The sequence below is a fragment of the Cygnus olor genome, chromosome 1 (assembly GCF_009769625.2).
Source record: "Cygnus olor isolate bCygOlo1 chromosome 1, bCygOlo1.pri.v2, whole genome shotgun sequence".
NCBI lineage: Eukaryota > Metazoa > Chordata > Aves > Anseriformes > Anatidae > Cygnus > Cygnus olor.
The window spans coordinates 97,384,122-97,515,502 of NC_049169.1; the positions used below are offsets into that span (position 1 = coordinate 97,384,122).

The window sequence follows — 131,381 nt, forward strand, 5'->3', positions numbered from 1 at the left end:
TGTAGGGGCCAAATACCAGCGTGACTCTGGTCCCTCATTGACAAGGAGGAATCAGAGGGAGGTGAAATTGTTCAGCAACATAATTGCCCCCAGTTCAAGCTGTTCTCTTTCCTCTGAGACTTCCACACAGCTCTGGGAGATGTGAGCTGCACAGCAGAGGAGGACATCAGTGAACACAGACATGTCTGTACTGGTGTGGGGGGTTGTGAGGAGGCTAGGCAGGGCTCAGTCAAGGACCTAGCTTGCTTTCTCGACACCACTTTTCTAGGCAGCAATAACGGCAGTGTGTTTAGCGTTTCTTTTATGTTTGTCCACACAGATCTCCAAGCACTTCACATGAAATGAATCCATTGTTGTTTCAGTTTACAGAGTGAGAAAGACTGCAACAAGCAACTGACCTCCAAGATCACCCAGCAGTTTAGAGAGGTAGAGAAACATAGTCATGGGAGGCCATTAGCTCAGAGGGCTATCTGCTTTGCTATATTGCCTCTCTTTTGGAAGAAAAAAAGGCAAAGATGAGGTCTCGCAGCTCGTCAAAAAGCCCAGAGATGAATGGGGCCCAGTGCAAAATACCAGCCACTGTAGAGATTCAGAGAAGAGCCGTAAACATGATTAAAGGGCTGGGGAAATTTATTCCCGGGAAGGAAAAGAGAACTAAATATGTATAGCTGCCTAGCTATGCCCAGAGGAGCATACTTAACCTGCTACAAGTATTTGATGGAAGAATAATTGTCCTGAGAGGAATAAAGGTCTTACAGCTATGAAGAATAGGGTGAAATTAAAAGGGTGGAGATTTAGCCTCTGATGGGCACACTCGATAATGGAGATGCTGACCTGTCTCCCAGAGGAGAGCCTGTTGCTTCACTCACGCGGAGCTGTCTGGGAGACAATCATTCTCTGGTACCGCAGTGGGCTCTGGAGGTTTTTCCAGCCCTATTTACTTGGTTTTTGTGGACTAACAGAGGTTTCCTGTCTCCATATCCTGTCACTAGGGGTCAGCTGGGTTTTTGTTTTATAAATTCTGGTGACAGCTAAGGGATACCTGGCAAATCTATATCTAACCAAATATCTGCCTCCAGAAACACAAAGCCACTATAATAATACACAATGCCTCCAGTCCTTTGCTCTAGAGGAAGTGGCATTGTTACTTTTTTCAGAAAGCTGAGGAACTGAAATTTAGCGTTACTTATTATTAAGAAAATGGTGCAGATGGGTATTTGCTGTAAAAATACCCCGACCACAGGGGTCAGAATGATGCTATCTGTAAGCAGGAAAAAATATAGCAGTTGTGAGAGGAGAGCGCTTCCTTGTACAAAGGTGGCTTCCTGTATACAGAGACAGTGAGCACAGGTTTAGTCCACTCCAATACTTTGCAAATCACCCTCTACTGTTGAATACATTAAAAAAAAAAAATGCTCTGGGCTTTGTGCTTAAGGGAATTAATTGCACCTACACCAGGCAGTGGAAGAAGGCACATTCTATGAACATTCATTGATTTACTCAGTAAGAATGCAGACTGTTGGACAAAAATTGCTTATCTGAAATGTGAAATTAAGTATCTGTATGAAGGAGGTAGAGAACAGAGATGAAAAGAATTGCTGAGACCAGTTTTGTGCAGGGCTGTCTTTGTATATTTCCAGCCCTTGGACTATCTTGTGCTTCATGCTTGTAGGTTGGGGTCTGTATCTTCAGCCATCTTCTCAAACCCAGAGTATTTTCTGCGTGCAATGGCAAGGGTTGTAATTATAACCTGCTGTCTATTCTGAAGAGCTTGCTGTCTCCTCCTGGGAGAGACTACTATTCCACCTGTTTTTCACTTTCAGTCTCCTCTGTCTAGCACCAAGACAAAGTAACACAATGGTCTTGGGAGAAAGTTGTCCATTTTCTTCAGCTACTTTCATTTGGATTGATTCTCATACTCAGTGGAAACCTACTGTAAGGTCATATCTGTGATTTATTTGCTTTAACTAAAGTATATGGACCTGAAGTGCTTGCACACTGCTTGGTGAGGCTGGCTTCACTGTGTGTAGGGGGCTTCATGCTCACTCTTGTTAACCTTCAGGCATTTTAAGAAACTTGACATGATGCGGCATTCTGCTTTGTTCTTCTCTGTCATCTTTGTTTTAACACACAGTGGGGACCATATCATATAACACAAGAAATCTGGGGCCTGAGTAAGGGTTGAATTAACAGACTTCCTGTTCTCATCTTCTGTGACATCATTAAAGTTTCCAACACCATTTTCAAAATATTGTCTGATAAAATAGAGGTGCTACACAGATAGGTGCTGTGATTAGGAGGTGCAAAATATGACTGTGAATACACACAGGTATGAGAAATCATGAAGTGGAAAGATTTGGATTTAGAGTTTCGTTAGGCTTTCAATACCACAGCAATGTGAATGAAAAACATGACTTACAAATTACTTCTTCTAGACACTAACTGGGATCAGCTTTACTTGGAAGAACACTGCTTCTAACCTGAAATAGTTGTTACCACAGGACTAAGACATCTGTACAAGGTAGGAAAGACCAACACTATTGAGGAGGCCAATGGAAATTTCTCTTCAGAGCTCCCATCTATGCTGATTTTACCAAAAGAGGCTGTTGATTTACCAAAGAGGCTGCACTGAAGGTGTACCCAGACTGTGTAGAGGCAGCCTAATAGCTCTCTATCTTTATTTCCTGTTGTCACACATCAGGTAAAAACATTATTGGATTTCTTTATAATAATGTAAAAACATTATTGGATTTCTTTATAATAATGTAAGGTCTTGTGTCTCTCTTTGTGTGGCTTCAGCAGCACATCCACAATCACAAATATCAGGGCTTGATGCCATGCTCTTTTCCAGTTGCAAACAAGAAGACACTATTGCTTGGTCTGATCTGTTGACTGAGATGGTCCAGTGAACATCCCCTTCCCCATTTCAGTCTCACCTTTCATAACAGTTCCTTGCTAACCCAGTCCAGATAGCGAAAACAAGATACAGGGTGCTTGCAAGAAAACCTCAGGAGGCAGGTATGAAAAGGAGCTTACCCCAGGCAGACACCCCATGCCAAAAAGTTGGAGTCAGTATGCCCTTTATCAGGCACAGCCACAGCCTGGAAAGGGTGTGTGATCTGTGCCTCAGTGTGACAAGGTCTGGAAATCAAGACCTGTGATTTCAGGAACATTAGGAACAGGGGCTAGTCTGCAGTAACTAGCTCTGGCAAATTACTTGCTTTCTTCCTTCTCTCCTTCACAATTCTTCCTTTAAGTGCAGGAAAGCCAGCCCACCTGGTTTGCAAAGCCTGTCACTAGGCCTTTCAACTGGAGGAACAAGTGTTACCTTGTCAAATGTCAGTAGCACATGTTTCTGGGAGACTGAAGGGCAGGTGGTACTGCCTTATAAATCATCTAAATATGCCTGGTGTGATAAATGCCTGCTGTATTTTGCATAACATCTGGGACAGCACAGGAGAGACCTTGGGGGTTGGGAGGGAGCAGAAAGTGAACATTCCTGAGCGTTATGAAATGACAAAGACAGAGATGGTGTCACCATATGGTCAAAGCAACAGTCAGGGATGCCCAGTTCGCCTCCTCTGAGGGGAAAGGCAACTGCTGGTGCATGAATACACAGCAACCAAAGAGTATTCCTTCTCTTTGGTTTTATCAGGTTTTGACAGCATAAGAATTGTGTGGTCTGTGCCAGGCTAAAAGGACAGAAGGAGGGTAAGAGAGGAGGAGGAACCGTGTGGCTTTTAGATGAACTGGTTGGTTATTTTTTTTTTCTGGGGTTAAAAGCTGAAAGAATCAGGAGTAGCGGAAACCAGCATGGGGAAAAGGACTTCTAGGAATGACTACAACAGTAATAAGGATCAATGCATGGGGAAGATGGTTTTAAGAACCAGTCTGAAAAACAATTTGAAGCCTCAGCATGTTTTTAACATTTTAACAAACTTGATAGTTTGACCAAACTATCTAGAACCATTTCCATCTATCCCTGGAAAATAAATGTGATATGACATCTCTTGTTGCAGAGAATCACTCTTGTTTCAGCCGTCTTTGGTTCCAACTTTCTCCTTAATACCTCACTCCCATCAGAACTGGAAGAGAACTGAGATGAGTATATGTTCAAAAGGCATTGGAGAGCATTGTTCAGCACAGCCCTAGGAAGCACTGAATCAATCTTCCCATCACACCAAGTATGATTATATCTTTCTTTCTGCCCAAGATACTGTGTTCCAACCCATGTATATAGTTCACTGAATCTCAGGCACACCTGGAACAACAAAGAAACAAGGCATGGAGAAACCTCAGGAAACTATTTAGCTCATTCCTTGCCTTAAAGTAAGATGAACTAGAACTAAACCATACCTGGCAAATAGCCAGCTAATCTGTTCTTTAAATGCTTTCCAATGGTGGAGTCTCCACACTCCCCCCAGGCAATCCATTTTGGTTCTTCGGTACCGTGGTCCTTTTATTTCGAACTTGAAACTTGATGCAGTTTAAGCCCATTATTTCTTGTCCTATCCACCATAGATGAGGAGAACAGTTTATAGTCTTCTTCCTTGCAGCAGCCTTTTATATACTGGAACATTGTTCACTCCTTTCCCCTTCAGCCTTCTTTTCTGTAGGCTAATTAACCCCAATTCATTCAATCTTTTTTCATGGACCATATTTGCCAGAACACTGATTACTCTCATTACTGTCCTCTGGATTCTCTCTTTAGGGTCCTGCTTTAAGTGTGGTGCTGGGGAAAATGGAAGGAAGGGAGGAAGGGAGGAAGGGAGGGAGGGAGGGTGGGAGGGAGGGAGGGAGGGAGGAAGGAAGGAAGGAAGGAAGGAAGGAAGGAAGGAAGGAAGGAAGGAAGGAAGGAAGGAAAGAAGGAAGGAAGGAAAGAAGGAAGGAAGGAAGGAAAAAAGAGGCCTAGGGCCTGCTCCTTGCAGCACAAAGGTGGACTTCCCCATGACTTCACAGTGCCACACACCGGACAGTAGAAGAAAGGTCTGCCAGCACAAACTTAAATAACGCAGTTCTGAAAGACTGCAATGTCTGAATGTGTGTCCTATTATTCAAATTTTTTCTTCCATCACCAGGCAAGATATAAGGATAAAATAATACCCTCACTTAATAAATAGATTTGTAATAATGAAAGCAAATAACAAAAAGATAGAACAATATCATTAAGATAATACTGAACCTAAGAAATCTCCATTTTGGCAGCAAGATAGTTTTCTCCAGACCCTCTGCCTCTAGCTCAGTCAGAATTGGAAGTGAAACATTTGTAAGATGGGTAGTTCTGGGAAAGCTGCTTTGCTCTGCATTGTTTGTACTGAAATAGAGTACAATCTTTGTTTTAAGTTCTTTTTTTGTGACACCTGACATATGCTGCAAAATTAAGTGAATTCAACAGTAATTGTTCTGAAGTCAAACAACTTGTAACTCTGCAGAATCTCTATACATTTGGAAATGTCTTCATAGTCCAGTCTGGAGAATTTATTTCCTGAAATATCAACGCTACTAAAAGCGAAGATAAACAAGAATATGAGCTAATGTAACTTTGCTCTTGCTCTCTTGCTATCTCTGTTTCTTTACGTGCTTCTATCACAAACAAGTCTGCTATGCAGCACACTGGTTAACCCCCCATCAGGCTGACGTCTGGAGCAGGCCAGGGAAGAGCTATGGCAAGTGAGTCACAGTGGGTAGATGAAGGGGTGGAAGAGCAAGCAGAGAGCAATAATAGAAGTGGGACATGAAGACAACCATGGCAAATGATTATAAGGGAAGGAAGGTGGTGACCTCTCTTTAATAATATCATGAGAAAGAGAGGAGTGTCAAAAAACAGAATCCATACAATGCAGTTTACTGCCTGTAAACATGAAATGCCACATCATATTTATGGTCAATCTCCATCACATCTACAGGCAAGCTGCTCCTGTAGCTTTCCTTCACGTAGCATCACAGTGGCTGTGTGTAGCACACATCTCCTCACAACTAGATTCAGCTTAGAAGCTTTCAGCAAATGTAGGGAAAAAGAGCAAAAGCAACATGGGCTTTTCAAGAAGCTCTCCATTGCACCTACTGAGGGTACTGCTGCTTGAAGAAGTGTGGTCCAGAGATTCCAACACATAACAGGAGCATTTTCAGTTTCACTTTGGGTTATCATTTTCTGAGTTACTAAAGCTCCTTTCCTTGGATAAAATGTTGGCCAGGTTTCAGAAGTCAGCTTCATTTCCAGCTTTGCCAAAGCTAAGCCAGCTCCTGCTGCTGCAAAGGAGTGCTATGGAGCAGCTCCTGCTGGTTGTGTCAGATATAAGCATTGAACTGGGCCCACTCAATGCTACTCGCCAAGGAAAGCAGGCATATAAGGCTGCTTGTATCATTTGGATATGTCAGTATATATTTCCTGGAGAAACTGGCTGCTCTTGGCTTGGGTGGATATATTGTTTGCTGGTTAAAATAACTGGCTAGATGTCCAGGCCAAAAGGGTTGTTATGAATGGAGTTAAATCTAGTCAATCACAAGTGTTGTTACCCAGGGCTCAGTACTGGGGCCAGCTTTATCTATTATTTTTAGCAATGATCTTGATAAGGGAATTGAGTGTACCCCCAGGAAGTTAGCAGATAACACCAAATTGGGCAGGAGTGCTGTTCTGCTTGAGGGTAGTAAGGCTTTGCAGGGGGATCTGGATAGGCTGGATTGATGGGCTTCATCCGACTGCATGGCATTCCCCAACGCTAAATGCTGGTTCCTGCACTTGGGTAACAACCTAACGCAGCAATATAGCCTTGGGGAAGAGTGGCTGGAAAGCTGACCGATAGAAAAGGACCTTCAGTATGTGTCAATAGCCACCTGAATATGAACCAGCAGTGTGCCCAGGTGGCCAAGAAGGCCAATGACATCCTGGCCTGCATCAGAAATGGTGTAGCCAGCAGGACTAGGGAAGTAATTGTCCCCCTGTACTTGGCACTGGTGAGACCACACTTCAGGCACTGTGTTCAGTTTTGGGTCCCTCACTACAAGAAAGATATTGAGTTGCTGGAATGGGTTCAGAGAAGAGCAACAGAACTGGTGAAGGGACTAGGAAACAAGACACATAAGGAGCAGCTGAGGGAACTGGTGCTGTTTAGTCTGGAGAAAAGTAGAGTGAAAGGAAACCTCATTGCTCTCTGCAGCTACCTGAAAGGAGTGAGGAGTGTGTCCATCTCTTTTCTCAGGTAATTAGTGATAGGACATGAGGACATGAGGAAATGTCCTCAAGTTGCACGAGGGGAGGTTTAGACTGGATATCAGGAATAATTTCTTTGTGGAAGGGGTGGTTAGGCACTGGAAAAGGCTGCCCAGGGAAATGGTGGAGTCCCCATCCTGAGAAGTGTTTAAGAGACACGTGGATATGGCACTTAAGGACATGTTTTAGTGATGGGACTTTGTAGTGTTAGGTTGATGGTTGGACTTGATGATCTTAAGGGTCCTTTCCAACCTAAATGATTCTATGTTTCTACAGGAGAGGGCACACATAGAAGGGACAAGGTGGTCCTAATATGGGACAATGCAGTGTGGCACAGCATCTAGATGGCCATCAGAGGGGATGATTAGGAACACCTGTAGATGAACCTGAACGTATATGCACTCAAGGTGTAGTTACTGCTTTCCCAAGAGGACTTGTTAGTATTAGCAAGATGTGAAGTACTACGGAATTCTTCATAAAGGCATGCTGTGCCTAGCTGCAAGGCACTTCCAGGCAGATGAACATTTAGCGCCTCGAATATATAAATACCCTTGTTATATAACAAGGTTTGAGTTATGTTTTTTACAGCCTTGGTGAAAATCGATCACAGCTCAGTCTCTCAGCGAATATCATTGCAGAAGTGAAATGACTCTCTCAAACGGCTGCCAAACCTTCCCATGCATAAGACTTAGTATTCACTCTTTTTGTCCTCAGTTCCTGCATTCAGCAAGGAGGGCTTATCCAACAGAAATTTCAAGCCTTAACTTTTGCTCTGAAGAGCCCAGGAGCACTGCTGGAATCCAACAGTCCTTTCCCAAGCACAAACCCTTTACTAGGCTCCCTCTTAAACAGGCAACATTAACACTTCTCCATATAGTTGTTCAGAAAGGAATGTGTTGGGTTTTTTTGTTGTTCCCCCCCCCCCCCCCCCCCCCCCCCCCCCCAAGGCTATTCATTGACATATAGCTCCCACAGCTAATCCTAAAATGCCTGCTAAAACCATAAACTATACACGTTACGGAGATTAGAGCTGAACAAATATTTCACTATAAATCATTTATTCAATAAGTTTCATACGTTTTTTTTTCCTTCTATTTGTGAATTGTCTGCAAACTGAAAGCCAAATTCCCAGATTCATTTATTAGCCAAAATTGCCCATGAATTTCTCCTGCAGATAGTTTTTTTGCCCTGCAGGCCATTCATGGACAGTTTGTTATGAATAGCCTCAATTCAATGCTTGGTTGGTTTAGCTGCAGCAGTCATGTGGACATGCCTCTGTTCTGAATGAAAATTCACTTTCGAATATAAACTGATATTCACAGTGAGTTTCTCCCTCTGCTCTCTCATTCCTGGTAGGAATCAGCCTATTCAATCCGACTGGGTGGGTTAAGCTGCCCACACCAGCACAATGGGCTAGAAAGAGAAGAAAGCAATGCCCAGCTGAAACTCTTCTCTATTAAGGCAGGATGGGAATACTCCACTGGATGGATGTCAAGTGTCAGTGCTTATGTCCTCACGCTTCCCTAAAGGGTGACCACTAGACATAAATGGGAAGGTGGACACATCTACAGTGCAGTGTCTCTTTGTATAGCACAAGGATATCTGTTCTGCTGTTACTGAAGAAAGATGGATACTTTCTCCTTGCTCATTATTCTCATAGTTAAGTAACATGGGTGAGTTCTGATTCACAGCCAGACCTAGCTCTCTCTTGTCAACCTGCTTTCCAGAGGGTTAATCTATCCAGCATGTTGCCAGGGTGTATATAAGCAACCCTCCCCTCTCTAGAGAGGAAAGTAGATGAAGTAGAATATAATGCATTGTAAACACTAGTTAAAAGTTTGAGTTACCGTTGAACAAGCCTGCAGGCTTCTCTCGTCCTGTTATCTGTCTTCAGCAGATGTTCCTCACATCAGATCACTGTGTTGCAGTCCCTGCTGCTGCCAGTACTGCCAAATCCAGCTGCTACTCACACAGTGGCTCTGAACAGCCGCTGAGTTGCACCTGCTGGTCCCTGCCCATCCCAGCTTCCCCATCAGCAGAAAGCCAGGCCCAATACACCCTGAAAATCTCATACAAGTAACAACAGGGGCTCTGTGTAACTTTCAGCACCATTCCTGTGCCCTTAGGATGAGATTTCGCAGACTTATGTGACATCACTAAATGTAATGGCTTGTTTTCTTATTTCTGGGGTTTTAATTGCTCCATGTAGTCATTTCATGACAGAGATGTAAATCCTATGTCCTCCTCAGCTGAGACTTCAGATAAATTCATCAGGAGAGAATAATAAATTTCCCCAGTTGGAGAAATGTTGACTTTCTATTTAGAGACTCAAAGCCAGAAGAAACCAAGAAAAGTGATGGGGAGAAGGAGGAAAAAGAAAAATATACCCAAACCCAGTAAATAACTGCCAAACCTGAAAGCTTTAAATTTTGTGATGAAAAATATTTCTATTCATTCCCATGAAGAGAAGACATTTCCTCTGCAAATATTTCACAGAAATTTCATATGAACTTTTAACCAACTGCATTTTTTTGACAATTTCGAAGGAGGTATAGTACAAGGTGAATAATAGTTATACATGTCTCCAAACTGCCATTTGAAAGGCCTTTGTAGCCCTTTCACAAGAAAATCAAAGCCCCCAGAATGTATGCATGATAACAAAACCTTCCTTAGACCTATATTACCTTGAGCTTTGACCACAAAACATGTTAGGCTTCAGTCTATTCAAAGCACTGCTGCCATTACCCTCTCCAACGCCTTCTGCTCAAAACATCTCCAAGCCCTTTCTTCACCAGTTCTATGCCATTTGTGGGCTATTTGAAGTGTTTTGCCCTCACCTTGACAACATCTTTCACCCACTTCTCTGCACCTGTTTCTTCACTCAGTTTTTGAGTAGCACCTTTGCTGAAGCCTCCTGCATGGTCACTATTTACTTCTTCCAAAAGGGTCCCGTGGTCAAAGTTGCATCTGTGAACCCTTCTGTAAAGTTGTGTTTTATGTTCACCAAATCTCTCCCTTCACAAGGTTTGGTTTCTTAGGGTCTTCTCTCAGAAGTCTGCAAGCACTCCTCTGCTCCTCCAAACACACATGCACTACTGAATATGAAACTATAAAGGCACACATGAAATATGCCTGCTCATTCATCTTACTGTCAGTCTTCTTCAGGAGAGTAGACTCTAAACTCCTTGGAATAACCACCATGGACTTTTTCTATCTTTAAAAGTCCCTACCACTTTTATCATGATAAGAAACAAAACCAAAACAAACAACAACAACAACAACAACAAAAAGCAGCCAAGAGAAAAACTAAGTAGTATTTCACATAGGATGGAGATGAAACCCTCTTTTGGTTTGCAGCAGCAGCTGTTCAACAGTGAACAGCAAAGCTGCATCACAGCAGGGAAGAATGAGAGGGAAAATCCTGTAGCTGGTTAAAACTACTTCTGTAGGAATTTATAGAATTTATAGTAATTTACCTTTCTAGCCATAGAATTTAATCGAATTTTGTTTCATTTCATTTATTTATTTATTTTTGACTTGCTGGGACACCTTGGGAGGGGCAGGGGGCATAGCTGTAATTCTTATCAAAGTCAAATTAAAATAACATGCAAACAAAAGCTGGTATTTTTAATAACTTGGAATAAGTTGTGCATTCACTCAAAATCACAGTGCTTCTCTTCTCATATTGCCTGCTGCCATGCAAGCCTCATAGCAGCTCAGCACAGCCCCTCACCCAGGCAGGCTGTTCTTCCTGAGAAAGGAAGTGCATCTGCCATTCAGTCTCCTTCACCCTTTCCCAGGAAACCCAGAGGGTTTTTCTTCTCTGAATATTGGCTGTCAAAGACAAAATGGTTGTACCCAAGGTTATATGAATGAAGGGTGCAAGAATGAAGGGAAGGGAAGGGAAGGGAAGGGAAGGGAAGGGAAGGGAAGGGAAGGGAAGGGAAGGGAAGGGAAGGGAAGGGAAGGGAAGGGAAGGGAAGGGGGGAAGGGAAGGGAAGGGAAGGGAAGGGAAGGGAAGGGAAGGGAAGGGAAGGGAAGGGAAGGGAAGGGAAGGGAAGGGAAGGGAAGGGAAAGGAAGGGAAGGGAAGGGAAGGGAAAAAGGTGCCTTGCTTGCAACTCTCTTACTTGATTTTATATTTTTTCTTCTCACCCTTTCCTTTGGAGCTACGTAAAACGCTAAGAGTAGGGAGAGATTTAGCTTAAATTAGGTTTACAAATAGCCCAGTGAATAAGGAAATGAGCTGCATATGCTGCATGTTAAAGTGTCAAAGCCACGCAGTCCGATGCGACTGGGATTTGGAAAGACGCCGGGTCCTGAAGATGAGGTGCAAAACACTGTCAGTCAGGAGGAGGATGCTGGAAGGTTTCTTCCCAAGCGCTTGCTGCTGCTGCCCCCCGACGGTCCCTCCTAGAAAGCTGCCTGCCCGCAGCCGGGCCACCCGTGCCCCAAGCCGGGTTGGGAGGTGCTGAGGGGCTGCGGGGTGCCCGAGGGACCCGCAGCCGGGACAGGGGAACCGGGAGGGCGCAGAGGTGACCCTGAAAGAAAGCGGCGTTTTCAAAGGCTTTACGTGCACTCACGGTCTGGAGGGAAAAAAAAAAAGAGTCTATTAAAAATGACGACTCCGTGCTTTCTATTTATTCCCTGTCACTGAGATTTATTTTCTGTCCAAAGAAGGTTTTGTTGGTGGTGGTATTATTTTTTTTTTCCAAATCACGGCTGCTGCAGGCTCCATCTGGCAGCTGAACATCAAGCTCTTGTTTTGATACCTTGCAATAAGGGTGTTGACAGTTGAAGCTGCTGCCTTTGCAGACCCAGAGCCTGAAGTCCTCCAGCAACAGCAAGTGCATAGTATCGCAGCTAGCTTCTCCCAAAAACTGGTTCTTACCAGTTCACCTCACCCTCTTGGTCTAAGAGCAACCCTCTGCACAAACCCACAAGGGTAGCTAGTCTTTGTGGTCTATCTGACCTCCTTGCTACGCACACTGGTCAAAGAGGGGTTGGCTCTTTTCATTACTCCTTTCTTTACTATCCTCAAAGAATGACATACAACTCGAAGGCTGTTTATATTTCCATTTACACCTCTCTAGAGGAGGAGTGGGGAAATCTGGATGTATATTCTCTCATGATTTGGGATATCAGGGTTTGTTTTTTCAGAAGCTCTGCACCTTGGAGGCAGGGCAAAAACACAGAGACAAGTTGCTGCCTATTACGAGACACCATTTTCTCTGTAAAACTTGCTGCCATAACCATTGATTTATAGGTGAGTAGACGAGACTAAGTTGTTCTCTTAAGAGATGGTAGGAGGAAATCGCTAAGCACTGGTGAAATCATTGGATCCTCCACCTTCACAACCTGCCAGTGAACATCCTGAGTTCCCTCAGAGCCTCACACTGGGGACAGCTGGGCCTCGCCACAAAACTGGGAGAGCTGGAGGTAACTGGAAGGAGGCAGAAGAGGGATGAGCAGAGGGAGGAAGGGTGAGTGAAACTCTCCAGAGAGGACAAGAAGCAACCACAGAGGAGAAAGGCGGAGAGTGAGGCAAAAAAACCCTGGACATAAAGATCTCAGTGCTGGGCTGGGCTGGGGAGGGCAGAGAGCACAAGAAGGTAGGGTACAAGGAATAGCAAGGAGTGGGGATTATAAGAGAAGAAACAACAGAGTCTGCAGAGAGGGAATAAACCTGTCAGCAGCAGGAGAGGCAAAGCAGAGAGGGGAAAAAAAAAAAAAAAAAAAAGAAAAAAAAAGACCCCTCCAAAGCAAATACCAAGGGCAGGAATAGCTTGTGGAGGAGACATGGGTGGAGGAGGGGAAGAGACGAAGTAAGCCAGAGGGACCTAGGTCTGAGAACAGGAGGCTGAGGGAGTAGAACACCGTGCCTTTGGACTTGTCTTGAAAAGACAGCCACCTTGGGGATGAGGCATATGAGGAGGGACAGCACAGAGGAAGGTGCAGCTGCCTCTGTCTGCGCAGTGGCTGTCACTCTGCAAAGGAACTATATTCAACGTGAAGGCTCCCAGCAACTTCTCAACAAACAGCTGTTTTCACTAGCTCGCCTCCAAACACCTTCCTTGATCACAAGTAAACAGCCCGCTGGGAAGCTGGTAATGCTGCAGCTGTCCTGACAGGAACAGCCCAGGCAACAGGCCTGATGCTTCTACCTGGTATTCCAAAAGAAAGCTGAGCCACCACACAGCACAGCATGGACAAGGTACTGACACCAGTTTACAGAGAAGAGTGGCTTTCATGCCAGCCCACAGAGCAGCAATGCTCCTTCAGTCAGCAGGGCAAGTCTTAAAATCCCACCTACTACTCCCCAAACCCAGTGGATGGTCCCAACTTCAAGGCCACATGTGTAAGCTGTGGGGAGTTTGCCTGATCTATGAGGAAATAGGAAACGTGAACAGGAGCCTGAAAGGTCTGCTTCAGCCCAAGTGCAGCCTGCATGCAGATATCAGATATATGTACCTGCAAAGTCAGATCTACTTATAGAAAAGGCCTTCCCTGGCCTGGCGACACGGCAGCCAGAGCTATCCGTTTCCCACCAGGAGCACCAAAATCATGAAGCCCCTGGCTCTTTATTTTTTTTTTTTTCCTTCTTTCCAATTAACACAAATGTTTGTCTTTCCATCCAGGTCTGAGGAGAGCTCTGGGATTTAACTGCGAGCCCTCAGCTCTCAGCCATAGCTGGGAGTGGGAAGACTGCTAGCCAAGTGTACACAAATGATGGCTCTGCCTGTGGAAGAAATACACAGCCCTCTGTGCTTAGGGAAAAACCACAGGGACAGAGTTTGCTTGATGCTGGATGAAACCAGCCCCTGATAGCTTTCCTGTCCACAGGAGGAAGCCAACATTGTTTGCCAAAGGTGACTGGAAGTGAATTAAATCCCTTCTTGTATCTCTTAAGAGCTAATTTTAGTGTGACTGGTCACCTGCTTCAAAGAGTTGCAACTCCAACAGAGAAAATCCTAGACTCTGGTTACAAGTAAATAGATAAGAAAGACAGAGAACTGTATATTCTCTGCAGCATGTGGCAAAGTTAACTCCCAGGACTGGCAAGGTGCATACTAAGAATGATGTAGATCTTCCTTCAAAAATAAAACTCTTATAGGTACTCAGTCAGAAACAATATTGGAAGCATTCCTTATCTCCATGCCTAGCTGGACTGTGGACTCTAGGAGCAGAGTACTTTAAGAGCAGGTTAACTGCCTTTCAGCAAGGAATTAAATACAGTTGAACTTCTTAGGTCAGTGTGTGTGTGTGGGTGTAGATTAGATCATTTTTTTGAAGCCCATCTCAAACTTGTTCTTTATGATCATATCAATTTTCCAGGAGGGAAAAAAAAATGTTTCAGAGACACCAAGAAAATGTTTTCATTCTCACACACCTATGTTCAGATTAACCAACGTGTCTGTCCTTGACATGCACTCCAAGCACACAGCTGCGGACCCCAAGATGGTTGGGCCATGCAGCAAGCTGAGAGTGGTGCCCAGCTCTGACTAGTACCATAGCAGCACATTTGCTGGGTCACAAGCGCCCAGTGTATTTATCTTCATTTAATGTGCTTTTTTTCTATCCTCTTGAGTAATTTCCTTCCTTTAACGGATATAAATCACATACCTACAAAGTAAAGAATTATTTAAAGAACATTTATATTTAAGTTCAAAAAGGAGTTTGAACTTAACTCCGTAGTGGCTGAGAAGTGATTGGCTGGTGAATATAATTTGGCTGAGGACTCCACCATATGAAGATGCTTTATGGTTTTAACACCAGCTGGCCTACAAACCAGTGTTCGGCACAGTAGGGTTCTACTGTGGATGAGTACCGTTGCTGCAAATTAATTTAATACTGCCTTCATCCATTTCAGCTGAATTGAACTACACCACTCTCAACCCCAAATACACATGTGCACACATCAGGCTCTGCCCCAAGTTAACTCAATCTGTTTAACAACACCATTTCATTGAATTCCACTTTCAGATGGACACAAGGTAACAGCGGTTTTTCAGTAGTTCTCCAAGCCAAATGATGATTTAATTTTGTCCCTGATACTGCTGATGATGATGATGTGGGGAGGGGACTTGGGTGGTCATGGACATGCGGGAGGGAAACCATTCCAGTGACTTCAATGGACTTGGAGAGTTACAGGTGTTAAAGGTAATCTGTTAGTAGGAAAAGGGATACTCTTCCTACTTAGCAAGTATAGATTAAAAGAAGAAACACCACCAGGAGCTTTAAATGAACAACAAAAAGGTACTAAAAGACAGTAATACGTTGAGAAGAATCATAGTGACCATTTTCTAAACAACCTAGTGCCTGTTCTCTCCAAACTCATGTAATAGTAGCATTTGTGTAAGAGCTCTTCTCTCTGTGTTTCACTCTAACAAGCAATGGACTTGCAACAGCTCTGAGCAATGCAAGTCTAATGCTGAGACTGAAATTTATGGTAGCTAAAATATGATGCAAAGATGCATGGCCATTACATCTACAAGTAAGACAGTCAGTGATAACATCCAAACCCCTTTGTAATATAAAACAAAACAGAAATCCCCAGCCTAAGAATCTTTTGAGGCCAAAAAAATAATTTAAAACTAACAGAGGTGGATGTGATCAATTTCAATGCAAACCTTGAACTCCCCACTCAGAAATATGACACAGCTGTCAGGCACTGCAGCTCCCTCCCAGCCAGTGTCCAGGAAACTTCATGTCAGTTGAAAGAAAGGTTAAACCTACTGTATATCTGGTGTGTGCTGGGGACAGATGGGAGCACAATGTTTATAGCAAAGCTCAGTTGATAGGCTACCAGAGGATCCTCATGGGCTGTGTGCTCTTGACTTGACCGACAAGAACAGAAATGAGGGTATGACCCCAAAATCCTGATTATAAGCTGCATCTCAAAGGCAAACAACATTTGTCGAGTAGCTGGTCTTAGAACTGTGGTTGGGTCTATTTCATGGACCAGCTTTTGGTAAATGCAGATGTGGAACCAAGCTGTGATTTCTGATATTCCAGGAGCCCATCACCTGAGTCTGAAGATGGCTCGGTGTAATGTGAAATGCTTTGGAATCTTGGTCACATCCAAAACCTTTTAGTCTTGTTTAGTCTTCCTCATTATCTTCCTATCCATACATATAATCACCTTGCCTTCTGAACAAAAGCCTCACCAGACTTGCCTGAGCAAATACTTTGCTCTCAAATCTGCACCCAAACTGTTGATGTTGCAACTAATCTGGGCCCATTACTGAGCATGGACCTGGGAGCCAGTTTCACAAGGTCACTGAAGCTTCTGAACCCCAGAGCTGGCTGGCAGGCAAATAAGACTTAGTTTGCAGTGGCTCTTCTGTTGCGTGCTCTCTTAAGCTGTGAAGCATTGCCCTAGTATGGAAAAACTAGAAAAATCAGCCAGGCATCTGCTGTCAACATCAACAGCAGGACAGAAGGACACTTTTAGGTTTGTAGTGAGCTTACAGCAAAAGCTCAGAAAGAAGCAGCAGCTCTTTACATTAACTATTTGTGTCCCATCTGTTCCCCAGCTTTGAGCTTTGCACACATACCAGCCCATTCCCCATGCATTTGAGTAGCAGACCACCATAGCAAGAGGAGCTGGGAAGCTAAAGGCAGGCCATGGTGAAAACCATTTACTTCTGGAACACAGACAAATCTCTCAAGCATCCCCACCATTGTATAATAGACACAATAGTATGGAGGGCAGATGCTAAGTAACGCTCATTTGGGAGATAAAAGGATGAGGAGTTCATGCTTCAGGCATAGAGCACTGTTCTTTGCAGGCCCACAAGGAAAAGAAACCAACCTACAAGTTAATAAGGAGATCAACTCTGGTGCAGAAAAGCTGTAAGGTGTGCAACAGGAGCCGATGTAGTTCTTCATCCCTCCAGAGGATGTCACCATAGAGCCACCAAAAAAAAAAAAAACGCTAGCGTTGTCACCCAAATCTACAGAGCGAGTAAATGCCTCGTGTTCGGCTGCTCTCGGACAATAACCCCAAACCTCCCTATTTACTTTCCTAGAAGGAAACAGCTTTCCCTAGGCCAGCCTGTGCCTTGTGGAAGGCCAGGAAGAGCTGTAAAACCCATCGTTATTTGAGAGATGTGCAACAGGTTAGCCTGGAAAACAAGTGGGATGCGTGCACTGGATGGCCAGGCTGAACTCACGTATGAAGTGTTCACATGCTTTACGGTTGTACCTGTGTTCAGCCTTGTTTGTTGTCCTTGAGCATGAATGGGTGTGTGGAGAATGCATCCACAAACAAGGAAGACAAGCAAAGAAACTCATGAACACTGAGATTGTGTTCACAGCAGGAACAGACTGTGTTCTGCAGCCATTGAGCAAGCACAGCCAGGAAAGAACTGGTGGGGTCTATGTGTTCACCCTGCTCACCCATATCCATGTTTTGTATCACAAAAAGGCAGCCTTTGGTTTGTGAATATTTGTCCCAGCAGCAAATCACAGACAAAAGGAAGAAGTGCTGATGATGTTCATGGCACATTTCCATAATATTTTCTATCCCTAATGATGCATCTTAACTTTGAGAGTTTAATGCAACACTGGCTTCTCTACAGAGCTAATTCAAGCCTCTGCTCCCTTTGGTCCTTCTTCTGGGACACAGGGACATGCAAACCTTCTCCACAAGCCTCAGTCTAAGAAGACAGAAGAGGATCAGGAGTGGAAATGCTGTGCCAGTGGTGCAGAACACTAAAAAAAAAGAGTCTCTAGGCTACTGAGCAATCTTAGAAACTGCCACAGCTTAAAGTTCTGCTGCTGCAACTCAATCACACACCCTTTCCCATGTCTCAAATGCCCACATGACCTAGTGACTGCTCCACTTGGCTTGCTGAAGGACTTTGAGACCCTAAGAGAAAAATAACTACTGAGAGAAATCCTACAGTTATTGATAGTACCCAGGAAGCTGGAAGCCAGGCTGTGCAGCTTAGCCCCTCTGCCAAACACAGTGGGTTTAAATATAGGTGAGCTAAACAGCAGAGCTTCTGGGCTTTACTGTATCAAGCCCTTCAGCCAATGTTTCTCTGTGTGTACCGCACCAGTTTTGCCATTAAAGTGTATCAACAGGAAGCAAGTCATTATCCCCTTCCCAAATATGATTTAGTAAGTCCAAATCCAGGAGCTGAACCAGACCACATACAGTGCTTAAGAATTGCTTGCCAGCCATCCATGCAAGCTGTATCTTAATCTCCTCTCTTCTTTGCTGCTATTTGTTTCAAGGGTTTTTGTTGTTGTTGTTGTTGTTTTCCTTTTCTTTTTTTAACATGGATAGATTAAATTTCCTGCCAACCCACTTTTTCATTCAAATATGTTACAGAGGAAGTCGGGGGGAAGGAGGAAATCAGGAAGAAGCGACTAGCAGAAAATGGCATTAGGAAACTTAGTAAGAGTCTGGTCCTTATCCACGCATGTTGTCCCATTCCTAGACATAAGCAGTGCTCTCTAAAGTAAGGGAGCCTCTACCACAGGGAAATGAAAAGTGCTTTATTAGCAGTTGCTGTCACAGAAAGTCATCAAAGAAAACTTGCAAGAGTCCTTGATTTGGGAAAACACAAGGCTACCAAGTTTCTGCTCCCCAAAGAATAGTATTCCCCCCTCCATGCTCAAAGATCTAGGCACTTATTATCTCTCACTCCCCCCTTCACGGCTGAGCCAGTGACCTGATGAAACCTTTCTCTGTGCTGCCCGCCAGCCGGCAACAAGAGCTTTGGGCCAGTGCCAGGCTCAGGAAACATCCTGCATGCACTTCTCTTGCTGAGGAGGTCACAGAGCTGGTAATTCTCAGAAACATCCTCCTGGCACTTGCAATGCATAGAGACAAGCATGAAGAAAGCAGTCTGAAATAAAGACTGATAGCCTTTCACTCCCCTTGCTTTCAAAACTTTCTTTGTCTCTGATGTTCACCCTTTCCCATCTGAGGAGAGGCACAGCTCAGTGACCCTTTCACAGCACTCCTGCAACGTTCCTGCTTCTTATCAGCACATCTTGCCTTACTCACAAGAGCAGAGCCATTAACAAGGGCACAACAAGGGAAACTCCTACTCTGCTAGCATCACGAGAACAAGCTGCAGGATGGCCAACAGCACTTAAAAAAAGCCCAGGGAGAAGGGCAAGACATCAGTCATCAAGGCACCTCACAACAGCTCTGCTCCAGACCTCTATTTAATAGAATCCATACAAGTTAATAGGAACACCTATTGGGTTTGCTCTGAAGTCAACAGGCACAAGGGATCTGCTTGCCCAGTTTTCCCTGCTCTCTGTCTTAGAAATGCTCAAACCCCTTTTAACAGAATCTGCTGAACCATTTTGGGTGCACTTGGGTGTTGGAACATATATGCACACTCTTCCACCTGTTCATGAACCAGCAGTACTGGGAAAATTCCTGTTAGGGTGAAGACAGAAAGGTACTTGAACTAGAGGAAGATGGGATACCAAGTGTTAATTTCCAAGAGAAATCTACTAATTTCCAAAAATTTACTTCTGTGTTAGATGAAATCCGAAATTTACCATGAAAATTCCCCCAATATCTTTTCTTTTTTTGAGGGGGTGGAGGAGGATCAAAGCATTTCAGTTTTGGTTGTCATTTGAGGCTACCCTGATATGAGGTGTTCTTCATGAGTACCTAAACTGTGATATAAGGAGGCTTGATCTCCTGAGCATCCAAGGTCCTCATGGGGTAACCACGCAATCTTGGAGTGGACACCACCTGGCAGACCGTCTTCTACTGGAAACTTGTAGAAGTGTGTGTTTTGGAAAGAGTTTGCTGAAGTGCATGCATCTGGGCAATTTATTTATTTATTATTTTTTTTTAGTTCAGATGAATCAGCAGATCCAAGTCCAAAAGCTGTGCAAGTTAAAAAAAAAATCTCCTGTTTGTCTCCAGACCAGGTTTCCCAAATTTTTGAAACTGAATTCTCATCTTCACCAACTTCTAAAAAGATGTCCACTGCTGAAGTGTAAGACATCCTCTGTGGCTATTCTCTGCCTCAGCAATCAAAAGTATAGCTGTTCCTTTTTCTAAAACACATTTTCTTGTAATAGTCTTTGATGGAAGGTGATCTGACTGATGGGTACTGACATTCAAGGTAACATCCATTGTACCCACTGTGGGGCACAATCCCCACCACACAGCTGTGATTGAAGGCTGCCAGAAAACTCAGTTGTGAATTCCACTTACAACTATAATAAGCCTTTTTTTTTTTTTAATGATAAATAGTCACTTACTATCAAGACAACTAACTGGTATTATTTTTAGCTAGATATTTGTACTACAGCAGTGCATCACTAGATACAATTTACAGGCTAAAACACCAGCAAACTAGGTGCTGCACAAACATAGTAAACTATCCTGTGTCTTGGGAAATTCTGCTCTAGATCAAGAGACAGAGATGTGCAGGAGAATGATGTAAAGGGCAAGCCAGTGGCAAGGAATGGATAGTATAGCAGAATACTGACAGGACTATCATGGGAATAAAATGCAAAGATACTACTAATGTCACATCAAGGCTGCACAATCAAAAGATGAAAAATGCAAACATCAAGATTCCTATAGCAACTTTCCCAAAATGGCAATGCAGTCATCTCATCTACCATAAAGCCTATAGCTGAAAACACATTCACAGGCATATTTTAACTAGTCGAAAAATACCTTGGAATGAGAACACAGTATGTGTGCAGCAGTGTTGAATTAGCATCGCTGCTGGATCTGTAGTTTTTTGTTTTTAATAATCATTCTCAAAATACCTGGAGGTTGGGGGTGGGGTGGGGTGGGTAGAGAAGAAGCAGGTAAAATGAAACATAGAGAAAAAAATGCAAAAACTTTGGACAAACATCAGGCAGGTCTAACTAATAAAAACCTTCTGCTAGCCACTGTTGATAGGGAGAGGTGCGTGCTTCCCAGTGCCCTGGAAGTGTGAATGCTCAGGCACTGAAATTTCCTATGCCCTGTCTATGGTGCTCAGAACTTTAGTTACCTTCCTGACAGTTTACCCCATCAAATATATTCAGACGCCCAAGAAAGTCACTGAGGGCTTTCCCAGTGACTGCTTTAGATTTTTGATCAGGGTTGAACATGACATGTTTCAGACCAGAAAACAAACATATGAGGAAATTCAGGCATTTTTAAACAAAATATTTTCCCACATCACTCAAAGCAGCACAAAGGATTCCCACCCACCCCCAAATGACAAAAAAATAAAACTCACCTTTGCCTAGAGAAGCAGAGATCTTGCAAGCTTGGGAAACTGTACCTTCAAGGGCAATGTGTCAGAGTACTATGAATGAGCAAAACAAGGCTATAGTACCCGGGTGCACTACCAAAATGGCTGGCCTAATAAGATTCAGGTCTTGGTTGCATGGTCGCTGCTTACTGACAGCCCTATCAAGGCTGAGTATTAACAGCCAAATTCATTGTAGTTACAGAATTAATAGGAAAAAAAATGCAGCAGCAGGCATTAAAAAGTCCTTTTTTATATGAATAAAGTTTTATTGAATTTTAGACAATTAGAAAGAACAAAGAAAGAGGAGCAAACAGTCTTATGGAGAGTAGGAACCAGAAGAACTTTCCCACTAGAGGAGGGGGCCTGCTGAGGGCAGTGTTCCTGTAAATGCCACACGGGTTGTTTCAAAAGCGGAAAGAGTGTGTCTGGGTTTTTCTTTGATTGCGTTGTGTTTTGTTTTTTTTTTTTTTTCCTCCCACACTGGGGTTTCAAAAGCCACTCTTCTTCCCCATGTCAATCCTACCACCCAGCAGCAAAGAGAGCAGACAGACAGGAAAGAGGGCTGCTCTGGTGAACTCTGTGTACACGCACACAACAACCACCTGTCTGCACCACTGCACCCATTCTGGACAGAGTTGTGCAGGAGGGGGGAAGGAAGGGAGGCTGTATATTTTCTTTTTTTTTTTTCCTTTTTTATTTTTATTTTAAGCAAAGAAGGCACAAAATCTCAGCCAAGCTTTAAACCAAGTGCTGCCCAAGAACCCCCAACCTCCCCAAAGGAACTGCGTCTATGTGGGAACCCAGACCTCACCTCTTCCCTTCCTTCCACAGAAGCTGTGCTTGCATTTGAACAGTACAGGCAGAAGGCCCTGCCCAAGGTGTATGCACTGCTAGGGAAAGTGAAGCTGTGCCAGGACAGGGAAAGGGGGACAAGGAAGTCTCTTGGCTTAAACAGACCCTTTCCCAGTGTGAGCTACAGAAAGTCGCCTGTGATCGCCCACATTGCTTTTCCAAGAGCAGATCTGGGAGGTCTCTGGTACTTTTGGAGGTGACCACTGCCTTTACATGTGCAAGGCTTGGTGTTATGTAGGAGGGCAAGTACACCCATCCAGGCATGGTCCTCTGAGCCGGGGCTCTCTCACAGGAGGAGTCCAAGCCCTTGGTCCAGTCCTCCAATAGCACTAGGTCCCTTGAGCGGTTTCAACCCTTGGCTTTGATTAAGGCTATTTAGTTGCAATAGAAAAAGTAAAAGGACAGGTGCCAGCCCCAGCCACCTCCTTGACTGCAAGGAGATGGGAGAGCCACCAGCAGGTGCCACAAGTACCAGTGCGGGAAGTAAGTGAGGCAGAGAGACAGCATGTGGGCTTCCACAGGGTTACTCCATCCATTGAGCCCCTGCTTTCACTCTATCTAAGGAAAGGGATTTAGAAACAAATCCTGCCATCCTCAGCATCTGGGAAGTTTGTGTGTGTGTGCATGAGAGGGAATGAAAACCGTAGTGCTTCTGTGTGAGGGCCCCAAACACAACACGTGCCCTGACATGCGGGACAGCCGTGCGCAGTCTGATAAAGAAAACCCCCCATGCAAACACCACAGCTGTGGGGTCTGAAGCTCCTTGCCCTCTGTCTGAGCAGCCCAGGTTCAGCAGACTCCTCTCAGGGCCTGTCTGCTGCTCTGCCATACCCCAAAAAATAACAATAAAAATATAAAAAGCCACTAGATTTGCAGCAGCAGCAGCAATGCACCCTCTCTCTTCACAGAGCTTCTCAGGAGCAGACACCCAGATGGCAACACTCTCCACATCCATGAAGAGGGCTCTGGTGGTGACTGAGAAACACTGAGCCTAAGGACGACACGTGCGCGCATGTGTTTGTGTGTGTGTCAGAGTTGAGGGGAAAAATGGCAAAAATAAATAAATAAAGAGAAATGCTCTCTGACCTGCACCCTTGTCCAGCCTTCCCCTTGGCCTGGCTGGCAGCTGTGCCTCCACCTCAGCCAGTGCATCCTCATGTCCATCCCCATCCCACAACCTTCCTCGTCCAGCAGCAGGGCTGGCAAAGCAGGGAGGGAGTCATAGCTTCCACGACAAGGCATATCCTGACTGGGCACCCCTCCCTGCCCCACACAGGCTGTTGTCCTCTTGGAAATAAAACAGTAACAACAACAGAAAAAAAATATATATATAATCTCCCCAAACCTCCCTGAAAGACCCAAATGAACGGAAATGCCCCCCAACGAAACAAAGTGGAAACAAAAGCAAAAGCCCCCCTCCCAAGGCTGGGCTGGGAGGGGGTCCTGGCTGGGGCCCAGCAGCCAGGAAGGGTCCCCTCGTGCCCCTGCAGCCTTGGCACATCTGTGGCGTCCATGGTGGAGCCCCGAGAGCTGGGGGGCATCACAGCATGGCCGGGGCTGTCCCACCGGCTGGCAGTGGCTTTGGTAGGCCCACCCCGGCTGCCTCGCTGCCTTTCAGGAAGGAGTAGGGTCTCTCGGCCAAGTCTCTGCCTCTCTGGTACACAAGGCCCTTGCTCAGCTCATGGCTGCCGGCGTGCCCCTACACAAGGGAGCCAGCCCGGCTCTGGGCAGGCACCATGACAGGAACGGCCCCGATCCGCTCCAGCGTGGCCTGGCTGACGGCGTAGGAGCGGGTCTGCGGAAGCCGAGGCTTCCTGCTGACGGAGCCATTGCTCCGGGCCACCTCCTGTGGGGACGGCGCTGTGCTGGCCGTCACCACCAGCGTCTTAGGGGCAGCCGGGGAGGGGTGGCCGCCGTTGGCGTAGACAGGGCGAGCACTCGTGCTCCCTGAGCGGGAGAAGGGGGGCTGGCGGGTGTCGTTGCTGTTGCTGAAGCGGGTGAAGGAGTCTGTGGCATGGTTGGCCTTGGGGTCATTCCAGTAGCGGCTGTTGTAGGTGTTGGAGGAGGTGAGGGTGTCGTTCTCTGATGAGGATGCGTCAGCGTGGAATGTCTTGGCAGCGGAGGAGCATTTGGGTGGCAGGTCGTCCTCCCTGGGGAGAAGAGGGCATGAGGGTACAGCTAGGATGATGCTCTGTTTCCCCTATGCACCCCCGCCCCTTCCATCCACCTCCACTGGGGACAACGACATCAATTCAAGGTGAAAGACAGTACCAGCGTGAACTGGCATCACTTCTTGACCTGTTCGCTCATTCCTCTTTACGGGACCCACCTCTGTGCACATTAACTGCCCTGTGTGCCCACCACTGAGGGAAGCAACCCACACTTACGTTTGTAGGGGGCAAAACCAGTGGTTATCAGAACCACTGGTGCTACATAGCCAGTCAGTATGACTGTACTTGTACAATCAAAAAAGTTGATCCTCAGGGGATCTTTGGGATGCTGCCAGAGGGAAACACTGTGGCTATAACACCAGAGAACATCACAGCTGTACCTACAGAGCTCTTCAGCTATCACTATCTGATACTGTGGTTTAGGATCCCCACCACATACACAGTCACTCTCCTATGGCGCTAACAGTGCCAAGGTGAAGTTTCCAATAATGGTAATTTGGAAAGCAAAATCTGTAGTTACCATTCTTCATTTGCTCCCTACATTTTCTGGGCAGATACGGAGACCTTCCCCTGGCCCAGCGAAACACACCTAGGATGAGTAAAAGCAGGATCTCTGCTTCCCTTCCTGAGAGCTGCTGCTTTTGCTGGGTGATCAGAGATTCCCTGGCATCAGTTTTCCCTGACCCCTACCTTATCTCATTGGGAATTTCTTCTTCTTCTTCTTCTTTGTGTTTATTTTTCCAGTAAAACAGTGCTATGGCCACCAACACAATGCAGACAACAAGCACGACAGCACCTGTGGCCACTGCTCCAGCAATCAGGCCGATGCTCCAGGGGTGGGCTGTGGGGAGAATTGAATAGAGAATGGAGAAGAAATCAGGGCTGGGCTGTGGCCATCTGTGAACATTTGAAGCTATGTGGCTTGGAAGGGGGAAAGGCAGTGTCCCCATTCCAGAGTAAAACGATCTTCTGATAGAGAGGCACACGGTGGCTCACAGCAAACATGGTTACACGCGTTACTGTCACAAGACAGAAGCAGGTGACCAAGCCTCCTTTGGCAAAATACTTACGTGCAATGACTTGTAGGTCCAGAAGGCAAGTGCTGGTTCCAATGGCATTTGAAGCCACACATTGGTAAAGACCTGAGGACACAGTGCTGATATTTCGGAGAGTGACAGTGCCCTGGACTTGGTCTAGTTAGAGAGAAAAGAAGGATTTAAATCCCCCCGCCCTGGGCTTGAGGAAAACCATGAAAAGGCAAATCCAGCAAATAGAGAATTGATGTGTGAGACTCTTAAGAGATAAATAAATTAGGAAATAACCTTGAGATGGAAGCATTGTGCACACACGCACAAGATTAGGTCTTAAGGAGCTTACACTAGATATTTCTTTTTCTTCTTACAGATGAATTTCTGCAAATGAAAGCTTGGGACTCATATCATTGTGTGAGAGAAGGGAGGAAAGAAGAGATGTGCAATTACCTATACCCAGATCTACCTGCTAAATTCAGTCCTGCCTCACAGCAACACTGCTTTCCCATCCGTGGGCTTCCTAACCCCTGCTCTTGCATTTTTTCTCATTCTGGAATTACCTGAAACTAAAATTCATGTGTGTTCTTAAAATACAGCAAGACAAAGGGCAAAAGTAAGTACTGCTACCTCTATTCGGTCAGGACACAGGCTAAGAAACCTCACGGATGGGACTTGTGGCCGGGCAATACCCAGTCTGATCAGGGTCTTGCTTTTGCACACACCTAAAAGGCAGCTCCAGCCTAATATATCAGAGCACAGTGATCTCAATGAGACAAGATGGCAGGATTTTCAGGGAATAATTCTGCCTCTCTTCTCCCAATTTTCAATCTATGAGCCTTGCATTTGGTTTAAAATTTAGGTGAATTGGCAGATGAAATCTCCAGCCATGTGCAAACATCTGGCAACCTTATTCCCTGTCTCCTGTTTGACTAGACCCTTGTTCCTTAAAGGGGAACATTAGTTCTGTACCAAAATAAGATGAAACTTTAAATGGCCACTGATGGATACCTAGTCCAAAACACTCCAAGCACTCCAGGAATCTTCGTTCCGAATAAGTGACCATGCAAGTGATGGCAGCCACTCAAAGAGCTGTGTCATCTCGGGCAGCTCAGACAAAGGAAAGCCCAGGCTGCCACCTTGGAAATAAGAGGATAATCAGAATGAGCACCTTGTGTGGCAGTTGGGGGCAACTTGGGAACATTGTCCAGTTTCTCCCAGAGGTATGTTGGCCGGGGGATGCCTTCTTCCGAGCTGCAGGTCAGTGTGATATCGCTGCCCACGTCCAGGGACCCCTGGATTCTGCAAAGCGGGGCAGAAGGAGGAACTACAAGAGAAGAGGGGAAAGTGACAGAAGATCAGAAAACATGACCAAACAGTGGAGTACAGGCTCGTTCTGGACACGCACTGCAGGGAAAAGCAAGGATATTGGCATGAGCTGATAGGGGACAAGAATCAGACAAAGCCCAGAAAGGAGGTAGCAGACAGGAATCCTTTAAGGTTTGAGGGGTGACAATTCACAAAGATTCCTGACTAGCCTGTCCATCAAGGTACCAGATAACTGCCTTCCCAGGACCCACTACTTGTAGAGCCCTACCTAGAGGAAAAAAAAAAGGATGAACATTTCTATGTTTGAGACAGCAAGGGTAGCAACAACTAACAGGGCAGCATAAAGAATATGCTGTAGTTGGATTTTGTTTTCATAGCCTTATAATGGCACATGCTCTGTAGTATTTTAATGTCATAGGGAGCATCCAGAACTAATTCCTTTCTTGAAAAGGAAGCAAAGATCTAAAAGTCCATTCTCTTCTCTTGTCACTATGCACAAAACTCTTACAGTCCCCTTAGCTCTCAAAGATGCACACATGCTTTATTCATGCTTCTTTGCAACTCCACATCACAAGCCTGCCACAAAAGCTTTTTCTCTACCATATTTTAAAACTCTGTTATACACATCTGCATATGAGGGTATGTGTCCTACAAACTCCCACAGTCCTCAGAACCCAACCCATCCCTCACCACAGTATGTCCATGGGCTCCAATGCACACACCACCATATTTTTAAGCTATGAGAACCATCAAACACAGAGGATTCCCGTGCCCCAATTCCTTCCCTTTCCCCCATAATCCCAATACACACACCCAAGACGGTCAGTCCAATGACTCCAATATTCCTGCTGCCTCGGTCAGGAAGATTGTTGACCAAACACTGGTATGTGCCAGTGTCTGAAAGCTGGGTGTTGTTGATGAAGATGGAGGCACTGGTGGTTGGCATTGTCACAGCAAACCCCACTCGCCCATAGAACTGGGGTGCACCACCAAAGATCTGACCCCCTTGGTAAAGAATAACCTGGAAAAGAAAGGAAGAATCAAATAACACTCTGCAGAGGCTGAACAAGGAGGGAGAACAGCAAGTAAAACATGGGCTCTGAAAGCTGAAAGGACCATTTCCTAAAGGATCTCTGAATAAGCAAACATCAATATACAACGGTAGACCCAGAAAGACTGATCCTAGGAGAAGCGTTTTCTCTAAAGGAAGAACACAGTCAGTGGCCTGTTTTATGTCAACAAAAATGTTTACAAAAGCAAATGGACCAGATAACTACCCAAGTCTTCTGGCATAGCTGGATGGGTAATACCACCCTGTTTCATATAACAGTCATTACCCATCCAGACAGGATTGATGTAGAGAGGCAGAGACTCTGCAGGTCAGTAAGTACTTTGCTGGAAGGCATCCGCCTGGTGGACAGTATCATTTTGGGTGTCAGCCAGTAATGTCCTGCCATGATTTGAAACTGCTCACTGACGATCACTAGGATGAACTGAATAATAAGCAATGCAACCCTAGAGTCTGTGCAGCCTCTACCAATCCAACAGCTTTTATAGCAGTCTGTACTCAAACCAAGTCCCTGAGGAGCAAGTTCTCTTCAGTGCAGGACACTGAATCAGACAACTGAACAGCAAATGTGACAGGGACAGTGTGACCAAAGATCAGTGCATTTCAGAGCAATGGGTTTCTTCTCCTCTCAGTATGTAGACAAACCCAGGCCAGCAGCTCACAGGTTATGATTGTTGTATCCAACACAATAGGGTCTCCTTTGCTAATGTTTGTAAGAATGGCCTTGCAAAAACAACAGGCAATGAAAAAGTAAGAGGGAAGATGAGTCTATGAGATCATGTTACAGAGATTTCACAGGTTTAAGCCTGCAGCTGATTCCAGATCCTTCAAATCCCAAAGCCAGTGCACCAAAACCTGGATTATCTTGCCTGTGCTCTTTTGAACACACAAACCACCAGAAGTACAAGGCAGCCATACTGTAACACATACATCTGCCCTGATTGCACATCCAGTCAAGGGCACAATGCACACAATCAATTTACAAGGCTTTGAATAAATCAAATTCATCTAAGATCTGCGGATCATGTTCAGCAATGAAGAGAATGTTCTGGGGCAACCAGAGACTCAGCATTGTAAATAGACTACATCCAGATGTAGTCTATTTACTAGTCTATTTACTACTGTCAAAAGGGTATGGAAAGGAAAACTCCAAAGAAATATATGCTCCAGTGAGAAAGGAGTTACCTGTTCAGGCTGGTTGGCATTAGAAAGAGGAGTAACCATCCAGATGACATTAAGGTTAGTGAGAGCAGCATTAGTGGTGAAGGTGCAGGGCAATACTGCTGTCTGGCCTCGGGCAACCTGGATACTCCCTGAACTGACTGACACCTCCAGAGGACACACCATACCTAGAAAGAAAAAGAACACCCAGTTTAAGCATTTCAGGAGAAGGACTCCCAGTTTGAACATTTCAGGTGGCACCATGCACAGACAGGTCATGACAGCAGCATCCTGTTGTTACACAGCAGTCCCTTACCAATTACTTCAATCTAAAGAATTATATTTGTCCCTCAACATATGAGGCTGCTCTCATGCAGACCTCTTCCAGAAGCAAATGCAGATAGGCCATCCTTCCAAGTGAGAGCACTCTCATTTCAGAGCCTCTGAAAACATCAGGCTTTGTTTTGGCAACAGGGAAAGAGTTGTAAAAGCAGCCAAGCTGTGTTTAAGAGATAATGAAATATGTTTTCAATTCCATCAATCTTAATGATACCCGACATCACTGAAACAGAAGAGGAAACTGCAGTCTAAAAGGCTTCACCAAGGGGTAAGAAGAGAGAACGCATTATTTAAAGTAGAAACACAGATCTCCCCCAACTTCTCCTCCTTGTGAAGTCCAGTATGAACAGAAACACTTTAGCACTATTTTTAATTTAAAGGGCTAGAAATCTAAATATTTTCCAGGCCAGGTGTTTCTTCCTAGCTGGTGAAAAATGGCTACTCAGATAAAGGAGGATTTGATCCAATCTTTTTTATTTCCCAGCATTTCCACCATTCACTTCTTTGCATTCCACACAAGCTGGATAGGGCACAAAGTCTGACAAATCCCGGCTTCCCAGTGCAGCAGCTCAAGGCTGCAGTGTTTAGACTGCAAGTCACACAGGGAAATATCTCCTTTCCTACTGCCAAAATCTTGTCAAATAAAACTAACCAAGGAGTCACCAGCACTGTTTTGAGTAGCACTAAAATTCTTTAAACCACTTTCTCGCACAAAATCAAAACGTTGACTCTAGACATCTCTCATCATGCCAGCTCACTATCTTCCTGTTCAACGCATGTAGGAGGCTGCTGGAGGAGATGCTAAGAAGTTTTCAAGCCCCAAGGCAATATCAGAATATTGCTAACACCGGGATGTAGTCTGAGGACTACCCTATTCTCTTGCTGACTTCAGGAAGAGCTGCTGGCAAAGTTTTCATTTCACCTTTGCTGAAGGTGAAATGCTCCTTGAAAAAGAATATGGTTCCAGCTGAACTCTGAAGAAATTGAACAGGCTAGTTTCTGAGAAAAAGCTAAGTGTTCACTCACACATGCGTGTGTTGGGATCCTTCTCAGCCTGCCTAATGGAGAAATGGGTCACTCAGAGCCTGGAAGCACTGAACTTCAGACTCTATAGATCCAAAGTTAGCAGCACCTGAACAGCCTGTGATGAGTTCCTGGATTTGGACTGAGTGCTCTGGAGCTGCAATACACAAGGACCTTGCAGATCCTCAGCAACCTCCTCCAGACTTCCCAACTCCCTCCCTTCCTCCCCAACTGCTACCCCTAAAGCTTCAGGTAGTTCTGGGAGAAATGCTTCAAAATAGAACCAGACAAAATGACAACTTAAATCTCTCTGAGTGAAATTCATGAGTTTCTTACTTGGCAGAAAACAAAACAAAAGTCTGACTTTCCTCACAGGCTTGGAACATGTTTAAAAATATAGAACATTTTGGAAATTCCTACTGAAACAGTTTGGCTCTGGTTCTAAAATCTGAAAGAATTAGGTGCTTGGACACAGAACAGCTGGTGAAAGCTTAATCCATCAATCTCCTATGAAAGGCTGTCAGCAGCAAGCGGAAGTAAATAATTTGAAGGGCCAGTAATAAGCATGACCTTTATTACAAGGCATCTGCCTTCCAGTTGCTTCTGTGGTCAACAGTTTGGACTCCTGAGCTCCTTATGGCAAGCCAGGCAGTTGCAGTAGCCCAAAGACCAGAAACAAGGTATCTCTTACTGAACATGACTTTGACAAGAGATCTTCTTCTCTTCAAGCCTACCTTGGCATGACTACTCATCAAGTCCTATCACCATCCATGTGCTAAACAGTGTGCAGGGAGACACAGTAATCTGGACGTTTATTGGATTACACCCTCTAACGTGGAGCTGAAAACTCTTCTGCCTTCTTCAGTGTAGTTTTTATGAGATGCTCCACATGACAGGAAAACCTGCCCCCAGCTTCTCATCTGATTTGGAATAGCGAAGTATGTTCTTCAGCCCCATTCCTCCAGTTCCCTCTCCAAGAAACACCTACATGATCAAGTTCTTGTAATTCAGGAGAAGTAGTACTTCAGTGTGAGTATTCACTAACAGCAATTTTTCTGGAAAAGTTTGTTTTTGCAAATTTGGCTTAGTTTAATCAATCATTCAATCACCAAGATGATGTGATTTTCATACCTAACCACCCTCTCACCATGCCAAATATTTGCTATTAGTTGATTGTAAACATCCTGCAGAATAATAAAAATAATGAAATAGAGCATGCATAATTTCCTCGCTGTAAAAATAATTCTCAATACACTTGAGAATATCCCAATTTGCTTATGAACCATTTCAAAACAGAAAGAAAACATGTATTATCCCCTTTTCTCTTCCAGTGATCCACTGTCACCCTGTAGCAGCCTTCAGAACCCATAATCTTCCTCCCTACTCCCCCCTTTTCAAAGCACCACGGCATTCAGATTAAACTGAATGACACAGAGTTGTTTCTGTGAGGGGGGACACTAAGGAATAGATGAGGTTTCTGTCCATTTCTCTTGCCAAGGGAACACCTGTGAACCTGGGCTTGCAAGACAAGCAACCTCCTGACACCACGCTGTTCTGTCTCTGCCTTGTTGAAGCACTGGGCAAGGCAGTTCCTTAGGTTTGCCTTTGCCTCATACATCCCAGGGCCTGTCAGCTGCTCTCTGGCCCAGGATGCACACGAAGCAGGCAGCACAAAGACAAGGACTCACTTTGTTAAGCTAAGTGGCACCTGCAGGGCTACAGCTGGGGAAAACACATACAACCGCTTCTGACAACTAAGCTTAACCAAGGCAACAGGGGAGGCAGGAGACCAAATGCAGGCAAAGTCCTCTTCCACCAGCATAAACAGGGAGGTGTGCTAACACAGCACCAGGGCCAGGGGGAGGCGTTATTACAGAGTGCAGCTTCTCTCCCAGGGAGACAGCTGAAAGAGAAAAGATCAAATCCTCTTCAGGGGCTTCAATGTATATCTTCTCAGACTACTAGAAAATGTAACATGGTTACACATGCACTTGTCTGTCTACTGCATCCTTCCACACCAATACTCATGGCCCAGAACACAGGTGGCTGCACACAAAGACACACACACATCAGCCACTGTGCCCAGGAAGACACCTAGGAGGAAAACTGAACCAAACATTACTTATTTAAACATTTCATATTTAGGAGTTGCAAAAAAATGTCTTTGCATTAATGTAAAAGGAAGGAGCCAGGGGAGAGAGGGAGGAAAAGATTTCAAATTTAGCATAAGTGTTGGGATAAGGGTTTTTCAATGCAGCCTAAGGTATGAAAGCTTGAATTCCCTTGGGTAGATATAAATGCAAATATAGATATATGCACAAACATACAGCCCAGCCTAGTAAGTCAAATTACACATAAGAGGTGAGAAAAATCAAGCAAAAAAATGTTGTAAAAGGTCTCCTTTTGACAAGGTACATAATTCTGATCTTTTCTAAGCATTCAGAGAAGTTTAATAACTTGTAAGAGGCAGCAAGAATCAATCACCACCATATCTTTTTTCTACTAGAGCTGAATTATGATGGCCATTACACCCTCTCCTGTATGTGCAATCTCTTCCTTACTCCATAATTAAGCACCATGCCTGGAGGTAGAGCAGGGTACACACACCACTGTCAGCAGAAGGAGGAGTGGGCCCTTCCTGTACGTAGGACACTTTGATCTTAGCTTGATTCTGCACACAGCTTTCTCCTTTGATCCCGATGCACCGAGCTCCCATCACTAATTAGAACAGATGCTCCATTTTTGTGTCCCTTACCTATCAGGGAACCAGCCAGCAGAACAATGTTTTGGCTGCAGAGCCTCTTTTAGAGTGTCTCCATTTTCCCATGACCAAGTAATTATTCTGGCAACAGATCACTTCAATTTCATTTTTGATGGGGCACTATTGCTTTTCCAAACAGCACACTTCGCTACCTCCCCAGCATGTAGCTCATGTAGGTAGTTCATACAGCACAACACAAGCCTGTAGGGCCCAGACACACAACCAGCATTTTCCTCCCTGCTGGGTACAAGGAGGAGACAGATGCCATCACATTTGCTACCTCCCCTAGAAGGTTTGCAGCCTGACAGGCTTCAGAATATACCAGACACAGCAAAGATCAAAGACATGAGCACGTCTCAGCACTTTGACTCATACTAAGAGGAATGAAAATGTTCCCAGCTCCCATTCATTGCCACACCTCTCTGCCAGAGATCACCAGAAGGACCAGCAAATCAACTCAGCTGACAGCCCAGTGAGCAAAACGAGGACTTCCATCATCACCGCTTCACATCAAGAGGCCAGTCTGTAACATGAACAGCTGATGCACCATGATGGCAGGTGGTCAAAGACCACAGGGGCCTCAGAGGCTGCAGAGGCTGTCCCTACCAAAAGCACCATTGTTGTGCTGTTGAAGCTGTCCTAAGGGCACCTTTCCCTTTACTGCATGATAATCCTCAGCATGTTTTTCAGAGGCAGCTATGCTCAGCAAGGTATCTGGGTACTGTTGGATGGGTTGGAGTATCACGGTTGGAGTAGAGTGCAGAGAGAGAGTCTTTCCCTACTGTATTTATTTTAAGACTGTTGACCTCCCAGGGCCACAGGAAGAAAAAAAAAAAAAAAAAAGGGAAAAAGAAAAAGAAAAAAGGTTTCTTTGGAAGGTCATTCATACCATGAAACCAAGCTCTTGCCCTGCCTTGCCTTCTGGAGGACTCTGTTTTGCAAGTACCCTCAAGAACTGTTGGCAAGTCAGCAGCATTTGGCACCTGCTAGCAGCAACCTCCTGAGAGTCAGCGGCATGGGAGGCTGGGCTAGCATGACTTTGCAAACACAGCGGCCAGGGTACAGGTTCACTCCACAGTGCTGGCAAGCCAGGGAAGCAAATGGCCAGGGGAGAAAGAAGTGAGGGAGGTGTGAAAGGGATGAAAGAAAACCCCTCAGCTTCATGCGTTCATCATCTCCAAATCTCCAGGGAAAACACGCAGAAATGTGTGTGGCTGGGGAGAGAATGAGAATAAACCTTCAAGCTGTATCAGCTTGCATCCAAAATGCAGGGAAAGGCTCCCCCTGTCCCAGCGCAATTAGTGATCCTGTTGCCATGTGCTGGGGAAGATGCCTTTGGCACTATGACATTTTGGGTCCCTCATTAGAGAGGCAAAGATGAGGTCACTCAAAAGTTTCAAGAGCAGGGTAGGAACACAGTGTTCAGTCTGGCAACTGCAGGCAACAGAGGGAGAAACTGCAGAGCAGTCTTTTTCCTGAGATGAAAGGAAAACACAAGTCACCCTGCCTTTGGCCTGCCTCACATCTCTGAGTTTGGGACCAAAGCTGCTCTCTGTGCTGAAGAAACATCTCCCACCCCAGACGACCTGAGGTACATTGCTGACTCAACTCACAGAGCAACGCAGCAAAACCCCAGCCCAGGAAGGTGTGACGCACTGCTGGAGAAGTTGGTAACAGATGCAGGGAGTACTTCTGTCATAGGACCTTCTTGTGCAGCAACCATTCCAAAGCCCCTGAAGGGGCCTGACTCACAGTTTCAAGCACTAATGACATTGAAGGGCAGCAAAGAAACTAAAGAGACATTTTCCCTGCTGACAATCCCTTCTATCTTGTGAGGGAGCAATTACATTGCCTGGAAGTGATCTCTGGAAAGGAAATGGTGGTCCTTCCCAAGCTGAAAATGTTTCAGCTCCACAAGACTCACCAGGGCTGGAAAAGGGCACCCCAGTACCAGCCTAGAGCATCAGGTATAATACAAAGGGAAGAAGATGGATGCTTACGGTGAGCCCAGAACATTCACAGCATCCAAACAGGCTGCTCAACAAGCTGTTTGAACACTGTTTGTGCCCATTCTCACTAGGGGCTGAGCATACCCCTGTCATTCCAGATGAGATACACTTGCTAGCTCAGAGTCCATCTAACCAAAAGCAGTATTTACCCAGCCTGTTGTCTATAGACAGCTTGCAATAGACCAGATTAAGGACATCATAGTACAGCTCCTCCTCAAGACATGATCAACACCCCCTAAGCCACTCCCAATGGCAGCTTGTCCAATTTATTCTTTAAAGACCCAGACACTGTACTGCACAGCATGGTTTAGCAGTCAAGTCCAGCACTCTGCAGCCCCTGCTTTCTTGTAACAACCAGGTCTCTCACCAGTGGTGCTTCTGGGTCCTGTCCTTTCATCATTAAAACATAGCCATGCAATCCACACTACCAACCTTGTCCTACCCTCTCCCTGTCCAGCTCTTTCCCCATATTCTTTACTATCCCCACCATGGTGAAGAACAAATACATAGCTCAAGGCTAAAAGGTGAAGTTGCAATCAGGCAGAGTTTGGCTGTATTGTTCTCTGAAACAGCTGCATCAGACTTGGAATATCTCAGCCACTGGTCTAAGAATTTATTGGGACTAAGAAAAAAGGAAAACTGTCATATCGAACATGGTTTTAGAGCAAAACCTCTGTAATACAGGTGTTAAATCTACACGGACACTAACATTTACTCTTAGGTCTATATAGTGTTACTCTCTCTGCTAAATAGAGGTCAAAAGACAAGTAAAACTCTAAGCACCTTTATCCCTGGAGAAATCATCAGACACAACTGGCGGTATCTAACATTCTCTCCAGCACAAAGCCTTCCAAGTAAACAAACACATTTTAGGCCAGCAAGAGTAATCTTGGGCTTGCTGCTCAGCTGGTAGGATATGTGGGCTAGCAGACACTAATCCAGGGAGAAATCACAGTGTCAGGGTCTTGAACTGGAGCCCTGCAGTGTTTCTCGCTGTGCACTCTGCCAGCTGATTGCAGACATTGGCTACCTGTAAATCTGTGCTGATATGCTGACCCTGCTCCCTTATCATTTATAACCTCATCCGTACTAGACAAAAAGATAGCAGTGAGACTTGCTGCTGACCCACTCTGCTCTGGTCTCAGCTGTTGGCCTTGCAAATAGCGATCTCTGCCACCACTGCCATCTCCCTTTTGAAAACAGGTCTTTCTCTGAAGGCCCGCTGGAAGGGGGTTTTCAAACAGCTGTCTGAGATAACATGGAGCACATCTCCCTGTCTCTGACCTCGCCAACCTGCAGCCATAGGGAAGATGAAAGTTGGACAAAAAAAGGGCAGGAAAGCTTTCAGCTATGCATACTTCAAGAATGGTGTCATTTCACTCCCATGTCCTTGTCAGAGGAGGTAGACTAGCTTTTAAGGGGGAGAGAAAGGTCTCTCTTAACACATGCAGTGGAAAATCACTGAGGAATTTGACTCCTTCCCTATTTCTGTCACAGACTCCCTGGGTCCTGGTGAGCAAGTCACTCTGCTCCAGGTGTCTTCAGAGGGCCTCTTTTAGCATGAGATCCTCATTTGCCCAGGTTTAGACTTCCAGGAATGGATTTGCTGAACTGCTGAGCATTCAAACCTGCTAGGGAAATCGAAAGCCGTTGTGCTCTCCATGTAGCAGGGACTGCATTATGCTTAGCTGTCTGTGTAACCTCAGTGATGCTCTTCCAACAGTCCTCAGTCCTTGTGCTTAATTAGTCACAGACTTGAAATGCAAAAGTGTCTTTCAAATTCTGAGAAGAGCATAGTGCTAGAGCAACTTGCTAATGTATAAAGTGAAAACACGAACAAATTTGTTTTAGAGGTGCCCTGGTGATAGCCGGGTCAAGAGCCAAATGACCCAAGTGGTCCTTTCCAATTCTGGGCTCCTGCTGTGCATCTAGCACTGCCTTCCCTTCTGCACCTCCATCCAGCCTGTCTGGAGCTGCTCGGAGAGGCACCTCCTCTCCACCTTCTGCTAACTGGGATGGTTGTCCTGCATTTCATCTGCTAAGGATGCAGTATGCATGCAAGTTAGCCATGAAAAACAAACAAACAAACAAACAAAAAAATAAATCAAACCACCACCACCAAAACCCCCTGCATTATATTATAGCAAGATTATAAAAATAGGAAGAGACATTGGTAGGAACAAAAATAACATCTACAATGACATTAGCTAGGATAAAACTAATCAATTGCTGTGCTCTGGGGCATGTGTTAATCCCCTCTCCGCGGTATAGTGTTGCACAATTAGGTACATTATGGAAGGTTTAACACCTCCCTCCAATGCATGCGGCATTGGCTGAAAACAGACTGCTGCGATCTGAGCTGGCAGTCCTTGAATTCACAGCGTTTGCAGAAGACTCAAGGAGCAGCTGCACTACTGAGGTCAGGGAATTTTTTGCTTTAGCAAATGAACAAGACCAGAGGGGACCCAGAGAGGATGAGGAACTCACTCAAGTGATCATTCATTGCTCCCCTGACGAGAGGGGAGGGACAGGGAAGCCTAATTCAGCCCAGTCTGTGGGATATTTGGTGCCAACTTTGCCCATTCCTGGCTGTACCCAGCACTGAAGACATCTATGATTCTTCTACAAACCTGAGACTGGCAAACACAGTCCCTCTTCCTTCATTCCTAGACCTGTGATGGACCAGCTCTGGGGAATCTTGTTGCACTGACTTAAGATGTTATCATCTCCTGCTGTTTGCCTTGCCACTCAGAACAAGGTTATTGCCCAAGAAGCAGTGAAAGCAGAAAGAAAGCTGTGCCTCCATTTCATAGCCAGACATTAATTAGCATAATCTGCTGAGGAAGGTGTAAGGACGGGACAGCTTGCTTTGCTGTGAGAGCAAAAAGCTGCTTTGCAGATGCACTCTCCTGTTCTGCTGACTGCTACAGTGGAGGCATCCAATGGTAAAGGATTTCTAGGGATAGGAACATTTTAAATGTCCAGTTTAAATGGCCATGGCCAGTTACTCAATGAACTGTCTAGCTGCAGTCTTTAGCTGAAGTGACTTGGGGAAAAAAAAAAAAATAATCTTGTCAAAGGTCCATGCAAGCACATCTGAGGTGGGAAGCCCTGGTTGAGTTTGCAGAGAGCCTGCAACAGCAGCTGTGAGCTGCAGACCTTCCCATTCAACTAGCTCAGATGCCAACATAAGCCTTCCACATCCCTCATCTTCACTATCTCACTGCTTGTCACAGCTCCTGGGAAAGAAAATCGTACCTTTTACAGTAACGGCTTGCATCTATGCTTCCTAAAATGGAGAAAAGGCACTGAGATGACAGAGAGCACTGAAGACATAAACTGGGTTCATCTTGAAGCAGATTTTAAAACCTCACAGAAGCCAGCCCTTAACATTTGGGAAGCACTGCCATGGCCAGTCACCGTGCTGAAATCGCCCCCTAAGCATCCCCGTGGATATCGACACAACACCTGCGGCCAGCTGAGCCCACAGCATGCAAAGCGCAGGGTGAGCGAGGCTGCATGGAATAAGACGAGAACTATATGAAACTTGCTTACCCCAGAGTGTGAGTCTAATTACAGCTCTTCCCTGGATCTAAAAGCAAAAATAGCCTTGAGTGTCCCCCCCCCCTCCCCCTGCCTCCCATCCCTTTTTCCTGCTAATATTCTCCCAGTGCAGCCCAGTCAGCAGAGATGTGTCGTGCTGCGGATCGGTGCCAAGTGCTGGCAACAGCACGTGACATTGCTGACACAGCAAAGTGGCCTCCTTCGGGAGAAGATATCCACTGGTGCCTCTGTAAGAGAAATGTATCTGCTTCTTAGACAGGGGAACAGAGAGTCAGGGCTAGGAAGCTGAAATTAAAACAGGTCGGAGAAGCGCCGCTAAGACACTCGCTCCTATTTTCTGTTTGTCGAGCCATAAAATATACATTAACGGCCCAGCAGCTTTGTAAATGATTTATGGTCAAAAGAATAAATTTCTTCCCCTTCTCCCAGTTAAAAAAAAAAAAAAAAAAAAAGGAAAAAAAAAGAAAGGCAGCACAATGATGAACTGCTTAATAAGGGAAAACAACTTGAGGTTTAAATATGCTCAATGGTATGCCGAGTGGTAAGGACAGAGCCCATAATGAAAAAGATTAAGGCCCAGTAAGGGGAGCTGGCCCAGGGGCAGGCAGGATGGATGGGTGGGCAGGCTGGAAAACGTGACTTGTGTGTGGTGGGGAAAGGCAGGAGCGCAGGGTGCAGCTGCATAGGAAAAGGGGTGGGGAAGGGGGATGGAGAATTAGCTCATCAGTGACTTTTAACACTGCTCATAAATGCCTTCCAGAATGCATTGAGAGTTTTTCTATCTTCTCCCCTCCGCCTCCTGCCCCGGTAACAGGCAAAATGCCATTGAAATATAGACTGCAAACTCCAGAGTGACTTTTTCACCTGCCCTGACACAACCACCATTAGGTCTAACTCCAGTACAGATACTCCCAAGCTACAGTTCAACTGCTTATACCCAAAGCACCAAGAGCTGTGTATATCCTCCCCCAAAAGGAGGAAGAACAGAGAGAAAAGGGACAGCACTTTCTGTATTAGCCACAGGCATAGTGAAGGTGCAGAGACATGCTGACACATAGCTCCCTCCCTACAGACACTGCTAACATCTTCTTGGGGTCCTCCAGGAAACTTGGGTGTGACACCCAGACCTTGTTGGTGCTGCTGCATCTTCCAGAAATGATAAAGCAGCAAGATAACAGGAACACACTGCATCCACCCATCCAAATGTTGATGTGATCCACCAAAAACAGGAGCCTACCCATGCATGCAGAAGTATTCATATGATGCAAAGCCACTGAGACCATGGCAGGGCTTGGGTCAGCAACGAGGGCTCCAAGGAGATGGGGCTTCTAAGTGAGAGAGCTTTCCTGCAGCCCAAGGAGGAGAGCAAAAGCTGAGGTGGATCAGCTGGAGAGGCACAAGGACAGCCCCAGAAGGGAGATGTTGAGAGAGAGGGACGCAGGACTGTGTTGGGAGCGTGGGAGCTGATATTGGGGTTAAGCAAGTACAGAAGACCATGAGTGGTGAGGTCTGGAGGTAGGAAGCAACTCCCCAAGAAATGGCCCCACATCTCAGAGCCCAATGCAGGGGACCTTCCCTAGTGCTTCCCAAGGTACCCATCTTAATGCTGGCCCACGGGAGAGTTATGAATGGGATGAATATCAGGTACAGTATCTGGTCCAGCAACCCACAACCTTTGGCTAAAGCAATGCCAAGAAATTGGCTATCTGCTTTCTATGAGTTCTGTGTCTCATGTAGGAAATACTCTCAGCCTGTGGAGTACACAAGTTTTGCAAGTGACAGGACACCCAGCAGACATTCTTTGGTGTTCACTGTGCTTATGAGCTCCCCTAAAATTTTTCCTGCTCCATGACTTAGTTGTGAGTCCTTCTTCACTTATCCTGATGTTTGCATGGTCAGCAGAGTAACAACATGGAGCTGGGGCTGCTCAGCCAGACACTGACACCCAGGCTGGTTTGGTATGTCCTAGCAATTCCACTAAAGGCAGTTAAGTCACTGGAAATACACTTCATGTTTAAAAATCAAGCACATGTGTAAGTATCTTGTCAAATCAGGGCTTAAGGGTCTAATCACATTTGCATCCATTTTGATAACAAAACTCTTGTAGCCCACTGGTAGGAGAGAGAGCCTTTAAGTGAGAACACATACAACCACAGTACAACTTCTATGTCTCATACCTGATTCTAAAAACGAGCCTGATAAAGGCAGGAAAGCAAAATTTTCAGTCTCCAAAAGCAGTCAGACTGAAACTAGCTTCCATGAGAATGGTCAAAGACGTAAAACTTTCATATCTTAAACTTCATTAATCCCAAACTACTTTGGAAATAAAATTATTAAAAACAAACAAATAGAAAAATGAAAAAAAACAAAGAGGTATTTTTCATTTAAATTGAAAAGAAAATAAAAAACAAATTTGTCTTCTGATCTGGCAAATGTCAGGTCAGTAATTGAATGTTTCAGATTATGAGATGAGCTGTCTGAAAGAGGTTGTAAAAGGACAATTTTCCACTGGGAAAAGAGTTTTCATTAAAATCAAAATAGGTTGTAAGAATATCAACTTTGATGACATTTTCAGTGAGTGAAGACAAAATGAATTGCTTCGACTTTCCCATTTAATTACGGCAGTATTGGCATGCTTCAATTCAATAAGGTAAAAACACTTTATTCCAATCCACTTAAACTTTTTCCACGTATTTAGATATTATATAAATTCTCACTTCATATTATTTTATTCACTGTACAGTGAATAAAACACAGTACAGTGTTATGCACACACATGCAGTAACTATGGATTTCCATGTGAAGTGTATCTTTCACCAATGCAAATTCCCCCTGATTTCTGTTCCATCCACTAAAAAGCCTGTGCTCTCACTCTGAAGTGAGACAAAAGAGATAGGACACACTAGGATATCCCTGGAATACATGACTTTTTTTTTTTTTTTTTTTTAAACAGCTTTAGCTACAAACAGCTATGGCTCTGTCTTCACACAGGAACACCAGGAGCTGTGGATGTTTCTATGTGAAGTCTGGTGCCAGTGTTGCTTAAGTGCCAGGTGCCAGTGGATATTGGAAACAGTACCAATAGATAAAAATGTGCATGGCCTTATTAAAACAAAGCTGCTGTCTTTCTTCTCCAGTGCAGAAAGTTTCAGTGGTCACTCAAATGTACGCTAGCAGGTAAGGTACTGGGGCAGTTCAGAGAGCCTCCATTTAGCAGCGAGGACAACCGAGATGGAGAGAGGTTATAACTCACCTCAACATCACGCTGCAGGTCAATGGAGAGACACGAATAGGACTTTGTCACCTGATTCATGGGTCTTGCTCTGCCTATTATTCATGCTCTCCAGCATCGTGCCAAGTATTAGTATTGATTTCAAATTAACACCCACATTTCTTATCATGGAGGGAAAAAATAGCCAAGAAGGTTCACTACGTTCAGCTCTGCTGGAGTCCTACAGGATGGTAAGAGCAAACACTTTCTGCAAGTGGCTTTGCTGCAAAGCAGTCCAGGCTGGGCTCGCAGTCAGCTCCATCCTCAAAGGAGCGCCAGATGCTCACAAAATGCCTCAAACCTCTTACAGAGGTTTTCAAAAGATGCAGAACACTGTCATAACATGATTGAAACTCAGGAAAGAGGGTTTTCAGTGAATGCAGCTGCTGCTGTTAACATACATAACCAATACGCCTCCCTCCTTACCACCTTTTTTTTTTTTTTTTTTTCTGATGCCAGGTCTTGAGAGTCAACCGTGGGTGACCAAACCCCACAGTGTTGTCTGATTTAATGCTTGTCCTCTCTTCTTCCCCTTGCCCTGATGTCCTAAATTCTCTTTTACAGGAGCTGCTAACTTCTGCAAACATAAAACTGCTACAGGCTTCCCTTGTCTTTTAGAGTTAGAGTCTCAGGAAAACACTTTGCACATTTCCCCTCCATAACAGATGCAAGGAGCTGCTTATGCCCAAGCAGCAAAGTACACAACTGCTCTGAACTAAGAAAGATTTTTTTTCTGCACAGCTGGCTCAGTTTTTCACACAGATGTTGTCACTCCTGCCGTGTCTAAGAGCACACAAAGCAACATTAATATGAAAAGCCCAATTGGACACTGTTTTAACAGTGAGTTGAAGATTCCCCAAGCACAACCTGAATGCTGGGTTTTCCCTTTTCTTTGTTTCTTTTTGCTTTAATGCACCCCAAGGGGGAGGGTGGGGGAGCAAAATAAAACAAAAATCATAAGAAGCCACTGAAGCAAGTCTTAGCCTTTTGGGGGTAAATTCCCTTTTTGAAATTCAAAACACACATGTTAATCTTTAATGTTAAACCCCGGATTAAAAATTCATTCACAAATCTCATCGTTTGGAACACTTACAAGTCCATTGCATTATTAAAAGCTCAGATCAGTGGTACTCCACATAACAAAGTCTCTCCGAACGCTTTCCTTTCTCCGGCAGCCAGGAGCAGGTACTCACTGCTGTCCCGGCTTATCCTTTCAGCTAAGAGAAGCCTTTCTGTGGTTCCCAAGAGCTGGGAAAGGCTCATGCTGGGCACTTCCAGGTCCCGTTTCAAGGTATGCCACTCACCCTGTGGTCCTGGGAAGCAAATCCTGTGCTGATGGGAAAGTGTGGGACAATTCAAAAACAGCGCTCTTCTGTTTCACAGAGGTTAGCAGTGATGCTAGGGCACAGCTTGACTCCACATGCCCAATAGTGCTTTTTGAAACCAGATCATATCCACAGGCATCAAAAATGTTGCTCCTTCAACCTTCCTCCAAGTGTCTTGGCAATACCTGGGAAGGACCAGCACCAAACCCTGCAGGTCAGCCCTGATGCCGAGTTTGCTGGTGCTTGCAAACACCCCCAGTTTGAAACCAGCAATGTGGGATGCACAGCCAGCATCATCTCCAAGGAAAGAAGCATCTGTGCAAGACAGCTTGGGCTGCCACAGCTTGCTGGTGCTTCCCTGCCTTTTCCAAAGGACTCACTAAACTATTTCGCATCATGGAAGGAAGAATCATTCCCAAACTCTGGTGTGCCTCTTGCTACAAAGGTTCTCACCTAGAAACACATAGCACTAGGCAAAGAACTCAATTACTTTTTTGTGCTCCCTTCTTGTTTGCCTTATGGCTAGGGAGAGGGCACTAAGGGCTTAGGCTACTTGTATAGAGGTCCTGGGGCTTTAAAAGTTGTTTTTCTGATTGTTTTGCAGTCCCTTGCTCTGTTATGAGCTGCAGACTTAAAATGCTGCAGGAGGCTGAGAAGTAGGTTTCTATCTCTAGATTATGTGGTATCACATCATTTACTTCAAGGGGTAAAATTATCTTTTTAAGAAATATTTTTGTGATGTGAAAAGGTACCGTATGAGACTGGATGAGCTGTGTCACGTCATGCATTGGACAACCCCAATGTCATCAGACTCTATGCAGAAGTGATGCAATCTTTTTACCTAGCTTGCCAACAGGGAGGAAAAAGAAAAAACAACACACAGAGAAGAGATTAAACATGTACAAATCACACTTATCTCTCCCTTGTTTATCATAACTTTTCCTACCATATTTGCTAATGGCAATAATAATAATCTCTGCAGAAGAATTATGCTTGGTCTTCTTGCCCAGATTCCCTTCTTGTTCACCAGGCAGGGAAGTCATTTTATTACTTGGTTACACCAACACTTCACAGGAGGGACCCCATCAGGAAAAGTTTTTACAGCTTCCTATGGAAGATGTTGGGGAGCAAACGGAAGAGGGGTGGAGGAAAGCCTTTAACTGGGGAGGGAAAACAAGCAGCAAATCCCCACTGTATTTGCCAAGAGTGGAAAGTAAAGAAAGCAGCAATTATGAATGAACATGCAATGCAGCAGCACTGCTTGCAACACGGATGTGTTTTCCCAGGGAAGGCAAGGAGCAATAAGGCCAGGTGACAAGGAGTCACCCAGGTGACTTGCTCATGCTTTTGCAGAGGTGGAAGCGAACCCTCACTCTCCAGAGCCCAGCTCTGTAGGTCATGTTCCTGCTCATCTCTCCCTCCATAAATTCAGTCTTCTACTTTTAAACTCATGTGCCCATCAAGACAGATTACAATTAAGACTCTGCAAATATAGCAAAATATATTCATGAACGTCTGTTTGAATAATAAGCCTGAATTTGCTTCGACAGTGTTTGCCCGACCTGGTTTCCTTGCCTTCTGTGAGCGCTCACACCAGCATCCCCTGTTCGAAGACACGACTGCGTGAGGGAAAGGCTGCTGCAAAACACTTGTGGAAGCACGGAGATTACTTCAGCTGGTGGAGGACTCCATAAAAAGCAACTAAGATAAAGTCAGAAAGCAAACATCCACTGTACCAAAGCCTGGTCTACCAATGAAGGCTCTAGATGTGGGTTTGAATGTTCGGCTCTACAGTTTGGAGCTGTGGAGAGGAGATCTGCTCGTTTCATTGCTTTCCCACGTGGCACATCTGACTGCAGAGCTCCCCCACCTCACCAGTGCTTCTGTGCTGCTTGGGCACCCAGTGGTGCTAAATCCTACAAGAGAAGCTCAGAAGATGTATTTTGAGACTGCCACAGGCGTGTCATTTATGTTCACAATGAACACAGACCACAGTGAAGGAATTCAGTTCTAACAACAAGGCAGTGTTACAGGAGGTTTTACTCTACTGAGGCTGGCACAAGGTGCTGCGCATCCAGAGATTACCTTCAGCAAAGGAACAGCTTTTTACAACTGCTTGCCCAGCTCTCATTATTGTAGGACCTACTAATATGTATCTCTGCACTCACGTCACAAAATGTTAAAGTCTCTTCCAAACTCTAGGAAGCAAAAGATGCAGCAGGGCAGGAGGCACTTCTGCTAGGCTGGAAGACAACATCACTTCAGACAGCACATGCAGCAATAATGCATAAGCACAAAGAACAGATGAAGAAATTACAGCTGCTTCCGGGTAATGGAAGTCTAACTAATGAAAACAAGCTTCCATTAGTCTGTTGGCATGAACATCGCTGGCTGGAAGTAATTAAATGGGCTTGGTACATACTTTTTGATCAAGAGGAAGGGTGTTGTTGTTTCCATACCCCCACGAAACCTAAAACAAAAACTAGCAGTTCAGGACTTCCCTAGCAGAGCGAGAAGAGCCTTGGGCACCCACTCACCTATCCTCTTTCCTTCAGCCCTCTCACTGACCCTCAAATATCTCCTCTCCAGTGCTGATACTGCCAGAAAGACCCAAGAAGAGGTGTTTTTCTGGGGCATGGTTGTGCCCAGCACCATGGCAGTGCAGCTAACCAGGGTTGTGAGAAGCACAGGAAGGGGCAAAGGGGGAAAAATCACACCCCCAGGTTGAAGGGCATCATATACATCTTCATTCCCAGGGTCCTGCACTCATTTTGCAGGACATTCCTTCAGCCCTGCAGTGTGGCAGGGTGGGGAGGAAGGTGGCAGTGTGCAGGCTCTCTGCCATGAGAACACCTTCCTCCCCTAGGCAATGGAGTCGGGGTGCTCACTGGAGCTGACAAGGCCATGCAGTACCCATTCAGTGTTTTGCATCCTCCGAGAAGTGAAAAACAGGAGGTGGCAGGGTGGTTTTCCCCTCCTGCTTTCTGGATGCCTGGGTTTCTGTCAGGTTTCTCTGCGAGGGGCTACCCAAAAGCTCCACGGAGCTAGAGTGTCAAATGCTAGCACTCAGCACTTAATTTGTGGTGCAAATCCTGTCAAAACCGATTGCGTCTCTTTGCCCCTCCAAGGCATCCCAGGCCCCCTCCACTTCTGCGGGGGGGGGGGCGAGGCTTTGAGGAACGGCCAACTGTGAAAGGCAGGATGTGCAGCGTATGCTCCAGCGCCAGCTGTGCCCCTCTCCTCCCTCCTCCCATCCACTGGCTGCACACAGGGTGGCCAACAGGGAACACACATTCATTAATTAAAGCTTCTGGAGTATTCGAACACTCCACACATCATCATGGTAGGAGAAGACTGATGACATCAGCATCTGAGCAAGAACTGTTTGGGTTAAAGGACAAGGGAGATGGGGACAGAGGTGCTGCTGGCTGGCTGGGAAGCATCCCAAAAAGCACAGCACCCTCCATAGGGACCTACCATACTCATTTGTACCAGACACAAAGGTACCAAAGGAGAAGCAGCCTTATAACAATCAGGCAGGGTTAAGAGGGAGTCCATAAAACATGTCCCTTTGTGATAGGAGAAAGCCATCATTGTGGCGGAAGGAAGGTAGGGAATGAGATAGAGATATATCAAAGGAAAAGAAGCAGAAGAATACAGAAACCAAAATTTCAAAATATAACTACAGTATGTTTTTAATTTGCATGTTAAAAACATTTATCTTTACCCCACCAATCATCTTTGTTAGCAACAAAATTCACTGCAGGATCTCAGACTAACTTTCTAGCTACAACAGCAGCAAAGCTCTGAAAGACACTGCTCAGGGGAACGCGTCTACCTGAGGCACTGCCTTTTCCTGCAAGGTTCCTTTCCTACCTTCCATGCAAATATCAGCACTTGTGGCTATTTATGTTCTCAGGAAAGCAGCAGCCTGGGAAGAGGCAAACTACAAGAGAGGAACACAAGAAATACAGGGATAGAGAGGAAAATGAGCAGAAAAGCAGATAACAGTTTTTCCAGCACTGAACTTAGATGAAAAGGCAACAGAAATGGTTTCCTTTCCTTACTTTCTCTGCATTTTCCCCCATCCTCTTTCTTATAGTAAAAATTGAAACCAATGTCAGAAGAAATTAAAAATCACCTGTCCCACTTCTTTCTCATACCCTGGCCATTTTCCATAGGAAGAAGGAAGCGAAGAAAAGAACGTAATGGGCACTTGTGAAATGTGAAAAAGATTTTTGGACTAAAAAAAAGCCATTTTTCATCAACATATACAGCTGAAAGAAAAACTCAGAGCAGCTCTGCACAACACACTGGAAACATAGGATAGCCCCAAACCCACAAGTGTTTGTTTGTCCTCAGAAAAAGGAAAACCCAGCCCCAGCACGAGTACATGTGTCTATACCAGGATTAATCCTGCCAGCATGGCTATAACCAGCAGGGACACCACGCTGGAAAGGACATTGCATCCTTTCCTGTTAGCAGCTCACAGCGAGACCTGTGCTACCATGTCCTCCCTCTGCCTCTTACTCATGCTGAACAGAGTGGAAGCAGCAATGCCATCACACCCTCCTTTGCCCGGGCAAACAAATTCCCAAAATGCAGAGATTCAATGCTACAAGCTCATCCAGCAGGTAGCAGTGCCACTGCTCCTAGCCAGGAGCAATCGAGCAGCTGACATACACAGGGCTGTTGTCAAAGGCACATCTCTGTGAGATTTATTGGCTCTTTACCTCCTGTTTCCTGGGAGGGGGCCAAGATGCAGGAATTTGTGAGCTTGCTAGCTCAGCACTTCTGCCTTGCTGGCATGACGTCTGGACACAGCCTTCTGAGAAGTCTTGTGTCCACTTGTTGGTTACAGGGCCAATGTCCAACCCCAGGTCTTGTGAAGCTATTGCATCAAGGCTTACCTTACGGTATGGATCACGGGATCAGAACTCCAAATTTGTTAGGGAAAGAAGCCTGTACATGAAAGGGATCTACACATCCTCAAATAGCTGAGTGCACCTGCTTGTGCTATACATTTCGCATGCAGGTGCATATAGAAGATGCATAAAGCATGAACAGGGAAATGGCACTGTTTCCTCTGGATCTTCATAGCAGATCAAGGGGAACAGACGCTGGTTCTCAGTCTTCCTAAAGCATGGTGGTCCAGCAAGAGGGAGCAGAGGGGAACTGGCACAAGGACACATCTTCACGTGGAAGAGAAGATGTATGGAGGAACCTCTGGCCAAATTGCTTTTCAATTCTCATTTGGGGCAAGTACTGCTGCACCTCCAGGCAGCAGCACTGTATTTCCCTCATGCCACCTACTAACCCCCTTCCCACCCCAGCCCCCCAAATATTTTTGCATTAAAAACTTTTACCCACCCCAATTTTTCTCCTAGCCAGCTTTACTTCACCCCATGAAAGCACAAAAAGAAACTGAGCTCTGATATCCTGCTGTACCCTCCTCTTTATCCCTATCCTTTTCTCAGCACAAGATGAAGAGTAATGACCTGAACCAATCCCAGCTTAAGACAACGGGTGTCTGGGTATTGACTTCAATGGAATTTGGATTAATATGGGATTGCAAAATCTCCAAAATGAATGCAACCGTAATGCTGTTAAAACAATGGCTCAAAGGTCAGATGTTCCTGAAGTTAAAGGTTTCCCTTGAAATTAAGTAAGCCACATTGCACATCCTGCATTGCCTCTGATTATACCTTTGTAACAGAAAATGAAAGAGAATGCTGCATATCTGAGGACAAAACCCAGTAATATAAAACATCGCGTGTGCAAAGCAAATGTTGTGAGTATAAAGCAGAAACAATTCACCTCTTTCTTTATCCCCCAGTCGGTACTGATATCTTGTACACTGCAATGCTTTTTGTTCTTGTGCTTTTCTTGAAAAATTAATAAAGAAAAAATGTTAGAAGAAGACAGCACATGTAGAACAAATACTCCTCTAACAACAGCTATTCTACAACAACATAGCTCAGAGAGCAGCAAACCTGGCCTCAACCTCAGCTCCATGCACTTTTCAGCCTCCTTTTAAATTCACCAAAGGCCAGGCAGTAAAATAGCAAGGTGTTGAGGAATATGCCATTAACAGCATTATTAGTGACCCCTTCTCTCAGAGCTCTCTCCCCATACAGAGAATGTCTTTGTGCATATTATTATCCCAACTGCACACACACACAAAAAAATAGAGACTGAACCTGTCTCAAGTTCTAATCAGCACACCCACTAAATTGAGACTTCTGACAATAATTACAGTTGCCCATTTTTAGGTAAGAAATGTTATCCAGAAACCAAGTATCCCAGTTCATACTGAGGGCAGTGAGGGCTGGTGGCTTGGAGTAGTTCTTTCTCCAGTTGCGGTGATAATGCCATGACAATGCCACCTCTCAGCCTGGTACCACAGCTTGTTCTGCATCCTCTTGTGGTCATGGGGGGAGATGGATAAAGTCCAGAGGGGAAGCAGGCAGCCACTCTTTCCACTACTTGCTCATGTTTCGGGAGCTGCACATTTTTCCTAGTGCTTTCCAGGGAAATCCTGGCTACGTTCAGTTTGGCTTAGGCACAAGGCTATATTTAGGGGTGCAAATAAACAGCTGAAGATCCTTTTTTAATTTTCATTTAGATCTAGGATTTATATTTTATTTGTTAATTTTGCTTTAATCTCCTCGTGCTTCATTACTGCCTGACTTCCACAGCAGGGGAGAAGAGGGACACATGGAGGAGGGTGAGGAACAGGACCCAATGGGAGCAGTGATGAGTAAGGTACTGAAAGAGGGAAGAGAGTGAGGGGGAAAGAGTATTGTTGACAGCATCTGATCCTCCGATTAATGTATTTCTAAGCAGATTAACCGAATCCCAACTGCTCTGTGCCAGGTTTCTTCCTAAGCTCCTCTCTCCCCCATGTAAACAAAGAGACATTTCCTCTGAGCAAACATCCAGCAAGCTGACCAGAGCTCTGGCAGTACCACTGCCAGGCAGCACGAGGCACAAGAGAAGAAAGGGGGGAGTTGTGGGTCGATGGAGACCCATGGAAGCTCTTTATTTTTAAGCACAGTTTGTGCTTTCTTCCGCCTCCTCAGGGCTTACTTAGCATGACTCCTGACTTGTCCATCTTCAGGAAGTGTGGAAGGATGGGGGTGATGTGGGATGATGAAGAGGCAATGGTGCTATTCTAGTTCAAAAGGCATATGGGAACTTGTAACCCTGTTACACTTTGCTTACCCATAGCTACTCTCCATGGCACCCACACAAGGAGGAGGGAGAAGAGAGGTGGGTGAGAGCATCCCCAGAAGAGGTGGTGTGAACCACTGAACACAACTGACCTCCTGCTCTGCCCCACCAACACCTTCACACTGACTCCATACAAAAAAGAAACATTGCTGTTTCAACCCAGGGTGTTAGAGCATTTCCCAGTCACTAGCTGGCCAAAATCCCACAACCCTACATCACTGTCCCTGTTTTACAGATGTGGAAACTGAGCAGAAAATAGACTTTGCCAAGATCACGGGGCAGGTCAGTGGGAGAGCCACTTTCTAGTTTACATCTTTGTAGGTCACAAGGCTTAAGAATCTTTCTAGGTCATGAGATCAGCCTTGGCTGAATAGGTCTTCTCTAATGAGCCTCCAAATTTAGCCTCCAAGTTCATGTCTCTGGACCTTGTGAAGCAACTCCCTCTGTTGGTTCATCTCCAGCTTTGCTCCCCAGGGGTGTGTGCCATCCCTGCTAACAGCAGCCACAGTGGTCACAGGACACTCCTGCCTGTCTGCCGCACTGCTGAAGCCTTTAAGCATGGCATCATTGACAACCCATCTTTGAGGAGAGCTTGGAAGGCTGGGAAGACCTCCCATCCCCTCTCCCCCATTACAGCTCCTCATTTTGTCAGTCCAGATTTCCTCCTGGCACCCTGCTTTCATCTGAGCAAGAAGTAGCTGAAACACTCACAGACACCCCCACGCACACCTCCTTTGGCTGAGATGAACTACCCAGAAAATGGGAAGATTTTCTTTGTCTCCTACCGGGGAAGGAAAGGAGCTCTCATAATAAACATCCAACACAGCACAGCAGATGAAACTGCTCAGAAAGAACAGGATTTGCCATTTGCTCATCTGCCCATCTCGCTCTGCTCAAGTCACAGTGAGAGCTTTAAAAATTAAGTCAGAGACCCACTAGAACTAAAATGATGGCTTTGCCACACAGTGACTATTCCTAATATAAATTCTCCCTGAGAAGGCTCCACCACACGCAACTTTTAAATGAAACACTTCAGATCTTTTTGTACTGTACAGCATGGTGTTTTCCTACTGATGACTTTTCATTAGGAAAATCATAAGAAAAGTTCTGTGCTGCAAATGGAAGGGGAGATTGTGACTAAACAAGAATATACAGAGTCAATTAAGGCTGTAGGGAAAAGATAAGGGTAAGGGAGAAAAAGTAAATGAATTTACGTTGCCCAAGGCACTGAAGGGAGTAAGAAGGGATTTACAAATTCATCAGGAGGAAAAGAAGCACCAGAAAGAAGGTAGGTTCATTAATAAATGAGGATGAGGATGAAATTAACAGTTAAGCAATGGCTGAGCAGCTTTTTTAAAATCTGTCCTTAGCCAGAAGAATAAAGAAAGGAAGTTTTATCTAGAAAAGGGGGGGAGGAGGAAGGAGAAGGGGAGCAGAAACAAAAAGAACTTGAAGAATGACACGTCTACAAACCAAATAAAGCTAGCAACATCGTCAAACTTAATCCAGAAGAGACAGAGGCATTTTTGAGAAGTCTTTTTCACTTCAGCAGAACTATTACAGGGTTGAATGTTAAGCAATCTATATATATAAGCACATGCATAAATGTATGCAAGATCAGGAGCCTAATTTGTTATGGCAAACCATCGACAAACGTATTATGCCAGTGACAAATAATCTGACAATTTACATTGAGCTGGGGAGGTTCCACAAAACCAACCAAAAAGCAAACATAATAAAGATTTTCAATAAGGAATAGAGTTGGCAATGTTTAATTTCAAGTCGATATCTATCCCTAGTGAAATAATGAAACAAATAGGGAGTCATTAAGGATCTAAAGAATAAAACCACTTGCAATACAGAAGTGAAAATCTTTTGCTTTTTAATACATATGCTACAACTAGCACCCAGAGGGCAGGCAGTAAAAGCAGCACCTTAAGGATTTAAAGAATTTGACATTACCTCACCACATCAGTTTGACCAGAACCAACAACCCACAGATCAAAAAAACAGCCAGAGGTACCAAAAGAAAATGCACTTATTTGGACTGGTCTTATTAAACCAGTGTCACAGGAAGCCAACACTAACTGTCCATTACATTTGCAGCTGATGTCCTACAGAGAAATTGCAAATGTAACAAAAGAAAAAGAAACAGGCCATTGCCAAATAAGCTCCTTAAAATTAAGCATGTGTGGGCAATAGTCCAAAAGTTAAAGCAAGGAGTAGCATGAGTGAGAAAGAGGAGGATTTAATCTAGACTCAACCAAAACAGAAAAATGCAGGTAATGGTCCTAGAGAGCAATGGTCCAAAAGATGCATATTCAGCAGGAGGGAGAAAGCCCAAAAGCTATTTTGTACTCTAAGATTAGAGAAAATAGCAAATAAAAAATCTCGACGTGTTTTATTCGCAGAACAAGCTTTTGTAGTTTTGGGTAGCGAAGAGAAAGGCATCCTGTGACAACAAAGGGAGGGAGGAAGGAGCTTTAGCACCATTTCATTGTAACTAGCCCAAGGTTTCAATTTTGTTCATCCCATCAGGTTTTCCTTACCTGAGATAAGAGAGGAGAAGAGAGGGAGGAGAGGAGAATATTAATAATTAGATCTGGAAGAATTTAGGAGGAAGACCAAGAGGGGTTAAATGTGTATAGCTGACTAAGAAACAATCCCAAGGAAGTAAAGTATAAAATATACTTGATCCATATGAACACTGCAGAGTGGGAGGAGGTAATAATGAGAAGTTACGACACTAAACTGGAAAAAAAAATAAAAAAAGAATAGACCTTACATCAGGAAATAAGTTGACCTCTTTCTAATTTGCACTGATGTAAAAGAAAAAGTAGTCCAAGGGAAAGAAGGGGCACAGGTGCTGTGAGTGCACCCGGCAAGAACATTTTGGAGACCCTTTCCCTCTCTCTGTGTTTGAGCTGCCTGAGATTTCAGGTCCCAAGCCTCAGTGACACTCTTGGTTGCACTGGCTCACTCCTTCTTTTTAGGAAAAGCGGATGTTTTTCCCAGTATATGAGCGTTGGACAGAATTTAAGCCCCTGCTGAGGCAAAGAGCCTTGCTGGGTATTCCAGCAGCTTTGGCTCACCTCATGCCTGTTGGCAACGTACATAGTTATGTAAAAGAGATACTAAGGCTCTAAAACCAGTAGTCATTACCGTTATTAATACAGTGACATACAAATCCATAATAAAGACCTTGTGTCCCTAGGGAGGTCATGTTCCCAGATGCCTGCTGACCACATGGATGGCTAGGAGAGGGGCACAGCTTCTAAATTCCTCTAATCACTACTATGCTGCATAAACAGACCTGACCTCTTCTCCTAGACGATGATGAAAATGAGCTTCAGGTGGTCCCACAGAGCATTAAATCCATGGAAGGACATCCTCAGAGTCCTATATATTTTTGGAGAAAAATCAAACCCCTGAGGACCTTCATTTAAGCTGCTGCAAAATGCCTGTGTTACTGCAGGCAGGGGGAAGGACAGAGATAGGTACTGGAAAGCACCACAGCTTGGTGGTAACTCATTTGACAAATTTGGCGGCTCTTTAGTCAGGATGAAGGACCGCTGTGTTATGGGCTTCCTCCATCTTTCTCCACTTACTGAAATAAATAGGCATAACCTGTCCAAGAGGTGTCTGCTGGAGGTTAATGCACTTAATATCCTTATTATATTCATTCCTCATTTTCTGATGGCTAAATCCTGGCTTGCCCTGCCTTCATACGGGGTAGACCCCAGCAGATGGGATGCATATGTGCATTCCTCACCATGTAATTTGGGCAGGGCCAGATGCAGCGCAGCGTTAATTGCTCCTGGGTCACCCAGTGGCTGCAATACTCAGCTGCACCCCACAGCCCCAGAGAAACAAGCTCAGCTGTTGGTGGGCTAGGACTGAAGACCTGCCTTCCTCTCAGCGCCTAGCAGAAGCACTTCAAGCACTGCAATGCTTTTATCCAGCAAATATAGAAACGCCTATACAGCTCGCTTGCCCCACCCAGAGGCATTTTGCTCACTGCCGTGCAGATACCGAAGTTCTGCAGCCCCCAAGTACCACAGGAGACAGGGGCAGATAACAGCCAGGTTGCTGAATTAAACCCAAGAAGCGGCAATGACAGCAGTGAGGGAATCCTACAGACCTTGACAATTATCAGGTTCAGGCCCTCTGGTGCCTTTCTTCGGTCACTCAGAGTTGTGGAATTGATCTGGAAACCACTTTATTAATGTTCTTTCTCTTCCTCCCCTTCTCCCCAAGCAGTATCATCATTTATTAATTTATGATTAAATGAATTATTGATTCTCGCTGCACCTGCAGTATTCGCCATTGTCCTTCCCCCCCCCGAGACGTCTTTGACTGATGTGAGAATGGCAAGATGGCAGGGAGACAAAAAGAGGGAGAGGAGAGACTCACTGCAGAGTAGGACCACAGACACTTGTGCTCCCCACCGAAGTGCTGGGCTGCAAAGGAAGGATGCAACACACTGGGGCACAGCCATGGGCCCACCTTCTCAAAGGGCCATGGAGGAAAAAGAAAGTGCAAAGCCAGATTGCTCCTGATAAGGATAGAATGAGTAACAGAACTATTCATAGGCATTCAGCATGTGGGAATGTAGTAAAAAAAAAAAAAAAAAAAAAGGAAGAAAAGAAAAAAGGTCTGACCCAGAGTAGAAGCTTTAGTTTTTATTCAGAAAAGTCAGGCTGCAGTTCTTTGAATACATCACTGAAAAAAAACCTTCCAGGCTTTTGGCTTTTGCCTTGCAATTACAATCAACAGATGGTGATTATTTCACAGGCTGGGGCATCTGGTCAGCTCCTAGCCAAACATAAATAAAAGACCTTTGCATGATTTTATCGGGCATGCTGGTCCAGAGACAAAAATGAGCTTGGGAGTTAAAGAAAAAAAGGTAAAAGACATTTAAAGTTCCCTGGTTTGGAGGATATTTCCTTTCCAAGAGAAAAGGACGGAGGGTGGGGGGAGAGAGGGCATGAATGAAGGGGAATACAAGCAGGATCTTTACAGAAATATGCCCCTTGCACAGGTGATCACTGCTCAGCACTCATAAAACTGATGGAGTTTTTCTGAGCCAGAATCTCCCTGTCATGAATTAAACTCATCAATTAAATCCAAACCTGAATCTTTTATCTGGGCTGCAAAGCCCGGAAAAACCCTCTCTCTTCCTTATAGCATCTTTCCCCCAAGCATCGTCATGTGCCTCTACCTAAAAAGCAAGGCAAGTTTTACTGCATCCAAGGCAGGAACACATCAAGGTACTGCTCCTACTTTGCATCAATGGGGAAAAAGGACAACAAAATCCACTACTGGGAACCATCCTCTCCTGAGAGCCTCCCTGGCCAGAAGAGCTGCAATACTCACCTTGAACTGACTGCATAAAAAATGCAGTCCCAATTTTGGTCCTTCCTGCAGTCTTCATAACCCTGTAAGTCACTGTCCACCCCTACACCAAGCAGTGTATGCTGGCTTTGTGTGCATGACCACTGCCCATCAAAGGGATGAACCAACAACAGCCAGAGAAGACCTAATGACAGCAGACGATGTCCTCCTTTAGGGAAGTGCCTTGGCTGATCTGCACAGAGGTTTCAGAGTCCTCATCATTATTTTGCACAATGGGATGATGGCTGAAAATCAGCAAGGCACTCAGCCAAGGAGCAATTTTGTAAGGAAAACACAGCAAACTCTTTCTGCTCCTGCCTTACACATGCCTCTGGGTTACTCAGCCATTATCCACTAAATTAAGAGCCTGTCCTGTCCCAAAGTCACAGCCAATTGTAACTCTACAAGCCAGCACCATGGGGTATACCTGGGCTGTCTTGACCTCTCTAGCAGCTTGTGTAGAGTCCTGATCCAGCACTTGCCAAGGCACGAGCCCTCTCATGAGCAGCACAAGGAGATAGATGAGGATCTCCTCCAGGTTCCCCACTATCACAGCTCACATTGTGACATGCCGTTGAATGGTTTCCGACTCCCTCCTGGGGAGAACTGCCGGAATTTGGCCATTTCATTACATGCTCGGCAGGACTCCACGAGAGAGTGGAATTAGCTGCCCGATCACTAGCTGAGGAGGGAGAGGGACTGCCTCCAGCACATTTTATATCAAAAGACAATGGCAAAACAGGGCCCAAGGTGGGGAAGGGGTATGGACATGTAGTGTACGAGTGAATTCTCTGCAGAGGACACACATAAGTTGTGGGAAGAAGGAAGGGAATTACATTACACTCCACACATAGACGGAACAAGCTTGGCTCAGAAATAAAAGAGCAGCACGCTACCCCACTGCCTCCTATTAAACTGATGAACTACATGGCTGTGCCCAGAGCTTCTCAAGACAAAAAGGTTCATTTCCTTAGAGAAGAAGGTTTTGACCTTCTCGACCTTACTGGGCCTGCATGCGTTTACCCATTTTAATTTCAGATTAGCACCTTGCATTTTCGGTACCCAAGGGATTACTGTTTTAGCCTGTGCAGCAACTGCAGTTCATAAAAGTATCGGTTACCCTCCCCCTTGCTCACAAAATCAAGGCAGATCTGACCAGATGGCACATGCTCCTGCGCTCTGTGTCAGGCTGCATTAATTCAGGGGAAATGATCTCTCCTCCAAAACTATATTTATTTCAGACACCACCTTGCCCAGTTGCTGGGCTGTCCTCAGAAAGACCTAGAGCCAGCTTTTTTTTTTTTTTTTTCTTTTTTCCTGTGGGCTTAGCAGGGAAATAAAGGATGGCAAAGGCCTTGCTGGAAGTCTCAGCCAAACCTCGGTGACTGGATGTGGGGTCCTCCGAGGTGAGCTGAGGCATGCACCCTCTTAGACAGAACTGATAGACAGCTAGATTGTGGGCTCCCCTAGCAGACTCATGCTTGTCCACAATGATCGACGTCCCATTTTTCAAGAAGGCTGCATTATGTTGCTGTGGTAGGATCAGAAATGGGATTCCTGCATGCAACAGAAAAGGCAAAAGCTGCTCTGAACTGATGGAGAGTGCACAATCTAAATTCTTATCTAGATCCATCTCTCCAACAGGCCTCTTTTTGTGGGATTTGGGCAATGCATTTCACCTATTGATAGCTTTGGCCATGCTGCCCATTGGCAACCCATTTCATCCTTAACTTTCATCTGAATAATTCTCTCCATTGCTGGAGTCAGGATAAAGTGAGTGCTGGAAAGAGAGTCTGATGGGGTAAGAAAATGCCTTTGTTCCTCCCTGTAAAATGTTATTTACCACCTTATATAGCACATGTAACAACACCTAAGTGCTATACTATAATTAGTAAAATCATGCAGAGAAACTGTTCATGTGGATAATGATACTTTGCATCCTCCCATGTGGGTAGTTTAAGGTTGAATTAATTTGTGTTTGCCCAGCTTTGTGAGATCTGTGGAAGAAAGGCTATTGTTATGCAAATAATTATTAATAATGACTCCTCCTGTGCTGTTCCCCATTAAATGTGATCAATGTATAAGTCAAAGGGTATTTTTCTCCTTGCTGCAAGACAAACTATGTTCGGCAAATGGATGCCTTGGTGTCCATGTAGCTGGCAAGAGAGGAGAGCTCTGCAGTGAGGGTGTTTTTCTGAGACTGAAGGCTCAGTTTCTGGATCCTCCTTTCTGTGCTACAAGCAACACTTTTGACCCTGGAAGTCACTTGGAAGAGCAATCACACTGCTTACTCAAGGCAGCAAACTCAGACACAGCTCACAGGATCTCAACACAGAGGCAAGCCCATGCAGAGGGAAATTCAGACCGCCAAAAACCATATAATTTGACCACAGGTGAATAATTTTCTTCATTTTACAGACTGAAGCACAAGTACATATGACAGTAAAGCAGATCCCAGAGGTATGAGTATACAAAAAAACCCTGATCAAATCCGACACTAACTAAGGACAGGTGTCTAACAAAGACACTTTTTTAAGGACACCAGGGTCACAGTACAATTTATACATGAGAGGTTTGGTATCACAACCTCAGTTCTTTGGAGCAAATGTGCAAAAGTGCTCCACAACTGGAGGTTGTCAGAGTCCCTGAGAGGATTCCCACAGTGGATGAAGACAGGGTCACAGAGGGTAGGTAGATAAGGAAATTTGTTTGAAATAAGGCTTCACCCAGGGTTCAGGGTTTATCATGAGCCACACGGGGGGGGTCACACCAACACAATACTTGCAGGACTGTTGCATGACTGGGTGCTTCTCAACAAGTTTTATGAATGCAGAGAAAGAGAAAACTTGCTATTACCATAGCCTTTTTTAGAACTTCATTAGCCCTGTAGCTCATAAAAAAGAATTTTGTTCCTGTGCTGCACAAGGCTGCTTGCAGCTAGGACACATCAGCATTATGGTGCCATTTCCGTTTGGGAAACAGCCATCTGTGCAGCAGCTCTGATGCATCCGCATCCTAAGCCCTCATGCACACTTACTTCAGTGAGGAATTTCTGAAGCAGGAACACAGAGAAACAAGAATTAAATTACACCTTTGGCTCCAAAGGCAGCAGCTTACGTGCACAGGGCTCCTGAATGGGGCAGGCTCTGATAGAGGTTAATGGTGTCCCCTCAGGCAGTCACCTTCCGTCATTTCTGCAGGGCTCCCGCTGCACCAAAGCTCACAGAGGCCTTAGGCAAGACACAAGGTAGTAAGGCTGGACATGGACATCTTCAGCAGCTGCAGATGCTAAAGAGTCTGCAGTCAGAAACTAGCTCTGGGGTGGGGGGCTTGAGGGCCACAAGACACAGAAATGGTGCCTGCTCATCTCCTTGTACTTCTGCAGATGCAATCCAGGTAAGCATCAAGGAAAATGGATTCGTGCCATATAAGTCAGCAGGTCTGAGGTGAAGGCACTGCTGGAACTGATGTGGCAAAAAGAAGGTCCTTCTTCTCCAACATATTTCTCTGCTACCCTGCTTGCACAGTGGCTGTGATTAATAGACACCAACCGTGCCACAGACGGCCCAGTGTTCAGATGTGTGCCCTTCCCCGAGGCCCCTGGAAGAATGCACATGTGTGTGTCTGCATGAGAAATACAGCTAGTCCCACTGCTTGCATAGGCCTGCACATTTCCAGTCATCAGTCCAGGGCACAAACACATGCAGACGTCCACCCACAATTATCCGAAACCTTCAGGAAACTCACCAAGGTATTGTAGAGGAGGGATGCTGGTGTAGCTCCCAGGAAGAAATGCGTGTGCCCTAAACCCTGTGGAGCAGGGAGCCCATGTCTGAGGACTCCCTAGTGATCTCAGCAAGCTGATAATAAATGTGCTAGAAAAAGTCTTTTCAAAATGTGGCAATTTAACCATGCTAGAACAAGTCTTTATAAATGTGGCAATTTAACCTAAGGAAGCTCTTACTTTCTGTGTCTATTCTAGCTGAGGGAAAATCGGATCCCTGGGTAAGGTTTCCAGCCACTGGGAATGATGGCTTCATGTCCTGATACACATGAACTCTGTCAGTGTCAACCCCACCTTCAGCTTCCCAAGGCAAATAAGCAGCAGTAAACAGGGTGGGCAGTAAAGATGTGTATTACTGACATTTTAGGTAGGTCTCAGCGGTTCATTTACATACGGATTTATATTTCTTTCTGAACAGCTTTTTTTACTCTGTTTCCCCATAAAGTTTGTGTCACTGGGGTATGCTGTAGTAGACCACTTCAGCTAGGATAAAACATCTCTGATAACTGAGGACTTCTCCAAACGGACTTCTCTAAAGACTAGGGTCAGTCTTCAAAACATCTCATTCCCCTGTAGGCAGCGAAGATCATAGGGCAATTGTGTCAAGGATGAAATTATACACTTCACTCATAAGAGAGAGGCAGCAATATTTTTATTTATATAATGTAGAGATTGAACAAAGTTTAATCATAAATAAGACAGCAACTTTACAAGATTCGAGATGGCAAGGTACACTTGATTATTTACCACATAGAGGACAGGGTAAGCCAGACACATCAAGGAGACCCCCCTGTAGAGTCACAAGTTTCAGGGTGGACCCCCTTGCTTTCTAAACTCCTTGAACTGAAGAGGTAAGGAGCCTAGGGGCAGCTGAATCCACTCCTAGTCCCAGACAGTGAAATAGGAGGCTGGCATGGGAAAGAACACAAGGATGATAAGTCCAGGCAGGTGACAAAGATTAGAGCTTCACCATTTTTTTTCTCTCTTGGACTCACTTGCCTAGAGCAGCAGAGAGTATATTTTCTTCATTGGCAATTAATATGTTTGATTTTTTCAAATGGCAGCAGAGAAGTCATAACTGGGATGCAGCCAGCCTACAGATAAATCTCAAGGTTTTCAGTTTATCATCCCAGGCGAAGATGCCATTAATGATCATGCATCATGCTGGTAAATCACAGAAACGATGTAATTGCCAGGGTCACAACAGGACAGCTACTTTCTCAATATTCTGGCTAAACTTCTTCTTTCAGAGAGAAATAAAACATTTCCTAAGCAACATAACATCTGAAGCCTGATTCCCTATAGCTGTCTGCTATGTGGCTTCTTCGGTGCCCAGACACCCAGCTGAACTCCATGCTGCAGTCATTACAAAACTGCATAGACCCTTTCCACCCCATCTCCAGCTGCCATGAGTTTCCTGCCTTTCTATAACAAGTTGCTCATGAATGGCTGATCCCTTGTGACTTTTTGGTCAGCTCTTGCTCTTCCTGTAAGAAGGGTCTCTTCTACAGAGGCATGTTATTGCCACTGGAGTGCCTCTGCTACCTGGAGCCTCCCAGGCTGCTGCTGCAGGTTTTGGTGGTAGGGAAGAGGTGTGCATATGCTGCTCCCATCAGGGCACAGCCCAAACAGAAGGGCTCGAGGAGCAGAGCAAAAGGTTGTTTCTTGGATGTGGTTAGCTGTCTGATTGCTCTCTTGTAAGAGTGGCCCTCAGGGATAGCCGTGACATATGACAGTGGATCAAACATTGCAAGTGGTCCCTAAGCAGGGAGTTCTTTAGGATCTAGTACGACTTTTGTGTTGTAGGTAACATAGCAGCAGCAGCAGAAACACTAATGAGATATCTTATGAGCCCTGAAAAAACAGGCAAGAGGTGAAACAAAAGACCCCCTTTCGGACCTGGGTTGCCTCTCTCCATGTTGGCAGCACTACTCAGAGACCACTCACTGATGGGAGGACTGGGATCAGCTCAGAAATTTCCCGAGCCATGTCTTGCTGAGCTGCCAAGCCATGAGAAATGCCAATGTATTGTGCTGTAGCAGTGGCACAGTGAAGAGAAGGAAACAGGTTCACAGATTTCACATTCCCTAGACCTGGTGAGGAAAAGTACCTCTGCTTTCTGCAAGTTTTGATGGAAAGCGGAAAAAACTAAAACATCCCCTGCTAGTCCAACCATGGAGAAGATTACACCACAGCCCAGTTACAGTGCACGCCAGAAATGCAGGACTTATCTGTCTGGCGAGATGCTTTTCCAAGTGAGGAATGCGCAATTTCCCCTATTTACAGCAAGGCTCTGCAATCCCTCCCTGCTCTACCAGCTGCAAGATGCACAGCCAGCACAAGAAAGCCATTTCAGGACTATCCCTTTCACAGAAAAGATGCTGCAAGTAAATCATACACTCATGAGCAACCCCAGCCGGCAGGACACCACGGTATGATTAACCCACCCATTTCATAGGCTGTTAAACTGAGAGACGAAGCCTTGACCTGGCCTGCCATGCAGCCCCACAGACAACAAATGACCCAGGTGGAGCAGCGGCTCTCCCTACCCTCTCAAAAGGCACACGGATGGGTAGGAATAAAGAAATCTCATCTGCTTTCTTGCTGCTCTGCAAGATATCTGCAAGCCTGCAAGATATCTGCAGGCTTGTGATGTGCTCTTGGCACTCGTGCCAGCCCGCCACGTACACCATTGATCATGGACTAGGCTTCATGGGATGCCTCCTGCTTGTTTGTTTGCTAATGATTATTATTCAAAAAAAAAAAAAAAATGAAGAGATAGGGGGGAAGAAGGACAAGGGAGCCCGGAGTGAAGGCTGCCTCTGTGCTCAGTCTCTATGGAAATAATCCACAATGCTAATACGTCCTAAAATGGTAATAAAGCCTGTGTTCTCTTATGTAATCCCATAGTAAGAAAGAGCTCCGTCGGCTTGCCTGACAAATGATATCTCTGTAACCTTGGAGGGGATTATTACTAAAAAACAGGGTGGAAAAACAAAGCGACACACACACACACACGCTCCCACACACAAATCTGACGGATGCAGCAAAAGGACAAACAGCTCCAGGAGGGCTCCCAGGCACTGGCCCCGTGCTGTTATGTCTCTGCCACCTACCAGGGAGAGACCTTCTGGCAAAGCAGCAGCCCTGTCCCGGCTCCTCCTCTGCTCACATTCCCCTCTGCACCAGGAGCAGGGAGGAGGCAGGTTTTTCCTTCTTCCCTCCCTCCCTCCCCCAAAATGAGCATTCAAAGCCCCAGCAGGCAGCTGGCCAAATCCAGTTTGCCTACATCACTGATGCACGTGGATCCACATCTGTCCTGCCCAGTGGTGATGGAGCCAGGGTTACGTGCATCTCCGGGGAGGATTCATGCCCCCAAATGCATCAAGTTGTGTGGCAGCAAGGCAGGGATCACACTTTTTCTGGGCTGAACGGCATGCTAAGGTTGCACAGTTTGTCTCAGAGGTGTAAGGAGACAGGCTGAGGGAGTGTGTGTGGGGGTGGGATGCTGGGGTACACCCATTTTGGAGCTGTCTGGCTATGTTTGGTTGGAGAGCCATAAACCAAAGGCAGGCAGCCCTTTGCTCTTGTGCCTGAGGTGCCGTACAGAAATAAGGCACCGCCAGATGAAAGCCACGCTTCACAAGGTAAACCTCAGCATGTATCCATGCAGGTAGTCCATTCACCACCTCCCTTTAGCTCCCTTCCCCCCCGAGACTGTGCTCCTCAGTGGGAATGGAGAGGGATCCACCAGGTCACCCTGGAAATCCATTTGAGGCATCACTCTAACAAAAATTGCTTGAATGAATGTTCCCATCCTCCTATAGATGGGCCAGCCCTGAGCACCCTCCTCCAGGATGTGGCAACTGGATGGCGAGGGGGCTGACCCAGGAGGCAACTCGTGATAATGTCAGTGCCGAGCTCTTATCTCGGTGCCAGCAAAGCATGGTGACTGCTCCAGCATCTCTTTCCCACAGATGAAAGCATGGGAACGTTTAACTGAGCATCAGAAAACTTTCTTGGGAATGAGAGATGACATCAGGCGGGTTTCTATGCCTGATTGAACATTCACCCTTTCATGATGGGCTGCGCTCAAGAGGCTTTTAATGTTTTCTCAGACAGCAGGAGATGAATGAACAGGGAATGTCAAGTCAGAGAATATTCCTGAAGGCAGGAGAATGCCAAGTCTGAAGAAAAATTAGCCCGAACACTTAAGAAGATGTTATCATGACACTTAGAAGAAACGCTGAAGGGGGAACAGCCTCTACCAGTCAGGGCACACAGACAGCTGTAGTCTGTGCTGAACTCATGCAATGCGACTGCCTGGAAAATGAAGGGTTACAGTCATTATTCACACCAGTCACATTTTTTTTAATTAATAACCTTGTAATTGGTATTGACTTAAACCAACTGATGACAGTCTTATGATAAGCCATTTCCAGCCAAGCTTTCTACCCAATTGCCCTCAGGTCAGGAAAACACTGAACTCCATTATCGGGCACCAGCTTTCTGCCCCACACCAGTCCTTTTGTGAGCCGTGGAGAGAGGTCGCCCTACCGAGGGATGCAGCAGCCACCCACCTTCACGGCTGCCTGCTGCCACCAGGGCTGTGCTGGGGGTTGGCATCAGGGAGAGCCTCAATTTCTGATGTGGTGATTTCCCTCTGGGGAGATATGACCAAAAAGGGGAGCCTGCTGCCAGGACCACCAGAGCCCTTGTGCTCCTCCCCATGAGACCGTGGTGAAGGAAGCAGAGGTTAATTCACCCGCAGGCTGCAGAACAAGTAGATCTCGTTCCTCTCTTCAGACACAGGCTCAAGCAAGGGAGTTCTCTCCCTCCCCTCCAGATCTGCAAGCCGTGGTAATTCTGGACATCTCTGACATAACTGCAGCACGCAACTTGAGCATGCCTCTCTGATGCACGGGGGAAGGAAAAAAGGCAGCGCTGACAAAGGGCAGTGCTGCCTCTGCTGCGGCTCACGCCACGACCTCCCCTAAGAGAGGTCGCAGCTGAAAAGAAGGACCTGGGGCAACATTTCCGGCCTGAAACATGGCAAATTTCAGGAGGGGTTTACCTCCAGAAAGAAAAACACAGCCTGGGTACAGAAGCCATCTGGCTGCCCATGCGTAAGGCTCTCCCCAGCAGTGCACGAGTACACCAAAGGGATGGAGAGGTGAAACTATGGGGCCTGGGGTCGGGACATCCCCCCTCCCATCAGTGTCCTGACCCACCAAAAAGCCCCCCAAAGCCTCTACGTGGAGCCCAGGGGGCTTCAGGGCCGGCAGCCTCCAGTACCAGCGTGCAGCATTAGAGGGCAGTGCGCTGCCTTGCAAGCCAGCAGCCTGCGCCCCCCCGGGGCATCCCCTGCCCAAGCTCCCCCTGGGGCCGCTGCGGTGAGCCCTGACCCCCCCTTTCCCTCGCAGGACGGCAGCCGGGAAATTCTGCAGGGGCTGCGTTTTAATTAGAAAATGCCCGGTTTTAATTAAATAAATGCAAAGCTGAGTGATGCAATCAGGAGAATTGCCCGCGCTCTTTTCTTTTGCAATTCAATTTATTTTATGCTGTCCCCACGCTTTTGGTTTTCATATGCCAAAGAGTTTTGCATTGATCACTCAGAGCTGCAATGCAGAATTTGCCAGGGACAGGGCTGGAAGTGCTGGCTGGTGACTAAAGGGCAGCTGGAACTTCTCACAGCTGGGGACGCATTGGAGGCAGCCTGTGTCTGCAGCAGAGGAACTGATTTTTCAGATTTTTGAGCATAGAAGTTGCCCCTGACCTTACGCAGAGTTCAGCAACACTCCTGAAAATCAGGTGCAAAAGGAAAGGAGCAGAAAATACACTGTTCCATCTCTAACTAGGGTGAGCGAGTGAGGAACCATGCACACGTGTAAAAGCAAGTGCACACAAACCGACAGGGCAACTTCATTCTGCAGCCCTGCAAACACTTCCTTGATTTCCTGAGCATGCATATGTTAATTTTAAGGTTCCAGAAACCAAAATTACAAAACAAAAACAAGATTTTTGCTTTCAAAAGCCAGTTCTGGTTGCTAAGTGACTATAATATATTTCTCTATCACATCATTTTAAAAACCCACGCACTAAGAGCAAGGAAATTGCTAGGTTAGGACATCAGGAATGTGCCCCAGCAAAATGATGAATTTTGCATATGTATTTGCACTACAGTAGCACTCAAAGACCCCAGGGAGCCATTGTCTTTGGTAATGTTAAGAGTAAAAGACAGTTCAGTGGAGGTCTTAAACACTCTGAAATGGGGCACAAGTTGGTGTAAGAAGATGTAGCACAGACCTGGAAAAAAATAAAAAATAACAGAAGGCAAGGAAGCAGCTCTAACAAAACTGAAAAGAAAACCCACCATTAACAGAAGAAACTGTAAAGGAAGATATCTATGGCCAGAGCAGGTGATTGAAGTGTGATAAACTATGTTTGGATGGAGAAATTGTGTGTGTGCAGGGTGAACAGAATGAAAGGTAAAAGCATGAATTAGGGGCTGCAGCAAGAAAGTTTTAAAACTAAGGACAGAAAACTGAGAGAACAGGGGGACTCCAGATGAGCATCCTGCAGGAAAAGAGCTCACAGTGAGGGTACAGAGGTATAGTCATAGGTGCAAATCTGAAGGAAAATAATCTGCAACTTGGATAGACTGCAGAAAAGATAGAGCGAGAGCTGAACCTATTGGTTAAAGCAGCACGATCAGCAATAGCTGCAAGACAGCAGACACCAGCTCTCGATATTGTAGCAATATATGCAAAAATGCTCCAACTGAGAGGATATGAATCCTCTCTGCTTTATCAAGCATCACATAATGAAAAGTATGAAATTACTTTACTTGCCTTCCCTAATAACTCTGAAATTCTTTAAAAGGACTACGGATTTTATATCCGAAATACTATTTTACCCAAATGCTTGTCCATAAGACTTATCATCAGTGAATAAATTCATTAGCTGACTACGATTGTGAATAGTCTTTCTGCTTGCTGAGTCTCAGGAATGCTGGCATCACTGTCTGGCATAAAGTCTGCATACAGCTATAACAAACCCCGTTGTTTTGTAAATACCCTTTTATTCACGAAATGGTGCTATGTTTTCCTGTTTCCCCTACATCCCTCGCAAACAGGAATTTCACATGCCGTGCCAAGCGGGGAACAAAGACAAGCAGGCACAGATATTGTGCCATGGACTGCAGAGTATCCACACACAGGATATACGCCTGGGAAAAAGGCTTGGGCTGGGCCATCAGGACTCTCTAGCTATCTACAGATGTGATGCCTAGGGTCTTCTCCAAGCCAGAGGACCACAGCAGTGCTTGGACCCAGGACTCTGAACCCAGCACAATTACCCACTAAATATCCACAACATTGTCTTTTCACAGATAATGCAGAAGGCAAAATGACAAAACTTGATTGATAATTCAAATTAGAGAGGTGGACTTGCTTTTATGCCAAAAAGAGATTATTACTGTCTATATATACAACACTTCCATCACTCATTGTGAGTACATTCTGAGTTTGTGTGGGTGTGCATCAGTAGCTTGTCACCCACACAGCTCCTGAATGTGCTGGTCAGAAAATTTAACAGAGAGTAGATACCTCCAAGGTTTAGGTTTCTGTAAGTTTTGTGACATTGAGGGGATGAGTAAATCTGTGTTGTGACAAGCTGCAGTAGCAGCTCACCGGAGAGCTGCCCTGTTTCTCCTGCCAGTCAATCATCTCACATAGATCCCAACATCTTGCCAGACACCTTCTCACCTGGTCAAAGCAAATTAGAAGCAGAGGCGAAAACGAATGCTATTTCCAAAGGTCACATGAGACATAGGCTGGGTGGTACGGGCTAAGGGGACACAGAAGGTTTGGCAGGGCATGGGGCACCTGGACATTGTTGGGACTCTGCGAATGCTGTGGTAGTCAATCCTGGGGATGTCAGAGGAAGACAGAAGCACTGCAGGTGTGCTGGCAGTGTAGGACAGAAACACACAGGCAGCCAAGTTTCCAAATGATCTTTTCTTTGTCTGTTAGTGAGTGAAAGTACCATTTTCTTTAAGATCTATAAAAGAGGGGGATGCCATCATCATACACGAGCTCTTTTCAGGCATACCTGCACAACTCACACTCAAGTTAGCTACACAAATAGGTGTAGCAGTGCCTTCATTCACCCAACAAGCACAGAGAAATCAGGGCAAACCCAAGCTGACAGCACGTGCTCTTCCCATCCCTGCTTCTTGCCCTGTCTGTGGGGTCATGAAGTCTCTTGTCTCTGTTTCCAAAATGAGCTTCTGTACACCAGGGGCTCATAAAGTGTGCTAAACAGCACTTTGCATATGAATGATGCCTGGTCATTATCTGTAGAGATATTCAGAACAACCAAATGTCTACAAGTAACCTCGGTAATGTGCATTACAGTCTAGCAGATAAGCCAAGCCATCTGTGACTGAGGCTTTGGTCATCCCAAACTTCCCATATCCTCAGACAAGCCACTTCTCCATGGCTATCCATGCAAAAAAACAGATCTGTAACCACTTCCTCGCAGCCAAGGAGGCACAGCAGTGGGGAATTCAGAAGGAGGAGTAATTTAAGGTTAATAGATGAACCTCTCTGTGCTCTTTCAATGCCACTACTTCCGGTCTTGAAAGGCCACGTATTATCTCTGTAAAATAAAGACTCATGTAGCCCTGCAGGTCCCTTCACCATCCTTCCCTGCTCCCATCTTGCAGCTCCTACCCCCCCAGTACCACGCGGCTCCCTGTCAGCAATTTCTGAGTGTCTCTGGCATGCCGTGGGCTCAGAGCAGTAACCAAACACGTCTCCTCAGAATAGACATGCTCCCCCTGCTGCGCCCACCCCCTGCGTCTTCGGTAACCCTACCCCAACGGGGCAGGGGCTGGGGGTCAGTAAAACAGGAGAGGCTCAAGACTCCAGGGATTAACTCTAGCCACCAGGCACAACTGCTGCCCGAGTCCTTCTCCCCACCCCATCCCCAAATCTTCCTAACAGGTGGAAAAGGAGGGGGCAGCCACCAGCCCCACAAGAATCTCTGCAGGCATGCCTAAGGGCTGGATATAGCCAGGTACGGCCAGAGGACCCTCACAGAGGGGCGAAGACGACGAGCCAAATAAAGGCATGGAATTCAGCACCCAAGGGGAGATAAAAATACACAGCCCCATCCCCTGCCCCAAGCAGAAGGAAGGGCTGAGAAAGCTCGCTGTCCAATGCAGCCAACTTCACACTGCCCTTCCCAAAAGGTTCCAAAAGACACAGCGAGGAAGTACACAAACGTGCGATCAGGTCAAGATCTCCAGGAGCTCTTCAGCAGTGTTGGTGTTGCACTGGATGAACATGGCCAAGCCTGGTAGATGGAAAGGTTTCTCAGACAGACGCAGCTGGAAAAGGAGCCACTGTCCCCAAGCACCCTGCCTCAGACACTGGGCAAAGTCCCATGACCAAGCAGTGGGTGAGCAGGGAGGGAAGATGTAGAAGAAACACAGGAAAAAAGGGCAGCAACTCCTGGTTGTGCAAGGTTTGGAGTGGGAGGAGTTGGGAAGCTGGGGGGGAACACAGGGGAGGGATAGGTCTCAGACAAAACAAAAAAGAAGCAACTAGACAGAAAACAGACTCCATTTTTCTGCACTGCTGAACTGAGGCACTTAGTCTTTTATGAGGTCATTGATGTACTGAAAAAAGAAAGAAACCCACCCTCTGCCTGAGCAGACGAGGCTTTTCTAGTGCAGACCACAGGAGAACAAATTGCAGGGCTGCCTCCATACATCTCTGACAGCACGGCGCATCGCTGTGATGAGCAAGGCATGCAGCACAGGCAGGATGGTAGCACAGAAGGTAAGGCAGTGGGGCTACAGAGATGATGAGACTGGTGGAAGGAGCAGTCTGGTGGGCTGCAGCCCTCAGTCCAGGAGCCTTGGGGGAGCTCAAGGTCAGATCTTGGCTTTGGTGCTTCCCTAGGTATGCCCTCACACCACAGCCCTGATCAGCATCCAGGGTTTCATCTCCTCTGTGAGAGGCAGCGCTTACTTGCGTTTGCAGCTTTCTTGATCCAGCTGCTCTGCATTACTGTGGGATGGACCATTGATGCAGAAACCTGATGAGATCACGAAAAGCAAGCAAGCAAACAAAAACAACACAACAACAAAAAATGGAACCCAAAACAAACAAACAAATAAAAAGCTTTAAAGTTGTAAGGAGGTAACTCTAGATATAATGTTTGCAATTTACCAGGCTAAGCAGAGCAATGGAGTTGCTCCACAATTCAGTGGCCAGTGAAGGTCTAATATAATGGAAAGCTCTTTCATATGTGTAATAGAGTCATCAAGAAATACAGGGTAAGAGGAGAAGAAAAAAGTGCACAAATGTAGTGAAGAAAAAAAAAATAGCCTGCAGAAAGCTGGAGCAGCACAACCAAGGTGTCACCGGAGCAGTGACACATGAGACACGTAGAAAGAGACATGCATGGTTCTGTAGAATAAGGTATATATTTAGGTAGGGCTATTCAGGAAAAATAAATAATTAAATAAAAAGTCTTTGCTAATGTGGCAATAAATGCAATCAATAAAGATTGCTAGAGCAATCAAGCTGTCTAGAGAAACCGATACTTACAGATACTTGCAGGATTCATTAAATACCTGGAGAACAAGAAATTTTAGTGCCTGAATGGAGCTTGGGACTGCCTTGATTTGGAAAAGACTCCCTTCTCCCTGGAAAAGACAGTCTAAAAAAGATTCCCCTTTTCACAGACAGCTTTACTGGAAGCGGGATTATGCCTCTATTTCACCAGTTACTCTTCATAAGCATCATCTCTCCCTCTCCCCAGACAACTTTGAAGCTTCACTTTTCATGAAGCCCAGACACTGGTGGGATCCAGACACTGACATGGGCCAGCAGTCCTGTCACTTGTATGCAAGTTTTTAGCAAATTAAATGCAATGTGAATCACACGCTCAGGGCTGCGGTATCTGTATTAGCTGCTTTTACGTAAAATCCACTTTAATTCAGCTCCGTCCTGAGCTTCCCTCTCCCTGTAATGACTTTACAAGGTGTCTTTGAAGCAGAGGAGCTGCCAGGAAGCTGCAGCAGCTAAGCATGAGACAACATGGCTCTTCAACAGGCCATGTCCTGTAAAAAGGTGTGCAGAAGTGCAGGATTTCAGGCCAGGAAAAATTCAAAGCCCTCAAGCTATGTATCAGGAAGCTGAAAGATCACATCCTTCATCCTCAGCAGTTACAAAAAATGTGTAGAAGACTTGGCAGCAACCTCCAGCTAAGATGCTAACTGATGACCTGGAATGAGGACAAAGCCACCTGAGAAATCACGCAGAGACCGACCCCCAACGTGCAGCCATCCCTCAGCTGCTGTTGTCTTGGGAAAACCATCATTTGGGATGAACATGCTTCGCTCCCTGTACTGTGGGAAATCTCCACAGCAGGTACTGATTTATGCAAGATTTCACTGAAGCTTTCTGCAGGGAAATCCTGCTCGGCGCGAGCTGCACAGGTGCTGTCCTCAGGTGATTGCTGTGAAGGCTGCCCATTCGTCTGATTTCTGAGTTATGTAATCATGGGAGGGAAATAGGGCTGGTTGGTCGGTTTGTTTGTTTTTGCTTTAATAGAAGTCATGTAATCACTTTAGGTTTAAGCTCCGGTTCAAATCGGACTATTTTTACATTTCAGGCTTGATCTCTCTGGAAAGAGGATGAGTCCTTTTGCCCGGCTTACAAAGAGAGAGCTGTGATAAAGCAGTGACTGCTGGAGAACGGCGCAGGGAGCAGCCTGTTCCCCCTAATCCGGACCCTTGGAGCTCTCTCACAGGTTGCTCACCCCAGAGCTCCCAGCTGGAGATCCCTGGGAGCTGGTGGTGCAGCCTGAACCACGTGCCCTGGACGAACCTTTAATTTTATTTCCCAGTTCTCTGTTTAGCTCTCTTGCACCTGTACATCCCACTGTCATCTCCCCAGCAGTAATTAATTCTGTAGTTCATCCCAGGTTTAGAGCTCACCAGATTGTTCAGCATTTCTGTCCTTAAAACCTGGCAGCCCTTGCTTTCATGATACTTCCCTTGACATTAGCTGTCACAGCGTATGCTACCTACTATTTAAACACTGAGGTGCTAAGTTTCAGCCAAAGAGACCAACAAAAGATTGCACACTTTAACAAATAATACTTTCCCATACTCAGGTCCAGCTCTGCGTGCAGACCAAGTGCTAGCCATCTGGAATAAAGCAGATTTCCCAACCACATTATGCCTCTTCCTCACTACCACTCCATTTCTCCCCATTTGCAACAGAGACATCCATCTGCTGAAAACAGTTCGCACTTCAGAGGTGCTTAGGCCTTGGTGTGACCCACCACAGAAATGAGATCTGTGTGTAGACCTGCCTCAAAGTGCAGTGCTTACAAACTGATTTATTGCCCCAGGCCCCATCAGTAGCTGGTTTTGCTCCTTGACACATGATTTGGATTTCACTCAAGCACTTCTTCTCAGGCAGAAATGCCCATCATGTTGGCAGCAGGATTAAAATGGCATGTAAGCCAGCCAGGGTGAAAATGTCGCCATTAATTTTTCATCTTTCCTCAGGCAACTCTGCCTATAGATCTGCACAGGTAGTAAGGCAGCCGTGTCAACTAAAACTGTTAGCTCATCTTCCTCCTGTGTCCCCAGGGTGCTGCTGGCAAAGCAGTGGAAGGCAGCAGCCCTTTTTGAGTTCAGGGAGGTCCAGGCACTCACTGAAGCAGAGGACAGGTACCCATGGACTGAATGTGTGACTTAAGCCACCCTCCTTCCACAGCACCACCAGGAGCAGCCAGGCCAAGGGCAGCTGCCCTTCAGCAGGGCCCAGGGAGGTCAGACCTTGCCGGGGAATCATGCCTCCACAAATGGGCATCTCACCAGGAGCTACCGAGGCACTGAGACCGAAATCCTCTCTGTTCTGCCCCAAAGCTCTTAAATGACAGCAGCAAGGGTGATCCCACCTCCAAGTTCACGGAGCTTCTTTGCTCCAACCCATACTCAGTCTCTTTTTCTCTGATGTCTCGTTTCCCTTCAGCCCTCCCCAAACGGGGAGACACCAAAAGGGATGTCAGAATCAATCGTCTTTGTAACCACAAGGAACATGTGGCCCACCTTCTTTAACAGCCCTGATGCAGCCAGGCTTCCCAGTGGCTCTGCTCCCACTTTCCCCAAGCTTGGGCAGGCAAAAGCCTATAACAAAGCAAGGAGACCTTCATGAGAAAAAATAAAATGCTGGTCCCCAGGTCCGGATAAAAGCTCAGCCCCTTCCATAGGCAAGCCATACTGTCAGATCCCCAGGCTTTCAAAGCTGAGGGCTAGACCACTGGTAGACATTATGGACATTAGAGATGCTGTGGTCTTTTTTTTTTTTTTTTTTTTTTATGAGATTAAAAGTGATAAACCCAGTGTCATGGCTAAATTCCAGCACAGGTGATTACATATTCCCTATCTTAATCCCCCCACCTCCACAGGTCTGACTGAGTGGAGTGATATCAAGCCAATACTTGCTCAATATCTTGCATTCATTTTACAAAGGAGTTAAATCAGCAGTCTTGGGGAAGATTCTGTTCAGAGGTATTTGAAGCCAAAGAGACTTTCACATGTGCACATAAGTCCAAAAAAAAAAATGATTTAACTCTCTACCAGGCAGATCGATGCCTTCTTAAAAAGCCAGTGAAGAATTTAGAGACCTGTGTGGATTTGATTGCATGCCTGATCATACATCCTATTGCTGTACATCCAGCTTCAACATATTGCTAACGACTCAGCCTTTCAATGCATGCTGCACGTAAGGGTCCATTACCACATAAGTACTGGACTTGACCAGATGGCAGGAAGATTTTTGTATTTTCTCATCATACAGTTACTGACGGCTCTGCACCATCATCATAATAGCTTTGTCCTCAAGCTGTATAGCTATAATTGTATTTTATTTTTGTATTTGTTTGTAACTTAGTGCTACGCACAACACTCAAACTGGCTGCATATAGGACCCTTCTCCCCACACTGGCGGGCTATAATTTCTATTGCGAAAACATGTTTATCTTTTTTGATACTTGTTTACCCTTTTTATTCTATTTTCTTTGACATACATTTTTAATTAGATGCACTCTGCTTTCATTGCCTGCAAACACATTCATTTAGAAAGCGCAGTGTTAACTATTGCTGCAAATCTCTGTTGTGTGCTTAAAAGGTCAAGTTTATTTCTTGCAATAACCTTCATCTGGCCAGGTTATCAGCCATACATCACAGACAAGATGGTCCCTAGGGAGACCACTTGTATTCAAATTGTATTCAGATATCTGTCTTTTGCTGATGAGGATTTATAAACATGAGGGGTAACAGTATCACACCATCATAATTAAAATTATTTTTTACTTTTAGATAGAATATGCCTTTTACAAGGGATGATCTTCCTTCTGGACCCATAGTACACATGGAATCTCTGGAAATTTTGTTCAACATGTTGCTGTTATCTACCAGCTGGCACACGCTGCCAAGCCCCTGAGCCTCCCAGCCTCCTAGGGGTAGCAGGTTGGAGGTGCTCTCTCTATCTCTACATTTCTCTGGCATTTCTCAGAAAAAAAAAAAAAAAAAAAAAAAAAAAAAAAAAAAAAAACTGGAAGCACTGGAGCCACCTCCTTCAGTGCTCCATGGGAGACACTCACCTCCCCTTTGTTTTCCCCAGGCTGGTGCCCAGGAAGAGGTGCAGGAGAGAAAGCAACAGTGCTGAAAGATGAATGTTGTTAGAAACAGGATTTGAGCTGGGAACAGGAACCAAAACAGACTGAAATGACGCTTTGCTGACATCCTGACTTTGCCCACACCTTCCCACTGTTTCCTTCAGCCTCTGTAGCAACTGTACAGCTACCTAGAGCCAGTTCAGGGGTGCAATTGTAAATGCCAGGACAGGGGAGGTAGTGGGAAGCCACAGAGGGCTTCTCAAAAAGCTGTCTCAGAACAGCTTACACCACCAACAGCCCCACATCTTGAGCAGTTCTGACTCTAAACCTCACACATTTATTACCTCCTCAGGTGTACAACAGTTGGACACCTGCCTCAAGCCAAGTAACTGAACCACTTCCAAGGTAAGCCAGGCTCTCCTCAACACTGCTTCAGCACCGTAATTAATTCACCAGCCTTTCTCTTTCCCCTCCTGGTGCCAGGTCAGCAAATCCACTGTTATGCCAGTTACTAAAACTGTATCTTGTTCTCCCTGGCAGTTCGTCAATTTTATTGGCGTGAATATGTCTTCCCCAGACAGCCCTTTGAAGTAAACGTAGGGTAGAACAAAGAGCTGAAAGCATGCAGGAGGGACAGAGCAGAAAGCCTGCATGATGCATAGGGCAGGAACCTGGCAGGGAGACACAGAGCCTGTGCACCAGGTGGAGAAGAAAGCATGCACAGGCAGAACAGAGATACCAACATCACCCGTACTGAGCCATGGGATTGCTCCTCTGGGATCAGGGGTGGGCAACATTGCCATTGCTTGACCCAGGCAAGCACACAACCCATGGCTGGTTTTCAGTTGGTCTCCATGATGTCTCTCAAAGCAGTTCCTTTTTGCAGCTAGACACTTCTGTTTTCTGGGATGACAAGGGAAGCCTACTGTGAAACACTGTGAAATAAGATGCATCCAGGCTGCCTGTGAGATATCAGGTACGAGAAGCACTCCTGCACAATGGAAAACAAGTTGCTAAAATAAAGATATCAGCTCTCCAGCTGTGTAACCAGGGGTCCTCACTGTGAAGGCGCATGTATACCAGCCTTCTCTGCTTTCAAAACTCTCCTCAGATTTCATTGCCATCTCAAAGCTGATTATATTTACCCTCCAGGTACTGTCTGCATTGTATTTTAATAATCTGCCCACCTGTTATTATTTTCTCTCCCAAATCTGTCAGTCTTCAGCAGTGCTGTAATTTAACTCTAGCTGAAGGCTGCTTGGGTTTGGATGACAATGTTTTCTCTATTAGTACATGCCAAAGACAAAGCTGAAGCTCATCAAATGATAAACGATCATAGCTGCCTTTCACTCTCTGAGATTTATTTAGATCACAATGCAGGGGGAAAAAAAATGCATTTGGTGGTCACAGCCCCATTGTAAATGAAAGTCAATTCCCAGTCACAACACAAACAGAGGGTCAGGGTGTCCTGTTAGCAAGGACCAAGAGGCTGGGGCAGATGTGCGCATGCTAGGATGGGCAGGACGCAGCACTGTGTGGTCAAGGGGATGTGGCCAGGATGAGCACCTGGGTCAGGGTACCCCATCACATACAGCTCTGGAGGTTTTTGTTCACTGCATCCATGAAATGTCCATGCTGGCCCCTTGACCAGTGTCTAACATTACTCAGTAACCACAGGGTAGCTAGTAGAGAGGACCAGAAATGAATAAACAACACACTGCATGGAGGAGCCAGGAGAGATTATATTGTGGTCCAGCCCCTTCAACAGTACAGGTGTCTTGAGGTGAAAGACCAAAATCAGCCCCACGCCCTACAGAGAGAACCTCCCAAACATCTCATGTGATCATAAAATTAGATATTAGGAAGAAATTCTTTACTCTGTGGGTGGTGAGGCACTGGCACAGGCTGCCCAGAGAAGTTGTGGATGCCCCATCCCTGGAGGTGCTCAAGGCCAGGCTGGATGGGGCTTTGGGCAGCCTGGTCTGGTGGGAGGTGTCCCTGCCCATGGCAGGGGAGTTGGAATTAGATAGTCTTTAAGGTCTCTTCCAACCTCAGCCATTCTGTTATTCTATGATCTAAGGAAAAATAATTTCCTGCTCCCAAGTCAGGTGGGCCCTGTAACACTGGGTGCAGACCCAGCAGCCATCAGCAAAGTGCCTCAAAGGTCTTCTATTTTGAGCCATCTCTTCTCTTCCAGAGGATGGTGAAAATCACGACCAGCTGCTGTTTTTCTGGCAGTATGGTAAAAGGGGAAGAAAGAGATGATTACCACAAGGTCTTACGTGTCTCCATGGTGCCCAGGCTGTACTAAAGGAGAGGGCCACCTCTTGCCCTATTACATCAAAGTAAATCCAATCCTGGTGAAAATAATAAAACTAACTAACTAAAAATAATAATAATAAAAAAGAATATAAGAATATCAAATGTAAACATATATGAGAAGATAGGGATAAGGAAAACTTCTTCCTGAACTTAGTGGGTGACCAGATGAAAAAGTTTTTCCTCTTGAAAAATTAAGAGAACTCTAAAACAAGCCCATTCTCGAAAGCCAAAGCTTTGTTTTCCTGAAAATGCACATTCAAGCTGGCTCTTCTGTGCAGACCTACTGTTTCCCTTGGCCAGCATCTCTTTCAACTGTGCAACATGACATTTTATGTACCCAGCTATACCAATCAAGATCTATAGCAGCTCTTCCCTGAGAGGAAACCAGAGGGGTAAAAAAAAAAAAAAAATATCATTGCACTAAAGTAATTCTGATCTGGCCTGGGGTTATATTATGATGAGGCTTCACTCCCTGATATGCCTCCAGACGTTTCCATTTCCTTACTGCCACTTCCTCTCAGATAAGTTCTCCTGCACTCTCTGTGCAGCTGTCAAGTCCATCCGAGGTGCCAGGAGACTGACAGCAGCTCACACCACCGCTCTGCCCTGAAACACAATCCTCCTGCCCACCACCGCACCACGGCCAGCGTGACACCTCCAGACAGCGTGCCACCAGCCACCCATGCTGCAAGTCACCAAACATCACACTTTCTGGTCAATACGTATCAGCTCTGAAATAGTCCATGCAGCTCTACTCGAGAGAAAGATCCTTTAATTTCCTCAAGCCACAAGATCTCAAAACTTGGATGTCTTAGTCAGCATCCTGTTACAGTCCCTGATTTTCTGCATTCTCCCATGGGCTGCAGTAAGCCAACATGCCCTGCCTGTAGCGAGGAGAAGAAGCTCCTGGATGCAGGATTTTCCTCCCTAGTGGTGTCAAGAAAAATTTTCAGGACAAAAACTTCTCTCACTTAGTTGGTGCCGTTACCTCCCTTGAAAGACAAGGATGCAGCCCTTTGCTGGTAATTTCTGAGGTGCCAGCAGCTGTCAGCTCCTAGCAGAGAAGCAGAACATAACAGTTCAAAGGAACTTGCTATTATTCTGTCAGTTAAAATATCTGTGTGGATGCTGAAGCATCTCAGGCTGGTGCAGCTTGACTGCTCTCCTCTCAGTCTTGTTAGAAGCTCAGTTTATTATATGTTGTGCTATTGCTAAGCTGAGTTCATTTCGGGGCCTCTTAATTACAATGCAGCCTGCTTCAGAAATAAAACCTGCAAGCATTCCCCGAGCGGAGAATTAAACTGGGCAAGCTAAAAACAACATTAGAGGCAGACCTTCCACGGTAAAGGTCCCCAATTTACAGCCAGGCAGGTTACTGCAGGGGCAGTGGAGTGGAGTCACTCCGTGTTAGGATGATGGAGAAGGGGAGCAGCCGCCCCAGGTAGGAGCAGCAGCAGCAGCGCGTGGGCACCACATCCCAGCACTCGCCCTGCTGATGCCTCGCACACAGCCTTGGGACATCTGGTGCACAAACCAGAAATGCATTCGGGGAGGTGTCATGTGGGTCAGGGAGAAACAAGCAGGAGAAAAGATGAGGTACGAGGTGAGGAATTTGTGTGCGTTATTCCCACCGGCGGCTGTAGACTTGGTAAATGCATTATGTTTTGGAGATTAATGAGGTGAAATTCTTGCAATGGGAACGCATTCTAGTCAATATTCTCTGCCAGAAAAAAAACTCTGCAAGCTCTCTGGCAAAATATGCAGGCAGCAAAGGGAGGGTAAGTATATAGAGGGGATTGACTGCAGATAGGGAGCAGTCCCCAGCAGTGTACAGGCAGGCTTAATATTGGGGTGGGTATATTTTTCGCCAGTAAGAAGGCCCACTAAATCCTCCCCACACCTTACCAAAGGGATGTGATGACTGATGCCCCCCTACAGTTTGAGAGCAGGCAGATTTAACAGCAACAGTTTGGGGTAAAACATCACTGGGAAGAGCAACACTCGCAACTCATCTCCAACTGAACATCACAAGAACCACTGGCAATGCTCGTTTATTCATTAAAAAAATAAATAAAAAATGAGAAGAGGACAAAAGATGTGTGTGGGCTCAGGCAGTCCAGCCCTGGCTGTGCAGAATAATTTAATTCTGTGGGATCTCTCCTCCAACATTTTCCTGTCTGCCCCAAACAGTAATATTCTTACCATTGTCACTCATAAGCCAGACCAAAAATTATGTCCATTAGAAGCTTTTCTTGATATTCCACCTAAATTTCTTTCCCTGAGCTTTATCACATCACTCCTAGTCAGATACCTCCCGCTACCCTTCTGAGCAGCTCCTCTCCCTGAAGTTCACACCCTTCAAATTGCAGAAAGACAACTAGGCCTCCCCTTTTAATTGCCAATTACCCACGATAAACACACTTAGTTGCTTTAATCTTTGTTCATACCTCGGCTCCCCTCCAGCACCCTCATTGGTGTAGTTATTCTTTGAACTCCCTCTAACTCGCCTGTCTCTGTGACAGAGGGATGGCTGGAGCTGAGCACCAAGGTTTGGGTGCGATCTGACCAAAGCTGTAGGCTAATTTCATCATTAGCAAGATTAGGTGTCTCTGGCAGGAAGCGTGTATTTGTTCACTTGTGTGTTAGTCTGCTTGCACGTCTCACTGCTCGTGACACGGCTGTCCTCAAGCTGCCTGCAGATTCCCGCTCCCGCTATCATTTGTTCATTTTATTTAACCAGGGGATTAAAAGCTTTTGGGACGGTAACTACAGTGATTGTTTGAGTGCCGGCTCTGAAGCCTGAAAGCATGCCAGCCATCCTCCAGCCCTGCGTGCCACTGGCAGGGAAGTGCCCACAGACACGGCTCAGACCCTGGATCCCACTCTTACAGCCTCTGCAAGCCATCTCCTCTGCGGCAAGATGAGCCCAGAGCAAACCTGTGTGGCTCGATGGTGTGGCCACAGGTGGGAGAGCTTTGTGTGACATGGACAGGTACTAAGGACATTTTCTTGCTGTCACTGGCCCTAAGTACAAGGACCCTCTGTGCACACATCTGATAGCACTTTCCACAAACACAGCCTGCATCCAGGGCAGGAGAGCCAGGGATGCTCTGAAGTGGCAACAGCAATCTTTTACTCTCAAGGAAAGAGCAGCATAAAAGCCACCCACATGTGGATATAAAGACACAAATCCACTGCACATGTATGTAAAGTCATATAAGTTCTGGCATAGTAAACCCAAATTAAAAGCATATCTGGAGATGTATGACCACAGCATCAAATGATAGCTGGCTACTGAATGGCTTGTACCCAGAACACAGGCTGGGAAGTGTCCTGCAGGAGAATATCACCTGTGATAGTCTTCTTCACAATGGCCGCTGGGCAGAAATGCAAGAACATCATATATTTTCAGTTTGTTAGCTTTCTGAATACGTTCTAGGAACAAATTTCCGTAAAGCGGAGCTAATGATTCTTGCCTGGTTTGAGACGCAGAGCTGAAAAGCCCGCCTCGTAAGGAGCAGGCAGTATTAATAATATATTAGACTCCACTGCAATACCTTTCTCATAGCTGAGAACGTGTGACCCTGCACAAGCTTCATCATCTCTCATCTCTGTGCCTTGGAGGCGTCAGGCTAATTTCAAACTTTGAAAGCCTTCCCCTCCACTTGCTTCAGTTTCTGCTGTTACTAGAGAGCAGTCTGAATTTCACCACACCTCCTGAGCAGTAGATAAGTAAAAATTGCCTCAGCCATAAAGGAGAAATCTAGGTTAATTATGTTGATAACTTAACCCCAGGGCTAATCTCTAGCCCATTAAGGTGAGCAGATGGCCAGCTCGCGGCAGGGGAGAGGAAGAGGGGATGGAGCAGCGGCTCCCATTCACACCGTGCAGGACCAGGCAGGTCCCCCAGACGCTGGGCATTCCCAGCCTGCTCCTTTCACCTGCAGTTGGCTTCTCTTTGCCCTCATTGCTGGCAAAGCAATCCAGAAAGGGAAGCACAGAGCCACCAGGAGATAAACAGAAGGCCACACAAGGTGGTTTGCTTTTTAGTTTGTTTCTGATTCAAGCAATCAGTTCACTGACACTGACTAAAACCAGAGAGGGTTAGGCACTTACAGATGGGGTCTTGCAGGCTGGCATACCTGAAATGGGCTGGCTAAACAATAAAGAACAATCCCATATCCATAAGAACTAGAATCACAGAATGGTTTGGGCTGGAAGGGACCTTAAAGCCCAACCCCCGGCCATGGGCAGGGACATCTCCCACTAGATCAGGTTGCCCAAAGCCCCATCCAGCCTGGCCTTGCACACCTCCAGGGATGGGGCATCCACAGCTTCTCTGGGCAGCCTGTGCCAGTGCCTCACCACCCACATAGTGAAGAAGAATTTCTTCCTTATACCTAACTTAAACCTACCCTCTTTTAAGTTTAAGAACATTCCCCCTTGTCCTATCACTACACTCCTTGATGTAGAGTTCCTCCCCATCTTTTCTGTAGGCCCCCTTTATGTCTGGAAGGCTGCTATGAGGTCAGATACAACATGGCATTGCATTAATAGAGGAAAAGCATTTGCAAAGAGGTCTCCTGACCTGAAAGCCCTGTATGGGCCATGCTCTTCCCAAGGTGACAGGGAGGGACGAGGATGGTCCCTGTGGTCAATGCACACGGCTGTGGATAGGTGTCCCAGCTCCTGCCCCAGATTCTTTCAGTGATGGGTGGATTGAACAGAAGCAAAGCATTTGTCTCACTTCCTCCATCCATAAAGAATGCTTTCTACACCTTGCAAGGGGATTTTGTAAAGCTTAAATGCCCACAAAATGCTTTCAAACCCCACAGGAGAAAGGACAGTGACACTTCATCTGTCTTAACAGTGCTTCCATTTCTTCAGTAAAGACACGGGGATGCCAGGAACTGCTCCGCCTGCCTAAGAGCTCCCTGGAAAAAGAGCTCCCTGATATTGCAGAGTCTTCATCTGTTCTGCTCTGCAGAAGCAGAAAATCCTGAGAGGAGAATAGGATGAAGATAAGCGTGTGTGCAAACTATCCATGGTGTACAAACTACCCATTTTAGGCATCATTTCCTAGGGCAAAGCTGCCCCCCCCCAACTTAATCCTCCAGCTGTAACGAGTGGTTTCCCAAACAGTGGCAGCCTGCAGACCAGCCACTAGGACACCAAAGGTGTCCACAGGGGAATATTCAGCCTTACAAAGAAGCAGGCATCAGGAGCTCCCAACTGACTATTATTTCTAAGAGTACATTTCAGAACTAATGGTCAGGTTGCAATGCTGCCTTGTGACGTTCAAGATCCCACTGTGAACTCATCACAGGACCAAACCACAACGTAACTGCCGAGTTGCCACGCTGAGGCCAATGTGCAGCCATATATTGAACAATGATATCTGAAGGAGGCGGGACCAGCTGGTACACATTAGAGCCATTACACTTATTTAGGGGACAGCCTGAGCAGCCTTCCCTTAAACATGCTGTAGGTATACTGTACTCTGGGAAAAGCAGGGGTTAGAGTAAGAAGATGCTACCAGTGAAAACACAGATATGTTTGCCTTGTGCACTGCAGGCAGAAGCAAGCCCTGACCATGATAAAGCTGCATAGCTGTGGTTGGTGTGCTGAGATGCGAGGTGCACTAGCTCATACCAAGTGCTGCACTGATTTCAAAGTGCTGGCTTGCATCCACCAGCTTGGAGGGCAGTCAAGGGAACTTACTTCTGCCTGCAGCACATTGTGCAGACGTAGCACACCTCACCTGCCTGCAAGTCCATTAATGCCCTTCCCTTCTTTCCTTTTTTCCTCTCTGTTTCCTTACTGTAGGGCAGATTCTTTTGGGAGGTGGCGATGGATGACACCAAATGACAAATAATCACCACTAAAACACAGACACACAAAGAGGGATGCTTCACAAAAAAAACCCCACTGCTTCCCTGAGGAGACTTGCACATGGTTTTCACCTACCAGAAGCACACCTCAGGCATTCATCCTTACCATGCTGTGCCTCGTGAGAGTGGCAACAAAAATGCAGCTTCTGTCAGAAAAATGACTGTTACTGCAAGACCCCATCTCGCTGATGAGACCTGCTCCCTCCCACATGCCCACTTGCTCAGCTCTGCTCACCCAGATACGTGGTAATGGCCCACAGCCAACAGAGCTGCATGGTGGCAAAGGGCCTCCTCCTCTGGTTTGAATTTCAGTGTTAATAAAAGCCTTCTTAAACTAATACCTATAAAATAATACCTATAACAGGCCTCTCACGTGGTACTGCTGTCAGGAGCTCCGTGCTATGGCACATTTTACCCCGCGAGCACTTCTGCAATGAGGCAAGTGTCATACCCTGACATGCTTAAGCCACAGGTCCCTAAATCTTCTTCCAGGAGCCAATGTGAAACACCAAGGAAAAGCTAGCAGCATTCACTCTGTCCAAACTGGCATTATCAGCAGTGGGGTAAGAGCAGGAAAGATGACTTATTGAGCCTCAGAGCCCCAAATATATTGGTAACACAAAGACAAGGAGGCTGCACCACATGCCAAGCAGTTCTGTTGCAGCTCTACACCGAGCCTCACCATCCGGTTGTATCTCCCCTGTGGAAAAATTGCCATGAGCTCTGGAAAAAAGGGGGAAGATGCCTTAAGTAGCAAGGAAACATCTAACAGTGGTAGGCATGTCGCAGCGACAACGTGGATGCTGGAAGCAGATGGTGTGTGGGAAGGAAGCAATTTGTCTCCCTCCTGAAAAAAATTTCGTTTTGCAGAAAGGCACAGAAAAGATCAACTCCTTCTTCACTTCCAGGGAGCCAGACTGATAACAAGCAATGGCAGGGCCCAGATCTTCTTCCGCCTGCACACCAGCATCGAGCATCTTGCTTGGCAAGACAAGGCCAGAGGAGAAACAAGTGTTTGTGCTCCCTGTGCTGGTCCTACCCTGCCCCAAGTGCCTTCCTCTACACCCCAGCCAAGCACAGGAAGAAGATGCCAAGACACAAAGCAGAAATCCAGCTCTACCGCTGCAGGATACCCATGTTTCAGCAAGGCTCTCCTCTCCCAGGCCACTAGAAGGAGGAGCCCTGCTTTGGCTTCCATCCAGCCCTGCCCAGTGATAATTTCTAATCCAGCATCCGAGGGATTACAGCAAGTTAGAGGAGACAGAAGGTGGCACAAAGGCAGAGAAGTCTTATTGCTTGGTTGAAGCCTGCACTTCCTGAGGTGGTGGTTTGGATTTCAGAGAGCTCCACCCTCTGCACGAGCCCCTGATCATCGGGGATGCCACAGGTTTCTGCTCGCCCTGCCCTCACCCAGCAGTGCCCGGAGAAGGGAGAACACCACGGGCCACCCCACGCTGGCCTTGCTCCCTGCAGGGCTGCGAGAGAGGGATGCTTTGCTTGAGGTTTTTATTTTTAGGAGTTTGCAATGGTTTGGGGCTTAGGTGAAAATTTATGAATGTACAGGTTCTTTAAATCTGCTCTTTTTTAAACATGTTGGAAATATTAGGTCTCCGCTTCTTGATTTTTGCCAAAGGCATCACGAGTGAGCTAATAAAACAGTAACGTCACAAGGAACAAAACTGAAGCCTGAGCCAGGACACTGGGAGAACCATTGAAAACTTACTCTCTGGTTTATGTTAACACTTACTTAAAGAAGTTGCCTGACAAATGCTTGTGAGAAAACCTTTTTCAGCAAGCCAAAGCAATTTTCAGATGAGGATGAAGAACCTTCACGATACACCTTTCCAGTCTTTCCAGAAGCCCTCCAGCAAAGCCTGTGAGACAGCGTCCTGATGTTTCTCATGTTAAAAGCAAACAGAAAAAAAGTAAGATACAAAGCCAAAACCTACTCCAGGGGATTTCAGACACCTCTGGATAAGGGCACAATCATCAGGAGCAGCACAGCAACCTCTGCAAACCTGCAATGGATCAGTGAAATGAGCAAAGTGTGACAAAAGGAACATCTCTGCTTCTAATGGCAGTACATATTTCTTTTTTTTCTGGGACATCTTTAAAATAAAGCAAAGTGAACAAACCTGAGTCACAGCACTTGGCTCGCTCCAGGCTGTGCAGACCTTGGCAAAACCCGTCCCTTTCCTAACCCATAGTCTCATCCGCTGCCAAACAATGATGTCCTCTCTCAGGAACATATTTAAGATCTACAGATGAACATGTAATTTCTTCAGATCCAATATGGGGAGGAACAAGTGGTACCCCCTAATTTTGCACTGGCATGGCCAGAGCACAGGTTCCCCTTTCTGCCCACTCCCTGACCTTGTCAGCACCATCCAGGACTGGGATGGCACAGGCTTCTTGCACAGCCCCAAGCATTTGCAAACGTACCATGCATCCATGTCCTTGATTTAAATAAATAAATGAATTAAATAAAAAATAAAACTCTACAGAGCCCATACAACACCACCCTCCCCCCAAAAAATAAATAAAATAAAAGGAAGAAACACACACACAAAGCTCAGTGGACCAAACCCAAAGTGGGAGTGCTTTGTACCTCCATCTTCTGCTTCAATGGAACGTGCTGCGGGCATTGTGTACAACAGAGGCATTGTTGCACACCAGTTACTCTTTCTCTGGGAGCTGTGGAGGCTGTGGGAATAATGAGGTAATTATTCCTATTACTCCCAGCAATGGTGGGAACTAGGTCGCTTTTGTCCTGTGCTCTGGACGGCACCAGCTCTGGCTGTTTTATTCCACAGCAGAGACACCACTGTGGAGGTTCCTGGGATGTTTCCATGGGGGCTGTGCCTGGTTGCACACGTGGGGGCACGGAGACAGAAGCAGAGGGCGGGGAGAAGGGTGGTGGGAGAGAGGCAAGAAGAAAATCCCCCTGGATGTCTTTTTTTGGGGGACAAGCTCCTTTGGGACGAAGGATCACCCCAGCCTGCTACAAATATGTGGAGGTGAGGGATGCAGTGAGCATCTCAGGCACTTCTTTTTGGTCTCTTCCAGCATCTCAGGCATCTCCATCAGCATCTTTCTGGTGCCCTGGTGGGGGCAGGACCCCCTGGTTCCTCCACTGAGGGAAATCATAGCCTACTGAGAGCCCAGTGAGTCCCTTCTCCCCCCAAAACCCACTCTGTGCCCTACTTGGGCGAGGATCAGTGGGAAGTGCAGACAGCAGATGGGAGGGAATTAAACTCAGATTGAGGAGGGACGCTGGCCCCCCAGAATTGAGACTTACTCCTGGCAACACAAGGCTGAAAAGCACTTAGATATCGGCAGTCCTTGTTAATTCACCACTGGGTATTATCCAAGCTTGTTACAAGATTGATGTTCACTGTGGTGCAGTCATTAATAGCTACCCGCAGCACGTGGCCTGGTTGTGGACACAGAATCTAGTAGCCAGAAGTTGTTTCTCTTGATCATTTTGCTGATCCCTTGGTCTGAGTGTAATGATCAGATTAGAAGTTTTTTTTTTTTCTTTTTTTTTTTTTTTTTTCCCCCCTCCTTAAGCTAGATTCACACTTCTGTGGGCTGCTTGTCACCACTGCCAGGAGCACTAATTAGAGCAGATGAGAACCCTCGTGACCTGCTGTGGTGTGGAAAAGGCATCAGCAGCTCCAGCAGAAGGCTTGAACCAGGAGCTTGACAGACCAACCATCCTCCCCTGATGGCCCAACACATGCAGTGGTTCTGGCAGCTACCCGTCTGTTTGCAGAGCATTGCTGTCATTTGCCACCTCGACCTCTGGCTCCGGACAGCGCCCAGCTGAGAAGCCACCAGCAGCACAACGGGGATGAGCACAAGGGCACCGGTTATCATGGGGCTGCACACAATGGTTTCATTCACAGAGGTGGTGCCTGCACCATGCCAGATCTATTTCAGCTGGGAAACAAAAAGCCATTTTTTCCCCCTTGTTTTCAGATGGCTGCCACGCATGTCAGAGTGACACAGGCAGCGGCACGTGGCAGCTGCGACACCCGTGCACTGTACCGGCAGCAACGGGGAGCTCCTGGCTGAAAACTCAAACCAGCCCCTGCTTTGGAGGGTCACCGATGGGGGCACAATTCTACCCCATTCAGGGAGAACCACCAAAACCCTTTGCCACCCAGGTCTGTGACAGTGCTAGCCACACAAAGCTGGGCTGCTACCTTTCCCCAGCACAAGCCTCCCTGCATATTTCATAAGGGGATTGTTGTTTTCTTGTGGGTGATACGCTTAAGAACATTATATTTGAAGTACAGATAGAAAGGATCTATTTAACCAGATCTTTTTTATTCCCTCTCTCACCCATGTGTCCACGCTTGGTGTGTCCCCTCGCTGCTGCCCCACAGTTGGTTCTGAGCACAAGGTATACAATGCTTGCCTTTCAGCTGCCTCTGTCACCCTAGAGGCTTGCTTCTTAGCTCAGATTATCAACAAATTTATTTATTTTTTATTCCCCAACTGCTGTAATTCAGAACTAAATGAGGTGAGCAAAAAGACTCAAGTGGGAGAGTGGGAGCAGCACTCGGGGCTGTGCTGCACAAGGAGCAGCAGGCAGAGAAGCATCATGGCAGTCCTCAGGGCAGTCTGATCCTCACCATAGACCACCTGCATCCAAACTGTCCTCAGGCGAATTGCATCCCATCACTAGGGAGGACCAAAAGGGACTACCAGGGTCACCAAATCCAGCACCATGCAATCGCTGGCAGTGAGAAGTCTCACAGAAAGTCACTTTACCCTCCCCTCGATGCCCTCTGCCACTGACAGCAGAAGACCCAAACCTGTAACTGCAGAGTGCCCGGGGACAGAGAAGAGCAGATGGAGAGTGCCACGAATGCCCTGCAAGGCTCTGCTGTGAGTCTTCACCATAGGGAGCAATTCACAAGGCAAAAATACACAGAAACATGAATGGAGCTTGCTCCAAAGTACAGAGGAGAGGAAATAAACAACCAGATTACAGCAGATGCTGTTGCGCTGCTCAGAGGGAGAAATGCTCTCCTGACCCTGCAGTTGACCAACAGGCAGTCTGAAACATGAGATCAAAGCACATGCAAGAAACGGTAAGGTTATGTGTCACATCCAGGTAAAATGAGAAAGCCCATGAGGAAATCCCTCCAGGGACCCCAGCACCCAGGCTGGGAAATCCTTTCATCTCCAGTTGGTGCTGGCTTTCATTTAACTGTGGCTCTGGTTTCCAAGACACCTAGTGCAAATGTCACAGTGAGATGAATTGAGGGTACTGCTTATTCCAAAAACCTGCCTAGGATTTATACTGGCCACTCATCTTCATGCTGGATCCAAATCCAATACTCCTACTGTTGCCAACACTGGAACAAGAAGAAGGTTTTACTTAGCGAGAAGACAGGAAAAAGAAACCACAATAAATCACGTGCCACTGCTGTACATCTCCGGGAGAGCTCTCACCATCCCCACCATGGCACAGAGGAACAAGGACAGTGCGGTGGAGGGGGAAAAGAGAAACTCCGGTCTAATTTTGCAACGTTGAATATAGGTGTAGCAGGAAAAGTGCTTTGTTCCCATGCAGCAGCTGCTGCTCCACAGGCCAGAGGGGCCAGCAAGGAGGAAACCATGGTGGCCAAGCCAATGGGCAATGACCATGCCTGACCTAGCTTTGTCACCAGACTTAACTCAGCATCTGCAGTGCCCCGTGATGACAAGCACTGGTTAAAGTAATGCAAAGTCCCACAAGCACTGGTTTCTGGCAATGCTTGCCAGCTGTTTTGCTTCATTTCAAAACAAAGGCTGACCACACACAATATTGAGACAGAGCATCAGCCCAGTCCAGCACCCAGGCAGCAAAAGTCCCATGCCCAAGCTGAGGATGGTTTTAGTGACTCCAGCTTATGGTTTAGCCAGGCATACGCAGAAGTCTTTCATACCAGACAGCACCTTATCCTCAGACAGCCTTCCTGCAATTCCTGCTCCTCCAGAGAACATGCCCCTACTGTGCAAAATGTTATGCCTTGAAATGATGGGCTAGCTACCTTAAGCACAGGCGCAGATTAGAAGCAGCATCAGCCCATGACGGGGGCTTAGCAGTGCCTGGGGGACCCATGGCAGTGGCCAGAGGCAGGATCTCATCTTACCCCTGGAAGAAAAACAGAGCATCTCTCATTGCCACCAAGGATGCCCAGGGGATTAGCCTGCAGCTAGTCAGCTGAGCTGTAACTGGTAACTAAAAACGCAAAGCGACATTCTTGCTTTGTGGTCTTTTACAAGCTCAGAGAGAGATCTTAAACTTTACACTGCCTGTTGCCCCTCCCCCCTCCAAACACTCAAGGAACCCCTGACTTCTTTCAAACAGGGCTGGAACTGGCCCACAAGGTGCAAAGCTATAGGAGTGAAGCAGAGCATGCCACTTCAGTGCTGCCGGGCTAAAGAAGGATCCTGCAAGTGCACTGTGTAGTAACAGCACCAAGAAAAAAACAGAGAGCCTCAAATCCTGTCCAAAACACACGGTCGGGGCTAAACTGTCCTTTCTGACTATAAACAGTCAGGTGTCAGAGCCCAGGCACCACAACCCAGCTGCAGAGCAGGCACCAGAGCTGGAGGTGAAGGCAAAGAGCAGGAACTATCTCAGGTGACACGACCCCGTCCTCACCAAATAGGATTGCCAGGCACAATCCGATTTGCTGAGGTGTGTCACAGCGCTGAAAATAGCTCTGTACTCTTGCCCTCTTAGCTGGTAGATAGCTTTCAGCCCCCAAAAGTGCTGAAGTGCTGTTCGTTGCTGGAAACAGCTTGCACAAAAGTGAGATGGTTTGGGGAGGGGGGATGGAACCTGGGCACCTTTTGAAGTGCTGCTGCGGCGCATTTGGGTGAAAAGGACACCCTGAAAGGAGCTATTAGACAGGAAAAGGAAACTCAAGAAATTAGCTTGAAGTTGCAAACCACTTAGAAGTTTCATCTGTGATGCTTTATATGGACACATCTCAAATGCACAAAGCCTGCTTCGCTAATGTGGAACTGGGAACATAGGAGGCAGCATGGGACAGGATCTGCTAGGACACAGAGTCTGTCTGCATCTTATAATCCCTTTCACAGACAGATCAAGACAATTATCAAAGACTGTATGGGTTTTTTGCTCCCATTACTCTGCTTGGAAGCCTGTTCCCAAATTTCCTTGACCTAAGGGCTTGAAATTTCGCTTTAATTCCCAGATGAAGTGATTACAACTGAGCCTGTTCTTCTGCCAGCACCTTCCCCTAGCATCAAAAATCCCTTAGACCATCACACTGCTTACCCACTGACATATTTAAAGAGCACTCTCATACTCCCCCTACCTTTTTACCCAGCCAAAGTGGTCCAAGCTCCCTAACCTGCTGCCACAGGACAAGCTCTCCATTGTCTCATTGTCCTGATGGGCACCTGCTGCAGCACAAGTGCACCTCACCCTCAGCAAGATCATCTCAGATCATCTGCCTCTGCCCAAAGGAGGAGACAAGACTTTTATTTACATTTTTTTTTTTATTTTAAAACCAAACTTTCTCCCTTGGTGCTTTGGTCACCAGATTTTTCAATGGCAGCCCTTTTGTCCTCTCTGATCCCAGGAAGCTGCATCCTTTGAGTACTCTCTGCTCTCAGGACAGCCTCACACACAGCCCATCAGTTGCCTGTCCCCACCATGAGCATTGGGATGATGGGAGGGGGGTGGTGTTGCTGGAACATTTTAATTTCTGGCATAGCAGAGTCAAACAGGAATGCCATTCCTAGCTGTCAGCACAGGGCAAAAGAAAAGTGTGCACACAGAAATACTGAACAGGAGCCTTCGTCCCACCAAACTCACCTGGATGGAGCAGTGTGTAGAGCTTTCTCCGTTGTTGTGACCCTTCTCTGCCTAGCACTTACAGGACATGCTTGGTGCTCACTTCCCCCTGCTCTGTTTCCATTAGCATGGGATGATGCAACCAGAATTTTGCTGCAATTCACGGAGGAATGCTGCTGTCCAAACTGATGAAACAGCAATTCAGCAGAGGATGCAGGAGGCACTTTAGAGAAGTGGCAGTGAAACCAGACAAGCTTTCACCACATTTATCAAAGTGCCTGCAGATTCCATTTCAAGGCGGTAGCAACACTTATAAATAATGAGCCGAGCTCTTCTGCATCTAGAGCATTTTAATAAATAAAAATGTAAAAAAGAAACCTAAACGGCAGTCAGTTCTGTTTCTGCAACCTTTTTGGTCTTCCAAGAATATATATCAATGATTTTCTCCTGTGCAATCCCTGAAAGCACAGCTCTCCCTGAGCGATGCCCCTTGAGTACCAATATGATCTTTTGTATACAGAGGCCATGCTACTACACTGCTACTGAGAAATGTGGAGCTCTGTGTTAGTCCATGTAGGTGCACATGCACACGTGTATGCATGTATGTGATTTCACTCACCAGCTGCGTGCTCAGCCTTCAGGCACAGCATAAAGCAACCCCTTCCCTGCACAATGCAACTTTCTGCACACTCTTTCTTCCAATCACTACTGTTTTTGAGGCTAGCATTTTTGGGGATCTGTTTCCTGCTTCATCACCCAAGTTTAAGTGTTCATGAAGGATAACCCAGCAAAAAAAAACAACATGAAAACATTTCCCGAGACTGAGCTCAGCCAATGTCTTGCTCTGCAGCATCCTGGTTGCTTTGTCCATGAGCCACTATAAAAGCAGAGATGACAAAAACCTCAGTGGTCTTTTAACGTGGGCTTGGAGGACAATGTGAAGCCCACTCACAGCATCAAAGCAGCCTTTCCAATACCATATTCATCTATGCACCATTAAACACAGCCTGACCCAACAGGACAGCAGGCATGCAACACACATACAGAAGAGCACCAGCACATGCATGCTGCCCAAACCACGTCCCACACCACAAAGATACTCTGCCAGAGCACTCATGTGGGGAGTTCCTGCACTGCTCTGGTAGTGCATCCTGTGGCCAGGCTCAAGGAAGACTTTCATTTACTAAGCCTTTGCAGGTCTTGGGAGCAAAGTCAGGATGGCTCAGTCCCTGTCCCACACCCCACAGTGCCTGCCCCCTCACACCAAGCTTGAACGACATCCACCACATGGCACAGTAAGCATGCCCTCTCTGCTACTGTGATATTCTCTTTGCAGCTTGCTGCTAATTATTTGTGCAACCCCAGCTCTCTGAGCTGCAGCAGTGGCTGCTGCCACAGCATTCTCCCTGCAAGAGACAGGATGGTGCCACGAGAAGGGAAATGGCTTCTGCCAGAATAATGTACCCTGCCGATGAGCACTGGGAAGGGCCAGAAGGCAGCACAAGCCAGGAGCCAGCCCATGCAGACGCTGACGTAAATATAAGTACACTTGCCATGCCAGTGAGAACCCGCCTCTTTTTCCCAGGCTGTTCAGACAAACTTAACCAAATCTAAAACAAGGGGCATGCTGACACCCTAACAAAACCCCTAACAACAGGGGAAAAATTAGTTAGATGCTAGTGTCACAAAGATAAAAATAGAGGACAAAAAAAGAAATAACTTGAGTTCACCTGCCCAAGTATCATTCTGCAGCTGAAGAGTCTGCTCTTCTTGGGAAGGGTTTCCTGTCTTAGTGAATGTGTCCTGCTGAATTACGTGGAGATGCCAGTGTAGGGATGCTTCCTTTCCAGCGGGTGTAGTGCCTTCTCAAAGTCTTGAAAATGCAAACTGCAGCTGTCAGAGAAAACACTGAACTGTTTCCAGGACCATATTTATAGCTGGTTTAGAGGGTTTTTATTCAGTATTTAGAGCTCCTGTGGTTGGTGTGGTTTGTTTGTTTTTTTTTCAGGGTACTCCTGTATTTCCTTTTGCTTAATTGTGAGTCATCCAGGTGATAACCATGTGCAGATTGATTAATGAAACTGAAATGCAACAAGCTGAACTATCATCACAATCTCACAGCTAAACACTCCTAATCTGGAAATTAAATGCTGGAGGTTTTCATAGTAACATTATCTCAGCATTTTGCATGCCCAACATCCAGCAAAATGGTTGCTGAAGAAAACTCAAAGAAATATTCATACTGAAAATGTAATCTTCTCCAAGTGCAATAAAGAAAAGATAACATTTCCCAAATGTCACAATTTAAAAACCTATTCATCTGAGACATTAATGTTACAGAACCAAAAGCATCCATATTTTTATTTCCCACAACTTCTGCTTTTGTCATGGTTCAGTCATGTATTACCAGTTATGTATAGCTGGAGCTGCCCAGTTTGAACAAGACTCACTGGCACAGACTCTGTAAGGGAGAGTGCAGGGTCTAAAAACAACGATCTTGTAAGGAGGCTCCCTCCTGCAGTTTATGCACTCCATAGACACACTAATATTTCACAGAAAATCTGTTGGTTGTGGTAAAACTTGCCAAAAGTTTTCGTATTGAAAATCATCCCAGGCGCCTAAGAATTCCAGTGGGATTCAGCAACTCATTTTCCTCTGGGCCCCTGTGTTTCATCAGCTGGTAATGTTAATAGAGGGGTAGATTATGCAGGGCTCTGAGCATCCATAGTGCTCCTTAGTCATGTCCACAGCTATCATAGCTCCGGTGAAGTGTTCAGCATAGTAGTGCACCAGCTTTTATGGCCTCGAAGAGCACTGAGTACTCAGCTTCCTCGAAGTGTCATTTGAGTGTTTTCCTAAAACACTGCTCTGTGAACATTTTTAATTCAGCTTGCTTTCTATTCCTTTTGTCTTCCTTGTGGCAAAGGGCTCTTCTCATAAAGGAAGTATGACTCTGGTTTTCCACATACTTTAATGTTGACCCTTTCGTGTGACAAATAACCCCTCCCAAAAGACCACAATAAAGCCACCATTCTTCACAACTCCACAGCACCTTCTTCTTTTCAGAACACAGTGATACCACTCCATCATAAAGACGCACATACTCAAAATGTTGCCAGGTAAACAAATGGAAATCCCCTCCTCTAGGCTGGAAACATACTGGGAGATGCCATCCCAGTAATAAAGCCTTTCAGTTAGTCAAGGGTGTGTGAAAATTGGGAGTAATGAGGTTTCCAGCTCTGGTAGGGGCAGCCAGAGGTCTGCTAGCAAGAGGAGAAAACATCCTGCAGCTATGCCACCAGGCTGGGCAGGTGACTTAGTACCTCCCCCAGGTACTTCCAACAGTTTGCTCAAAGTCTCCACAAATTGTTTATAGTCAGGTGCCAGGAATATTTCTGTGTCTGATTGCTGATGAAATCACCTGGATGCCAGGATAGCAGCTAGGAGCTAGGAGCTTCTGTATCTCTATAGGTCTCTTCCTGACTCTCCCTTCTGCCCTTTTACCCACCTGTAAGGCACTCCTTGTCAGGTTGCTCACAAAAGCATGGATAAAACATCCACAGAAAAACACTATTTTTTAATTTAATTTTTTTTTTTTTTTGCAGGAAGAGGAAAGCCCAGCAAAGAAATTTGCAGGAAGAGGAATGCACAACGAAGCACTGATCTTTAGTGCATTGTGGTGCACTCACCTGGCAGGCAGCAGCCCCAGCTGGCCAGGATCTGAATGTCCCTCAAGGTGCTCAGGAGATGGAGCAGCTGCGACATCAGGAAAGGCTGCCACACAACATGCTGGGCTGGGTTTCTTCCCCACTCCTTCCCTCCTCCATCTGATGGTCAGGTTAGCTTCATGGGGAAGAATCAGAGGCTGCCAGCACCAAACCACCATCTCTTCTTGACATCAACAGGCCATGGCCTTGGGCACTGGTATGGAGAGGCAACCACAGCAGCTGGTCCTACCCCCAGGGCTGACTCCACAGCATGAGCATTAGTGCCAACCACCCTGGTTGGCACTGAGCACACCAAACCCCACAGCCTGGGGAAGAGGAAACACTGGATCTCCAGTGCTTCTGTAGGCAGTAGAGGAATGGTCACCAATCTGCTCTGGGCCTTCACCACCTACCTGCTCAAGCCCCATACTGTCTTCGGGGCCACCCTCCCACCTAGAGTCTTCACCCCCTCTGCTTCCACCACCAGAGACCTTCTCTGTTGCTAGTGGTGGAAACGAAAGGCGTGAAGGCAAGGCATCCAGGTCCCCATGCATTCTCCACCAGGAGGTCTTGTCTGCTGCAGAGAGATATAGTTTACTTGAGTTAATGTCTCCATTAGATAGAGGAGAACAGGACTGCAAGAGCTCAGTGAAATGAAAAAGTACTGAGTTAAAAAAAAAAGAGAGAGAGAGAGAGAGAAAGAGGTACAGTTAAATTGAACTTTAAGAAGTGACGAGAAGCAAGCATTACCTTTCCTTAGCAGCAATTTACCCATATTAACAGAAGAGGAAGGTTTCTCCTCCTCATCCCCTGTGAACTAGTGATTTAGCACATTGTGCCCGGTTTCAGCGGGCTGTGGCTGCTGCCAGCCTTGGCACGGGTCTGCCTGGCCTTGTCACCATCCCCTTGCTCCAGCTGGCTCCTCCTGCAGCAGCAGAGAGGGAAGCCTGCTCTGCTGCTGCCCCTTCTGCGGCTGCTTTGCCGAATTTAAATGTCACCGATGTGACACTGTTTTCCTTCTACCCGTAGTGTAAAAAATAGTGTCAGGAATGTGGCACAACTCTGCCACTGACCCGAGGCGTCGGTGTGAATTCAGGAGGCAGGAGCCCTCAGCACGATCCACATCCGCCCCCGTGCATGCACCAAGGCATCATCCAAGCCCTTGGCAAAAGACCCCATCTCACCTCCCACCCCTTGCTGCCACTCCAGTTCTACTTATCTCTCCCTTTTGTATTACCTCGGAAAGGACAAATCCCAGTGAGGGGCAAGGAGCTGAGAAAAAGGACTAGCAAAGCACACCTGGCAGAAAAGAGAAGAGGAAAAAGAGGTGCACAAAGTCTGGCAAAGATGAAGGAGGAATGTGGTGTGGAGTGAGAGGGAGAGAAAACCTGGGAAACAATGAAGGGGAGAGGGAAAGAAGAGCAGCTCCTCCCTCAGACCCAGGGCAGCATCCCCGCACGTTTGGCGGCTTGAAGACCGCGCGGTATCAGAGGCGGGGGACCATGCTGAAACGGGCCGACGTGCCGCACGGAAACCAGCTGCGAGCTCCAGGAGCCTGGGTTACAGCACAAAGCCCCAGGCGCAGACAGGCTGGGGCTGCTTAAAATGAGTGGCGTGCTGCCCAGGGCCTGGAGCCTGCCTGCCAGAAACGCAGCCTCAGCCCCCCGCGAGCCCCCCGGCGCCCCATTTTTTGGCAGAGGGGCTGACAAAGCGCCATTGAGGGCAGCCGGGACGTCAGGGCTGGCTGAACATCCCGTCTGTGAACAGTGGGCGCCTTGTTTGCTGGCTGGGGCTGTGGGGAAAGCCTCCGCAGAAGGCTATTGAAATGGAAATGGGGCCTCGCACCCAGCAAGGAGGAGTGCAGGCTCGGCCCCAAAAAGAAGGACAATGGGAGACCTCGGAGGGGGAGAAGGATAGGGAAGAGGGGAAAGAGGAGGAGGAGGAAGGGACATGCTCCAGCAAGGACGTTGCACAAGTGGATGCAATGCTAGAATGGGACAACCAGGAGACCCCTTTGTGGGGATAAAGGGAATCTAGGGAGGGTGAGGCTCCAGGCCTAACTTCTTGGCCACCCTACCCCATGAGAAGCAAATTTAGTAACTATGGACATCACCTGGCCATCCAGCCCTGTAAGAAGTGTATTCAGTAATGCTGGGCATCTAACATATGCATGGAACTCAACACAGATCCTAAAAGCAAATCTCAAACTCAAACATGGCCAAACAGAACCCTCAATGCACATGGAGAAATAACAGCCCCAGGAAGTAAGGCCCACAGAATCACAGACTGGTTTGGGTTGGAAGCGACCTTAAAGACCATCTAGTTCTACACTCCCTGCCACAGGCAGGGACACCTCCCACCACACCAGGCTGCCCAAAGCCCCATCCAGCCTGGCCTTACACACCTCCAGGGATGGGGCATCCACAGCTTCTCTGGGCAGCCTGTGCCAGTGCCTCACCACCCTCAGAGTAAAGAATTTCTTCTTTATATCTAATCTAAACCTACCCTTTTTTAGTGCAAAGCCATTCCCCCTTGTCCTATCCCTAAACCCCTGACAAAGACTCCCTCCTCAGCTTTCCTGTAGGCCCCCTTTGGAAGGGGGGAAGGCCCCTATTGGAAGGCCGCTGAAAGGTCTCCCAGAGCTTTCTCTTCTCCAGGCTGGACAACCCCAGCTCCCTTAGCCTGTCTTCATAGGAGAAGTGTTCCAGCCCCTTGATCATCCTCATGGCCCTCCTCTGCACTCGCTCCAACAGCTCCATGTCCTTCTTGTGCTGGGGGCCCCAGAGCTGAAGGCAGTGCTCCAGGTGTGGTCTCACAAGGGCAGAGCAGAGGGGGAGAATCAGCTCCCTCAACCAGCTGCCCACTGTGTTTTTGATGTAGCCCAGGATACGGTTGGCTTTCTGGGCTGCAAGTGCACATTGCTGGCTCATGTTGAGCTTCTCATCAACACCCCCAGATCCTTCTCCTCAGAGCTGCTCTCAGTGGCATGTAGCAGGCCTGGGGCAGAGATGTGTTGATAACCCTGTGCAACACTAATTGTTTTCAAGTCCTAAAAAAACTCTCTCTTCTTCAAACAGCAGAACCTGTGAATCCATCCCTTCTTTCTCACTTTTTTTTTTTTCCTGTGTTGGGGTGGAACAAGGGGGGAGGATGGGGGAAATCTCATGTAATGAACTAGCACAGATTACTGATGCTAACACGCCTTTCCAGGCTGAAAGTAAGCACAGTGGCTCTTCACACAAGCCAACTGAGCAAGCAATACAGCAAAGGAATAAATCAAGACAAACCCTCAATAAATTAAACCTGAATTAAATTAATTAAGAGGAGACATTATGACTTCAATCACAGGAAATTCTACAAGCCGACCTGTGGCTTTAATTTCACAGCTGTGCTTGTGCTACCCTGTGGTGCCATCAGTCTAAATTAATTCTAGGTACTCACCCAACGGCCCAGGAGATGGCAGCTGTCCTACGGAGCCCAACTACTGAGGTTCAGATCTCTCTCCTCATCCTAGTCTTTGTCCTGGAGCAGTCTTGGTTGGATGGGGAAAACACCTTTCCCCAGTCTCCATGTCTTGAGGTGATCACCAGACGATGCACAGGGCACAATAGAGACAGGAACCCACGAGAGAGGTAAAATGCAGCTCCGTATTTCCAAAGACTCAGGCAAGAGACTCAAATTCCTCTTAAAAGAGCCTACACTAGATAGCCCTTTCACACACACTTTCTCTGTGCAGGAACCTTGGAAAAGACAGAACCTAAAAATGACCTTTAGTTTGCACATTCCTTTCTCAGGCAGGAGCAAAAGAAAAAGGTTTTTATTCATTTTTGGTGTTGGTAATGGGATAACAGGGAGGCAGTTTCAGAGTAATTTCCTGGGAGTTACTCCAAAGTTCAATTATTTCAGGACAAGATCACAGGCCACAAGAAAAAAAAAAGAAATGCTACGTTGCACTCTGCTCCTTAACTCGGCTTGTGAGGAGTCCCTCGTGCCATCCGCAGGAAACATATTCAAAAGGGAAAAGTAAAAAGTAAGAATGAAAGGCACAATGAAACCACTACATGCATGTGTCCCCTGCCTACCTTCACCCTTCATTTTAGAAAGTAATTGCACCCAACATCTCCTATTGCCTCTGTTTCTTAACTGCCTAATAGACAATGGAAAGAAACTTTCTTCCCCAGAATGTAAGAAAGTCTTTTCCTAAACCATTAAGATAAAGCAAAAAGTGCCACACACAGACACAACAGAAATACATCTTTCCAAGGCTCATCGAAGTGAGAAGGAGACCGCTTTAATTAAAAAGCTATACCTCCACTTTGGGAAAGATTAATGTGTTCTGCAGAGCCATGAAGCTGCTCTCCAGATGCGTATCGTCCCCATGCATTAAGAGCCACTGTTTGTGGGTCCCTCACAGCATTTGTCCTCGTCATACTTTCAACAGTGACTCCCCATACAGCTAAAACACATCGAGACTGGAGGGCAACTAGGGGAGGATGCACTCCCGTTGCCATTGATTTCTGTAGGAGCAGGTGACTCCCCAGACAATGCCTGGTGCCTGTTTTAGCCTTTATACTGTTTTTGATCCCTTCACAGTTCATGGTTAAAAAAATTATTTACTCTCCATTCACAATTGATTTGAAAATGATTCACTCTTTACTCACAATCCCTTGGTGAATGATTTAAGGAAAAAAAAAATCCCTCTGAGAGAGACTGCTTGCACCAGCAGTTGGCTGTGACTGATAACCTTGATCACAGGGTGCTAGGTCTTGACATAATCGGAGAGCAACAGACTGCGAAAGCTAAACAGAACATTTTCTTGCTTGCTCCCAGGAATGCCCATGAAGTGAGTGGCCATCTCCCACACACTCACACAGCTGAACTTGCCTGTACAAGGATGTATGAGCAACAAGGCAGGCAAGAACAGCCTGAACAAGGTCTTATGTGCAAAAGTATGCTAAGCAACTGTAGGTCAGGGACATAAGTTCAGGGAATAGGAGTCATTTCCATGATTCACACCAATCCTTCCACATTTTTGAGAGCATAAGGAAAGGTACCTTGATCTCACTAGGGGTTCTAGGTATCATCTTAATCAGGACCTAACATCTTCAGCACCTGTTTTGGGACCTCATCTGGGAGCTTTGGTCAACCTCCCACAAAAGTGTGGGGTATTTGGCCTAATTGAGCTGTCAGGAGCCCTGCTGTCTGGCCTTGCAAAAATATGGGTCAGAGAGCTTCCAGGGAATACAGATCACACCTGGGCAAGAGACCATTTTGGCTTTAGCTTCCACTCTTCTGAATAAAAACAAAAGCAGAGAAGAGTGTTAATGCCCAAAGAGTATCTCTTGGTCACTGCCAAGGAAAGCAGCTTCCCTGCCTCCTTCGGTGGCTTCTCTTCCCCAGATGCTGGGGAAAGAGACTAGAAGTGCTGGTAGCACATCATTCGTGAACTCTCCCACTGTCTGTTTTTGGCCAGACTTTCTGCTGGAGACCCCAGGTGAGATTCCTCTACTTGGGTAATAAACACATGCTGCCCATCATGTGCTGCTCCTGGGGAAGGAATTCAGCACCTATCCCTTTTGCACCCACCTATCTCCCCATATTCTCAATATCACTTGAAGCCATTTCCTTTACACTAGAGTGCTCTCTCTCCTTCTCCTTCCCATTTTTCATCCTGAAGGAGGAAACAGACTCTTCCCATACTGCCAGTGACTATGATGAAATGCTTGTACCGCAGCAGTCCTGGGAAGTGACACACGTTTTGCTGGATGGTCCCTGCACCAAAACTCTTCTCCTGCTAATCGGGGCACCAGCAGGCCTCAAACAGGCAACGAATGACCACCAGACCAGTGAGTGCTTGGCATAAAACTGACAGGAGAAATTTCAGGAATATAATATTTCTGCACAAAACAGATGAAAGATGCAGTCTGCTTTGCAGAGGTTTAAACTTTCAGGATTTTAAAAATTCATTGCTATTCGTTGTTGTTACTAATATAACAACTAATAATAGTAATTACATTATTGTTATGTTAATTCATCTCCTTTTTAACCCCTGTTGTGCTAGTTCCTGCCTTTGCCGAGGTGGTTTAAAGGCACTCTGTTGAATCACCCAGACTTCAACACAGCTCAGGTATTCAGCCCAGATGTGCCAGAAAAGCAACAGTACCAGATGCCATATCCACTGGCACTGCTAAAATAGAGCTGAAGATGCAATAAAAATAAAAATCACATACTTTTTTTTCCTTTTTTTTTTTTCATTGCTGCTTCTTTCAAACTCCAGGACAGACAGACACTGAGCAGATATTTAAACATGTGTTTCACTGACTTGACTCCAAATGGGTGACTGTAGCTTTGATTTGGGACATACCTTCAAGTCCCAGCCAGAAGACAGAATTGCCAAGTCCCTTTTGGCTTTCTTAGGGTGCTCAGTGCTATAGCACCCCACACCCTTCATAAGCAAATCAAATCTTTGTATTTTTCCACCTCCTCTGGGACGGGGTGCTGGTCTGCTTGCCCCAGGCAGTCCCAGACTCATCCTACCCATCTCATCCAAGTCTCAAGTCCTGGGCAGCCTGCTCTGGCTGTCCTCACTTGAGCAGGGGTTGGACTAGACAATCTCCAGAGCTCCCTGGCCACCTCAGTGCTTTTCCTTTGTTTCTGTGACCTCTCTCATCAGCATTTACTCTCATTGAGTCCCAGTCTCCATCCAGTCCCATCTGGCCCTTCTTCCTCCCATACAATTGTGGTCAGGGGTTTTGTTGACCCTGCCTGCTAAGAATAAGACTGAGAAGATGAAATTATAACTAAAATTACCAGCGATCCTTAAAAAGAAGCAGCACAACCAGCCTCCTTGATTGCAGTATTATTATTATTTTTAAATCCCAAAATACTGTTATCGTCTGCAGAGATGATCCATCCAGGTGGCAGATTAACCACACCGCTTGTGCAGAAATTCGGTGGTGGTTCCCGTCAGGGTTACCGTAGGTCTGGCTCCATACAGCACAATGGAGGCTCACTAAGCTGCTGCGAGAGACAGATCGAGTGGCTGCAAGCTGGAGCGAGGCAGCTCTGCCAAGCAGCAGCGTGCAGAGCCAGCCTGGTGCGCCTGCACCCCTCAGCTGCTCATCAGGAGCACTCAAGTGCACAGTGCAGGGATGCTTGAGTGACCCCACGCTGTGCCAGCCAGGTGCCGTACGTCCTATCATGAATCTGAGTGACTAAAGCCTGCCAAAGCTTGTCTCCTTCAGAGATAATTAGGTGTCTCTATGCTGGGATCCCTCGTTTGCGGGATCTGGGAGAGCTTATCCAGAGTCCTAAGGCATGCGTGGCAGGCAGCTCAGGTCAGGTGTGGCACCAGGCCCTTCTCTGGAGCAGTCTACAGGCAACACCATGCAGAGAGGCCCTGCAAATATGAGCTTGGCCCCATCAAGACTTGTGGCTGGAACAACCCCCACCATGCCAAACCCACACTGTTTACAGGGAGAGCCTCCAGATGCACTTGCTTCTGCTGTACTGCTCAGTATCTATAGCATCTGGGTGCTTCAAGGAACAGGCAACACTGATTTACATGACCTCAGGGTGACAAGAGAATGTACTCTACCATGAAGAGACCAGGAGTAACACTTCTCCCCACAGCAGTCCTCAGGATATCACCAGCTTCATCCTTCTGCCCTAAGGCAGGATTTCCTACAGCCTTGCCACTGTGCCAGCTGTTGGTTGAACCTGTCCTTTAGAGGCCTTCTTCCACAGTGGAAACTCCACACCTTTCCCAGCCAGCCTCCCCCAATGGCAGTCAATCCTTCCTGCATGTGGAAGACCTCCAAGGAAGATGCAGATGCTGTGGGAGTCAACGGTGCATACATCACTGGCATCAGGGATTAAGGTTACAACTGTTTGGGTTTCTGCAGGAGGGCATGAGCACACAAGCAGAATGAGCCCTGGGAGCTTTAATAAACCATGCACTATCCTTACATGGAGAGCAGCCCATAAGATAAAGAATCCCTTCGCAGAGTCTCTGAAATCTTATTCATGGTCTATTGGTATATCTGCACTGATGCCAGTGTAGATACATCAGTGGAGTACAACAGACCCTTGTACATAATGACAAGGGAAAAAGATTGTAGTTCTGCTTGGTTGGGCCCCAGGTCAGGCCCGTTCTGCTGCAAATCTTTATCCTCATTGTGTATCTTATGCCATGGTTGTGGCAGTAATAATAACATAGCACTGGCATAACGTTTTTCCCTGACAGCATCCTCAGGAGTGAGCTACTGTCATTACCTCCTAGAGGTGAGAAGTGCAAGGCCCCGTAACCAAGAGGGCAGGGATGAGAAACATGGCCTCATGCTCGCTCCACGCTCCTTCTTCAGGCAGTGCCTCCTCCTGCCCTTACCTGCTTCCTGCTCCCGTGGCCAGTCAGGGAATAAAATCTCGAGAACAGTTATGAAATTCAGCCCCAAGACAAGAAAAAGCAAAAGAAGGGTAACCCAGAAGATGAATGGAAAGCACAGTATAGGTGAGGTGCTGTGTTTCCCCACTTGAAACCCCCTTAGTAGAGTTGCCCTACCCAAGCCCTCAGTACAGAATTCCCCAAATAATACAGAAGGCTGCCTTTCTGCTGCATTAGTAGTGTCAACCACTGCAGGACAAAAAGGACAACGGCATCCAGGCACGGCCAGCCAGCTGCTATTAGTCATCTCCTCAGTCTGTCTGAAAGCTGCATAAAAATGCAGAGAGGGGACAGGACAAATCAGGCCCTACACCCTCTCATCCAGCCAGTCAGCGTGCTTGTGCAATGGTAACCAAAATCACAGAACCACAGAGTGGCTGAGGTTGGAAAGCACCCCTGGACATCATCTGGTCCAACTCCCCTGCAGAGTCACCTAGAGCAGGCTGCCCAGGACCATGTCCAGGTGGCTTTTGAAGATCTTCAGGGAGGGAGATCCACAACCTCTCTGGGCAACCTGTGTCAGGACTCCATCACCCACACAGTAATGAAGCACTCCCTCCAGGTATTTGATAAAATCCCTCTCAAGCCTCCTCTTCTCCATGTTGAACAGTCCCAGCTCCCCCAGTCTCTCCTCTTAGGAGAGGTGCTCCAGTACTTTGATAATCTTGGTTGCATACTGGACTCTTTCCAGTATGTCTATGTGTCTCTTGTACTGGGTTTGGGGCAGAAAAATAGGTGTGAACTCCTCCTTGAAGTACTGCTGTCTCATCTGCCCAAACCATCTGCAGGAGGATGCAAGGATGCACCGTTCCTACCCATTTTCCTCGGTGTTTATTTACTCTGTGTGTCTGCATAGCCACAAACAGGATTTGAAATAAGCCTGCTCATGCACTCAGACATGTCCCCCCAGCCCCACCGGGAGGACAGCTTCAGCCCCCGTTGGTCTCTGCACTTCCCATGGGAAAAGCGTGAGCAGGCAAGGAGGGAGAAGAGTTGTGAGTAGAAGCCGTGATCTGACTCTGTCAGCAGATGACTTCTATTTGCACTCATTAGCACTGCCCTAGCGTGTGCTAACACCACCCCCTCGGGTAATTTAAATTTATTAAAAAAAAAAAAAAATAGAGGAGAAGAAGAAGAGGAGAAAAAAAAAGCCCATATTTCTATATTTAGGAGGTTAGGATAATCGGGGTGGAAGAGCCCATCTGTTTGACGTTCACTCCAGCTGCTGTGGATGCAGAAATTTGTCTATTTTCTTTCCTTTTGCCTATTTCAACTTGTCCTGGCTGACTGCAACAGCCACCCAGATTGCCCGCTGTATGGCTATGGCCAGTTGGATTTAAACTGAACACCATCCCATAGGAGTCACTGTGCAACCTGTCAGCAAAACTAGGATCCTTTCCAAGGGAGTGTAAAACAGTTAATAATAATAATTATTATTGTTATTATTTTATAGTTACTATTAACAAACACCTGTTCGTAACACTGAAGAGAGGACAACACAGAGAGGCAGAAGACAAGACATATCTTAGCCCTCTATAAAGGTCAGTTTTAGGAAGGTAGCCTCCTCTCTACCGCATCCTTATTTTAGGAGATTCCATATAAAGCTGAATTTCTCTGGGATGCCAACTTGCTTCAGTGGCACTAGCCACATGGAGACACAGCCACATTTCTTTTCCAGCCAGGCCCATTTGCCATTTTCATCCCAAGATACTCTGAAAGCGAGCCCAAGCTAAATGTGGAATGGCCTTTGATCTCCCACCTTCCTGAGCTGATCAGGATCTGGTCCCAAAATAACGTAGATGCAATGGCCTCCAGCAGTCTCTTGATGCTGTTCCTGTCATAGATGTGAGTGCCCACAGCCCTTATAGGATATAGCATCACTGCTAAAGGCATCCACATAGTGTGTAAGGACCTGTGGCACACCACTGGGACCATTTGCTGTTTATTTGGTACAGGTGATTGCTTTTTAATTTTACAATATGCATCACTTGGGTTATTAAAGGTGCCAGGGATGAGCAGTAAGCCTGGATAAATTGTATGCAGTTAATGTGCTAAAAGCCCTACAAAGATGCGAGAAGAGTGCTGGTGCAAAATTCAGAATTTCACCACCTGCTTTTCCTTGCAGGGCTCTCCCTAGCCGTTGAGCTGGGGCCACACAACAGGCCATATAGGAGGATAGACAGGGAGCACAGACTAATAAATAGGAATACAGATGGGGAAACATGCCAGTCGAGAGACTGCCCAGTCCTCCCTGCATCACACACTGCTAGTGCTCCTCACTTCTGCCCTGCAAATGCTCCCTCCACTTCCCAGCTACCCAGAGCTGAAGCTGTCCCATTGATTTCCATGGGTGCCAGACTATGACTTAAGCCATCACCTAAGGGGCAATAAATTTGTCCACAGGTCCAAAAACTTTCCCCCCAAAAGAATCCTCCTTTCATATATGTCTTGTAAGTTTCCTGCGTACAAGGATCCAATGGACAGTGATGACCACTTTCTGTAGGTTTGTCCTTGTGGTATATCAGGTTTGGGTTTTGGTACAGAGGATGGATTGGTTGCATTTCTGACCAAGCCCACTGACTAAGCACAAGAAACAACATCATACTCCTTTAAGTCTATGCTCCAAAGAGCTCATTTTAGCTCTTGCAAGTCAGCAGGAACAGTCGCCCTTCCTTGCCCCAAAGTCACTGTCTAGCCATGCGGCTGCCTCCCACACATCACCCATCATCCAGAGATGGCTTTTTGTCTTCCCAGCTTCCCAGACCACATTGACGTGAGCCATCTGTGGTCTTCTGCTAGCTACTCTGCTCAGGATGCCCATTGGCATCATGACCCACAAAGAGCTGTTTCCTTGAGAAGCAAGGCCCCAGCACCCACATCTCCCCAGTAACTTTTAAACCTAGTGGCCAATGCTCACTGACTCTGCCAGAGGAGTAAAGGCCTCCAAGACATTAATTTTATTTCCACAAGTTGAGATATTTGCTGCCATGGGAAAGACTGGGTCCTACTCAACCCTCTATTAGATGTGAGAAACCCCACACAGGTCTCAGCCTGAAAGCAAAAACAGTAAGGATATGAGGTCTCACCAGACTGTGAACCCAAAAACCTAATTATTTAAGCATGCTTTTTCAGTAAGGCCAACAAAAGAACACCTGTGCTACAGAGCTAAAAGGTATGTCACATACCTTCAGATGCTGCTTTTCCACAATATATAGCCTCCAAAAGATGCATGGAAAAATGTAGATCTTTCCTGATTTATATTCTTATGACAGCCCTTAAAGATGCTAATGTAACTCATAGCTATTCCTCGCAGACCTAGAGAAAGTTCTCTTTTCTGTGAGGGTCACTTTTTTGTCAAGTATTATATAACATTTCCTAATTAATTTTTTGGAGAGAGATGATAAGCCAATAAAAGCACATGGAAAACATTCTGAAATGTGAGAAATCTTAAATGATGAAGAAATAAAGATTTAAGTAAAAATAACAGCTGCTTTTCTCAATTCCTCATATTATTTCCTCTGGTGTTTAACAAAAAGCACAGAACAGTATGTGGAAAACTTCAGGTGAACTGTCTTGTACTCGATTAAATCAGGAATACTGCAAGCCTGTGCAATATTTATATTCTCACCTCCCTCCACCTTCCAAAAGACATAACTGCAGACAAGGAAACACAACAAAAAAAGGAAACACAACAAAAAAGTCTCTCATATGGTGACTCTCATGAAAGATAATTTTGCTTGGGTCTATATTTTTGGACCCTAATTCAGCAAACCACTTAAACATATGCTGAAGTTCATTATTTACCACTCTACCACTTGTGTCCGCTCAAGAATATGCCTGAAGTCAAGCATATGCACAGCACTCTGCTGGCTGTGGACCCTACATCTTTCTGTTCATTTCTGCAACTATTCTAATTTGGTGACATGAATGTACAAGTAAGTAATAAATCCCAAGCAATTTTAGCACATGCTGGCACAAGCAAAGTTTGAACCTGATTATCCATATCAATAATCTGACTAATCACTAAAAAGCAATAAAAAATATTTATTTCTTTCAGAAACAGCCGAATTCTAACCATTATTTTCAAGATGTCAAGACAGTGAAATACTATGGCACAAAATTTTGCTCTGGGTCAGTGCCAAGCAACCAAACCTGGAGCTGAAATACTGCTCTGCCCTGAAAGAAAACAGGAGAAACTCTGCTCATGAGTATGCGGAACATCAAATATTATTTGTAGAAGCTATTCAGTAAGTAATTTCAAATAAGTAAAATGGGGAGAAACCACAGGATGTTCACAAACAATTTGCAAACAGAAATGGAAGAGGAATTCATTAAATAAATTATTGGCTATAAATTATTCACCTACCTCTAATCTTACTACTACTTAGACTATAAAATTCATGCTATAAAAGATACAGGATACATAAGAAGGCTTCGTTAACTTATGCATTTCCCAGTGCTGCTTCATTTTGACTGTCCAGTTATATTATTGCATTAAGACAGCCTTTTGTCTGTAATGTACTTTGAGCGTAATACATTTTTGCTTTAAAATCTGGGCTAAGGAGACCTGGTCTGATTTTAGATTGTGGTTTGATCTTGAGCTCCAAGGCTGAATATCTCCTCAAGTACAAGAGAAAGATCCAAGCTGCCCTCTGAGAGACCCAAACTAATGGAAACCTTGCACAGTTGGATAATTTCATGAGATTTCCATCGTTTGGGTTCACTTCACATAAATTCACAGTGGAGAGCAGATCACTGGGCTTCACAGGTGCTGCCTGAACTTCCCTGTCTGCCAGATGAAGGCAAGAGATCCGTTTCATTTGACATGGAGAATGGAGACACAAACCATGAGGCATCGTAACAGGCATTCCAGCAAGAGGCATAAAATACATCCTGCAATTATTTTTAGCCATAAAAAAGAAACCCGGGAGGGTTTCCCCCTGATAGCCAAGGATGAAGACATTTTTTTCATCTTGTTTTTGTCATGACTTGTTCTAAGTGACAGTCATACTCTGCTACTTGTTTGGTCTCTCAGCAGTTGTTTTGTTTTTTTTCTTTAATACCATATTTGTTTACCTTTAATTAAACTGGCGATGATTGTCATTAAATTTCAATGTTTGTGGAAAACTGATGCAAACTGTGGTTATTCGGCTATGGAGGAAGAGAGTGAAAAAGGGTTCCTACGGTTGTCAAAATAACCTCCTGATCGCCTCCAAAGCCAACGCGACTGCTGCTGCTGGCAACGTGCTGCAGTTAAACATCACACCTCGTCATCCACACATGATTTCTCCTTTGACATGCCAGCAAGGTTGGTCCTGCACCACTTCGTCATCCTGCACTGACTCATAGAGGACTCAGCCCCTGGCCCAGTGGATGTCAGGGGCGTTTTTATCAAGTCCTGCACGTGGTATACCACAGCACGTGGTATTTCCTAGAGGTGCTTTGAAAGACCTTCAGCATAGGGGCAGGGGAGGCCAGGGCACAGCCTCCGCTCATGTTGAGGACTTCTTGAGGACTCCATCTCTTGACCTGCAGACCTTACAATCTCAATAAGCTTTGCCATAGTACTCACTACATGAAACAACAGGAGGATAACTATGGCACTGCTGACATGAGAAATCATGGGGATGCTTCCTTTTCTGGCTCATTTCCAACTTAAATTCATGTCAGCGAGGCTTTTTAAAAGGAACCTGAGGGAATTGTATGCTCAATTCCCATAGGTATTTCAGAAAATCCCAGCTGTAACAGGCATAGCTCTATTTTTTTTCCATTTCCATAGTGAAACTACATCATGTGTAGAGAGTGGATAAGAAGGAAGGGCTGGATTTGGCCAGATGGAGACTGCAGTTCCCTTGAGCGATGCAGTTAACCTTCAAAATGCCAGAGGACCAGCTCCACTCTTTGGTCTGCAGCACAGCCCTGGCTAGCACACCTCCACCACTCACGGTGAAGCCCACCCAGTAATGCGAAGCCAAAGCAGGCCAGTCCTGCAGCACACCATCCTGAGCCTCTCAAGCCAAGCCTGTGTGCTAAACTGTCCTCTCCCCAGTGTCCCCAGGGCCACCTCTCTGGACATCCCGTGCATGTCCTTCTGCCAATGACTAAATCAGCAGGAAGGCATCGTGCTCCTATGGAGAAGGCACGGGACCAGCATCAGGAGATGCAGGATCTGACCCACAGGAGACCTGCATGACCGTTTATGTGGCGCTTTCCATCTCTGCGCCTCAGTTATCCCACCGAGTGTCTGGTGATCTAGACAGTGTCTAAGTCAGCAGAGAGGAAGGTTATACAAAGAAGAGCATTAAAAATACGGGTGGGTGGAATGCAATGCAGCTATGAAAGATTCGGAAAAATATGTGGGCCTCCTTCTTCGTGCTCTTCATATCCTTCTACAAAGTAGTTATTCAAAGCAAAAATAATATACCCTTCCTACAAAGGCGGCATTCACCAGGCATGCATATATTTAGATCACTGTGCAAACAATTACCGACTTTTGTCTGAGGCAGGAGAATGGTACCCTGTGCTGCAGAGGGGGGTGGACAAAGACATCCCAAGTCAGCCTGCAGCGAGGAATAGGCCAGGAGCAGGATCTCAGGGGCAGATTCGGCCTTGGTACAAACACTAATTCTTGCCATGCTTGAAAAACCCAGGAATAAATGGCAAAGCTCTCACGAGCCTGATCTGGAGGTCCATCAGGTGCTGGATGCTTACAGGACATGCTCTCATTTTTCTGCATGTCAAATGCTTCCCTTGAACCTCCCCAGACAAACAAACAGGAGGACACTGCAGCAGAAGCAGCTCTCAGGAAGGACGGCACAAAACACCTCTCCAACCATTTCTGCAGCAATTTTCGCTTGCCATACTGCCCCCCTTGTGTGGCTGAGGGTGCCACACGTGCCTTTTCCTAGCCCATGAGACATCTGTCAATAGGAGCACTCTTTTCCCTGACCCCCAACATGTGCTTTCTACCCATTCCACCAACACACAGCATTGCACAGAACATGGAAATGGCAGCAGAGACCCAGGCAGGAGGGAACAGAGCCCGCATCTCCCAGTCCCCAGTGCTCACAGAGAGAACACTGAAAAAGGAAAGGAAAAAAAAAAAAAAAGAAAAAAAGGAAGAGCTTCCCCCCACCAGTGCCTAGCTTTTCCCGTACATGCACAGCATCACTGCTGCTGAATCGCAGCCTCGGGGAAGGGAAGAAAGAGGCCCAAAAGGCAGCCAGGAAACCCACCGTCCATTGGCTTCCCTCCATGCCAGGCGAGCGAGCTCCTTCTGCTGCAGTGACTTGGCAAGCGCACCTCGCTCTGACTCAGCACCTCGCCGGCCGGCACCTCCTGTCAATTAGTCCCACGAACTACTGACTCCGGAAGGGCTATGTGCGACAGGGACTGTGGGATCAGCATCCCCCTTCAGTTTCAGCAGCCCCCTCTGCTGCCTCTGGCTCCGGCTCGGGGCTGGAGCGATGGGGGTGCAAGAGGGATGGGGAGCGGGGAGGGTAGGAGAAGCCTGCCCGTGTTGTACCTGTTTTGTGGGTAAAAGGACAGATGCTGGCGGTGTGGCAGCTGAAATGCAGTCTTACAGGGAAAAAATAAAAAAATTAAAGCCAGTAGGAATAGGGATAAAAGTGGAAGAGATGAGACTATAAAAAAAAAAAAAAAAAAAAAAGGCACAAAAGTTAGCAAGCTAGCACGGAGCTCTCCCCAAAGACGAAGCAAAGCACAGCCATGCAGCTGAGAGGCACGAGCCCACACTTTGCATCAGAGGCACGGGCAGCATGGGAGGGGAAGGCACTGACTGCGGATGAGCCCCTTAATAGGGGCCCGGGGCACGCCAGCTGTCCAGGGCAGGAGGAAGGGCTGCCCTTGACAAGCCAAGGACGTGGAGGTTCTGTAGACAGACTGGGGCTATGCTGTCCCTCTGCCAAGTAGCCAAGGTCCTCCCAACCTCTCCCAGCTCTCAACATACAGCCAGAAAGCTAAGCGGGCGTGCAGCCTAGCAGCTCCACAACCAATGGAGATGTCAAACCCCGTCAGACAGCAAAGCTCAAGCACTCACTCAGCTGTGGAAACAGCCCAGCACTTCAGGTGGGATGCCACAGTTCCCTAGGACATGATGCAATGACTGCTTTATACAGTGCAGGAAATAGCCAAAATAGCTGTGCTAGCCAATGGCTAAAATGTCCAGCATGTCTCATAGTCTGCGGTCCTGCAGCTGCAGAATTCATCACAGAGTAATGTCACTGCCTGGGCGAAAGGACAGAGACATTAAATTGCAAGGTGAGTAATGCACAGATCCCATCTACACAGCCATGGCTGAAGGGGGAGAAAAGTTACCTAAAGACCAAATCTCATCGCAGCAATTCTGAATTTACTGATCAGGAAGCAGATATCTACTGCACAGTGCAGATGGAAAGCAAAGAAACAACAAAGTCAAAGAAATACATCACTAAAAGAGTGACTTCAGCAACACATGTAAGAATTAGCTAAATGTCACAGCAAGCCACAATTTTGCAATGTCTTAAAGAGCAGTAGGACAGGGAACAGAAAGTCCCAGGGCACTTAGAGGCTAAAGCCCCTAAAAGTACACAGCAGGAGACGAAGCAGCTCAATCTCCACGCGCAGGCACTTGCACCCCTTCAACCCACTGACATTTCGGAAAGAAAAGCACAGGACTAAGTGAATAATTCTTGGTCCCTTCAAAGCATGACTGCTAAACTGCTCTGGGCAGGAGGCAGGCTCAGCGCCAGCCCTGTCCCCTCCTCACCCATGCCCCCCAGGCTGGTGGGGGGGGGGCTAAGCCCTGAGCTGCTGCCCCATCGCCCAGAGCCAGGCTCCCGCCTGCCCTGTCCCCGATTACAAGGGATTACCCCCAGGTCTCCTACAGGGTGGGTTTAATCTGTTCCTTAATATGTGGAAGAGAGCCGGCGAGCTGGCAAAGTGATTTGGGCTGGCTGAGATGAAAGAAGATTGGGAGAGAATTCCATGAGATCCGACAAAACTAGGCAAGTGGGCAGCGTAGCACCAGATGAAATTCAGCATTATCCAACAGACAGTAATAGAGACTTGGGAGAATAATCTGAACTGCTCGTCTACCATGGGGCTCTAATTCAACTGTAATCACTTGGGCAAAATATCTTGGTATCACTGTGAACAGCTCAGAGAAAACATCTGTTCAACAGACAAGGGTGGTCAAAAAGCAAGCAAGCCGGTAGGATGGCTAAGGGCTGAGGCAGAAAAAGATGCTGGAAGCATTAAAATGCTTCCGTGAGCACTGGCAGCACACCCTCAACTGGAATTGCTGGGGTTACTTCTGGAAACACAGAAGGGACAGAAAGGTTTCATCATTCAGCAGTAAATAACACTTACTGGTCTAGCACTGTTAAAACAGGGACAGTTTAATCTGGAGAGAAGTTAGATTAAAAAAAAAAAAAAATATCAAAAGGGTATGAAGAAGTGAAACAGGTGCATCTACTCATTTTTATTTTTGAAAGAAATATGAAAGGATGCACAATACAACTGAGGAGCAGGGAATGTGACCAGGCATGAGGAAATAATTAAAATTTTCCTTTCCTTTTCTTTCTTTTTCTTTCTCTCTCTCTCTCTCTCTCTTTTGTTTTTTTTTTTTTTTTCCCCTGCTTATTCCAAGCACAACCCACAATTAACTACCAGGAATGATTAGCACTTGTTATCAATAAAGTCAAGAGCTCAGAAAAGTCACAGAGGCCTGAGCACTTCTAAGGATACTGGGAACATCCACAGGTAAGTCAGGTAGAATGAAGAGGGAAAAAAAAAAAAAAAAAAAAAAGAATTGAAAAACACTCAGCAGCACTACACCTTAATGCTCCCAGGCATTAGCCAACTTCTAATTAATGAGGTTTAGGAAGTAATCTCCCCAGTGGGCATGCAGAGAGAGTGTACCAGCCCACTTACTCCTGGCAAAGGCCGCTAATAGCTGCCAGGCAGGGGAAGAGCTGGATCTCCATCACCCACCCACAGCCCATGCCCCTCGGGTGGCTGAGGTCTGGGAGCCCAGCGGGACCCCACATCAGCCTCCACGCCAGCCGTAGGGGCTGCAAGATGGGGCTCGCTTACTCCAGCCCAACCCCACTCCTGGTAAGGGGGGCAGGTTTGGGGTTGTGTGTTTTGCATGTGGAGGGGGGACAGGAGAGGGGATGGGCATTTTATTCACACCTGGTACCAGCTGCTTGCCAGGGGGGTCCTGCATCCCTCTTGGAAGCATCCAGTCTAGGCCACGGCCCCACAGACCAGAGGTGTAACCTGACCCACAGCTGCTTAGAGCTGCTTGCAGAAATGTACCACAGATTGTAAATGCTCACCCCCAGAAACTACATTTCTTGCTTCTGCATCTTGAGCAAAAGTGAAGCCTGGAAGTAACAGAGTGGCGTTCAGGCATCGGCTTGCTGATGATGATGCTTGTGAAATACAATCCGGCTCACGTTCCTGTAGCTGGGTTGACTCATGAAGATATGAGAAAAAAAATGCATAAGCTTTTATCCCTAAATAAGTGATCCAGTCCTGCTAATACAGAAATTACATGTGAACATAACTTCATGAAGATATGCAAAGGCACAAGCGCTGCTGTGCAGCCAGGAGGAGAACTGTGACTCCACGCATGCACGAATAATAGGAGGCTGAGCGTAATCTGCTAGTCCTGTCCTGATCAGCAAGGGGGCTGGATTTCTTAAATAAAACATTGTCTAATTTCATACTCATATTCTGCTTTTTTTGGTGCAAATAGTGTCCTACAGTGTGATGGATGAGAGAAGGACACAGGCAAGGCCACGTACATGCATGCAATTTTTGCATACATGTGCCAAAATGGCAAAAATAATGGACAGGGACTGTGCATAAATACCATCAATTACTACAGGTTGGATTTCATCACCGTTGTTTTTAAATGCCCTGCAGAAATGAAAAAATAGGAGCAACTTTAGCTTTTACTGTATTTACTTCCACTAAACCAAACCTTATCAGACTTGTGATGCTTTGTAAAATCAAAACGGTGTTTCAAAAGAAAATCGGGGAAAAGTTGTCAGAAATATATAAATATCCACCTCAAGTGTCTTTGGGGTGAAAAAAAAATGACTTTTCACATCAAAATACCTTTTGCTTAGTGTATTTTTGTGTATTATAATAATACAGTTCCATGGAGAAACAGAACATTGGTTGATCCAAAAATTCTCTAAATCCTCTCAGAAATTTCCTTTCAAAAACATCAAAGCATTTAATTTCTATTTCCATTCAAAATGAAGCTGAACCCCTCAACCCTGATGAAACAGATCATTTGTCCTTAGCCCAGCTCAAGCAACAAAAGCAAAAATAAATAAATAAATAAAATGAAGGCAGAAGCCAGAATGGACGCACGTGACCTCCAAAACCAAAGAGATGACAACAGATACAGGGGAAAATGCAGTTTACTGTGCATAATTAGTAACAGTGTTCTCTCTTTCTGATGCTTAAGGCGTGAAACATTTGCGAGAGAAAAGTGGGGTGGTATATGACTAGGAGCCCTGTAATCGTGACTTCTCTAAAAGAGAGAGGGGCAGATGTCCTGCAAGACAGCAAGCAAATCATTTCATCTCTGTACACTTCAGCTTTTCCAAGCCATAAATCAAGCTGACTGCACTAACAAAGTAAGTTTGGGGACTCTCAATTAGCTAATGTTCATAAATGACTGTGCAAACACAAGGTAGTATTAACAAGGGAACTGTCTTTGTTACACTGCTGTCTGTTAAACAACCAGGAGGTAAATTTCTCCCTGAACATTTACAAAGGGAAGGCAGCATTAGTGCTCCACAAGGAGAAAACTACAAAGAACAGACTTTCAGAGCATGCACTTCTCCTTGAAATAAACTGTGTTAAAAGCACTTTATTTAAAAAGCACAATGATAGTAGCATCCTGCTAAATATAGATGACTCACCACAGTTTAATAGTGAACATCCCTGAAGAGTGCCATTACAGCAGTGCTTAACCTGCTGCATAAAATTAAGCATTCTCTTGTGGTTACAGTTTGAATCAAGACTCTCAAGTCCACCAGCATCCACTGACCTTCAGTGGGTCACGAAGCCTCTCTGAGCCTCTCTTTCTCCTTGCCTATTGCTGGTATCACAATACAAACTCAAACGAATACAAACTCCTGCCCATTGGAGGCAGGAAAAAACGATTTCTAAGTTTCTTAACGAGTTGTTTATACCATACTTTGTATAACCATAATACTGGTGAGCAGCTAAATATAGCTGTTCTTGAGACACTTGGAGATCCCTCAGAGAACGGAATCTTACAGAATAAAATTGAATTTTAGGCAATACGGAAGGAAGAGAGATTAAAAATAAATAAATAAATAAATAAATAAATAATAATAACAACAAAAAAGATCATTTTCCAAAATAAGGGTAAAATAATGCCTACGTTAGAGACACAAGAGGTATTTAATGCATCTATGCCTACCACTGGGGGACCAAGGTCAGGCTGCGAGCAAAACGATTTATCTACACGTCACAAAACCACACAGCTTGACACAAATGGCAATCTGTTCCAAAACTGTATAAGCATGGAAGAGCAAGGGACGGCCACGGTCCTCTCTTGCTGGGGCTGAGGACCTGGCGCTGGGCTGGGAAAAATATGTGGGCTAGCAATAGGGTGCTGCACGGCCAGAACTTCAATGCATAGCTTCAGCTGTGATAAACTCGATGTGGCAGGAGGTCGACTTCAGATGAGGACTAGAAAGACCAGCCTGTGTGAAAAGCTGCAGACCAGCTGTTGTATGGATGCATTGCTGCCGGGCTCAAACGCAAACACACACACACTGATGTGCAAGATCGAGCTGCAATAGACTGTAGCACACCGACATCCAACCTGTTGCGATATGGTGTCACAGGATCTAAACACCAGGAAGTTAAAAAAAAAAAAAAAAAAAGTTGGTTCTGCAGTTTAGCTGTACCCGATGTGTGATTTCTAACACATCTGAAAATTTGCAGCTTGCTATTTCTGGTGATGTAGCGGGATTGATTTGCAATCACAGGTTTGGTTTCAAAGCTCTAAACAGAATTCCCTCCTATCTTTCCATAAACTTCCCTAGGGAGCTTGAAAAGTATTATTTGCACGAAAGTTATTATGTTAATAATGCTTTAGAGGGAAAACAAAGACACTGCCCCTGCCCCAGCAGCATTAAAGATAGATATTATAAGCCCAATGAAAGCAGTCATCTAGCTCCAGTTCAAAATAGTCATTGTTATTTTACAAATTACAAAACAGTCTAAGAAAATGGGGCTATAATACTTGATTGACAAAGTCTGACTGCATTTTATTGTAGGCATAAAGTGTGAGAATGACAAAATGACCTCCAGGGACCTTCTTTCCCAGCCACTTTTCATTTGTTTGGCATTGAGTATTTCTTCTGATTATACACTCTTCTGGTTCCTGACCCTTTAACTTTTAAACCTTTCACCTGTCATTTAGGTATCACTTTGTACATGATCCCATCATACCTTTTTTCTCTATCCTCAAAACCAATCTAGAGCCTTGAAAAGGAAAATCACTCCTCCTAACCAGACTTTGCACCTCAGACCAGAAATACACATACTGGCCTTCCACAAATGTTGTTTAGAAAAAACTCTGACAATTTTATTTGAGCTTGCACAGTGTATGTCTGTTGCTTACCTTATCAGGATTTTCTTTTCAAAATCAAGAACCACGAAAAATATGACCATATTTGTAACATGCTGGGTGATACAGAAATAGCTACATGCCACAGTTACTTTCATCCACCACCATCTTCTAAAGACTTTTGTTAACCTGTTAACTTTTTTGTTGTTGTTTTGTTGTCAGGCTGTGTTAACCACACAGGTGGTTCATTCAGGTCATTTTAAGCCTTAAAGGGAAGTGCAAGAAAAAAGCATTACACTATTGCAAGTAACTATTTTATGGAAAGGTGTGTTTCTATGCTTAGTTGTCTCTATTGTCATTGTCCCCACATGCCCTCCACCAAAAAAAAAGAAAACCAAATATTGAGTCAATCTTTTTTTCTAAAGAGAAAATCAAATGCCCCTGTAGTTTTAACCTCGGATCTGGTTACTCTTTGATTTTTTTTTGCAGCGATAGCACATCAACAGTAACACTGCATCGCTTACATGCCTATAACTGCGGTAGGAACAGTAACTTTTTAGGCAGTTACACTTTTACAATGTCTGCAAATAAAGAACTGTGGCACTGAGGACCTGAAAATGAAACTCACTGAACACACTTTCCAAACCTAGAAAAGTATAAAAAGTAATCAAGCAGCATGAAGTGTGAAACAGCTGAGATTATTTGCTTCAATTAAAAGCTAATAAACTCCTTTTTCCTCTTCAAAGTCAGCAGGCGAAGTTTCCAGTTAACGCATGCAACTCCTAAATGGTTTCAGAGGATGGGACTCAGGGTGCCAGCTTTTGGGGCTGAGGCATTTGTGAAAAGTCCACCTTGTCCGGCACCAGTCTTGCTTCTCGGTGGGTCCTGTCCGGAGGGGAATGGCCTGTTGTGCCTCTGTGCAGGGCGCTCAGAGCCAGGCATAGCTACTGAAGCCACAGGCTCCATCCTGATCCAGACTTCCAGAAAGTTTCATGCAGACTTTGCTGAGATATCTCTGGTACTCTCGCGGGAGATCCTGTCATGCCTGGCTGTCCTCTTGCTCTCCTGGGGATCCCTTGCAGCAGGGTGCCTGCTTTGCCAGCCGCAGAGGTGGCCGGCAGCGTGCAGCTGGCTCAGCGGAGCTGTGCCCTGCTCCACCAAATTACTTAGCAGACCTCTGCACGAATGAGCAGACCTTAAGCAAATTATTTCGTAGACCTCTGTAAAACATAAGTGAGTAGGCCTGCCCTAAAGTGTGGCATTACTTGAAAGAAGGCATCGCCATCTGATCAACAGATGAGCCTGGAGGCTTTACACTTTGCAGGTTCTTCCATCGCCCTCACTGCAGCACCTCTGGGTGCTCTCCAGGGATGCACCAAGTGATGCGAGTGACATCCTTCATATGCGATGTTCTCCCTCTCCCCACAGAGGACCGGGCTATGCACCTTGCTTTGCAATGGCTTGTAGGGGAGGGAGCGGATGGAGAAGGCCGGGTCTTTTCACGTCCCCAGAGATGGGGATGAGCTGAAGAAGCCAGCTGAGCACTTGGGAGGAGGAGGCAGTGGATGCCGGAGGGGGGTCCTCGGGGGGGTCCCCAGCCCTGAGGGGTGCTTGGTTCCCCAGGGGCCAGGGCGGGGGCCCTGGGGCTTCCCACTGACATCTCCACAGAAAGTTCCCTGCTGCCTCGGGGCCTGGAGGGTAGCCCGGAGTTTCCCACCCAGGTGAGCTTGCAACGGGCCAGGCCCTGCCAAGTGAACCTCTGCGAAGCCCAAACACTTTGGGGCAAGTCTCCCGGCCAGGTAAAATAGAAATGACCGACTGTGCTAGCAAAATAAATACATTAAAAAATGGTGCAGGGGAGGCGAGCGGAGCAGCAGCGCTCCTTTCCTTGCCTGCCTGCCTGCAGCGCGCTCCTCGCCGCAGTCCCGAGCATCCCCGGCGGGACCGCCACCCGACCTGCCCCCCGTGGGCTCCGGGTACCACCGGGTCCCTGGCACCACCGGGTCCCGGGCAGCCTCCCGCAGCCCCACCGGTGCCGAGCCTCTCTCCCCCGCCCGGTGCCGCGGGCAGCAGCACTCACTCACCTCGCAGCGCCAGGAGCGCGGCCAGGGCTGCCGGCACCCACCGCCCGCCGCCGGGCCGCCGCCGCGTCATGCCGGGCCGGGCCGGGCCGAGCCGGGCCGGGCCGGGGGCTCCCTCCTCCGGGCAGGGTGGGCGTCCAGCCCCGCCGCCCCCCGCCGCAGGTGCAGCCGCCGCCGCCGCCGCCCGCCCGCTCGCCGCCCGCTCGCCGCCGCCGTCCCGGGACCGCCCCGCTCGCCGCCCAGGCTCCGCCGTGCCCCGGCCCCGGGGACAGCGCCAGGCCGGCCCGAGAGCGCAGCCTGGCGGCCCCGCGACGCCCCCGCACCCACCCGGGGCTGCGGCTCTCACCGCCGAGCCGTGCCGAGCCGTGCCGAGCCGCCCGCAGAGCATCCCGCAGCCCCCCGGCTCCGATCCGGACACCCACGGGTTTTGGGAATCCCCCCTCCCCTGGGGGAGGGAACTGGGGGTGTTTGGTCTGGGGAAGAGGAGGCTCAGGGGAGACCTTATTGCTCTCTGCAACTACCTGAAAGGAAGGTGTGGGGAGCTGGGGGTCGGCCTCTTCTCACAGGTAACTAGTGATAGAACTAGAGGGAATGGCCTCAAGTTTTGCCAGGGGAGGTTCAGGTTGGAAACGAGGAGACATTTCTTTTCAGAAAGAGCAGCCAGGCATTGGAACGGGCTGCCCAGGGAGGTGGTGGGGTCACCATCCCTGGGGGTGTTCAAGGAAAGGTTGGACATGGTGCTTAGGGACATGGTTTAGTGGGTGACATTGGTGGTAGGGGGACAGTTGGACCAGACGATCTTGGAGGTCTTTTCCAACCTTAATGATTCTGTGATTGCTGGGGCTTCTCCTCCCCAGGACCTGCATGGAAGAAGAGGGTGGCAGCACGCAGCTGCTGATTCAGGATGGTCTTTTTGGGGCCGGGCACTGCCACAACACCCAGCATGAATGCTGCTGGCTTGTTTAAAGGTGTGGGGCACCCCAACTCCAGTGCTCAACAGAGTGGGGGGCACAAGCGTCAAGAACCCCTAAAAATGGGACCAAGGTATTTCCAAAAGGAGTGAGGCAGCTGTTAGAGTTGGAACCAAGCAACACTGTATAACTCAAGAACCACCAAGAAGCTGTGTCATCCAGGGTCACAAGCTTAAGTAATTGCAGTCCTCTAGGCTACATGGAAAATCAGTCAATCAAAACCCAGCATTCAAGACATCAAGTGTGCGCATAGAGGGTGGGAAAGGAGGAAAGAAGCCCTTTACAAATTTATGGCAGTCATCCGGGGAAAGGATCAAGGCAGAGAGCTTGCACAGATGAGCTTCTTGTGCATGCCCAGCCCCCTGTCCAAGTCTCACCATGTTAGTTTTGCTTTCTGAAAATAAGCAGTGTGGTTAGGAAAATCCTCCAAGAATTCAGCACAGCATATGACTGTTTCATTTCACTACCCCATCAAAGAATAATCCTGCAGCCTTTACATCCTGCAGGGATGCAAAGTCCACCTCGTGCAGCTTCTCCCTACCTCCTTCCCAGCCAGAGGCCCCACAAGCAATCCCATGTCCAGCCTACCCTACTACTGCCCAGGTTTCTGTCTCCTCATTTGCCCCCAAAGCTTCATTGACTTTTTTTTTTTTTTTTTTATGTGGCTGCACTCTGACCGAGAAGGGGGGGAGCTGCACCCGGGAGTGAATACGACAAGCAAAAGCATCCAGTAGCAGAGCAGAAATGACTTCAAGCAACAGGAAAAATAGAAGTCAGTGGATGTGGAAATAAATGAGTGGGAAACTGGTTGCCATGTAACTGGCCTGGGTTAAGTTCTGCCTTGCCCAGCATCAAGTTTTGGCACACTTTTACCAGAGGACTAGGTAAAAATGTCACTCCAGCAGCCCAGGTTTACTGAATTTCTTGGTTCCAGGAGGAAAAAAAAAACAACAATAGCTGACTGTCTGTCCTCAGCAGACACCAAAGCCCCTGCTGACTTGCATGTGTGCTGGGATTTCATGCAACGAGGGCTGGTGCCATGCATTGAGAAGGCACTGCGTGGAGACTCAGGAGATCGAACCACTGCCCCTTTTCAGCTCTGCCAGGTGCCTGCTGTGTGTCCTCAGGCATCAAAGCTGACCATGTGGACAGTTTCATAGGCTCAGCATCCTTGCAAAATGCCCTCTGCTGCAGCCCTGCCATGGGCAGGAGGGCTGAGAAAGAGTTTTGCTCCACTAAGGCAGCAATGTAAAAGCCAGCTCTTGGCAAAGGTCAAGCAGCTGAGACACAGCACTCAGGAAGAGCACGAAAGGGAGAGTTGTAGCCCAGGTGTTTCCCCCGCTCTCTGTCAATACTGGTCCTAAAGGTTCCTCAGAGTCCCTCAGACTAGTTTTCTTTCTGCTAACCTGTTTTTAACCTAGAAAGAGCATTTAGGAACATGTTGTTCTTATTGATCAGCAGTGGCACCAGGAGACTGCCATGCTCGTGGGTACATACAGCAACCACCTGGAGGAAGGCAAGGGGTATGTCTGTGCTCCTAACTGCAACAAGAGCCCATTAAGGCTTCTTGTCAAACATAATCCTTCAACAAAATCAAAAGAAAAGAGCTCACAGTGCATTGGGCACAGTGGCTTGCTACTACACTTAATCCTTCAGATAACTTCAACGCACAAAAAGATGCAAAGATAAATCAAGCAAAAAGAGGAAAAACTGCATACTCTTCCTAGGAGTGCCGCACTGCTTTCCTGATCTGCCAAGACTTGGAAGCTTTCTTGACCTAATGGAAATAAGTGTGTTTTTGAGTATAAGGACACACTGCATTTGGCAAATGCCACCCCAGCTTGCCTTGGACTGCTCCTTGTACCCTGCTGTGCATCAGCTGGCAGGTAAACAGCCAAGATCAGTTCACCCTGCACAGTGGCTGAATTAATGTACTTCCTAAAGAGCACAGTGAACATGATGTTAATCAAGAGCCTGGTGGTCAGAGGAAGCTTTTCTGCCCAGAATGGACCCAAATGACTCCCTTCTGATTCAAGCTGGTAGGAGCAGGGAGTATTTTCATCACCTTCAGGGGCTGGTCACCGCAACAGATACTATGTCATACCTGCAAAACACAGTGACACAGCAAGTGACTTTAGCTGCTTCTTGCTGCAATTGAGAGAACAATCTGCTGCAGAAGGATGGAGCAGCCCCAGGGAATAATAGTCTTCAGATGCACCAGTCAGTCCTCTCACCCTGGGCCCCTCTCCACCTTGCCGTTACTTCCAAAAATAACCTGCAGATTGTACAGAAAGGATGTGGGCAATGTGAAATTGTTCCTGGAACTTTGAATTTCTACTTGGGTTGCCCTTGAGTTGCTCCGAAATATTAGGCTTATGCCAACCATTTATTTAGTGAGTGCAACATACCCCAGCTGGTTGGATGGTAGAGCTATGAGTGGACATATTTGCTGCTCCAGCAGTCTGTTTTCCCATCAGTGAGTGTAGACCAGTTCCTCGGCACAGATGGAACAGCACTTTGTGGACAGAGGAGACAAGTTTGCAATATCCCAAGCATCTGATGCTGGCCAGTGACCACTACAAGGCTCAGTTGTTCCACATCAGTCACGAGAACAGACATGGGATCCTTACACTGAGTGGCCAAGATATTTGCCAAGGCTTTACATGCTAGCTGGGCAAGGACACAGAGAGACAAATGAAACCGCTCCCACCTGCCTTTTCTTTTGAAAGAATTATGATAAGTAATGCAATTCTCATGTCTCAGGGAAAAACATTGTCCTGAAACAAATTTGAAAGGAAGTCTTTTTCCAGGAAGTTTTTTTTTCTTTCTTTTTTTTTTCCTCCTCTTTTTCTTTTCCCCTAACACGGCCCCACAAAAACCCAGTGGGGATATAGCTAGGTTCAAGATCTCTGTTAGGTGCCAAGTCTTACATCACCTTTGCTGTCTCCCAGCTTGTTATTGGGTTACCTATTGTCAGATAGGAATTTATTGAAGGTGACATTGCTTATAAATTGATCAAAATCAGCTTCAGTGAAGTGTCCTTCCAAGCTATAAAGAGATGGATAAAATTTACTCAGTTGATCATTAATAACTTCAGAGTCTATGGAATTGGTTATCTCATTTTGACAGAGGAAATGGAGTTTGCAGATTGAACTGTTTTAATCCTATCTGAAAAGAAATATGACAGACCTTCAGAGATACACTCAATTAACTATCTCCATACCTTTTCAATAAAAAAAAAATAAAACAAGAACCTAGATTTATTTAGGTGAACACCTGAGTTTATACAAGACTGATGTCACTAACCAGAAGAAAAACCAGAAATACTCCTGTCAACTGCTCTGTCCCTGCAGGTTTTGTTTCCCCTGGCCTCAGAGTTAGTTACATTGAAATACTACTGTCCCAAGTACAAAAGTTTGTTTCTCAAAAGCCTGTGCACTGGAATTAGCAGGAGCAGGATGTATGTACTGGCTTGCCATCATTTGTCCTCTGCCTACAGTCAGGCGCAGCCCAGTCCAAGCACCATGAGTCCATTGCATCAACAACAAAGACTTTCTGGCCAGAGCTGCCCATTTGTAGCTGTGGGACAGTCACGTTATCTTCATCCCTGCCTCGGTGATGACCTCTGTTTGTGTGTCAGCCGCCTAGCAAGACCTTGGTTATATCTGAGTAAAACCAGCCCCAAAACAACAGACAAATTACCATGCTCCTTGACTGCCAGATGGTACAAGAAGATGTGTCCATGGAAACCTGGTGGGTTAGGCGTTCTTTCAAACTTCTTGGTGCTCTTCCTTAGTATCATGGCCAATAAGTGCATTTGCTTCCCCTCACCACTTAGGTTTCTGACCACCCTGCAGAATCTCAACGTGATTCGAGTCAAGCCAGAGTCTTTTCCAGTCTCTCTGTCTTTTCTACATCTTCTGAGTTTTCCCTGGCTGCTCCCACAGCAAAAGTAAGCCTCATCTGCAACATCATCTCCCTCCCTGCCTGGAGACCCCCTGCATTTCAGCATACACCTACAAATCTAAAGCTTGTCATTCAGCATATTGAAATCCTTCACTTCCCTCTCACCCTTCTCCTCCAAACTTGGTCCATGCAGACATATTTGAAACAAATTGCTCTCCGAGGCTTCAATTAAATAATTTATTTGAGTGTGCTGTTTTTGCTGTGGTTAACAACTGCCCGTTGTACCTTGTCAGACACATTCTGCAACCCCTGTTAACAAATGGTGGATTCTGCATCCTCATAAAAGCATTTCATAATACTTCCATTTACATAATAACTTTCTAAATTGTACATCGACAGACTTCCCCAAATCATTACAGTAGGTGAATTAAATCTTCCACTAAACACCAGCAAATGGTGGTAATGACAAGTCTTCTAAGTAGCACACCCCATAAAGCTCAGAAAATGAAAATCAATCACTCTTCCATTTATTTTTTTTTCCAGAACTACTGAAAGAATTTATTACACACAGCTGTGACGGAAAATAAATAGATGGCGAAACTGAGAAGAAATACACTAAAGTTAGGACTCATGTGGACGTACTCCTGCCATTGCGATACAAAGTGGGTCTCAGAGAATCTTGCAGAGTAGAAGTGCTGCTGTAGCTGTGATGGTCTCAAGATATGTGAGCCACAATAACTTCTGCAGAGAAGCAATAACTTTTACTAGACTGGCTGATGTAGCTGGAAAATAACAACACGCTTTTGGGCACATTGACCTGAAGAAGGGTTTGCATGCCTGAAAACTCATCTGTTTTTTCCCTATTGCATCCACTGGTCTAATAAAAGACATTGCAGCTTCCTACAGTTCTTAACTGCTTGATGTTTGTTGACAGCTAGTAACCATACAAAACTTATTTTCAGCCCCTTACTTGCTTTTTCTTGTATGGGGACTAAAATTGAAGGAAGAGACCTGGGAAACAAGAGGCTGAAATGCCTGTGCCAATGAAATTACAGCCACTTTTCTTAATCCTGGGGTTGCTAATGGGGCCTTTAATAAACTATATGTTTAATAACATACTGGATTAGAAGTTACTTTCACAAGTCATCTAGAAAAGCCAGAGTTATGCAAAGAAATTGTAAAAACACAGGAATGTACAGGACTGTCTGGAGAGCACGCGGCAGACTTCCATGTCCTGCAAATGTTGATTTTGACAAGACCGCAGAGCAATGCAGATATCTCTGTAGAACCCTCACCACCTCTCTTGATTCAAGAGGGTTGCTTGGCTCAGGGAGTCCAATATTGCCTACACTACTTTGCAGTTGAGCAAAACATTCCTGTTATACCAAGGTATGAGATAGCTCGGATATTTGGTATCTACAGTGCATTGTATCTATAGATGAGGTGGTCCCTGCAGCAACAAGGGGTTATGTATTATTGGTCTAAAGGTCAATTTGAGCAGGGTTCCCCTGGTAGAAGGAGTTTTCCATGTATAAAGCATGATACTACTTATTAACATCATACCAAAGTCCCTGATAAATTCTGGGGAGCACGCACTTCACCCCTGTCTGTCATTGCTTCCCTGTGACAAGCGCTTAGGATCTTGATTGAGGGTCTGCCTCAGTCCTTCGACACATCCCAAGGGCAACCCCTCCAAAATCCAGGGAACCACATGGGAACAAATGAAACCTTCTGTTTAGAAGTGACATAAGAATAAAACAACGTAAGGATAAAACAGACGCTTGCACTTCTGCACAACCTGTTAGCTAACGTCTCTAGTTGCTTGTGCTCCACTGCGGACTAACGAAGCCTCTCCTTGTAGCAACGTTTGCTGCGGTGCAGGGAAGCTGCCCTGAACCCATGCCAGCTAATCTTCCTTTCACCTGTTCTGGAAGGAGTCTAAGCCACCCTGTAAATCACTGCTGAGAGGAATGCAAATTTCCAAGCTATTATTGACAGCGTTGCCTGCTGTTGCTTAGTGTTAGCCATGGGCCACGTGGTATTTGTCAGAGTGCACAGTGCCTGAGGAGTAATGAGTGTCTTAGATACGGATGAATTTAGCTCTGTTGAATGCACTGCTTTGGCACAACAAGCCTGTTATGCGGGGCAGGGTGTGCATAATTCACATTAGCCCGGGCCGGGAAGGGTTTGTTTCACGGCAAAGGGAGACGGAGAGCAGAACTGTCTTTCCTTAGAGACTTTACTGTGCTCGTGGCATAACTGCAGACTGCTAACGGGTGGGTCCATCAGGGCCAGAGAAGGAAGTGTCAAGGCTGACTTAAGGACAGTGGGAAGGAGTCATCTCAGCCCTCAGCAGAACCTGGAGCCAAAGTCTCCTAAGGTCCTGTACCACCAGCTGCTTTCAGTGAGGAGAGCAATAGCTCCATCTCTAACATGAGGCAGATTTTCATCTCCCAGCACAGCCACACAAAGATGGAAGGCGAATTTACAAAACCTGTTCACCAATGCTCTTTCAAATGCCAGTTTAGGAATTATAATGTTGGGTCCACCTTGTTTAGCTACCACGGGACAAAGCATTGCCTCCCTGTATTGCACTAGGGCTTTTAAAGGAGTTGGTTTAAAGCAAGGTTTGTAAGCACCCTTTTCATGCTCAGCTGGATGGCTCAGACACTTTAGTCCCAAGCAAAGAGAGTGTTAACTGCTAGGAGGTTTTGTTGCTGAATCTACTCCCAACCAATTTTTGCTTCCCTTTATGTACATAGCGAGACGTTTTCTTCTCCCTCCATTGCACAAAACCATCGTTATAGCTGGCAATTACAGCACCAACACTGAAAAACTCAGCAGGCTCACAGAGTGTAGCGTCCTCTCAGTCTGAAGCACGTTTTCTCCAGGTCAGTGCAGGAATGCAGCTAAAGTCCTGCTATTACGCCTTCATCTGTGAACGTAGGACTTGGGTCTCCAGAGCGGAGATGTCAGCCTGGCACCTTCCCTCACTGCTGCATTCATTTAGCGCTGTTTAAAAAATGTATGCTTAAAAAGCAAAGTTTGGTTGTCTAAGTGCAAGGGAAAGTCTCTTAATTAGCACTTAAATCAAAAGAAGGGGAGAAATGAAGGAAAAGCGTAAAGTGATTTAACATTTTCAAGTGAATTTCCTGGCCCTTCTTCCCCCCACCCCCCATCTCCTTTTTTTTTGCTGAAGCTACTGAGATGACAGCCCCTTTGGACCACTCTGGACTGAAGAGTGCTGTCTGTAAAGCACTACACGGGGACTGCCAGTTCATTTCATCCTGACTGCACTGATTTATACTAGTGCCCAGTCAAGGATTAAACCCTCCATCAAATTTTAACAGCCCCTTGTCCCTTTAACAGTCCGATTTTGAGCAGGAACCCTTCTTAGACCCTGGATGTCTCTATGGTAACACAACAAGATCTTTTTGTTCTATCTCACCACATTGTGTGCATATTGAAAAGCACAGTTAAGATATTTTGAAGTGGAGAGTCCAGATCAGCCAATTCTGAAGCCTCGCAAGAAAAATGATTATGCAAATTAAACTCCTAAAGGTGAATGGAAATGAATGCTTTCAACAACAATACGGGTACAGTATGAGAAATGAGAGCAGTGGTCTCAGCGAGGTGCCTCGCTCAGCAGCACAAAACCCACTACACCACTCGCCTCACTTTTTGCTTATCTTTGCAAAATGGTCTGAGACAGAATGGGTCACACTGGCAAAAGCATTTCTCGGTTTTGGGGCTGGCGTTCCAGCACAGCAGAGACTGAGCGCAGCCACTGCATGCAGAAGGAGAGTCTCTGGGATCTTAAAAGCGCTCCTCTCACATTAAAAAAAAAAAAAAAAAAAAAAAGATGGAAAAGGACAGATGCAGGAAATAGAGCCCTGAGCTCAGGGCCAGACTAATAGAGACAGTAATTTAAAAGTTTGCTTGCCCCCACCTTTGGGGAAAACTACATCCCATATACTTTCCTCGTGCCATCTGACTTGCAGTTGGCTGCTGTCTGTGGTATCTCACTTGCTGGTTTCCCCAGAAAACATCCCAAAAGGATCTTGTGGGGTACTACAAAAAGGGTCTAGTGGGATACTGCACATTGGGAGGGCAGAAGAACAAGCTGCATGCTAGAGGGCACAAAGCAGAGCCAGAGGAAGTTCTTACCCCTTCCAAGTCACTGTTCCTTTTCTATTTTTTTCATAGCTATCATTCACCTGCCGACTGCCATTGTTGCATTCAAATTCTCATTACAGACAATATGGAAATGGAACTTACATATAAATCCAATAATTTATTGTCAGGGTAATTGAAATCTTAACAGTCTAATCAAAGAAATATTATTTGCCCAGATCTCATTATTGCAGGGAAAAAAAAAAAAAAAAAAAAAAAAAAGGAAAGAAGGAATAATATTACCTGGAAAAAGTTTAAGTGATAATACATTTAAACTTACTTTACACAATATTCCTGGCAAACACCCTCCCTTTCTTTTTGCAGGGCAGAGTACGATGCTAGTACGTTCTTTCCCCTCCATCTAAGGTCCATATGGAGATGTTTTTACACATTTTCTAGCAATGTTTTACACCTTACTCCTTCTTCCTTGGTCTGCAAGTCCACACTGCATCCAAATTTACTACACATGGAGAGTTTTACACATGTTGGATTTTGTTCTGTTTTATTTTTGATAATCTTAAGACTGCTTTTGCCCTGCTCTGAGGTCCGCATTTCATTGTCTCATCTCTGGTGAGTTGCTCATAGGCCTGGGATGTCCAGTGTTATCCTGCACCCTCTCTTATCACCCCTTTCTTGTTCTCCTCTGCTTTGCATTCTCTGCCCCCTCTTTCAAGGTCTGTGTTATCACACCGTGCCTGGATTTCTCTGGGCTGTATCAGGAGCAAGGCATACATGACCTCTAACAAAACTATCCTTTTGAAAACCGGGAGCTCCCAAAAGATACGAGATAGCAGCAGTTGAGTCCTGGTCAGAGACAGCATGTTCTTCTGGGGGAACACAGTCCTTCACATACAACTGGAGAACTAAGGAATTCTCCAGATTTTATGGAAACAGATTGGAGTTGTCAGTTTGGTAGCACAGATTCAACTCTATTTAGCTAAATTAAGCCCCTAATAATAAATTCACTTTTTTCTTCATCTGTGCGTTCTTCAAAGGCATGCACTGGACCAACCTATGGGGGGCCTCATTACCAGTAGCCCCTTGGGGTGAAACTGGAAAATTAATATGAAATAAATCTGAGAAGTCCTAGTTACTGCTCCCAGTATAATTCGCTGTGTCCAAATACGTCTAAAACTGGAGCTTCTACATAGGCCAGATGCAAGTGCTTCAGCTGAATTTTTAGCAAAAGTGTTTTTACTCATATTGCATCTTTTTGTGGAGTGATTCTAGTCCTAGTGCTTCTCAAATAAAGAGATTTGAAAGTTTTTTTTTTTCTTAAAGCTTTGAATTAAAAAAAATGTTGCCTATAAGGTGACTAAGCTGAGAAAAAAAAGTTACTTTTTAAAAATATTTCTTACTTCAAAAATAATTAGCAAATTAACAATTTCAGCAGAGTCAATATTCATCTCAGACTAGATCGCCCAGGGCTTTGACCAATCAGTTCTTCAAAACCCCAAAGGACACAGACTTCACAACCTCTCTGGGAAACCTGTTCCAGACATTAATTACCTTCAGTAAAGAGCTTCCTCCACCTTCTTGATGACCTCCATGGATGCATGGAAAGATGGCTCTTTGGTCCCCCGACCCCATTCTTCTCCAGGCTGAAGAAGCCCAGGCCCCTCACCTTCTCTGTGTTTGCATGTGGTAGTGAATGAAAACCTTTATATCACTGCAACAGTACTTAAATTCAATCTGTTTTGTTCAACAGATAATCAGAGCAAGTTTATACCGATACAGGGTATGCTAACCAAGTAAAGTTGTCTCAGAGTGGTATATGAACTAACACAGTTTAAAAAAATTAAGATGTACGTAGGGCAGGCAAGGTCTAAGTGACTTTCCTGGACATACACTGAAAGATGATGCAGACATTACTGCCTGGGCACTGGGTTTACACTTCTACAAAAGGTTGCATTTGGACATCTCACATTGACTCCTGAGCCTGCCTCTAGAGGCTCAGGGCAGCTTTTTATGAAGTATCCTCCCCCACCCATTCAACTCCCAGTTTAACATGCCACAAATTTCTTCTGAGTATAGAAATGTTATCAGCTCCAGTTACCAGGGATACTATGTTCTATAATGGTTTCAAGGTGGTGTTATCTCCAAGGATGAATCCTTCTCCTGAACAAGAACAAGGCAGCTGGCTTTCTCTAGGAAGGCAAAGGCAAAAAGGTACAAACCAGATTTTTCAGAAGTGTTTCATAAATTGGACACTAATATTGTGAAATACAGGGGCACGGTTCATGTCTTAGCTGTACCAGAAGGATAGCAGGGCCACAGAACAGACCTTGATCCTCTCACCCATACAACACTGACTGTTAATTCTTTCCTTCTTACCCCCATTCCTCATTGCTCACATGTTGCTAGTAAAACCAGAGGACTGTGCAATGATGCATTCATGTCTTTGGAGTCAAACTTTCAAACCTTCCACAGTGAATTAAATAAAGGCAGTAAGTAACATGCAACCAAGGCCCAGAATATGCCTTGGCCTGCAGCCCAATAAACAAATCCTTAAGGAGCTGGCATCTCACTTCCACACAAATATAGCACTACAGTCTTCTCTGCTCATTACCAATCCAGCCCGAAATACTGGGGAAGACTACAGGAAAACAGACACTTGGCAGAGACGCGGAGTTATTTCCCTGCATGATGATTTATGCAGTGATACTTCCTAAATCGCTAACACGGGGAGTACAAGCTGTGCAGCGAACAGTAGCCCCAAGGCATGACATGGAGGTGCACAGTGGAGCTCCCACAGCAGCCTTGCAAGGCCTACAGACAGACAGGTACAACAGTGAGGTCTTCATTGCAGTGACAGCTTTGACTAAAATCCACTTAGCAATATATATTTTTTTTTTTTTTTTTTGAGGGGGGGAAGATGTTCCTGCTCCCAAGTGCAAAGGGACAGCAGTTTAGTTTAAGCCTGCTTTCCCTGCATGCTTTCATTAGGCTGCTAGATGTGGAAACATGGCAAGGGCAGCTAATGCCCTCACAGGACCCAGGAGCTCCAGCCTAGCTAGTTTTCCTCATCTCCTTGGTCATGCCTGTAATGAGGCACAGTGACCTGTTTCTGACTGGGACAGACTGTTTTACAGGCAAATTCACCTTTTCCATAGTCCTGTGTTACAGTTCCAGCCCACCAGAAGGCAAAAACACACATATTGCTCAAAGCAAAACTTCAACATCTGGTGACACTGGCACCCCAAAATCACATCGCCTACAGCATCACCAGACATGAACCTTTGCAATTCTCCTCCTGCCTTCTTAAAAAGCCCTCCTCTGCTCATTTTTTCCTGGAACCAAGCTTGGCCTCCACGAGGGGAGGGAATGGCTACAAAGACAGAAACTGAGGCATTTATGGAAATGAATGTCATGAATTTATTAAGCAAATTATGTCATGAATTCATTAAGCATGAACGCTTCCATAGTCCACTTTTTCACTAGTGAGCAGCACTGCTTTCCAGAATAGTCTCAACATTTCTCAGGTGCTCTCTCTCTCATTGTACCTTTATTTCTGATTGTGCAGCACCAAGCATGCTGGGCCTGAAATTCAGGTGTAGTATTCCTCGACTTTACAGCCACAGAAATAAAGAATGTGATATGCCTAATTGGAGGCGTTATCCAGGCTATAAATTATACAGTCCTGTCAAAACTGAATTAATCACGTACCTTTCACCAGTTCAGCTGTACTCTACCCATTAATCCATCTTCACTGAGATGTATTCTAGTGTTACAAATAACTCATCAGTTTCAAAGGCATTTCTCCCTAGACCATCCCCACTCAAGACAGACGAGATCCAGATTCAGCCTTGGGTTAGTGATGCTTTTCTAGGCATTAAAACCCTGTACAACAAAAACTCTCTCATCTTTAATGCCTGATGGTCATGAAGGGACAGAAACGGGAGGTTAATGCTATTAGAGAAGGGCAATTCCCAGCCACACAAAGGGGACACGTC

General features: G+C 46.1%; 1 protein-coding gene across 5 annotated transcripts; it reads right to left on the bottom strand.

The window, feature by feature from the left end:
• Positions 1-21,693: 21,693 nt before the first annotated feature.
• Positions 21,694-118,481, bottom strand: IGSF11 (immunoglobulin superfamily member 11). 5 transcript variants are annotated; one of them, XM_040571275.1, is made up of 7 exons: positions 118,382-118,481; positions 29,086-29,249; positions 27,645-27,852; positions 26,674-26,829; positions 25,545-25,667; positions 25,165-25,315; positions 21,694-24,453 (listed from the first exon to the last, which is right to left on the bottom strand). In XM_040571275.1, the coding sequence occupies exons 1-7, from the start codon at positions 118,449-118,451 to the stop codon at positions 24,003-24,005; spliced, it is 1,323 nt and encodes a 440-aa protein (XP_040427209.1). In that variant the 5' UTR covers positions 118,452-118,481; the 3' UTR covers positions 21,694-24,002. The 5 variants fall into 5 exon arrangements, with proteins under 5 accessions (XP_040427209.1, XP_040427227.1, XP_040427231.1 ...); XM_040571293.1 differs by lacking the exon at positions 118,382-118,481 and adding an exon at positions 53,905-53,988; XM_040571297.1 differs by lacking the exon at positions 118,382-118,481 and adding an exon at positions 53,900-53,922.
• Positions 118,482-131,381: the final 12,900 nt, after the last annotated feature.

What these genes read in the sequence shown, in the direction of transcription:
- IGSF11 (XM_040571275.1), bottom strand. Translation starts at nt 118,451, where the DNA reads ATGACGCGGCGGCGGCCCGGCGGCGGGCGGTGGGTGCCGGCAGCCCTG. An exon ending in CGCGCTCCTGGCGCTGCGAG is followed by an intron (nt 29,250 to 118,381) that starts GTGAGTGAGTGC and finishes TTTTCTTTCTAG; the next exon opens with GTATGGTGTGTCCTCTGGAG. An exon ending in CATTGGACTGACCGTCTTGG is followed by an intron (nt 26,830 to 27,644) that starts GTGTGTGTATTG and finishes CTTCTCTTGTAG; the next exon opens with TTCCTCCTTCTGCCCCGCTT.